We start from the raw sequence: 144179 nt of genomic DNA on the forward strand, positions 1-144179 counted from the left end.
TACATTAAATAGATACCCGGCAAGACTTCAAAAAGGGCAAAAACATAGTATGCCTTAGTTGCAAATAGAATACCAATCAATGATGTTGTGCTATGTGTATATATACATCTATATAACATATAAATATATACACACATGAACATATATGTTCACCTACATCACTCTAATCCAACTTGTTATTTTGTAGGTAGAATACACACCAAAGCAGGCAAATAAATGTATTCTAATTATATGTTAAAAAAAAATACTCACTGACTTCTCCCTAAAATTTAAGAGGTTAACATACTTTAGGTCAAATTTCAATGACATTTTCTATAGCACAGGTCAAATGATATGTCTTGGTTAATTTTTGATGCTCTTTACATAAAGTAATTAAATTACACCTAACAAATGTGTGTGTGTGTGTGTGTGTGTGTGTGTGTGTGTGTGTTTCTGTGACAGGGTCTTGCTCCACCTCCCAGCCTCAAATGATCCTCTTGCCTCAGCCTCCTGAGTGACTGGGACCACAGGTGTGCACCACCACACCCAGCTAACTTTTGCAATTTTTTGTAGAGATGGGGGTCTCCCTATGTTGCCCAGGATGGTCTCAAACTCCTAGGCTCAAGCCCTCCTCCAGCCTCCCAAAGTGTAGCAAATATGTTTTTAATGAAATCCTTCATTAACAATTCTTCCATATCTTTTGGGGCTTGTCTCAGTTTTGATTAATTGTCTTATACAGGACATACAAACCTTCCCTTTCCCTTTGATTAGAAAATGAAGTTTCCCTTTAATTAAAAAAAAATCAGTGGCTTCAGAAGGCCTTGTAAAGACCGTAAATATTCTAGTAATGTGACAAAGTTTTGCAGTATTTTCAAGCTACTCATTCCTCTTCTCTTTTAGAAGTTATGATACCCTCTTTCCATGTCTCCTCTATCAAAATGTATCTGTAGTTGAAACTTCCTAATTTAGTAGTTTAATTTTACTTTAGTGTCTATTCAGCATTATACTTGTAAAGTGTTTAACAACTGTTTCTTCAATAAATAGATAAATATTGTGGCTATAATATAAAATATATTGCTTTAAGGAGAATTAAACATGATTCTATCAGTTAGAGTTTAACCTCATCATTTTAAGTATGAGTTCAGAATGTAACACATTATCGTTTATACTAAATGGTGTTAATTGGATAGTTTGATTAATTGGGAATGCCATTAAGTTTAGTAGTTAGATTATTAAACTTCAAAGAATTAGAATACAATAAAGTATATTAACACCTCAATTCTGTTTAATATAACAAAATATTCCCACTATGTTTTAGAAAAAATTCAGAATCATGGAGTTTTTAGGCTAATTATTATGGGCATTAATTATTTTTATTAGTGTCATACATGCATTAATTAATGAGATTAAGCTCCATTTTTACTGCATGGTTAGCATATCCAGGAAATTTTTCTTATTTTTATTCTTTCTTTCAAAAGTTCAGAAATGTTCTCATTTATTTTTATTTTTCTAACATGTAAAATATGACCCTTGAATATGTGGAGTCTGAATTTCTATGTTATTATATTGCATTACCCACATTGCATTACTAACATTTAATTGTAGACTCTAAGTAAATATTTCAATGGCTCCTTTACTCAACCAAGAATATCTTCACATGTATTTTCTAGTTCCTCCTACTGTACCCATCCTTAAGTTATTTTATATTCTAAATTGATATCAATGATTATGCATGCTAAAATGCCTTATGAGTAGAGGTAATATGCATCTGTTGTCAAAATGTCAGCGTGTTTTATAGCCTAACACTCATTATTTTAATAAATAAATTTTAGAATAAAAAAGAAGTATCATTCATTAGTAGCAGATTTGGTGCTAGAAATGACAGTAGCAGTAAGAGGTAAAACTAGGCAATAAACATACTGGGAACTCTGTTGTACACTTTACATATGATAATATATTAAATTCTCACAATCATGTGATCAGGTAGTCATCATTACATATATTTCATAAGTGAGGAAACTGAGGCTCACAGATCTTAAATAATTTGCCAAGGTTTATAAAACTAGTGAAGACTTTAGGCTGTTTCTAAGTCCTTGCTTTAATCACTATAAAAGACTCACACATTATAATCCATTATTTTTATATTACATTAATAATATATTATTATCAATAATTGTTTATATTATTCCCTTTTTAAAAATAGGGTAGCTGAAGATAAGAAATATTCTTTGACAAAGTTTGCAAGGAGGTTTAAATGGCAAACCCCAAACTGTAGCTCGGGTACTATCACTTCCAATCCAGGAGTCTTTCTACTGCCTTCTCCTGCCTCCTTATATGTTTACGTGTAATATTGGCTTTGGGCTTAGCTTAGATCCGTAGTTTATTTTGCAATGGTGCATGTTTCACAAATATTTCTTAGAAAAATTTACATAAATATTTGGATATTTAAATTAATTCATCTAAAAATTTGAAAGCTTCTAAGATGCCAGTGGACAGAGTGGAGCCTAGTTATTTTTGAAAGAAAGAGCTTTTGAGCCTACAAATGAATGAACCAGAAAACTGCAGCTGTGTTTAGAAAGAGGTTTTATAATGGTCCAAGGCAGAATTTATTAGGTATTCCTTCTTAATGAGTTCCATATAATATTCTCTCAGTTAATAAATTAAAGAGCATCTTTGTAGCTGACGAGCCTGCAGATTCTAACTTAGACTTACAAAAAATGCTGGAGATTGTTACTAAAGCAATCAGATATGATGTTGCCATTGTATGCCAAATTCATGTTCCTTAGAACATTAATTTCCAGGAGTTGTACGATGGGAGGTTGTAGTCTTCAAACAGAAACAGATCAGTATTTACTATTGTTAAATGCCATTTTCCTTCTGCCACATTTCCATCTCTAACACTTAAAACTACATCCCATGGGAATATCCAATAAACTGAGTTGAGCTTTTCAAGGACTAAAATCTTTTGCTTCTTTATCTTGTTTACCATTTCACAAAAAGGGGTTTCTGTTACGTGTCATCAATGGGATAGGGTGAGGCAATGCTAATTGACTAATAAAATCTCTATTCAGTGAGGTAATTGTTAAAGGACCTGTAGTTTGACTGCAATTCTTGCTAACCCATGGGGGTTCTACCCTCCTTTTGGCCACATCACTGTCAATGATATTAATTGAACTGCAATTGCTGCAGGCTGCAAATTGGGATTTACTGAAAATTGTTTCAAGTTATAGGATTAAGATCAGATGTGGGTTTTAGTTAAGAAGCAAACATTAGCTAAAGTGCATTACCTCATCAGCTAAGGAAAACTTGCTTTGCTGCTCATTATTTTCTCAACAATGTTAACTAGGAAATAAAATTCAAATAACACTTTAAGATTTTTCATTTGCAATGTTTCTGCATTTTACAATCCATATTTTTATTTACTTTTAGTAAATTTCTAGCTTCAAAATCCTATGATGGATTGTAAAATTGCCTTTAGACATATTACAATATTTTTATTCTTTTTTAAAACAGGTTTTGTTCTTTTAGACAAACAGCTTTGTTTCTTATGTTTTTAAAATAATATGTATTATATTCTGATTTACATTACAGCGATTTGTATATTTAGTGTATCTTTCTTCTCACATGATTGACTATATATTATTTAAAAGCAGAAGCTAAGTTCTATTCATCTTTTCAGTTTTTAGCTAACACACACCTTTAACATATGAAGTAGCCAATAAATATTAACTAATTTGCAATTTTCTTGTTTTGTATTCTCTCAGACGATTTAGAAATAACTGCTTCGGGTATGAGTTGAGACATTTGGAGTGACATTTTTAGAATACAGAAAATCCAACTGGAATAGAATTCATAAACTTTCTCATTGTTCTTGTTAATTAAGGATGTATTAAAATGATGTAAATGTATATATAATATATATCTGTATACATATGTAGAAAGAATGCAAAGTGTATCAATATATAAAAGATCAAGTTTATGCATATAAGGTACATACACAGAGTATAACCCATTTTAATTATGGCATCCATATTTTCCATTAATGTTAATCACATGAAAGTCTTCAAGCATTACTCCAGTGATGTGGCTGATGCTTTGAAAGAACTTGACCCTAACCTCTTAAATGGCTAAGATTAGCTTCACTAAAAACTGGGAGTGAATGCTAAATTATTAATATATTGCACAAATATATGGAATTATTTAAAAAATAATTTGAATAATCTGCTATTCTAAAGCAAGGTAATAGTCTATCAAGTAAGCACTGAGTAAAGGCTGTAAAGTACTTCAAACTATTTCTCATTTTAGGCTTTATATTTTAAAATTTTATACCTATTTATAGAAATGGAAATTTTCAGTAGTATAAATAATAACTGAGGTGCTTTTAAGGAAGCTTAATTTGAAGACTGCATATGTAATGGAAAATATTTTCACTTCATTTTTCACTAGAGATGAAACCATAAGATTAAAAAAATCACATATTTTCACTCATATGTTGGAGCCAAAATGGTGGATGTCATGAAGATAGAGAGTAGATTGCTAGTTACCAGAAGCCAGGAAGGGTAGCAGGGAGGAGTGGGTGCAGAGAGGTTAATTAATGGGAACAAACATACAGTTAGAAATAAGACCTGGTATTCAATAGATCAATAGGGTGTCTAGAGTTAACATTAACCTACTTTACATTTCTAAATAGCTGAAAGAGAACAATTCTAATGTTCTTAGCATAAAGAAAAGATAAATATTTAAGGTGATGAATATCCTAATTACCCTGAATTGATTTTATGAAAATGTATCAAATTATCACGTGTCCTTAAAATATGCACATCTATTATGTGTCAATAAAAAAGTAAAAATACCTAATGTTGAATAAATACATATTAGTTAAAATAATTATCTGAAGACTCTTAACAGCCAAGCCTGGTCCACTTGAAAGAAATCGTGAAATGTAAAATTAACCACTTACTTCAAAGATAAGGAACTGGCTCAACTTAGTACTCCAATCACTACTAAATGTGATATAAAACAGTCAAAATCAGTTTGAGTAGAGTTTAGGATATGAGAAAAGTAGTAGTGTGAGAAACATCTGCAAAGGTAAGCTAAACATTTAATAGGGATAATTTCATACGAGAGAGGATTTTTTACTTAGTTCGTGTGACAAAAGACACTAAAGACGTTTGAGCAGAATGCCACGATCACAACTCTATTTTACAGAAATTAACATCAGATAATTAAACATGATCCTGTAATGAATCCTGAACAACAGCCAGAAACAGTGGAACAATTGGGAAATTCAAATTAATTCTCTAGATTCTAGCATTTTATCAATGTTAACTTTCTGATATTGATATCTTGTTCTACAATGGTTATGAAAGAAAATGCTCTTGTATTTTGGGGAACACTAATATGTGTAGAGGTAAAGAAACATTATATCTGCAATTTTAAATATTTCAGAATAAAATATCTCATGCACACAGAGAAGAGGGAGAAACATAAAGCAAGTATGAGAAAGTATTTACATTTGGGAAATTTAGGTGAAGAGTACACAGAAATTCTTCACAAGATTTTTTTCCAATATTTTTGAAAGTCTGAGACAATGTCAAAAAAGATTTTTTAAAAAAGAAAAGTAATGCATCCACAACTTTAGACTAAGAGATTACTACTCTGAGAATTTGGGCATATCATGGTGAAAAGCTACATTAGCAGCTTTTTAGAGAGAAAATGACAGAGTCTATCAGAATTTAATAACTATTTATCTTTCAATTTAGCAACTCCACTTTCGGCATCAGCCTCATGGATATATATGTATTTGTGCACAAAGATATTTATTGCGACTCTGTTTTGTGTTTGGAGGAAAACGAACTAAGTTTTTACTTAAAAAGAAATTAAATTAAGACACATTCATCCTATAGAATAATAGCAGAAGCTCGATGTCCCAGGTGAGGACCTGGAAAAAACTCTAGGACATGTTAAATTAAAAAAATCACAAAACCCTACATAAAGTAAAATCCTATTTGGGTAATATCTTATTATGTTACATTATCTTCTATATTTAAAAATTAGATAGAAGTTGAAAATGCGTAGAATGAGTTCTGAATAGATACAAAACAATGATGACCTCTGGGTAAGAGACAGAATAGTTTGAAGGAAAAAGGCAATGGAGAGCAACTTTATGTACTGACTCTAAATACATGTTTGTTTTATAATACTCAATATATTCAGGTATTACCTATGCAGCTAAAAAGTAAAAATTACAAAGTTAGTTCAAAAATAGAGTTATACTAGAGTAAGACTGTAGACTGCTGAAAGAGCCTGATTACATAGAATGAGAAACTGAATTAGGATGGTGTCAGCCGGAATGGAGAGGAGGTGATAGGTATAAAAGGGAGAATTTATAGGACTTGATACTTAAAGGGACAGACTGTGTGAGAAAGGAAGATGAATTTAACATGGGCAACTGGAATAGCAATGGTTTTAACAGAAATAAAAAATGAGAGAACCTACTGATTTTTGAAAAGATGATAATTTTTACTTTGAAGACATTGAATCTGAGGTATCAGCAGATGCTCCGGGTAGATATTCTGCAAATCTCCCAGAAATATATAATACTGAAAGTACACAGATCAGAACTACTCTGGAGTTCCGTGACTAAATCTTTCAGAAGAATTATAAAACAACTGTCAGCAGACACTCATTGTACTTCGTTATGATCTTTTCTAGTGTTCCATTCGTAGTTACACATACACACTTAATCCTGGGATAGCTATTCATATATACTTGGGTATTAAAATTAGTCTTAAGAGGCTACAATATTATATTACAGAAAAGTAATTCATTTATACCATTTTCCACAAATAAATTTCTATATAATGAGATCTGTCTTCAATATGGTACATCTTCCACTTAAAACTCTGTATCTAGATCACATTCCCTAATATGAATGAAACTTGCCAAAATAAAGGAAACTGATTATAAGCAAATATAGTTACAGGTAAACATTTTAAGTGATTTAAATCATATTCATATTTTTTTTCTTACCACAGTTCCATTAAAATGCTCTTGCCCTGGGTCTTGGAAGATATTAAGTCCATCAACAGGGTTACCTGTAGCACTGTAAAATTATTCGGATGTCACCTTTACAACTAGAGGGTGCTGAAGGACTACAAAGGATTCAATTATATCCCATCAAAAATAATGTCATAAATGAGAACCTTTTAAAAATTCAAGGCTTCAATAAATTGAATAGCACTGAATTACATATAGCAATTTGTATAAATAATACTTTATTATCGAATTTGCCACACAAACTCATAGCTGCAACAAAACTCTTCAGATAATGTAAATATACTTCTTTAGTCTTATGTTTATCTACATGAATTAACAGTAGTTCTATTTCAGATATGGCAGAAAGACAAAGGTGCACTGGATGTGATATTAAGAAATGGTGGTCTCATAAAATGAGACTTAGTGCTTACTTTTGGGTTGGAACAAGTTCAAAGTAAGTAAATCTCAGTTGTCTAGACTTTTAACAAGAAAGAAGATACAAGTAGAAGTGAAGTCTAACACAAACAAAGCTATTATTTACTTAATCTCTAAATATTTTGTGACTAATCCCAAAATATTCAAATAAAAAAATAAATTCAGAAAACATTTTTAATTTTACTTAAAATATGCAAACATTTTAATGAAATAAAAAAGTTAAAATCTTATAATAATTATGGATTTCTTTTTCAACTTATTATTTCCCCTTGGTTTCTCAAAAATGATGTAAAATCATGTATCTATTACTGCATTCCAACTTAAAATATGTACGACTCATTTTAAGGCACAATGTTTTATGTAATATGTACCAACAAATGAAATCCATGAAAATACATTTACGTTTTAAGGTGGATTAAATAGAATTTTGTTTATGCTAAATATTTCATCAATAAGGTATCTTTAATTTTTCTTTTGTCAGAATTCATTATACAGTTACATAAATATAGGTTTCCCTTTGTTTAAAAATGCTTACTGTGTATTACTATCTGATATTTTGACAACACAAGCACACTTTAAAACGAGCTGATTTTACAAATTAATATTTTGTGAACTTTATTTCTCCACAAGCCTGCATAATTATAATTGATACATTTCTACTTACAAAGTTTAAACAATATGTAATACGACCCTTTAAAATCTGTGATAATACCATCTAAAATTTTACAAGAATAAGATGGCTTTCTTTGAAAGTTACAAGGAAGGAAATTTGAAAGACTACGTAGGGTAGAATGGTAACCATAGCAGGATTCAGCGTGCATATCATTTTATTATCAGAATTATCTGTAGTATTTGCAGTTTACACTAACTGAAGAGAATTGTTTGGATTATATTATGTAGTATGCTTGTCCTTCATTTATTACTAAGCAATATGTTCACTATACATATATACATCGTTATTAGAGCACAGACATTACATGATCATGCTGCCATTCAAAATTAAGGTGCCACATTTTTATTACAATCAAATGGCATCCAAAATGCAATGTTGCTATGAAAATTCAAAAGTTCTCACAGATTGGCATTTATGAATAGAGTAGGTCACAATGAAATTGAATTTTATTTTGTACAAATGGAAAAGATTTATCATAAATATATAGACCAATATATAACATTGAAGAACAAGAAGCAGAAAGGAAACAATGCTCTTGCGTAAAGATCAATTCGCTTTGCTGCTGTTGGAATAACAGGTTTTGCAGGGGGAGGCTTCTTGTTGTTCTTAGCCTGAGATTTCCCAAGTCCATTGTTAACTTCAATGGGTTTTCCATAGCAGTCATAATTGGATAATTCAAAATCTCTTGGTAAGCTTCCAACAATGCTGAAGTCATTAGATCTCAGATCAGACTTAGAAGTACAAACTTTTTTGCATCTGGTCTCACCAACCTAAGAATAAATATTGAAGACAATGTATTTAGAATCTTTCTACTTATGAAACACATCTCTTCAAAGGATATTTTTTAAATTGCTAGTTTCCACAAGAGATATTTGTTTATGTCACAAAGAACTAACAGAGAGAATGGTTATCTGATTAAACAATCAGATAGCCTGAGCATTTAGGGCTCTAAAATGTTGCCTAAATAATGAGGCTTATGTCATGGAATGAACTTTTGATTGGTTATTTTATGCTAAGGAATCAAAGCTCAGATTGATTTTAGGTGCTACCAGGCTTGTGAAAGTTATCAGTTGTAAGACTAATAAATAAAAATCCATCCTTGCTCCAATATTTAACCAGGACAGAGACAATATTCTACAATGTATGGATTATAAAAATGCTCTGGTATTACTAGCTTTTGACTTCCCTATAGATCTTGTTTCCAAGTAGAGTGGCTTATAAATGCTAAGGAATTTATCCCTCCAATAAGACAGACTCCAAGTCACATTCGCAAACAAGAACTAAAAAATGGTCACAATTATCATGAACCAAATATTTACTAGTGATAGACATTCCCAAATTGTTGGCTGAACTTAACCAAACATGCTCAGACAATACAGGGGAATGATGTGTTCTTCAGATAGACCATATGCTACAGAGATTATTATTTAGTCACTAATTTCTGAATTATGAAATTTGAATACATTCCCTATAATATACAAAATAATTACAGTTACAACATGGGTTTGAACTGCAAGGGTCCACTTATACATGGGCTTCTTTTTCAATAAATACAGTTGCCCCTTCATATCTGCAGGTTCTGAATCTACATCCAAATGCAGATCAAAAATAGAGTGTTCACAAAATCCGTGGATATAGAGGGTCAACTTTTGTATCCACAGGTTCCACAGGGCAGACTGCGGGGACTTGAGTATGCATAGATTTTGATATCTGCAGGGGATACTGGAACAAATTCCCCGCAGATACAAAAGGACAATTATATTTTATGCTGAACTCTCTCTAGTAATCAAAATGCTCATAGATTAGAGGAATAGGCTAACACCAATGTTTGAGAATAGCACTGACATATCACAAAAGTCCACAAAAAGGTAAGTTCTTGGCTAGATTGCTTCATTTTCTCACTGTTCTTACCACTGAGTTTTGCTATTCACCCTTAGAATCTTCACTCTTGACATTTACTCAATTTTTATTGAACATGGAAATCATTTAATTGTATATTATTAGTATATCACAGTTACTCTAGTTATTGCGTTTTAAATACAATTAATACTTTCACTAGTTCTATAGACTAGTTACATTTACTAAATTATAGCTGGGTTAAAAACACTATACCTCATATAATAAGTAAAACAAATATTTCCTCAACAGTACTTTAGGTACCAGGAGACTATCCTTTACCTGAATAAACATATATTTATATATATATTTCCTAGACAAGAGCCAGATGGCAGTGTTCAAAGGTGGATAGCAAAAATGCCGAAGATAAACTGACTGACAAAGCAAGTTAAATGTATTTATACATCCTTCTGTGATTATACATTTAAGTTATTTCCACTTCTCCTCCAATTATGAGCATATATTGATGTTATATTTTTTAAGCTAGCATACAAATGTTGGCTTTGTTATTATATACTTTATGCCATATGTATATTTGTAAAATGCCAGTGGGTAAGAAACTTTAAAAAAATTTATGTAAATATGTTTGCAGAAAAATACACAAAAAATGTTGATATGGAGGAATAGGGATTGAGGAACTAGAAGTTCACCTTTCTGTACATTTGATATTTGAAAAAAAAGATGTAAACCACCAATATATTGACTTATTTAGAAATTGTTCATTATAAAATAGCGCAAATGGAAACACAGTCCCATCCTGGTTCAATAGGACTTTAATTGAAGTAGTTTTTAATAGCATCATTTTTTATTCTAGACAGTTTCATTATCACACTACCTCATTTTTGTCACCAGTAATTTTTAGAAATGAGAGAAGTTTATATGACGGAAGCAAATAAGACACATATTCATAAGGAACAATTGAGAAATTATTAATTGTAGGTTAATATAGCCAAATTCGCTTTTAAGAATACGTGTGAAGAAGTAGGCCACTGTGAAAAAAGAGGATTCTTGTCCCCACCCCCACTCTACTTGTTTAATGTGCAGTTACAATTTACCAATTGTGAGAGCTCAACTGTGCATGAAAGAGCAGTGCCTACATCTGCATGGCATCAAGAAGTACGGACAGGCTTTAGTCCCTATCAATTTAGACTCTGTGTCTAGCAAAATGTCTGACCAAAAAAAAAAAAAAAGATGAAATGTGACTCCCAGTGTTAGCCGTGTGGCCTAGTGGGAGGTGTTTGGGTCACGGGGCCGGATCCCTCATGACTGGCTTGGTGTCCTCCCTGTGGTAATGAATGAGTTGTCTCTCTATTAGTTCAAGTGAAATCTGGCTATTAAAAAGAGCCTAGCACCTGCCTTCCCTCTCACTCCCACTCTTGCCATCTGACATGCCGGCTCCCCTGCATCTTCCACCATAATTGTAAGCTTCCTGAGGCCCTCACTGGAAGTAGATTCTGATGCCATGCTTCTAGTACAGCTTGCAGAACCATGAGCCAAATAAATCTATTTTCTTATAAATTATACAGCCTCAAGTATTTCCTTTATAGCAGCACAAAATGGACTATACACTAGTCGAAAGAGTGCAAGAGAGAAAAAGCAGCAACTAAAATCTAAACTCTTTAAATATGACTTCAGGAAATGCACACACACACATAAACACATACAAATACACATCTACTTTTTGCCCCATTTATCTAAATTGAATTTTTAAAAGACTACTTTCATCAATTTGTCCACTGCCTAACCTCCAACAGTATGTGTACAGGCAGGCATGCGTGTGCACACACACATGGACTTGCACACTCACATCTGCCCTATTATTGTTCCAGACAGAACATCAGACAGAAGACCACATTTAATCTTCAGTTTTCCAATGCAGTTTGAGGAATGTGTGAGTCTCTGCATGTATCAGTGAACTTTTGTAAAGAGTAACTCACTATCTTGATCGGAATAGAAGTGGAGAACAGACTCTACACATCGAATCTTTGCATTACTCTAAGACTTTCGAGCAATTTTTAAAATCAACGACTCTGTGGGTATTACAGTTGCTCTTTCTCCCTTTAGAATTCCCCATTCCAAAGGCTTTCGGTGTACTCATTAGGCTTTTGAAGCTACTTATCATAACAAAAGAGTACTCCAGACTCTGCCTATAGACTTAATGGCTTAACACCAAGTATATTTAGAACATACTATAGAAATGCATTTGCTATAAATCATATTTTATATCATTTTAGGTGTGACTGTAGTATCTGTAAATAACTAAACAAATTGCCAAATTTATATAATATTATAACCTAGGCCACAAATAAGTATTTCCAATTTTCTAATCTATTTTATTTATATAACCATATAAATTCTGCCAGCAATTTAAATAATATTAGGATTTGATCCATAGAGTTTATTCAAACTATAGATATAGAATAGTATGTTTATTCACAGAGATTACTTAAATATAGTAAACATGTCAGTAAGAGAATTTTTTCAGTGTTGAAGCCATAACATTATAAAGCATTCCAAAAAAGCTGCAAATTGGTTATATTAAGTTTCTAGCCATTTAATTCCTTAAAAAGTTTCTCAGAGATATATTTGAAGATTCTTGTATTCAAGAATAAGTAGAGGTGCACGTGTGGGGTGGACAGAACCTTACTACAGAAGTAATTTTTAATGATAATGACATAACTGAATAAAGAACAAGATTAGGTTCCCTAATAAGAAGTACTCAGAGCTTCTTAAATAGGTCATGATTCATAAAGTAGTTGGCTAGTCTCCTTGCCCCACTCATCACAGATTTTACACGAAGAAAATTTTTTTTTCAGTTAATACTCCCTACACCTTATTATCATATCAAATATATACATGAAAGTACAAAAGAATTTACACTATAAATACTATTTTAAACAGTTATAACATCACATGAAAAGAGATGAAATAAACTGCTAATAAATAAGGCTTTAGTCCTACTTAACACACATTCTTAAAAGCGAATTTGGCTTTATTAACCTACAATTAATAATTTCTCAATTGCTCCTTATTATGAATATGTGTCTCATCTACTTTCATCATATAAACTTCTGTCACTTCTGAAAATTACTGGTAACAAAAATGAGGTAGTGTGATAATGAAACTGTCAAGAATAAAAAACGATGCTATTAAAAACTTTCTAATGCTTCCAACTTTAGCCTCTAAGATTTTATTTGTGGTTCTTTTAAGTTTCATTCCACACAAATTTAAAAACAAACAACTTTATGCAGTATTTCTTGACCAGAACACTTAGGCATGATTTCATGTTAATAATGGTATCCTCTACAGACAATAAAATATGTTCAGAGGGAATAATTTGTATATATTTTGCTAAATTTAAGTCCATTAAATCATTATCATTAAAAATCTCCTTTAAATATAAACAGCAGCTTTTATTTTTTAATTTATATAAACTTACAGGCATAGGTACTATTTTCTTTGTCTTTTATTCATAAAACCTTTGTGTATGGCACATACTATGCATTAGAAATAGGGTGACATTAACAACAGTAGGTTCTTAACTGTTTTGTTGAATAAAAATAGTAATACGTGAATGAACAAACAAAAGTAACCAAGATATTGGAATGACTGAAAAAGCACCATTTTTACTGGGAAAAAAAATGCTCCAGATAATTATATAAGCATGCTAACAAATTTTTGCATATAGGACACAAATTATAAAAAATCTTACAGTAAAAACTACAAATTATCATTTTTTTCTACCTTTTAAATCTTTCATTTCCTTAGGAAGCACAATATTATCTTATACATCAGCTTCAAACATTTCCTACAATCCAAATTATATTATGCTTCCATTAATTATTATTGTTATTTTGTTGAATAACAATATTGAAATTATTTGGCAAAAGTTTGCATTTAGAAAAGCAAAGTACATTAGAACAAATGCATTTTGAAACTAAAAGTTTAATTACATTTTTCACTACAAAACCATTGAATTAAAAGGATAACAATTTATACATTTCTACTTTTATATCTTCTTTCATATGCCAATATGCAACAATCTTACGACTCATCAAGTTACACACTTCATATAAGTTATTTTTAGACTCATGTTATCATTTTGAAGCCTGTCTCAGGAAACAAATATTCCATAGGTACAAAGTCTAGTCTAGAAAGTGCATTTTTGTCCTGTAAAGAATAAGAGTAATTTACATTTATTTCTAAAGATTAAAATTTCTGGTCAATTCTTAACTCTCTATGCATCTCTCCTTGTCTTTTGAAGTAAAATGTCATAGTTTCAGAATTCAAACAAGTGTGTTTCTATGAGCAGCTAAAAACAGAGAGAATTAAAACATAAAAGTTCTTAAATGTGTTGAATTTTTATTTATTGGGTAATTAGTTTAATTACTATTTTTAATTTTACTGCTTTAAAGATAAACTTAAAATAACATAATTGGGTTTACTACTTCATGGATCCTCTCATCCTTGCTATCCATGTTCATAAATAATCTGAATATATTCTACAATGCTCTAGAAAGCTGGCTCTAGTTAGCCTCCTTCCATCAGTGCCCCTACCTGATGGAATATATTAAGGTATCAGGATCATTGCATATTAGTATTCTGTTACTACATTTAATTTAATCTAGTAGCATAATTTAATTGAATCACACATTAGTATTCTGTTACTACCTTTAATTTCTGTGCTTATTGAGGACCTATAATAAGCCAGCCAATGGAGCAGATCATAGGGATTACTAGGAATCAAGCACTTGTTCTATAGAGCATCCTTGCTTTCTGTATCCAAGTCTTTTAACCAAAGGTCAAGTTAGAGGGGATTGGTGGGCTGGAAATGGGAGGAAGTGGTAAAAGGGAGGTATAAATCGAGGAGTACATAGCAAGTGTCAAAAAATCAGGTAGAGAACACTTCCACATAACATAAGGCTCTCAGGTATTCTTCCTTCCATTTTTGACTTGGAGAAATAAGTGTATGCGTTAGAAGGGGAAGCTCAGTTTCTCACAAACAGTATGCTTCCAATACCATTTCTCTGTCGTGCCAAAGCATGCCCTTAAGCAATCCCTTAGTTTTTCTAGATATTATGTTACTTCTTACATGGGTGGTAACAGAGAAAAAAATAAAATATTGGTAAAGGGAATAAAAATTACTCCAAATGTTTGTTTTCCTGGTGTAGGACTGCAGTAAGTCTGAAACGACCCAGTAGACAGAACAGCAACAACAATGAAAGTGTTAAGAGTAGCCCACTGACAAATCTATTGAATTATTAGAGTGTGGTAAGCAGGGTGCAGGTATGATGAGGACGCTGAGGGCCTTGAAAAGCATAGAGGACTTCTACATCCAGAAAGATAGAGTAGACATACCTTTCCTATTCCTCCTGCTAAGTTCAACAAAAAATCCTGGACATTACATTAAAACACACACATACACACACCCACAGAGGGAGAGAGAGAGAGACTGTGAAAGGGAGAGAAGAGAAAGCAGATCAACCCGGGGACTCGGAACCCAAGGAACCATGCAATGGTGAGTTCCTGCATTCCCTTTCGGTCTCATATAATCCCGGATTTGGGGCTAAAGAAGCCAGCAAGTGGAAATGCCAACAGGTGCAGACAAAAAAAGCCCCAACGGCCTGCTTTGTTTAGCCAAAGAACAAAGAAAGGGGCAGCCCAGCAACACAGAACACTTTTAGATATTAACCTCTCTATTCTTGGCAAATAGTACAGAAAAAAATGTGCTCCCACCCCACCCCAAAAGACATGCCAGCAACATCCAAGAGGTGAGGGGGCCAAGGCTTGGACTTTAAAAAGGCTGTGATGAGGCAGTCTGATCTCCACTGAAGTAGTGCCAAGTGGTGATCCAGGGCTTCCATCACCGTAGACCAGGAGCAAGGCCCTGATCCCTGCCACAGTGTCTATGGAAACTATGTAGGGAGTATGGACTTACACCTACACCCAGCAGTAACAAGATGCTCCTCCTCTTCAACACTGAGATGATGTCACAGGAGGCCATGGAGGGTCAGGACTTCCACATGAAGGCAAACCCTGCTGCTGTGTTGGTAGAGACAGCATGGGGAACTGGTGACCCCCAATCCCACCCAGAAGTAACAAGGAGCTCTACCCTGACCAAGTGGGACACCTGGACTTGTACCTCTGCTTGGAAGTAATGAGGCAGCACCCATCCTTCCCCTGACAGAACAGAGTCAGAGAAAGCCAGTTAAAACAGAAGGCTTAAACACGATTCAAAGTCTCATAATATAATATCAAAATGTCCAAGTTTCAATACAAAATCACTCATCAAACAAAAAACCGGGAAAGATCTCAAACTGTACAACAAAAGACAAAAAAAATTCTGAGAAATCTGAGAAAGATATTACAACATTCATGATAAAAATAATTCAGTGACCAATTATGAACATAGTTGGAACAAATGAAAAAAATACATACATACCAAATGGAAACTATAAAGCTCATAGATTAGATCAACAGGAAAATGTAAAGGGCAGAGGAAAAAAAATCAGTGTGCTGGGAGATTACAGAAGACATTGTCAAAGAAGTTCTAGCCAGGCCAAGCAGGTAAGAGAAAGAAATAAAGGGCGTCCAAATTAGAAAAGATAAAGTCAGACTACCGCTGTTCAACAATTATGTGACTGTGCACTTAGAAAACCCTAGAGACTCCTCCAAAAGACTCCTAGATTTGATAAACAAAATCAGTAAAGTCTCTGGTTACAAATCAATGTACACAAATCAATAGTATTGCTATACACCAACAATGACCAAGCTGAGAATCAAATTAAGAACTCAATTTCTCTTACAATGCAGAAAAAAAAAAAAAAAAAAAAAAAAAAAGAAAATAACCTTACACAAACAAATGGAAACACATCCCATACTCATGGATTGGAATAATCAATATCGTGAAAATGACCACACTACCCAAAGCAATCTATAGATTCAATGTAATTCTTATCAAAATACCAATATCATTTTTCACAGAATTAGAGAAAACAATCCTAAAACTTATATGGAGCTAAAAAAGAGCCTGAGTAGCCAAAGCAATCCTAAGCAAAAATAATAAATGTCCAAGTTTCACATTTTATACAAGGGACTTGAGCATTTGCAAACCTTGGTATCTGACAAGAGTCCTAAAACCAGTTCCCTACAGTACCCAGGGACAATTGTATCACAAATCTAGCATTTGTGTTATTGGAGTCTTGAAAAGAGAAGAGAGAGGGCAAGTCAGAAAAAGTACACAAAGAAATAATGCTGAAAACTTTCCAAATTTGGCAAGAAACATACACCTACATTTTCAACAAGATAAAAAAATCCCAAACAAGATCAACTCAAAGAAATCCACACAGAGACATGTCATAATTAAACTTCTGATCACTACTCGACCAAAAGACCAAACAATTTTTTTGAAAGCATCCAGAGATAAGTGACACTTTACCTACAGGGGAAAAACAATCAGAACAACTAGTTTTCATCAGAAGCCATGGAGGCCAGAAGAATACTTTTTAGGTGCTAAAAGAAATGCATATAGAATTGTAGCCTCACAATCCTACACCTAGAGAAAATATCCTTCAACAATGAAGGAGAAATCAAGACATTCTCAGATAAAGGGAAAGTAAAAAAATGTGTCACCCACAGACCTATCCAAAAATGGGTAAAGGAAATTCCTGAAAAGGCGCGGTGGCTCATGCCTATAATCCCAGCATTTTTGGGAGCCTAAGGCAGGCGGATCACTTGAGGCCAGGAATTTGAGACTAGTCTGGCCAACATGAGGAAACCCTGTCTCTACCAAAATATAAAACTTAGCCAGGTGTGGTGTGGCACATACCTCTGGTCCCAACTACTTGGGAGGCTTAGGTAGGAGGATTGCTTGAACCCAGAAGGCAGAGGTTGCATTAGCTGAGATCACGCCACTGAACCCCCCAGCCTGGGCAACAGAGTAAAACTCTGTCTCAAAAAAACAAAACAAAACAAAAACAAAAACAAAACAGGAAATTCTCTAAACAGAAAATAATAAAAGAGATATAACCTTGGAATATATGAAGATGAAAGAAAAACACAGTGAGCAAAAATATACAATAAGATTTTCTTCTCCTCAAGTTTTCTAAATTATATTTGATGGTGATGCAAAAACTATAATGTGATTCTAAATGTATGCAGAAGTATTTAAGACAATTGTAAACATCAGCTTAAGGGAGAAAAGAGGTAACGTTTTCAAACATCACAAAAACTAGCAAAATAATGACACCAATAGATTGTGATGTTATGCACGCATATCTTATCCAGACCAACCACTAAAGAAGTTAAACAAAGAGATACACTTAAAGACAACACAGAAAGCTCAAAATGAAATTCAAAAAAAAATGTTCAAGTAACCTACATTAAAAAAGGTAAAAGAGGGCCAGGCGCGGGGGCTCATGCCTGTAATCCCAGCACTTTGGGAGGCCGAGGTGGGTGGATCAGCTGAGGTCAGGAGTTCAAGACCAGCCTGACCAACATGGAGAAACACTGTATCTACTGAAAGCACAAAATTAGCCAGATGTGGTGGTGGGTGCCTGTAATCCCAGCTACTCAGGAGGCTGAGGCAAGAGAATCGCTTGAACCTAGGAGGCAGAGGTTGTGGTGAGCCGAGATTGTACCATTGCACTCCAGCCTGGGCAACAAGAGTGAAACTCCGCCTCAAAAAATAAATTAAAAAAAAAAAAAGAAGAAGAAGAAAAAAAATGAAAAAGAAAATAGAGAAACAAAAACCAAAATAAACAAAACAAAGAAAAATAAAACACAGAGTAAAGTCTTGTTGTATCGATAATTACATTATGGAAATGATCTAAATATACCAATTCAAACATAAGAGAATGGCAGAGCAGTTTAAATACCAAACACCAACTATATGTTCTCTGCAAGAAACTCATTTCAAATATAATGAAATAGAAATATTGGAGGCAGAAGTATGAAAAAGATATATTAAGGACATCTTTAAGGCCAAGATAGCACTAGACTAATGCGAATTTTCTCCTTATTCTTCATGAAAGGCATAAAGGAGTTATAAGGCCTCAAGAAGCCTCCCTGAAGGTTTCAGCTAAGTATTTGCAGAGGGTCTTGGCTTTAGGCTCAGAAAATGAGTATAAATGACTTAAACAGTTTTTTAAAGGCCACAGGCAGCACCATATAAGCATGGTTCCTTTGCTTCTGCACCTAAAAACCACATGTTGTATACTCATCTAGCATTCTAGGTAAGGTGAGTAGTGGTGATTAACAAACTGATAGAGTAATTGTCGGACCAGAGGAAAAGCATGGAAGGTAAGATTTTCAAGGCTGTAGGATGGAATGGACCTATTGGTCTTCTGTGGAATTTACTGCTCTTAGCTCAATAGAAATGGTCTTCTGGTTGACTGGTCCACCAATCCAGAGGGCATCTATGAAGGGCACATTGGGGTAAATGGACAGCTAACCTCAATCCTTTACACAGCCTAGTTCTTTGAGATTTATCATTGTCCACTATTCTTAGACCCATAATCAATTGACAAGACAGCGTTATGGGGTAAAATCTTAAATATTCCTTCTCCTGCCACTCACTGCTGGGCAGGACAGATTCCTAACTGAGGGCATCGTTTCCCCAAGACAATAAACAAGTAGCCTTCCTGACATGCTCCAAGTGAAGTTCTCTAACTTAATGGGGAATGGTGGCTAATTTAATCATGAGCATGGGCTTCTCCAAGCCTTTTTATGTAAGGCAGATGATCAGTGATGCCCCACGGTCCTCTGGCCTTTCATTAAGATATATTGAATGAGAAACAATAGGAAGCTCTGTGCTCCAGCAAGGTCTCCATATTCAATGGTGACCATCAAAGCAGAGTTGAATCCTTAAACTCAGTGCAAAGTTCTCAAAAAATTTAATAAGGCATTACTTTTTTTCTTAAGTGGTATTTGACCTAAATGTTCTGAATGTTTTCTAAAAAGCATGTTTCCCAAAAAGTGTGTTGTGCTCAGTTTCTTTTCAGCTGTGAGAGAAAAACAAGCAAATGCCAATTTCATCAAAACTTGTCACATACACAAAAGGATCTCTCTCTTGACACTATGAAGAGGTTGGGGGAAATGATTTCATGGGATAATTTTATCCTTACCTGCAAAGTGCTAATATGAACAGGAGTCCCTGTTCCATTCACAGTATTCTTTTTAGCCGCATTTCCACCTTTTCCATCTGCTTGCTCAGCCTTAGCAATTCTGGCTTTTTCTGCTTCAACCCTTTTGGGGTTGTTCAGCATCACCTGGACCACCGCATACTCCACCAGGGAAGCAAACCCAAAGAGAAGGCAAGCAATGAGCCAAACATCAAGAGCCTTCACATAGGAAACTTTGGGAAGCTCAGCAGCAAGGGTTGTACACTCAGAGGCCAAGCTGAGGACTGAGAAGATACCTACAGAAACAGAAAGAGGAATGAAAGTTGCTTTTTATCCCTATGAGACGTTCTGCGGTCATTACTCTTTGACGAAATCCACCTCCAGTACCTTCCAAGGAACCATGAACAGTTTGTCAGGTCCCCTTAAAGCTCAAAGACTAGGAGAAATAATAGGTACATGCCTTTTCTGTAAGGATTATTGACTATGGTTGAGGATTTTGTAAGTACTTAGGATTTTAAAAAATAAATAGAAATTTAAATCAGGGTATAAAAATATAATTTGGACCTGTTTTCAATATTAAAGATGTCTAAAACTACCGTATAGTATGTCTGAGGAAGACACAAAGATCTCTTATTAGACAGACTATGTATGTTATTTTTCAGCTTTGTTTGAGAAAGATTTCAGTTATGGAGCTGAGTTTTGTCCCCATGAGCAACTAAATCAGAGCAAGAATAGAACATACAAAGTAATTTTTTGATAAGGTTCATAATAAGAAAAATTAATAGAAAAGACACAATAGGAAATATTCCTGTTTAGGGAGAACATATGATTCCAGATTTCCAAAGAAAGGAATAAAGGTCTGCTCCATGTAATGGTAACCTTTCAATGAAAGCTAACACATTATATACGAATTTAAGTAAAGTAATTGCCAGACTCCAAAGAAGAATTGCAATAATTTATTGCTCTTTCTCTTCCCAAATGCCACCCTCTCTCCCATTCCGCTCTCTTTTTCTTTTCCTTCGTATTTTCAAGAGAGGAGATGATGAAATGTATTTTGTAGTTATAACCTGTTGACATGCACTATCAGGAACATGCTGAGTCAGAAAAGAAAACTCATTCAATGTCAAGGGAGACTCACTTTACTTGAAGGAGAAAACAGATCTGACTTGACTCTGTGAGTCCATCTCACATACTGGGTTGAGTATAATTTTTTCTTCTTAGATTTGGCCACTTATGAGAATTAATGTATATATCACCATAATAATTAAATGTCTGCTTGACTCTCTTTTCCCTTCCCATGAAATTATAAGTACTATATTAGTATTAATAATCAGTTAAACATTGAAAAATATACCAATTGCATCATTTCAGAAGCTTCTAAAAAATGTATTTTGCATTCAAGAACCTAAGATACTCTCTATTAGAAAGAAACATGTTAAGCAAATATAATTTCTGTGGATGAAAACAATATTCAATATACAACAACTTGATAAGCTCCTAGTTTACTTTTACTATAATTATCCTTGGCCAGGCCGGGCGCGGTGGCTCAAGCCTGTAATCCCAGCACTTTGGGAGGCCGAGACAGGCAGATCACGAGGTCAGGAGATCGAGACCATCCTGGCTAACACGGTGAAACTCCGTCTCTACTAAAAAATACAAAAAACTAGCCGGGCGAGGTGGCGGGCGCCTGTAGTCCCAGCTACTCGGGAAGCTGAGGCAGGAGAATGGCGTAAACCCGGGAGGCGGAGCTTGCAGTGAGCTGAGATCCGGCCACTGCACTCCAGCCTGGGCGACAGAGCGAGACTCTGTCTCAAAAAAATAAAAATAAAAAAAAAATAAGTTATCCTTGGCCCTGAGGAAAACTAAGAACTAATTAATAGAACTGTATTTTAAAAGTTAATGTAGATCTTATGTTTTCTAGCCTGGAAGTGGAAAGCAACATAAAAATCCAATACCTTATCAACTACTGCCCTAAACTACAGTTGATTGTAGCCATGGGAATTAACTTGGCAAACTGTCATTCTAAGTTAATTTTTCTATCCTTTGTCAAATTTTGTGAGTCAAATTACCATTCAAAAACAAGCCTAACTTATTTCCTTGAGATAAACTATTTTGACACTATCTTCTGTGTTTCCATAGCATTTCATGCTGATCAATAACCTAGAAAATATTAAATTTTAGTAAGCTAAGTTGTATACCTGAATATTTATCCTGATAGATTAGAAACTTTATGATGAAATAGAGAATAATTTCAGATTATAGAAGACCTTTAGAGTTCTGTAATGGCTTTTTATACCATGTTTGGTAGAGAATATTCAGAAATTTGAAATTAAGGAAAGAGAAATTACATTATCAAAAGAATGTTTAAGTAGCATTACTTTGTTGTAGATATACAAAATAGACTGAGAAAGAAAAATAGTAGTTGGGGAAACAAAGTATCAGGAAATGAAGACCTAGATTATGGGACAGATGAGAAAGAATTTTAGAGAAAACATTTGAAAAGAGTTACTGATTCAAGGAAGAAGAAAAAAATGGAGACAAAGTTATGAACAGGATGACTGGAAGAGTTTCCATAAAAAGATGGGAGAGGCCTACAGAAAAGAAGATGACTTTGTCAGGAAAACATTGAAAGATTAGATAAAGGTCAAGAAACAAGAACCGATGATCATGACACAGCACAGTGCACCTGGGAATCTGAAAGAACTTTTTGAAAAGATTAGCCAATATCATTCAGATAGATGTCTGAAAAGAGAGAGGACTTTGTGAGGTAAAGATGCTTTGGTGTCAGAAAAGGGGGACTGACTGAAGAAACAGATGAAAGGGTTGTCCTTAAAAGGAGTGACAGAATATTTATAGATTTTGGAGGGAAAAGGAGAGTATTCATAATTCCACACATTCAGTTAGAAACAATGGTAGTGAATTCAAGATTTTATCATATCAGATTTGAGAAGGAAAACTGAAGAAGTTAAGAAGGTGAACATAAACTATGTGCCTTATCTTGAGAAAATCATATTATAATAGAAACTACCTATTAGCATTTTCTATCCAAAAATAAGAAATCTGAGCAAATAATGCTACTTTGTAAAAATATTTTAGCATTATCATAATATAGCCTTCAAATGGGATTACTTCATTGTTAAATGGTACATGGTGAAATTATCTAAATTTTAATAAATTATAAACAGAAAGAAATGTAAAGCCATTACCCATAAAAGTGTGGAATTTGGTCAGGTGCAGTGGCTCATGCTTGTAATCCTAGCACTCTGGCAGACCGAGGTGGGTGGATCACCTTAGGTCAGGAGTTCGAGGCCAGCCTAACCAATATGGTGAAATCCAGTCTCTACTAAAAATACAAAAAGCAAATCAGCTGGGTGTGGTGGCACATGCCTGTAATCTCAGCTACACTGGAGGCTGAGGCAGGAGACTCGCTTGAACCCGGGAGGCGAAGTTTGCAGTGAGTTGAGATTGCGCCACTGCACTGCAGTCTGGGCAATAGAGCGAGACTCCATCTCAAAAAAAAAAAAAAAAAGATTTTTATAGTGTTAATATTATGTTCTTAATAAATTACTCTGATGCTCCTCTTTAATAAATTCTAGGACTCTTTGGTAAAATATTTCTAAAACATGTTTAAATTATATAGACCTTATTTGTCACACTGTTTCCTCCAAAATCAAACCTAGATTTCAAATCTGGGAAAATGTCATGAAATTGATACAAACTCTTACAAACAGATGTAGAGTCTTCGTCTATGAAAAGTTAAAGCCAACAAATGATATAAAATAAATTATTAATAAATAAGCTATATAAGGAGGTTGAATTGAACAAAATCTTCCATAAACAAGTCAGGGTTGAAGTTATTTAGCTCATCAAAATGGAGACAGAATTGCATGTTCACAGATTTCTTGTCCAGCCAATCACAGAGGAAGAATCTGAAAAATAATTCCCTAACAGCATATATACTAGGAATGTATTGGTGCAAAGAGAAAAATTGAAAACTAGAAAAAGAAAAGAGAAGAAAAAATAAGGAAAGAAAAGAGAGGAAGAAAGAAAGGAAAAGAGAGTTTAAAAAAGGAAAAGAAAAGAAATGGAAAGCAGATACAGTATGGCATTTGCTATTCATAACCAATGCCATGAATCAACAGAGCAGGTCAAGGAGCAATTGCAATTGCACACATGCCAACTCCCGTCTAAGCTCCAAATAATTTATCTCATACTGTGATAATCACCAAATTTGTACATTTGAAATTGCTGTTAATAAAATGAAAATGCATTTAAAAGTACTACTATTAATACATTATATTAGCATATTATCATTTCATAATTTTTAGTTAAAGAATACTAAAAGGAAAGGAAACTTTGACCCAAATTATTAATCTTTTTGTATTTATAATTGAAAGTTATTTGTTAAAAAAATGTATTCCCTTTAGCAGCAACTAAAGTATTTTATGTAACAGGAAAAGATATAGTATAGTTTACTTAGTTAAGAGTATTACAAAACATTACGTCAATAGTTCCGTGCATAGTTACTTCCATATTTGGAGAAATAACTTAAGACAAAAGTCATTACCTAAAATTCGCCAGGGAATCTTTGATGTTTGTTAACAATGGGGAAAGTTAATCACAAAAAGGCTGGGTGAAAAATAAAAGTAGAATACAAAACTAATTTTTAAAAAAAGGAAAATGAATCAAGGGCAATTTAAAGTATTACTTTATTCTCTATGTTGTCTGCTAACTTCCAGAAAATAAAAACTACAGGCCATAACAAAAGAGACTGATAAACTTATTTATTTAATCCTTTGGGAGAATGTAGGGGGAAAATAGTAGAGTAAGAAAAGATATGCAGAATCAAAACAGCTATATTAACTGGATATCCTGAAATTTAGTCTGAGTCAGTATTACTTCCTTTTCTTTTTAGATAAAATTATAATTTGGGGTCTAATAACAGACCTTCCAAATACCTGTAGCATAATTCCATAATTATAATTGGAGATCTTAACATCTCTCACCAATAACAATAACTACGCAAAAGAGATAAAAGATTTCAACAGTTACTAACCAACTTGACTGTAATGATACTTACAGAACACAACAGCAAACAATGACTAATACACACTGCACGTGCCCATGGTGTTTATCAAGAGGCATAGGCTAGAATAGGCTGCTTAAAAAAAGTCTCAATACACATAAAAGAATTGATGTCAGTGAGTATATTCTCTGACAAAAATGGAATTAAGTTAGAAAGCAATCATATTCAGGTACCCAGAGAAACTCTAAATACCTTTCTAAAGAATCCATGGGCCAAAGAAGAAATCACAAGATAAGTTATGAAATATTTCAACTGAAAGATGAAAATATATCAAAATTTGTGCACTGAAGTTAAAGCAATGCTTACAGGGAAATTTACAACTGTAAAAGTTCATGTTAGAAAAGAAGAAAGTTCTAAAACCAATTATCTGAGTCCTACTTTCAGCAATTACAAAGAGATCAAATCAAATGCAAAGTAAGTAGAAAGGATATAATAAACACAGCTAAAAATCAATAAAAAGGAAAATAAACATACAGAGAAAATTAATGAGATAAAAGCTGGTGCTTTGAAAATATCAATAAAATAGAAAAGCCTTTAGCTTGAGTGATCAAGAAAATAAACAGAAAATTCACGATGTAATAATAACAGGAAAGAAAGATGGAACATTACTACTACAGCCTGACATTAAAAGGAAAAGGGAGTACTATGAATACTTATTGTTCTAGTAATTCACAACTCATCTAACATCTAGAAATCAATTGGTATAATTCACCAAATAAGAGGTGGTAGCCCACACAACTGTTTAAATATCTACCCATCTACCTCCCTTTGTGTCCATATACTCTGCCTTCTCTTCTGATACTATGAACCAGGGATCAGCAAACTATGACCTGTAGGCCAAGCTGACCCATCTATTTTACAAATAAAGTTTTGTTAGAACACACCCATACTTGTTCAGTTATATATTGTCTGTGGCTGCTTCACATAGAACATGTAAGAGCAGAGTTGAATGGAGTGACGGAAACTATATGGCCCACAAACCTCAAATGTCTACTCTCTGGCCTCTTATAGGAGTTTGCTTACCTTTGGGACAAATGCATTTTGCTCCTAGCAAAGGGCAATAGCTCCATTTCCTGGATCTAATCCCCTCTTCCTTTCTCAAGGTCACTGCTCCCGCACTTTGTCCATCTCTCAATGTTTCCTTCACTACTGGTTGTCCTTCATCAAAAATAAACTAAACATACTATGAATTCATCTACCTTTAAAAAATGAAAAACACTCTCTTGACTTTTATTCTTACCCTAGCTATTTTCTTATTCTTTTTCTTTTTACAGCTAACAACCTCCAATGAGTTATTTATACTAAATATCTCCAATCCCCCCCTCATCTTCTTTCCTGAAGCCAGTCCAATCAGGCTTTCTTCTCACTTCAAAGAAACTGTCCACGGACGCCAGTGACCTCCCCAGCTTCTTTAACCTAATGGTAACCTTTAGCTCTAAACGTCATTGATCCATGAACAGTTGGTTGATCACTTTCTTGACCTAGAAATACTTTCTCCACTTGACTTTTAGGAACCGTCATACTGGTTGTTCTTCATTTTCTCAGTCCCTCTTAGAAGTAGATATCTCTACCTACACTCACTCCCCTGTGGTTCCAACCAGAGATTGAAAACCATCTATATTTTGACAAAGTTTACATTCCTACTCCAGTTCTGAAATGTCCAATTAAACCGAGACTTGCATATCCAACTGCCTATCTGATATCTCCACCTAACTGATGCTGGAACCTTAACATGTCTAAAGCAAAGCTCCTGGCCTGCCCATCTTCTCAAACCGACTGTATTTACTTGCACCTTTGCCCATCTCGGCTAATGTCAATTTCATCTTTCTAGTTTTTCATCCAAAATAATCTTGAAGTCAACCCTGATTCTACTTTCTTTAATCTCACATTCAACATACCTACAAATACCTCTTATCTCAACCTTCACTACCATCCATCATCTAATTTTTTCTGGGGGGGGGGCGCGGGGGATGGAGTCTCACTCTGTTGCCCAGGCTGGAGTGCAGTGGTGCAATCTCAGCTCACTGCAACTTCTGCGTCCCAGGTTCAAGCAATTCTCAGTCCTCAGACTCCCGAGTAGCTGGGGTTATAGGCGTCCGCTACCACGTCAGGCTGATTTTTTGTATTTTTGGTAGAGACGGGGTTTCGCCATGTTGACCAGGCTGATCTCCAACTCCTGACCTCAGGTGATTCGCCCATCTCTGCCTCCCAAAGTGCTGGGATTACAGGGGTGAGCCACTGCTCTCGGCCCCATCATCAAATATTTATCAGTACCTGCACTACTACTCACTAGCCCAAACCATGATTATTTACCTGAATTATTCCAATTGTCTCCTAACTGCTTTCCTTGCTTCTGCCCTTGCCCCAGGTCATTCTGTTCTCAACAAAGTAGGCAAAGAGATCTGGTTAAAATTTAAGTCAGATCATGTGTAAAAGCTTTTAGCGACTTTGTATTTCACGCTGAATAAAAACTAAAATCGGTGTGATGGCTCATGCCACCGGTGCAGAGTGAGCCAAGATTGCACCATTGCACTCCAGCCTGGGAAACAGAGTGAGACTCCATCAAAAAACAAAAACAGAAACAAAAAACAAAAAGCTCAAAATCATCAGGATGTCTTAGCAGATGCTACGTAGTCCACCCCTCATCGCTGTTATCTTTCTGACCTCCTTTCACACTACTCTCCCTTTGACTTGCTCTGCTCCAGCCACACTGGCCTCCTTGTCTCCGCAATGCCCAAGCATGCTCCTGCCTCAGGAATGCGGCCCAGATGATCACTGTCTGGCCCACTCTGTCCTAGAAATGACTCATTTCTTCACCTCCTTCATGTCTCTGTCCGGTATCACCCTCTCACTGAGGCCTTTCTAACAAGCAGTTTGCTACCTCCAAACTTGCTATCTTACATCACTATCTTACATATGATATATTATATTTATTTGGTGTCTGTTTCTTCCCAATAACATATATACTCATTGAAGCTAAGACGTGTTTTAATGCATTTTATTAACTATTTATTAGCCACCTATTTTGTTAACAACATCCCCATCTTCTTGAATAGTACCTAGCACATAGCACAAAAAAAATATTTGCTGAAGGAATCAAAATATGTAGAAGTGCTTTGCAAACTGTAAAGCAATATAAAAATGTAGCTCATTATTAACTTCTGAATGTTAATATAGGCTTTCACTCATTTTCTTAATACTCTCTGGAGCTTCTTGGGTATTTTTATCATCCCCGCTGATATTTCAGCAGAGTTATTTTTAAAGAAGTTAAATCTGTTGTCTAACCTGTCACAGCTAGTAAATTCAGAACTGGCTTTCAAACCCAGGTTAACTTTAGAGACAGACTTTCAGTCTCTGAACACTTCTCCAAATAACATGTCTCCTGGATATTAAGTCACAGCTCAGGGACCTGGTATCAGAAGTCCTGCAATGAATGCAGATGAAAAATTCTTACAGGATATGTCAGAAATTGGGATGTCTCCAAAGTGCTCTTGGAAGCCTGACATTTATATCACTGCATGAACATAAGAAACTTCTAATAACAACAACAAAAATTATTTGAGAGAAATATATATTTTTGACAAGTCTAAGAATTTAAATTCAGGTTTTTTGGTTATTTTCCCAGTAAATGTAATATATATAATGCATAGGTTTTATCCATGATGAAATTTCCTACATTTTTGGTTATAGATTTGGTCTGTGTGATCTCTGTTAGGTGTAAAAATACAAATTCTTCTTCAGATTACATTGCCATTTTCATGGTTTCTTTCCTAGTTTCCCACTCTTTAAAATCTGTATTTCATTTAATTCCTCCGATAAGTCAGGAGAGAGATTTGCACAAGGCCTTTTCGATGGAAGAAAATTTAAATGAAGCAACTACGTACTCACTGAGGAGGTCAGACATATCACAGTCTTACCTGTGTGAGTTCCAGGTGATATTCAGAAAAACACACAGATACACAGTAATAAAGAATTTTGAAACACTCCAATCAATCAAAATTTGTTGACACAATGTACATATTTTGAAGTTTATTCAGTTTATCCATAGGAAGGGCTCTTGCTTATTTCCTTAAGCAAAGGCTTTCTAGCCATTATACAGACACGATTTTCAAAAGACTGGCTGGTGGCATTTCTATGTCACAAAGCATTAAAAATAAACTGGAGAGCAATGGCCCTCAAGGGACAGCCAACCAGCCCTGATATAGCACAAAATAACCAATGGTTGGGAAAATGATGGCTATATAATTTTTCATAATTTTTTTAAAAAACAAATTATATTACTATTTCCTGACTAAGAGTAAGTGATAATACATACTATTTTTCAGGAAGGTTTCCTTCAAAATAGTTATTCATTTTTAAGTTTGGCACTACTGAAGGTTTTAGACATAGTTATCTGTGAAAATCACTTCTAAATAATTATTTCATGACAGAAAAATAGATTAACTGCTTATGATACTCCAAGGACATGAAAAGAGAAACTTAGCTTAATTATAGAGTACATAAACATTGAGAAAATCTAGTTCAATATCAAGTTTTCAAGAAAGTCTTTAAACAGTGAAATTGGTTGCTAACAATTCTAAAACTCATTGTTTCAAAGTATTTGATTATATGGTAAGTTAGATAAAGATATAATCTGTTCCTGATGTGACAAAAAAGCATGGAACACCTTACCCAGGGGCACTCTGGCAGCACTTGCATCCGGGTTGATCCAGAAGGAAAGCCAGGAGAGAACCACGATGAGCAGGGTTGGGGCATAGACCCCCATCATGTAAAAGCCGACCTGCCTCCTCAGAGTGAAGATGACTTCCACACATGTGTAGTAGCCTTTCAGAAGCAAACATATTCAAGGCATGAGGTTTTCACCCACACAGAATCGCAAACATCAATGACAGACCTGGAAATGGTAAGTCACTTCTATTTGAGGCAATTTCATAGAGTAAACCCCTCAAAAAAAAGTTTTTCTTTGCAGATATATAATTTATGTGATCTAAAAGGGTGACATTATGTAACTAGTTTCAGCTGACCTTTTGCAACTTCATTATGACATTGAGAAATAGATCCCACATGCTGCTCCACTGTGTCAGTGTCTAGCCTTTTAGGTCATTGTTCAGAGAACTGGCAATAGAGTTGAACTTTTCCTTACCCGTGGGTCCTCTCAGGGCAATGATCTAAAGGAGTCATACAGGCAGTAGTAAATCAAAGTAGAGCAAGTCTTAAAAAAAAAAAAAAAAAAAGAAAAACCACTCCGGGACTACACCTTATCAGTATAATTTTTCAGCCACATGTACCACTTCTTATGTAGGATGGATGGCAGTCTACACTGACTCTCATGTATAGATAAACCTTAAAAATTAAGAAAGTATTGGAAGTGAACATTAACAAGTATAAGAAATCAGTGTTTTCAATCCATATACATGAAAGATATATATACTGCAAACATTGGATATGCCTCTCAAAACTTTACCCACCTCTACTTCGGGCTCTCAAAGGTACTCCAATTGAAGGAAAGAAATTTCATTTTCAAATGCCAAGACAGAAATTGTTTTACAACCTAATTCTAGAGTGGCCATGACATCGACTAGTCCCCCAAATTAATCACCAATTATAGGCAGCCTCACAATAGCCTTTGCTGCCTTGAGAAAGAAAATAGTAACACGAATATGCTCACAGTACTGCATTCAAATGGAAAAGGTATTTCCAGATGTTCGAGATTATTTCTTAAATGTTTGGTCTTTTCAGTTAGCTATTTAAATATAATATGTAATGCTGAAAGTGCTTAATTTAGATAAGAATGTCATTTGCCATTTTACAAATGTAAGATTATGCATAAATAGCAAAATAAAATATCTATAATCGTTTTCTGTTTAAACTATATAATTTTTTAAAATGGTGAAACAAATTAATGAACAATAAATAAATGAAACAATTATGGGGGAAAGAATAATGTTACTTTTTCCTATTTTATAGTTTAAAAATAATATTTACCTGGCCTTCCTAATTGGGAAGAATATACATATATCTGACACAAGAATAATCTACATATTTATTCATTAATAGCACCTACAGCAGTACTTGCACAGAATAGGACCTTAATAAACGTGGAATAAAAGAATGGTTATTTATATCCTCAACAAATAGATTAGAAATCTTTTCTTTTCCCAGTGTATAGAATCATTGCCACCTCTGAGAGGTTACACAGACAGTACAGCTAATATGTAACAAAAATTGTTGCTTTTGACTGAAGTAAATTCTATTTATGCCAAATGCTTCCATATTATATTAAAGACAAGAAATGCAAGTGTTTCTTTTTTACAGTTGAATTTCATTAAAATTAGGCAATATATCAAGTCATTCACAGGTTTTAAAAGGATGTAAAACACGTAACAATGAAAAATCTCTCTTCCTTTGCTTTTCCCACCATTCACCTCAACTCCCTGCCTGGACAAATAAGAACATATGTTTCTAACGAACAATCATGTGCAATATTTCAAAAATAGAACCTTTCATAAGTACAATTGCTACAATTAAGAAGGCTCAAAGTATTTCCTAAAACTGATTCTAAAATACATCACTTTGTAATAGCATCACGAAGTCAAATTAGTTTTCTGTTCACCTAGTGCATATGAAATGTTTCTCAACAAATTGTATATTTTTAGGTAGTCTCAGTTGTCACAAATATTATAACGATTTACTACAAAGTAGCACAGCTTAAAATAAAATTTTCCATTCCATCCCAGTATGTTTAAATGATAGCCCATTAACATGAGTCCTGCGATTTGAAGCAAGTTTCCATCATGTCCCTTTTATGAAGGTACCCACTAGGGGAGCTTCACAAGACTTGGATGCATTTAGCAGTAAAATACATGCTTGGATATTATAGTGATTTGCTCATAAAATTTTATGAGAAACGTTTCTTCATCTTTTTTTGATCTTTTCCTAGTATTGTTACATTTATGAGAGGCAGGTGGGCAGCTAATTGATATAAATGTTCACTGGGCAAATTCAATTTACTTTCTATTTCCTGTGAAGTTTTATTCTATTATTCACTCAGGCTTCCAATTTGAGTATTTTTGTATACTTGCTTTCCCACATATTTCTCCACTTTTGTTATTTTTATAATCATAAAAAGCATAATTTTAATAAATTTGAAACTGCATTATTATTTCCATATAAATTAAATACTGGCCATCATTTTTATGTAATGTTCGTATATATATTTATACTTTCCCATTTTTCTACACTGTTAACTATTGCATGTATTTTCAATGTCTATTTTTCTAAACAGATTTCTAATTATCCAAACATTAACAAATATTTTACTTACATTCATATGATAATTCATAAAAGTACTGATCAAGTCCCTGAAACCTACTAAGTGCCAAAAAATATTGTTAGGCATAAGTTGTTTTGTTGTTATTTTCTGTGGCTAATTAGATTTCAGTGAATTATTTATGACTCAAAAAATTCCACAAAAAAACTTATAACTCTTGAGTAAGCTTCCAAATTCTGTCTATCACAGCAAACCTTCTAATTTTATTCTAAGAACTAAAATGAACTATATTTTACTTTTTTACTTGTTTACCACATTGAAATATGGCTCACTAAAGGTCAGGGACCTTTCTTTTATTCACTACTGAGTCCCCAAATGGAGACTTTTTTTTAAAGTACAGCTTAAAAATGAAAAAAAATGAACACTCCTAGGACTTTCAACGCTATTATATAATCATATGCTATTACACAAAATTACAAATAAAATCACTAGTGTCATTTTCATCTCTAAGAAATTTAAAACTCTGATACGGTCTCCTTCAAATTTCTCACAACAATTTAGACACTGCTCTTTTTGAAATGTCAAGCATATAATCTGGATGTGGGTAACAATTTTCAAAGTATAACAGGACTCCACAGGAATTAATCGTGTAACAGTATCAGACTCCCTCTCCCACACAATCACTGTAACTGTATGACCTTGGGCAAGTGTCTGTTTCATTAGCCTAATGTGTACAATGAGGATAATAAAAGTACTTAATTCATAGAATTGTTGGGATGATTAAGTTAAATAATTACTGCAACGAACTAAAAACAATGCCTAGGATATAGCAAGAGATCAAAAACCTATCTACTAAACACGCGTTCTTATACGACAGTCTCAAAAATCTCTAACAACTATAGTCTTCTTAATTTGAAGTACAAATGGGAGATGGAATACTACTCTTGGTCCCATGGCTGACAGTAATTTGCCTGGTGACATTTGATAAGTAATAAGTCACCAGTAATAACTAATTTAATAAGTAGTTTATTCACTCTGCTCTTCAGTTATTTTATGTGCTAAATAAAGGAGCTGGCTCAGAATTATCAATTAGATCACTTTCATATCTAACTATCTATGACTTCTTCATTGAATACTTTGATGGTCAAATTTTTAGTAGCTCTCCATTTTTTAATTTTAAAATCCTCAATAATTATTTAGCAATATATTTGACTATTTTCTCTGTTTTCCTGATGTACTATAAGCTTTAAGAAGAAGGAATGCTTACATATTAAAGTTATATCATTTGCTAACATATCTTGAAGTCAACAACAGATGTTTAACTGTATCCTCAAGCGGCCTAGTATTGTCTTTATCACAACACTGTAAATATGTAAATGTTCTCTCCACCTGTTAATGTCAACAGGAATGTTTTAAATTATATGTTGCCTTGATGATGTCGTGAGGACAGCATTCTAGCTCATTCTATCAGCACTCTAGAAACATCTAATCTCTCTCAGTTTTACACAATTATACTATATACATTTTATTATTTCAAGTCAACATGCATTTTACAATAAAGCTTTAATTATATCTATTTCTGAATGTTTTTGTTATGATTTACTTCCAAAAGCAGAATTAGAATTGTGCAATAATTTACATGTTGAAATGATTATTATTACTAATGTAATAATCAAAATTGAATAATCTTCTTTATATTGCTAAGTGAAATAACACTATATTCAATATCTAAAACCCTCGCTAACTTAGAACTACCAGCAGATAATAAAAGGTTGAACACTAATCACATTATGACAGTATTGAGTAGTGAGTACTGTACTTTCTGCAAAAACTCATGTAATTTAAAGAATGAGATTAATTTGTTTTCCTTTTCATAATTGGCTGTTCTGTGACCTAGGTCAAGAAGACTGTACAGGGAATATTTACTGATGTCCAACTATTTCACACTCTTATTGCTTCCTGCATAGCATAAAGATAAATGGTTTTTAAAATTAAAAATTATTTTATTTTAGATGGTCAACCACCATCTAAAAACTACCCAAAAACAATGGGTGAACATATATAGATTATATTGTTTATATCTAAAATGTTCAGCCCCAAATGGAATCCTGCCTGAAGTAGAATTTCTTGACATTTGAAAACTACTACCTGAAAGAGTTTTCATTACTAACATAAACAATTAAAAGCCTCTCGCTACGAAAATTACATAAAGAAAAATCAAGCATGTCTATCTAATAATTAAAAGTTCAAAAAACTTTAGTGAACACAATTCTGTGAAAGACTTAAACATATGAATGTAAAGATAAACTACTTGCTAATTTAATTTTAAGTTTTGGCCAATTCTTTTCCACTCTCCCCTTGGCTATGTATTAATTAAAATGTATCTTTGAAATAGAACTTAGTTTTATTTAAAGAATATTACTTACCAGTGCCTTTATAGTATTTTGTACAGTTACCATATTCAATATCTTCCTTTTTGATATCAAATTGAGGCAAGGCAATTTTTTCCAATTGCACAGGATCTCCTGACTGCCAGATAAATCTTAAATCATCAGTTGTGTAACCAACTATAAACAAAAGTAAATAAATATGTTAGTTTAAAATATAATTAATAACGTTTTTAAAATATTTTAGTAATCCAAATTTTAAACATAGCAAAGGAAAGAAAATAAGACCTTCTTATATGAAATTGTAGTTTAAAATGTAAAGAGGTAAAATCCATGGCACTAATGGAAATACTAGTACAAGAGTTAAAGATATTCATCTTAAAGAAAGAACAAGTTTAAATAATAAGCATATTGCACAGAGTTAAAATCCTAGGACATCATATACAATAACTTATTTCTCTATGTCAGAATTATTTTTTAATGGTCATCAATAAAAAGGTAATAAATAAATGATGCAAGCTTTCTGAATGTATACATTTACGGTCATGTAATACGCTCCCTGGAACTTTTTTTTTTTTTTTTTTTTGAGACGGAGTCTTGCTCTATCACCCAAGCTGGAGTGCAGGGGCGTGATCTCGTCTCACTGCAAGCTCCGCCTCCCAGGTTCACGCCATTCTCCTGCCTCAGCCTCCCGAGTAGCTGGGACTACAGGCGCCCGCCACCTCGCCCGGCTAGTTTTTTGTATTTTTAGTAGAGACGGGGTTTCACCGTGTTAGCCAGGATGGTCTCGATCTCCTGACCTCGTGATCCGCCCGCCTCGGCCTCCCAAAGTGCTGGGATTACCGGCGTGAGCCACCGCGCCCAGCCCCGCTCCCTGGAATTTTTAAAAGAAATGTAATCATGGAAACATCTAAATTTTTTTAAAAAATCGTCCGGGCGCGGCGGCTCACACCTGTAATCCCGGCACTTTGGGAGGCCAAGGCGGGTGGATCATGAGGTCAGGAGTTTGAGGCTAGCCTGACCACAATGGTGAAACCCCATCTCTACTAAAAATACACACACACACACACACACACACACACAAAATTAACCAGGCGCGGTGGTGGGCGCATGTAATCCCAGCTACTCGGGAGGCTGAGGCAGGAGAATCAGTTGAACCCACAACGTGGGTGTTGCAGTGAGCCGAACCACTGCACTCTAACCTGGGTGACAGAGCAAGACTCTGTCTCAAAAAATAGTAATAATGATAATAATAATAATAATCACTGCAAAATTCCCTAAAGGAGTTGCATCACCATAGAAGGCTAATACAATAATCCCTCAAAGGGATATAATTACAGCATCATTTCAGCATCCTGAAGCACACACATTTTGGGCTTAGGTATGTGGCTACAATTTAAAGAATTTTACAGCATACACTAGTCTACTATCGAACTCTAAAGTGCATGTATTTTTGAAAGTAATACTTCAGTGCATCCAGTAATGGTATCAAAACGTAAATGCACTGTTGGAAGTTTTATACAAGTACATCTTGACATGCAGGCACTCATATACAATACATACATAAACATAGACATGTGCAAACATATAAACACATACACTTACATGTGCAAAATCTCATTTTATAGTTAGAAAAAGTACTGCTCAAATTTAGGACCCATTTCAGTACATTATTTAAAAAACAACCACAAAGTAACTTTAGACATATAACCTAGAACATATATGCAACATATTTTGCCCGGTAATTATTCTTTACTCTCTGAAGAAATAGACAACCTTATTATAAGATGATCCATGTATTCAGGTTAAACATTCCTTGCATTTGTGTTAATTTTTCGAGGCTTATGTCTTACTTTTATTTTCAAAAGATAAGCATCATGGGAAATTAATTAGTACGTTGTATAAATAATTTCAATTAATACACCTAGTGTACCTTTTAATAACTGAAAAAATATATGATCAAATAAACATAAAAAATACAATTTTGTAAAAAAAATTTTTACATTTTTTTACGTTCATAGAAAATGAATGCTTAGTTGGATTTACAGAATATTTTGCAATGTTTTCCAAATTTTCTGCTAAGAAAATCTGGTTTTAACATCAGAAATGCTATTGAAAATAGGATGTGATTTTCTCTTTTACATTGCCTATATTACTAACTCAAATAATAATGGCAATTGGAATGTTAGAAATATACACCTACATCAATGAACTGAAATAAGACTAGAACAAAAATGATTTATCTTAATACAGCTTAATATAGTATTAATAAAAGAGTAACTATAATTTCCCTAAATATTTTAATGACTATTTATAATCAAAGCACTAGTTTTACCACTGTTATCTAAGATGTCAGTAGAATGTATTACCCAGACATATTAAACACTTTATTTTCATAATCAATTATGTTCTCATTTACATACAGCTCTCCAGTTGCATCTTGCAACGTTGTGTATCCATGGGAAACAAGGTCAAGTCCAAAGGGCATGAAAGAGTAATAGATAACCTGAAAGCAGAAATGGGTCTTAGAAATAATTTAATATACTCTGTCATCGATTGATTTTAGAAGGAAAATATAAATGCACAAATATTAAATATGAAAGAGTACCTCATGCTGACAAGGACATCTCCGTCACGAAAAATAAAGAGGAGGATATTCTCCTGGGTTACATCATGAAAATTGGCACTTTTTTCATTTGCAAAAAATAAATCAGGTTTCCATAAACACTTGTACATCGTTGGATCCACTGTCAGTGCATCTGAACCCCTAAAATCACTGGGGAGCTTCAGCCTGGGGTCATTCCATTTTTGTCTCAGGAAGATGTTAACTCTATAGTCCTGAAGAAAAAGTACATGTGTGCACATGCGTATGTTTGTTGCTTTTTTAAAGAACTTATTCAGTCCCAATACAAAAGGAGTTACAATGATTAGTGGCACAAATATTTTTGTTCTTCCACCATCAACCAGGATCACAACTGCATCACTAAAGGAGAGCTCCATTAGCAGTATAAAGACACTTGTCTCTATGTAATTCCTCTCTGCAGACATTCTGTAGCACTTGCTAGCTCAAACATCAGAATGTAACCTTATCGATAATTCCTTTACCTCTATACAAACACAAATTATTACAGCTGATTAGATGGTAGTACCATAAAAGCATGAGAATCACTAAATATTACTATCATTCTTCCCCAAAATTTTTTGTCCAAGTATACACATATCTTAAAATTAAAATTCATAATGAAATTTAGATTATTACTTAATATCTGATGATCATTGTGACACCTACAAAAATTAATTCAATAATGTCCAAGACTAAAACCTTCACTCATGGAGTGAAGGCTTTCAACAGATACAATGTGGCAAAAGTTTTTATCCATTGCAGGAAGACATGCATGGCCCTCTACTTTAGAGGGAACACACATTAGTTTCAAACATTTTCTAATAAAATGTGAATTATACTACCTTAGCCAAAGCATGTGGCTGATAGCCACTTAACATCATTTTGAACACCCAATAGAATTCATTTCAAATTATCTGCTAAAACACTTCCTTAAAATATACACACTGCAAATTATTCTATTACATTCTGTATTAGTCTGTTCTTATGCTACCAATAAAGACATACCTAAGACTGGGTAATTTATAAAGGAAAGGGGCTTAATTGACTCACAGTTCACATGGCATGTGAGGCCTCACAATCATGGCGGAAGGTGAAGGAGGAGCAAAGGCATGATTTACATGGTGGCAGGCAAGACAGCATGTACAGGGGACCTCTCCTTTGTAAAACCATGAGATCTCATTAGGCTTATTCATTATCACAAGAACGAAAGGGAAAAGACCTGCCCTCATGATTCAGTTATCTCCCACCAGGTCCCTCCCACAACATGTGAGAATTGTGGGAGCTACAGTTCAAGATGCCATTTGGGTGGGGACACAGCCTAAACATATCACCGCCTTTAGGTGCTGTGTTTTATCAAGGTAAATCACCAAAACCCTATAACTTTGAATTGCTATATTTAAAATATGCATTCATAATATGATAAAATATTATGTCCTTAATGTGATATTAAGGTTCAGTATAAGAAATAACCAGATGAAGCTGTGTATATATATTTTACATACTTGTTGTTAAAGCTGTGACCCTTTATTGTGATCAATGACCCTGATATGAAAGTACACAGGATGAATTCCTTATTTAATTTTTAGTTGTTAGAAATATATCACTATCATACCATTATATAGGTATTTACCATGTGCTAAGTATATTTAATGTTAAGTGCTTTACAAAAATCACATTTAATCCTCAGAGTTTACACTATCAAAATGCTCTCCTGATGCTTTTATATGCTTCATATGACTGGAAAATAAGACTTAATTGTGTTTTTCTTTTAGTCTTATAGCTGGGAAGCTAAACATTAACTCTATTACCAATTGCATTAACAATTTCTCTCTCATATCCTGGTGCAATTATCATTGTATGTCTCTTACACGTTTAGTTCTTTCTCAGTTACTTCATTGTATTTTTTGTTATCATATACCTCAACTATTTCTGAAATAGGGATGGATAGAAAATAAAAAAATAACAGTTGAGATATTGCCTTATTCTTGACAAGAGTATTTCAGTATTATTTGGATATAGCTGCCAAAAAACACTGCCAATGTGGCTTCCAGAGTTAGAATGCTTTATTTCAGTCTAATATTAGTTTATCTCCTTTTAATAGAATATTACATATATGTATAGGGATATAAGAGTATTAAAACTTTAGAGGTATTCTTTATTTATTTACTTTAGTTTTTTATTTTTATTTTTTAAGACAGGGTCTTGCTGTGTTGCCCAGGTTGAAGTGCATTGAAACTATCACAGCTCACTGCAGTCTCAACCTCCAGGGCTCATGCGATCCTCCTCCCTCAGCCTTGGGTAATTTTTTTAAAAAATTATACAGAGATGATATCACATTATGTTGGCCAGGCTGGTCTCGAAAACCTGGGCTCAAGCAAACTTCCCTCCTTGGTCTCACAAAGTACTAGGATTATAGACATGAGCCACCATACTTGGCCACTCATTGGTATTCTTTATCCAGACCAAAACAAATATCTTTTGGAATGTATGCTGGTTGGCCTCTCAGTAATTAATTTCTAAAGATTTTATAGCAGTATTTTATAATAATATTCATGATACTATCTGACAGAAATTAAAGAAATGCTAGTATTGAACTTCAGCATATTTTGTATAACTAAAAAAGAAGTCATTCTATACTTTTGGGGTGAAAGTTCATAAATTAAGCCTATATTATACAATATTCCCCTTAAAATGTCCATGCATGCACACAAGTTTTGGAAGCATAATTCCATGTTCTACCTATTTTCAAAATGGTATGGTTAACTAATCTAAAATTACATACCAAAATAAGCTTTGTTTTTAAATTTCTATAGGAATTTTAATAGTGTTTCTCCATGTGAAGTTTACTATTCTAAATCCTTCTTGAAATCTTATGAATGTTTCTACACAACTCAATAATATATTTGTATTTTTTATCAGTATATTAAGTCCAAGCATTTTAATCATCGGAAAGCCGTGCAGGATAGAGAAAAGCCCTACATAGCCTTGCCAAAATAAAAACCATCTATGGGAAAATTAGAAATGATGTAAGAGCACTTTATTTATAGTCAACCCCCATGTTTAGTGTTTATACGATCATAAATAACTTTTTTAAAAATTATAATAACCTAATTTATAAAGGCTTGTATAATGGAGACAGCATGGGCTTGGAAATATAAAAGGCCTGATTAAGAGCTCACTTCTAAGTCTTAAAAGCTTTGGCCCTGAGCAAGTTTCTTATCCATTCTGAACTAAGTTTCTTAATATAGTATATACCTACATATATATATCCTAATGTGAGGATTAAATAAAATACTCAGTGTAAAGGATTAACATAGAACTTGCTATATAACTAAGCAGGTTTCCTTCATTTTCTTCCCATTTTGCATTCTTGGGAATCCAGCTACAGATTAGATCATAGACTTTCAGAAAACATTTATTTAAATTCCATCTAAATCCCTAGGCAATTGACTGGTTGGTTCATTCATTCAAAATTACTTATTAATGATATATTCATTTTCATGATCTGGTTAGCAAGGATACAGCTGTGAGCTCTCCTTGCTTTTGAAAAAACAACTATTTAAGGGATATTGAACATCAGTCAAACATAACTTGAAAAAGCCTATGTAAAAATAAAACAAAAATCAGTTCACAATGGGACATCTAATTTTGACTCTGAAGATGAGTTTAAGCTAACTAATGAATTGACACCTATACTGAGACCTGTAGTTAGATAAATCTAGGTCTAAATTCTGTGCTAAATAATTTGCTGTATGGGTTTAAGTCAAGTTATTTCACTTCTCTGAGCCTCAAATTCTTTGTCAGTAAAATTAGTCCACAGTTACTCTTAAGAATTAAAGGAGATACTCTACCTAAAGCATGAAACCTGGCCCCAAGTGAGTACTCTCAAAAGTTAATTAATTTTATTATATGTATTATTAACATTATGTCTATTATCACCATTTTGAATATGCAGGCATTACTATTGACGGCATTCCTTTTCTATTGTTGTAAAGATGATACCTAGAAGTTTTAGTTGGCTGCTAAACATTATTAAAGCTAACATTTTACTAACTCTTCAAAAGCTTTTAGAAGGCATTTTTTGTATGTACTAAAACTCAAGCACTACATTTCGGTGCTAGCCATATGGAGATCAACACAAAATGGTACTAGAAAACAAATCTGAGATTTTCAGACTATTATTCAGATTTCACTGACTAGAGATACATGAAGTAACATGGCAAACTTCTTGTGTGGACTACTTGTTTTTATGTTCCAGACTAAATTCAGTGATTAAAGAGGCTCATTTAAAAACTGGTTTTGCCGGACTATGTTAAACAATCATTCCTTCCTTCGTTTGTTCATGAATTCAACAGTTATTTACTAATAAGAACTTCCCAGGTTCAAAGGTCTGAGCTATCAGTCTGAGAGGGATAAGAACATAGGGTCCATATCCTCAGGAAGTGATGATTCAACAAGTCATGAGACAATTGGTAAGGACCCTAAGGGATGTAAGAACAAAGCAATACTTGTTGAGAGAATAAATGATCACGTCAGACACCAGGGATCAGGAAAGGCTGTAGAACATACATCTGGTGAGGTTCTCAAAGAGTAAAACTTTGATAGGTATTGGGTGACATGTGGGAAAAGCAGAATAAAGACAGAGGCAAAAAGATACCACTTCTTAATCAGTTTCATCAACAATACAAAAGAATGATTAAATATCAAGATAGAGAAAATGGCCCAAACAATTCAAGATCATCACTAAACAGGGACCAAGCAAGAGACAGTGGAAAGGTAGAAGTTAAAACCAAGGCCAAGAAACATACAAAGAACTCTTGAAACTCAACCATCAGAAAACAAACAACTCAATTTAAAAATCCACAAAAGACCTGAACAGATACTACCCAAAGAATATATACAGATGACAAATAAGCATATGAAAAGATGTTCAACATCCTATGACATCAGGGAAATGCAAATTAAAAGAACAATCAGATACCACTACACGCCTATTTGAATGGCCAAAATCCAGAACGGTGACAATAACAAACGCTGGCAAGGATGTGGAGAAAGTGGAAAAAACTCATCCACTGTTGATAAAAATGAAAAACTGTTCAGCCACTTTGGAGACAGTTAGTGGTTTCTTTTTTTTTTTTTTTTTTTTTTTTGAGAAGGAGTCTCGCTCTGTCGCCCAGGCTGGAGTGCAGTGAGATGAGGCCGCCACCACGCCCGGCTAGGTTTTTGTATTTGTTTTTTAGTAGAGACGTAGTTTCACCGTGTTAGCCAGGATGGTCTCGATCTCCTGACCTCGTGATCCGCCCGTCTCGGCCTCCAAAAATGCTGGGATTACAGGCTTGAGCCACTGCGCCCGGCCAGTTAGTGGTTTCTTACAAAACGAAACATACTTTTACCATATGATCCAGCAATCACACACTTGGTATTCACCCAAAGGAGCTGAATACACGTCAGCACAAAACCCTTCACTTGGATGTTTACTGTAGCTTTATTCATAATTGATGAAAATGTCATTCGGTAGATAAATGGGTAAGTAAACTGTGGTACATTCAGACAATGGAATATTATTCAGTGCTAAAAAGAACTGAACTATCAAGCCATGAAAAGATACAGTGAAACATTAAATGCATATCACTGAGTGAAAGATGCCAATCTGAAAAGGGCACATAATGTACGATTCCAATTATCTGACATTCTGGAAAAGGCAAAACTATGGAGACAGTAAAAAAGATTAGTGATGCCAGAATTTAGAGAGGAGAAAGGGATCAACAGGCAAAGCACAGATGATTTTTAGGGCAGTGAAACTCTTCTGTATGATACTATAATGGTGAATCTTTATCATCATACATTTGGCAAAACCCACAGAATGTTCTAAACTAGGGATGAAACCTAATATCAAAGATAAACTTTGGAGGATAATGTCTACTTATGTTTGATAACAAATGTAGCAATTTGGTGTGTTTATCCATTCATTTACTAAATGACATTTTTGTCAATTACCAATAAAGCTACAATAAAGTCTACATTGAGTCTACTTTTAAAAAGTGAATGAAAAAAATACCATAAACAAAATCAAAGTCAAGAAATACAAGGTTAAGAAAAAAAATCCAAAATTTTAAGATAAGGCAAAAATATTGTTTGTTCTTTCAATGTCACACTAAAACAATGTCTAACAAGCCCACCTTAATGCATGTGATTCTCCAGGACAATGTAACTTTGAATTGCTATTTTCTGTTGATTAGGGCTATGACTGTAAAATTAGATAACTTTTTAAAAATTGATGTTACTAATGATTTCTGTCTTGTAGAAAAAAATTCCCCAAGACTATGCCTATACGTCTCTTTCAGCATTATTTCTTTCACAGTAGTCTCCTGAATTCTTCCTTGAATCAGCTTCACATGTTGTTGGTTCCTTTATTAGTGTATCAAATAAATCATTGATATGTCTTCACTATAAGTCTGTCTTAAACTTTTAAAAATTAAATACTTTCCTCAAAGAGCTAAACACAGAATTTCTATGATTCAGCAATTCCAATCCTAGCTATATACCCCCCAAAATTGAAAGCAGACACTCCAAAGAATACATTTGTACACTCATGTTCATAGCAACATTATTTACAATAGCCAAAAGGTGAAAATAACCCATTTCCATTAACAGATATGTACATGCACACACAATGGAATATTATTTGGCCATAAAAAAGGAATGAAATTCTGATACATGTTACAACATGCATGAACCTTCAAAACATTACCAAAAAAACATCAAGACTAAGAATAGGTTTGTTCAAAATTATTAGTTAGAGCAGGAATACAGAACAAAAGCAAAAACAAGAAACACAAAAATACCTGGGAGGGTAAGCACTGAAAGGACTGGCTAGAAGACCAAAAAAGAAAAAAATCCTAAGACTGTGATTTCACAAAACCAAAAGAAAAAAAGCTTTGTGATGGTCAACAGCAGTAAGTACCACTGAAGGTCAAGTACAAAAACAAACAAACAAACAAACAAAAAACACTGACTACTTTCAGTAAATGAGGAAGCCACTGAAGATTGTAGCAAAAACATCTTTGGTACAGTGGTATATCAAAAACAAAATTGCAGGGGATTAAGGAGTGAATGGAAGACAAAGTTCTCTTCTATATAAGATGGGGATAAAAATCATACACTCACAACATAGAGTTTTAGGAAGAATTCAGTGAGATGCTATATGCAAAGTACATGAACTGCACCTGGAGATACTAGGTGCTAAAAAACTTTTTCATTTTATTAGGAAATATCCTTTATGTTGTTGTTATTCCTTTGTAATGCTTGTAGAGTGCTTAATATGCTTCTTTGCTTCAAAAAATTCTGCATATAGTGTAACATATTTGGGTTTCTCTGTACTGAGATGATCTACCTACAATTACTTTGAACAGTCATTCACCTCTAGATCTCAAATCTCAACACAGTGCTAACATACATTTTTTAGCATCTCCTATACTCTTCTTCTTGCTTTAAGCTGCACCATTGTAACCTCAATACACCACAAAAAAAAAAGCTCAAATGGGTCTCTACTTACTCCAATTATTAATTTTTTAAATAGAATTGCATCAGAGTCGTATTCCAATGAGCATCACCGAAACTGGAAATTGCCTACTTCACTGGTTCATTCAATGTATCGTCCTGATTATTATGTCTTATTTCATTTTGAAGCTACTTCAAAGATGCTTTTCTATTAGTTATGAGGTCATATAATATTATGATTCAACACAAGTTCCAGCAAGCTTATGTATCTTTAAGAATATTTCAAATCTTTACAATTTAATAGTTTGGGTTGAACATTCATTAAAAGATAAAAGCTCATTAGTTATATGCTTTGGTTAGTGTTTTATGAGTATTTTCAAATAATTACTAGTTATTGGCATTTCAAATGCTTTATATTAAGATAACCATCTTTGAAAACTATTTTCATTTTCAATTATTCAATCACAGTAATTATAGCTCTATCATTTATTTTGCAAGAAACAAATTCCCATCAGAAACAGACTTCTTTTATGAGTGGGAAATTACTTAATTGCTTTTAAAGTACTTGGTGACAAATACTACTCATTGTTCATTCCAAATAGCACACTATTAATCATTATCTGGAAAAATGGATGGTCTCCAAAAACTTTTAGAACCAATTAACACCCAAATTAAACTATTTCTTCAAGTCAATACAACATTTCACAAGACACTATATTCAGTTAAGTTTCTTAAATGATATTTTAATATTAAGAACTGTTTATATTTTGTAATGTTGTTAGAATAGTTCACATATGTAATCTTTAATTCATTTGTTTTATTTTCATTACGGCAAAAATTAGCATTCAAATAAATAAAAGAGATCAGCTCTTATAGCATCTGGCAGCATTATAATTAAAGTTCTGTCAATAGGGCTATTAAAAGGCTGGTTTGAAAAGGATTTAAAATTTAGCCTCTAGTCAGGTTAAAATTTCATATAAGAACTGCAGGTTAACAGAATGCCTGTAAAAGCTCTTAGGTTATATATTAGTGGTTTTTCTCAATATATCATTTTCCAAGGTTTTTAGTTAAAGATTCTTCAGTAACACCTTATGGATAATTAATTTTTCTAGATCTATACCCACGGTTCATTTCTATTAGGAGTGCCTGCTAGGTGGTGGCATGGTGCCACACTACACAGGAAACCCCATAAAGAATAGCAATCTGCTGAGTCTGGGTATAAGAAGCGTCCAATACACTTCTATTAAATACAGGAATGACGAAATGCCTTCTGTATCATGTTGACAGTTCAGTTCAGCAAGTTTTCCAGCATTCTTCATACCATTAATTTAATTTTTTTCATATCCATTAATAAAAATAACCGAAGTACTGGGAAGAGAAAACAAAACTTGGACATTTTTCATCTTTCCTCAATGCCTAATACAGTACTCTTACTTGTGAAATTTAATCACCAATGCTTCCAAATAATACAGCTTGAAGAAAAAAGGTAATGTGGAACGTATTCATAATAAATTGTTCGGTTTCATGTACATACACTAAAAAGGGGTAACTTTGACATAGAGAAAGGAATAAAGTGTATTTTAACTACTAAAAACATATATATATGTGTGTATATATATATATATTTAAAAATTACATCCTTAATAGAATTAACCTTAATGAGTGAGAGGTTTAAACAATTACTCAATAAAATACAACTGATTAGTCTGGCATTTTCATATATGGAAAAAGTTATGTTATAATCAGATAACCCTTCAGCTGGACTTGGGAGGAAGTTATATGCAATCAGATAAACCTCTAGAAGAATTCAGAAGAAAAAAAATACTAATAAATGCTCATCAGCATATGCACTAGTTTCCAATTGCCACTGTCACGAAATTAACAAAAACAGTGGCTTAAAGCACCACAAATTTAGTATCTTACAGTTCCGTAGCTTAGAAGACCAAAAGCATGTTCACTGAGCTAAAGTCAAGTGTTCTGTCTGAAGGGCTGGTTCCTTTGAAGCGTCTGAGGAAAGAACCAGTTTCCTTGGCTTCTTCAGCTTCTGGAGGTCACCTGCATTCCTTGAGTCATGGCCCCTTCCTTGCATGACTACCGCTTCATGCTTCCTGCATCACAGCTACTACCACTGACCCTCATCTTGCTGTCTCTGTCTTACAAGAATGCTAGCAATTACACTGGCTCAACTTGAAGAAACTGGGATAGTCACCCCCGATCTCCAAATATTTAATTTAATCACATCTGAAATGTCCCTTTTATCATATAAAACAGCATATCCACAGGTTTGAAAAGGATATAAAATTTAGCCTCTAGTGAGATTAGAAATTTCATATAAGGATTGTGATTACCGGTGATTAGGACATGAACATCTTTAGCGGGTTATTATTCAGCCAACAACATTCAGCTATTATTCATCCTGAAGATGAATAACATGAGAAAAATAAATATGAAATCAGTTTAATGTTTATGATTTTACATCTAAGATGTAAAATCTACTAAGATGTGAAACAAAAAATGGGATAAATATGTCTAATATTATTCTACAACAAATTCTATTATTCTATAATACATGCTTTAAAACAACAAAAGCAAAATATAAAGAATAGTAAACTAAGGCAAGTTTTAAGGAAAGCATTTTAAATCTAAATATAAAAATAGATAAAATAAAATTGTTTTAAAACAACAAAGATGAGCAATTATCAAAAACTAGAATCAAGCATTTTTAGTGGATCCCAAACATGATTTTTTTTCATGACAGTCACAGCTGTGTTTCCCAAAAGGAGTTGCAATCTATTATTAAAATAAACAAAAAGTCATGGAACAAAATGGCATAGAAAGTCTGACAGGATCATGAATTATAGTGCAATAATAATTCAATATAATTACAAAGCATGCCTAAACTGAAGAAAGAAAATGGATTGTATAAACAGGCTTTTATTTCCATGAAAGAGCTCTTATGTATTTCTGATAAGGCAAAGTGTCAGTGTATAGATTATGACAATACACCATCCCAGTTTTCCCCACGTAAGTTCAATAGTTCACATTTATATTATGAAAATCCTGCTGATTAAAGCCAAAGTTAGGAACTGAATGGAAACTCAACAAATATTGTAAGGATAACTGTAGAACAGATGTCACCTAGCCCCTGACAAATCATTCTTCTCACTGTTTTGAATGCTCTTATTTCAGCTGTCACAAGCAGTAGTATGTAAACTGATGGAACTAGAACTGACTGTTCCAGGAACTTCAAATTGGGATGATAACATTTATTCGACGATTTTGGTGACACTAGTGTTTATGTTGGTAAATACCACTTATAGTATTGATAAGTATACCTTACAAAAATGTAAGGTAGCAAAATACAAACGAGCACACAGACATGAGAAATAGGAACTATAAAGCTTCACAATGAGGCCATAAAACAGGCTGAAGAAGCATACAACCACAGAGATATGGAAGAGCTTAAGGTTTATTAATATGGCTGTAATTTTTCCTCCACTACACAATTATAGTTTATGAATAATGTGAGATGACTTCTAGTTTAGCCAGCAACATTCAGCATCTAAATTTAGAGAAAACAAAAAGCAGAAAGAATTTTTTTTCAAATAGAATTGGTTAAACTTTCCTGACAATAACATTAATGCCAATAACCTTGCTTGCTTCTTTCTTTGATAATCAACATTATCCACTGATGAAATGGGTTGCCCCTCTTCCTTTAAAAGTTGCCCTCCATCTTTCTGACACCTGACTTGTGGCTATTCATGTTATATCTACTCCCAGGCTCTGTGTTCTGCATTGTGCTTTCTTTAATAAGCACTACTGGCTGAAGCAGAATGGTTTGAATTTCAGAGGAAAGTACAGGGCAATACTGAAGCTTTTTAAATGTTAAGACTTCCTTTGGCACGATCTCAGCTCACTGCAACCTCCACCTCCTGGATTCAAGTGATTCTCCAGCCTCAGCCTCCCAAGTAGCTGGGATTACTGGTGCGCATCACCATGCCCGGCTAATTTTTTTTGCTGTTGTATTTTTAGTACAGACGGGGTTCACAGTGTTGGCTAGGCTGGTCCTGTACTCCTGACCTCAAGTGATCCACCTGCCTTGGCTTCCCAAGTTGCTGGGATTGCAGGCATGAGCCACTGTGCCCGGCCAGGACTTCCTTTATTTTTGTTAGTTTTGAAGAAGTATCCTCTCATAACATAACTCCTGTCCAGACATGAATACCCTTTTGGGTTACACTTTTGAGTCATCACTATTATTTTCTGACCATTGTTTATAACAAATTATGAAGAATAAGTGTTGCCTATTTTTTTTTCCTTTGGAAGATATTTTAATGTTACTCATATAATAACTCATGCTTTCCTAACTAGTAAGAAACAAGGTAATAGAGCATTTGCCTTGAGAAGACTGAGCAAATATATAAAATATGACCGTAAAATGATGTATGTGTACAATTCTACTTTATAAGGGTATATAAAATAAATATTGCTGGAAGCAAAAGAGAATAATTATGATAAAATGGAATATTTACATCTATTTAATGAGTATAGTTCTGATCTTAAACATTTAGGCTATGTCTGGTCAATACAAAGTGAAGGGCAGATTAGTTTTCATCCAGGCTATATGATCAAATAAATAACAAATATAAATAATTTGACTCTTTTAGACAAAGGTTTCCAAAGCTTTCAAAATTACACTCTGTAGTAATGACATTATTCAGTCTGTTATTAAGACATCTAAATGCTCAACATTAGTCTACTGTTTAAATTTGTTCCACCAACCATTTTACTTAACTAAGCAAATAGCAAATTTATTTGTTCATTTATTCATTCACTATTAGCTAAGATAAAAAATATTTACTTACGTGTTCATTATTTATTGAGTGACTGTCTTCTGTATTTTATGGAAAATGAAGAAGTAGAATACATTATTGCTAATTTTATGAGTTTTATAGTCGATTAGAGAATAAAAGGAATACATACAAAAATAATTTAATTACAGTATAGAAGCTATTAAACAGGCAAATAATAGAGATGCAAAACCTAGATTGAAGAGAGTGCACAAAGTGAGTAAGAACAGCCATAAAAATTTCTGTTTAGAAGATAAGAGAAGATCAAGAACAAAAAGCAAGGGTAAAGACTCCACAGTGAGAATTTATTGAATATGGTGCCAAGGGTAAGTTCTTCTTCGCTAACTACTGGGATGGGTCTGTGCACAAGAGTGAGAGGATATAATATTAGAAATGATGAAATATTTTATCATAATCATCAAAACTCTGTAAAAAATTATTTAAATATTGCATGTTCCCTGGTATTTTCAACTCAATATAATCATGTAACTACTAATGAGACCTACCAGAATTCCTTCCTGATATTTGGAAGGAATTCAGTATTTATTACAAAATAGATACATTAATGATACCTTCTGAGCTATGACACATGCAAAAGAGAAAAAAGATCCTTGCAATAGCTGACCTAACACTCTCTTGGATCTGATCAGAGAGGCATGCAAGATAAAGAATGGGGCTGTTTCCTATAGGACGCAATATCTTGATAGCTGTGTTTCAGTATTAGTGTAGTGGTGTCATGCTAGATAACCAGGGTGCATAACGGGGTGTGGAGTCAAATAGATTCCTGCAAAGTTTTACCTTGAGAAAATGATATACCTTACTCTTGGAAAATGAAGTACATAGATAGATTAACCACATTTTCAGTTAATGAGTGCTATACTGTCTCGAGTCATATATAGTAGTTTATATTTTATTTCAGAAAGATTTCCTAGTGATTTATAATGCATGTCTATGTTATTTAAATAATGTAAAAAGTCACTGGAAGTGAATTTTGGACATAATCCCCAAATCTTTTAAATAATTATCTAAAATATCTACATGTTGTCCATTATCCAGCTTAACTATATACTTCTACAAATAAATAACACTCGCATCACAATTAAAATATAAAATAGGTGTCATTAATTAAATGTAATATACAATTGCTTTTATACTACGCTATGCTGCTGCTACTAGGAATAATGGAGTAAATATTTGAAGTAATTCTTTTACTAGTCTGAGATAGTCTCAGGAAAACTAGACTGTACTCTTGCCATTCTTACTAGGCTTGCAATCAAAGTCTTATATTATTATTTAATAAAATATAAGTATCTCCCAAAAATACAGGAAAAAATCCTTAGGTCTTCTTTCTTCAACCTGAAGTATTATTTCACTGTGTGGTTTGTCAAAAATAACACAAATTTAATATTCTAAAACCTTAACAAGCAAACTGACTTTATCGAACGGCTTTTAAGAGGCTTAGGAAATCTACTATTACTTTATCAAAAACTTTGTCCCAAAAGTCCAACTTATCATGGACAACAGTCAAACCTCTCTCAAACCTCTTTGCTATTCCTTTCAAGACACGAGTCTGCTTGTCACTCCTTCCCAGTCTTCTCCTGCCTTTCCCCGCCCTTTTCATCTTGCTGAGCCATCCTTTCAAGATGTTCACATTGCCCTATCTTATGAAAATCAATTTTCTTATTTGCTTCTTACAATTCTCTGCTCTACATATCACAAAATGAACATAACAGATAAAACAAGGATTCTCCTCAGGAAACTGGAAGAAAAAAACTTGAATACTTAAAACATTTTTTAATGTTTTTAATGTTCCAACATACAAGCATATTGGAAAACAAAAACTGCTGCCCAAGAGTCTTCATGGCATAAATCCTTTCTCCAGGTTGTATCCAATCACAGCTTTTCAGAGGGAATACATCAATGCTTTTAAGTCCGTAAGTTTTAATGTAACATTAAAACTAAATTTGAATTGCAAAATTATGTGGGTGACTGAAATCACTGATTTAACAAAATCTAGAAACATGGACATTTTATACTAGGAAATGGCAGGCATGTTTTGAGTTGCTCCTTATTTTTCAGTTTTTATGTTACTTCACTATCTCCTGTATTGAAATATTTCACAAAATATTAAATTAATTACAATCTTACCATTGTTGTTTCTTGAATGGATCCAAAACTGTTAATAAAAATGTTGACTACTACATCAACAGGAATGCCTATGAATAAAAATTAAGAATATATTTACTAGCTGTAAAAAGCTTGGTCAGAGTTATCATAGTTTTTTGGTTGACACATTTAATTATCATATTTTTTCCAATTCATATGGAATGCAAAATCTATGGTCTCAGTATAACATGTTCATAATTACTATTAACTCATTTTTCAAAACAGGAATCATAATACAAATAAAAAATGAGTTCAATTGTATTTTATAATGTTCTTTTTTTTCAGGAAGAATTATGTCTTAAATTGTAGGGACTCTGCAAAATACATTTACCTTTAAATCTTTTTTTAAATTGCCCTAATACATTTACTTTAAGGAACTACAAATTATTCTTAAAAAATCATTTTGAAAACAGGGTTTAATTTTTTTTGCATTTTTCTAATTAGTTCAAATTCTTACTTTAATAGGTAAAACAGTATTCAATAAATTTTACTTATAATTATTACATTTTAATTTTTAATTCATGAAAATGTAAAGCTAATTGGACACACAGCAGAGTCATTATAAAGATTTTTACCTGACCTTTTGAAAAATAATTAGAAAGTTCACGGAGTGAGAACTAAGGTATAACGTTGCAAATTTCTTTCTATTTTTTTTTCAACTCATTGTGGCTGCTGGTTGGGCTAACAAAGGGAAAATGTGAATTTAGCCTTTTAGCCACATAACCACTAACTGATGAAAAACAGGTGGTGAATCAATATATGGTAGACATGTGACAACCCAGACCATGGCTGTCGTTGAAAGTAACTGAATAGGTCCCGGTAATGAACAAAAACCCATTTTTACAACATAGTTGTATAACTTCAGTTGACTAGAAGCAGCTGCAGACTTGTTTTTTTCTAAAGGCAAAAAAAAAAAAAAAAAAAAAATCAAACCTTATAATGTTAATCTGATCTACATTAATACCTGTCCTTAACCAGCAGCAAGGATTATAGTTTTCCAGAGGAGATTTTGTTCATACAGCTTTTTTCTAATTCATCAAAAGTACAAAAAAGGTCTATACAACTGCACAATCTGTTCTTGGCTTATTTTATTGTAAGCATAGTCTTGGTTTTTAAAAGGTGTGATAAATGGTAATATCTAATTGGAATAAAAATAATCTATGTTGTAGAATACATAGTCACTTTTATTCACAAAGCCAACATGCTTTTAAAAATCACACAGCCATCATTTTTTCAGCAAAAGAAAAGAAAGAATTTTCTATTAATGTGAAATACTAACAAAATGTAAGAAAGACTCTAAATATACATCAGAACTGTTCTCTTTCCCTAAATAAGAAAATCATCATTCTGCAAATTATAACTCTGGTGTCTGTGAATGAAAGCCAGGTCTATTTCCAGAGTCTAAATTTTAAAGCACTAAGGTTAAGAATAGTACTTAGCAAACTCATTACAGAGGTTAGCCTATTAATTCACAGTATATCCTTTTCTGAATGTTTAAAAACAGGTAACCTATAAAGCAGTGAGAATTCATATTTTACTTATCTTTGAATATTTTAGGCATTGAATTGCTCTGAACTTAAGGACATTTTTGTTACATGTCACTTTAAAATCTTACTGTTTTGAATATCACAACACATATACATATAAAATATCACAAAGTTCTATACATATAAAATTAATTTTTAAACAATAAAAATGAAAATTTATATGGGGGAGACAAACCTTTGAAGTTTGGTCTTATCCTGGGATCATAACTGACCAGTAACCTGTTCAAGATATTGCTAGTGGAGTTGGCAGGTACTCGGGCAAGGTCCTCTGCTGACTGCTGACTATAAGAGAGAGAAAAATCCTGATAAGTAGTTATAAATAGCAAACAACAGAAATGGGTAATTCTCATTGGGAGGAAAGACTGCCTTTTTGAGACAAATCCACAACTATAGTATGGCTTTTTCAAATAGAAATAGAGACTAGTAAACATTGTTAAAAACCCAAGAGGCATTGTTATTTATTTATTTATATATATATACACAATTAACTTTACTAAATGTATGAAACATTGCTCTAAATACTCCATGTTACTTTTTATAAAGTAAAATTAAGGAGACAGCTTACTTGTTCTGAAGCAACCTGCCATCGAAATCTAGGTAAGTAAAAAGGAAGTGCACACAATGAGAAAAAAAAAACAGCAAAGAACATTTTTTGAAAAATGTGTAATATTAACCTGCCAACACAAAAAAGATCTGACCAGAGAGATGGTCTAAGAATTCATAAGACAATCATGCTGACGTTTATAAAATGATATTCCCCAAGAAATACAGTGAACATTTTCCTCACTCAGTAAAATATGGCAGTCTGGGAGGCAGAAGGGAATTGGTAAAAGACTTTTCACTATTATCAGATAAATGAAACAAGTAAAATACTCTATATTATACAGAGCTGTAAGAGATAACTACCTATTGCTTTTCTGTATATATTTGTCATCAACTCTTTATCAAGAAGAGGAAAATCTACATTGTTTTGCTATTTTAATTAACTTTGAATAATGATAAGTGACAAAATTGGTGGTTGCTTAAGAGCCCTTTTTTAGAAAGGCACTTTCTTGGAAGCCAAGGAAAACATTTTGTTGTTTTTGTTTTGGTTTGGTTTATTTTACCCCTCATAAAGTCTTATGCATAATAATTTTTCTCATTACCTACACACACACAAAATCCATGACAATCACAAGGAAGAGTAAAACTCTACTTGGAGCACCTAGCACAGCATTTTCTGTATCGATATGGTAAAAAGTCTCAATTTCATAAATTACATTAATTTATATGAAGGAAACGTAGATGCAACAGGCTTGGCTTTGTATTGAAATCAAAACTCTATTAGGCATTTCTGAGTTAATTTTCATACAATCTGCCAATAAGAGACAACTATTGTAGGTGAGATATAACAGAAAAAAATGTATGAAATAATCTAATAATACTATGAATTGACATAGACAACTCTTTCAAACAGAAATTCAATCAGAGTGCAAAGCATTTTAAAAAATGAAAATCAATCAGTTAAACCTCCCAAAAGTGCAGAGATCATACGGATTTTTAAAAACTGCTTCTCGTGGCTTTATTTGCTCCAGTGTCACAGTTTCATAAACTTGAGGGCTGGTAATTAGATTTTCCATTTCATTGCAGGTAAAACTATAACTTCCTTACAGCCAGTTGTCATCCTTTATCAAAAGATGGAAAACTCTAAAGAGAATGAGGGTATGTGGGAAAATTGGATATTAGGATGCAAATTAGTATTCAAATCTATCTACAAATTTTCTCATTCAAAGGAAGAAAAAGAATTGATTGATTACAAAATACACTTGTATTGGATCAATTCAGAACTGCTATTATTGTGTCTCTTCATATAAAATCCTTTACAAGTATATTCCTTCTAAACAATGAAAAGACAACATGAAGACAATTAACACTAAATTTTGTAGTTTAGAACTTTCCAGCCGATTTTTCTGCTTCTAGCTGTAGGCTGTGTCAGTCAAACTCATTTTTTAGCCCTTTATCTCACTACCAAATTTTGTCCTTCTTCCATAGAATCAGTGTGTCTTTACGGAATATTGCAACTTCCATTCTTTATTGTACTAATCTAAACCAAACCTGTCCTTTTAAACTTCATCTTCTTTGTAAAATCTTGCCTCAACCTTCAACCTTACGCTGATGAACATGAACTAATAAATATATTGCTTGGCAATGATTTTGTAGCTTTTCTTTGCTTACCTATGGGGATATTACCAACTAGACAAAATGAAAACAGTATGATTATTGAGGGACTCATGGTTTCTATATATTTGTAGTTCCCTAGTCTGTTTTTATAGTATTAAATACACATTGGTTCAAGTACTTCCAATCTGCCATCTCTTCTAGGTATATTTCAGCCTCATGTTGCCTGTGCTGTAAGAGGTAAGCAGTTCCACTCATCATTTCCAGAGGAAGAAGAGCATTTTGTCCTGGGGCACTCTCTTAGGAGAAATGACTTCCCCCACCCTCATAATCTTCCCAGTATTGACCATTGCTGAACTAATTACTGGCAAGGAGGAAGAAACATTCATGATTGGCTCAGATTAATATTCTGGTGCGGAATGAATATTGGAGAATCAACCATTATGTCCACTACATTCTTTCATTTGATAGTCATGTTCATGCTATTAAACAGAAGAGATATTAACCACACAGAAAACTGTTATTTCAAGGGAGAGAATGGTAGAAAAGAATTGGTACAAGAGTAAGAGGTAAGTAAATGGACCTGTAGAGTACATGGTATATAAAGAAACTAAGACACAGCAGGGTTAAGAGATTTTTCTAAGGTGGTAGAGCCAAGAATGAAACCTGCTCCATGGTAAGCCTGCCATAGTGTAAGTGAAATATTATCTGTCTTCTTATTACCATCCATACACATATTGCTTTAGGGCATATATATTTTACCTTGGGTTCTATTCATCTTACTAGGCATTGTTAAAAATCATTAGTACTGAAAATATAAATTGGCCCTTTCTATCAGTTCACTCTTCTACCATCTCCAAATGTTTTTGCAACTCTCCACAGTTAAAAGCAAATTCTTGTTTGTTAGCAACAAAAACTCAACATTGCTTGACAAAAATCTTCTGAAAATCAAACAAGCAAACCAAAAAAAAAAAACAACAACAACAACAAAAAACTAAACCAAAAACAAAAACCCAGGGAATATACCAAATATCGTATGGCCCCTTTTCTTCTATTCTTATTTGTGTCAATATATATTTCCATGTTTCAGCTGCAGGTAACTTGGCATGAATGTTTAATCAACAGTTTACATTTATTTGTATTAGAAATGAAGAGATGTTTTAAAAATTAAATAAAATCCCATGTAGTTTATATTCACATGCATGAACTCAGTGTTTTCCCACCTAAAAAAAAGTAAAAATCATATTTTTAGCTTATCAATAATAAAATAACATTAAAATTATCTCTACAGACTAAAATATATTTAAGAGATTAAATGGATATAGTCACTTCCTTCTAAAGAGTTAAAACAATTTGCATGCAACATATTTTCTTTTGTCTGTATGTTACCTTATATATCCTTATAATTTAGAAAGTAAGTTAGTATCACTTACACAAAATAAACAGGGAAAAGGAGAGTTAAGTGATTTTAATTAGGTCACACACTTAATGCCTGCTTTGTTATTAAAGTCTTCATATTCTGAATCTCAGCCCAATGTTTTATGCATGTGACTATGCTATTTTGTTTTATTTCAAGAAATCTATCAACAATTCCAATATATTAAAAAGCAGGATTTATTTCTTGGAAATATGACATTAATTTAAGAAAATAATGTATTCTACTTGGGCAAAGTGATCAAATGACTAGAGAAAATAGAGTTAAATATCAAAAGCCTTTTACAACCAGTTCTCTTTTGTTCACTTGCCTAAACTTGAACCAATGTCATTACTAATACGTAAAGTTATGCAAGGAATGTGTCAGACTGTATAGCTGTATGATGTAATATTTTCCAGCACTAAAGGAAAAATCCAGAAAATTATTTCCAAAGGAGGAAACTCAATTTTCTATTAACTGTAGAACATTCTTCTTTTTTTACATGACCCTCCAGTGACCACAGTGCACAGTTTCATTTCAAAACAGGTGTGGATGAGTATATTGTCTTAATCTTCTTGCTAAAACCAGAAATCTGAGTCTAAAGGAATTGTTTTATTTCTCCATAGAGCTATAAATGCAGTGACAATTGTCAGAGGCCTTCTCAGACCTGAATGTAGTGTGGGGCTGCACGGTTTTCAGCTGGACATGAACTTAAACAAACACAAAGCCACAGACACAAGGGTAGAACGAGGCATGTAATATATGTTGGTTGTATCATTTCTCATGCTCTAAGGCAGTGATTCTTTGCCTCTGTTAGATAACAAATGTCTCCGAAAATCCGATAAACACTCTATACTTCCCTAAAAAGTGTACACGAAGTTTGCGTTTCTGAGGGTCCTGGACCAGCAGACCACAGGTTAAGAAATTTTTCATGGGAACAGATCAATCATCCTCCCTTCTACAGCAAGCAATTCTGACTCTATGGGATGCTTTGATTACTGTTAATTCTGCTTTTCAGACACAGCAAGATACAAGAAAACACAAGGTATTATTGTTGGAGGAGGTTTTAGACGGAAGGTTCCCTTTCTGAATACTTCACTAAAAGGACTCAGAAAGGAATTATATCAAAGTAAACAATACAACCGTAAATAGTGGCAACCGTGATGTTATTAGTCATTATTTTAAAGCTGGTAACACCATACAAAGTGAAATGAGACGACAATATTTTTTTAAAGAGCAGATATCTTACAGTAACAGAAATTAAACAAGTGTTCAGACAAAAAAAAAAAAAAAAAAAGCACCGTAATGGAAATATGTCAACAGAGTGACATTGGAACCAACTGAGAGGGTTCCCAGTGGCCAAAGCTGTCATGATTTGAGCAACAAAATAAAGTAGTATTGTATTATAGTACAAAACAGAAATCTCAGAGTCCATACAGATAAAAATAAGAATTGAATAAATGAGGAAATATTAACAAATCACTCATGAAGAATTCCAAATAATTGGTGTAGATCTTCTGCTTTTTAATTGTTGGAAAATAACTCACCACTCCTTAGTGTGGGCTGTGCATAGTGACTCCCTTCCAAAGAGTTCAGTCTGCAAAGTGCGGGGGGAAAGAGTAACTTCACGGCAGAGAAACTCCACAGGCACTCTCCTCAGCAGGTAATCAAGTTAACCTTAATCGTGATAAGCCATGTTGATAATATGGACCCTTGATAGGATGTGATGAGAATCACATTTTAACCCTGTGGTCTTCCTCTCAAAACCACATAACCCAGTCTAGTCATGAGAAAAACATCAGATAAATCCCATTTGAAGGACGGTCCACAAAATATTTGACAGGTACTCAGGTACTTTATAAAACTCTCACAGTCATCAAAAGTAAGTTACCATCTGAGTGACTGTCACAGCCAAGAGGAGCCCAAGAAGGCATGACGACTGTGTAACATAGTATCCTGGGAGGGATCCTGTGACAAAAAAAGGACTTAAGATAAAGACCAAAGAGGTGTGAGTAAAGAATGGATTTTACTTATTAATATTCTATTAGTGTTAGTTCTTTAATTGTAAATAAATAAATAAATAAATAAAATAAAAATTACAAAAATAAACAAAGTACCATACTAAAGAAAAAGAAAAATAGAGAAAATTAGGTGCAGGGTATTTGGGAACTCTCTGTACTACCTTGGAAATTTTTCTATAAATCTAAAGCTATTTTAAAATAAAATGCTTATTTGAAAAAAGAAAAAAAGAGAGAGAGAGAGACCAGGAAAAGCACTGAAAGAGTCAGGAGAGTCAATTGTGAGCTCTCCTTTCAAAATCCACAGCCTTAACTGGAAGCAAACTATGTATATAATAATCATATAGAAGTGAAACCTCAATCATGTGTTAAGACTGGGGCTTATAAAAAAACACTGCTACTGGTCTGCAAATGGAAATGTATTAAAAGTTCAGCATTACACTTCCATCTGTACACAACTATTTTTAGATAATCAGATAGATAAATAGATATACAAAGACAAATACTTTATGTATCCAGCTAATAAGTTAAATTGGTAGTTATTCATGAATACACATAACTGTGTAATTATTGTGGAGTGTTTTTTATTTTTGTGTTTTCCTACTTATCCTATAGTTTACTATCACCTCTCTTGACAGTTTCTGGATTTATTTTCCATTCTGTTTTCGCAGATTAAACTGTGAACAGTTTTATGAATGCAGACAGTGAGTGATACCTTTTACAAGATTAGTCTAAACTTATTTGAAAAGAATGTGTTTATGAGTAGATGTGCATGTGTGTGGCAAAGTCTGTCATGTTATTATGGGCCAAGAGTCATAATTAAGAAGAGTGTTCCGCAACATTCATGTTATTTATCCCTCAACTGGGTTTCAGGAACTGTTGTAGCCTGTGGAAACATTTTCAAATCTTCTCTAGCTCCAATTATACAATTACATCATCCATGGCTCACAGAAAAAATATTCTGCATAAAGTAGAAGCATGTATTTGGAGAGATGCTGGATTTTGAATACCAGCAATTTGCAAATCTCATTGAAGGCTATCTGTTGGTCACTTTTAACTTCATATCACATGTGAGATTACTTACTCTATGAAAACCATGATAGAAGTATTTTCTACTTCTATCATATGTTGCTCAACTGTAAAACATTATACCTTCTCACCACTTCTAATGGGTTTGCTATGCGCTCCAAAGCTCATGACATAAAGAATTAAACATCAATCCAAACACAATGTTTACTGTGCCATTACTTTCAATACTAAACAGAATAAAATTACATCCTGGCCCAGCAAGTACAAATCCATAGTTAAGACTTCTAACTCTGCAACCAACTGCAATGATACTTAGTTTTTCTCAATTTTCCATATATAGCAAAAACTTAAAAATATTGCCCTCCTGGCCCAATGAAAATATCTATACAAAAAATTACACACACACATACACATACACACTAAAGTTGAATAAAATGTGGGTATAATTGAAAAACACATCTCTTAGAGTCAAGAGATTAGTGTTCTAACTCCAGATGGACTGCAAGATTGCCACATGATACTGGGCAAAGCACTCCCCCTCTGTGAACTTCAGTACACTCACCTTTAAACCAAAGGTTAAATCAGGTGAGGTCTCAGAGCTCATTCCATTGACAATCTGATTCCACTTGTAGTGCATGCTGCCGTGCCCCACCATCAGGGTCACCCCTCCAGAAATGAGCTTGCTACTGGGAATGTTGGGTGCCTACAGTTCAGAGCTGAGTGTCTTCTGGAATAGCCTCCAGCTGAAGTAAGGTGTCATGTCCTAGAGGCAGCCCATACCCAGTGACTTTGATAGGGGTATATAAAAGTGGCTGGGTCCCTTTCTACTAATTAAGACACTCTGAAGGGCCATCCCATCTTCAGAGTTCCCAGTGGCATGGACTGATCACTCAGTTGCAACCCCACTGTTCCTGTGTTTAAGCCTGCTTTACTCCCTCTTAAGACATGTTCTCAAAAGTAATCCCTTTTTTCATGCAAATTTTCATCTCAATGTCTCTGTCTCTAAGATAATTTAACCTACAAACATCAACTAAATACCAAGTTTCCTTAAGGAGCTTTACCAGTTATGCAACCACCAATATGCTAAATTTCTCTCTCACTTTAGTCATTCCTTAATTCATTTAACAGTTTCTGAGAATTTCCTATGTGCCATGCACTTGCCATGTACTGGTTATGTGCTTGAGAATCAAACACTCATGATCCTTATTCTGATACAAAAAATGATATTTAAAGCTGTGAGTTTAGATAAATTTGGTTGTGGATTCTCAGGCTTGAAAATAGATTGGATTCAGCTGAGGAGTTCTAGAAACTACTGATACCTCATCCCATCACCCATATCTAGATTTAATTAGTTTTGGATGTGGCCCAGGCATCAGGGTTTTTAAAAAGTTCTTCAGATGATTTTAATGATCAGAAGAATCACTTTTTGAAAAGAGAGTTTATGGTTAAAAAAAAAAAAAAGACATGGAATTGAAATGTGAGGAATTGCAACATTTAATGAGCAGATAGGAAAAGATAAGCCAATAATTCAAAGAGCAAAGAGCCAGGAAGAAGGGGTAAATCCAGCAGTGTGTGGTATCAACAGAACCCAAGGGAAATAAAAAAAGAATATTTCATGGAAGAGTTGGCTAACAGGGCCAAAAGTTGCTGAGAGGTTGAGATGAGGACTGACAGCTTTCCATGGGATTCAGCAAAAGAAAGAACGGTTTTTCAGTTGAGAAAGAGGCGGAAGCTAGATTGGAGTTGATAGAATAGTAATAGGTGAAGAAATGAATGAGAGAGTGCATATGACTCTATTGAAAAGTCTGTTTCACTAGGAGTGATGTCCCCAAGACAGTGAAAAAGGAAGCCCTGGATTCTTCCTCCCCTCAAGGACATAACAATGCAACAACAAATGGATCAATCTTCTTTGTGAGAAATTCTAAAACTAGTTGAGAGTCTTCTGTACCTCAGTTGAGTATGAAATCAGCCACATTGAACTCGTAGAAAAATAAGACATCCTCCAGCCCTAATCCCCACCCCTAAAACCCCAACACAGCATAATATAATCATGAAGGAGTCCTCAGCTTACAGTTTCTTCCTCTGGAGTGAAGCAGTTGGACCATACACCTAGCATCTCAGCTTTTGCATGTACCACCAGAGAGACTGTTTTCTATCTCTCCTGTCTTGGAAAGCTGATAAAGCACAGCATACACTAGTACACTAAGCCCCTGAGGACTACGGAGAAAAAAGTAACAGTTTGCACTAGCATGAAGACATGCCACAGCTCCTCCCCAAAGCTCAGTGCACAACAAGCAAGGGAAGTAAACCCTAGCTCCCAGCTTCTCCCTGAGAACACTTGAACCACATGTCTACCAGCCCAACTTTTTCTGGTGCTACTCAAGGGACTGGCTTTTCTCTCATCTCTCTCGCAGCACTGATAGGGCCCAGTATACACTAGACCACTGAAGGCTACAAAGAACAAAGTGGTACTTTGAACAGGTGTGCAGAACTCATCACAGATGCTACCCCAGCTCAACACAGAGTGAGCACATAAAAAACACCAGAGCTCAGATTATTCTTGGGGAAGGAAAAGAGCTGGATCACAGTTCTGGCATTCCAACTCCTCCAAGAGCTACCAGAGGAATTTACTTTTACCCACCTTTCTTGGAGGATAGACAGGGCCTAACATACTCTGGACACCTGAAAGCCACTAAAAAAAAAAAAAAAAAAAGACAATGATTTAGACTACCAAGAAGGTTTGAGAGACCCAGAAACTGGTCAGGTTGAATGGTGAGGGTCTTCTCTAGCACAGGATCTATCTGTGGAGACTGGGAGATGTAGAGGTTTTTCTGCTGCATAGATAACAGCACAAAGACTCAAGAAAAATAAAGAAACAGGCAAACATGATCCAAACAAAGGAGTAAAACATAACTCCAAAAACCAACCCCAACAAAATGGAAATATATGAATTATTTGACAGAAAATTTAAAATAAACAGTCATATCTTTATAAATAATAGAATGTTCAACATGCTCAGGAGAACAATGCACAAAGTACGAATTTCAACAAAGAGAGAAAATTTTAAAATGAAGCAGGCAGAAACCTTGAAGCTGAATAATATAATAAACTAAAAAATTCAATAGAGAAATTCAGTGGCACATTAGAACAAGCAGAAGAAAGAATGAGCAAACATAAAGACAGGTCATTTAAAATTATCCAGAGCAAAAAAAAGAAAAAAAAAGAGTGAAGAAAACCTAAGGGTCTTATAAAACACTGTGATATTGTAATTTATAATAAGATATATATATTTGATCTTCATTCTTGTTTCCTAGAATAGAGCTAAAACCTGTAAACACCCTGGAGTGTTGAGTGTCTTCCGTATGCTAATAAGATGACTGGCAGTTCAAGGCCCCTAGAATAGCCCCAGGATGGGGACTGGTCACCAGAAAGACGAAAACATGATTAGAGAGTTGAGATTTTCAGCCTTACTCCCACCCTCTGACCTTCAGGGAGGGGAGAAAGGTTGAAGGTTGAGTTGATCACCAACGGCCGAAGATTTCATCAATCATGGCCGTATAATGATGCCTCCATAAAAAACCCAAAAGACTGGGTTTAGAGAGCTTCCAGAAAGCTAGAGACATAGAGGACTATAAAAGATGGTGTACCCAGAGAGGGCATGGAAGCTTTATGCACCTTCTCACATGCCTCGTTCTATGCATATTCTCCATTTGCCTGTTCATCTGTATCCTTTGTATAATTCCTTCACAATAAATGGGTAAAAATAAGTGAAGGGAAGTGTTTTCCTGAGGTCTGTAAGCTGCTCTAGCATATTAATCAAACCCAAGGACATGATCAGGGGAATCCAGATTTACGGTCAGTTAGTCAGAAGTACAGGACACAACCTGGGACTTGTTATTGGCATCTGAAGTGCAGGTCAGTCTTCTTGGACTGAGCCTTCAAGCTGTGTGATCCAACACTATCTCCAGGAAAATAGAATTTAAAAATAAATTATAGGGCAAACAATTGGTATTCACTGGAGAACTGACTGGCTGTCATCTGAAGCGAAATGCCACACACACATCTGGTGTCAGAAGTATTCTACTGGAAAGTATAGTGTAAAAAAGACACTTAGGCTTTTACTACAGATTCCATCAAGCAGACCAAGATAGGCATTATGGGAATTACAGAAGAAGAAAAAAGGGAGAAATAATGAGGAAATTCTAAGAAATAATGGCTAAAATCTTCCCAAATCTGAGGAACAAAATGAACATCCAGATTCAGAAATCCCAGAAAGCCCCCAAAAAGATAAAGCTAAAGTCATACACACAAATTGTATTAGTCCAGTTTCTCCAGAAAGACAGAACCAATAGGAAATACAGCCATACCTCAGACATATTTAGGGATCAGTTCCAAACCACCACAATAAAGTGAATATTGCCATAAAGTTAGTCACACAAATGTTTTGGTTTCTCAGTGCATATAAGAAACTAAACTGTAGTCTGCTAAATGTATACAATAATAAACATACCTTAATTTTAAAATATCACTAAAAATTGCTGACAATCATGTTAGTTTTAAACAAAGTTTCTTCTTTTTTGCTGATAAGAGGGTCTTGCCTTGATGTTGATGACTGCTGACTGATCAAACTGGTGCTTGCTGAAGTTTGCGGTGGCTGTGGCAATTTCTTAAAATGAGACAAAAGTGAAGTTTGCTGGATCAATGGACCTTCCTTATATGGCAGATGTGTCTCTAACATGCAGGGCTGTTTAATAGCCTTTTACCTACAGAACATCTTTCAAAATTGGAGTCAATCCTCTCAAACTTCTGCTGCTTTATAAACTAAGTCCATGTAATAATCAAAATCCTGTGTTGTCATTTTGACATTCTTCTCAGTATCTTCACCAGAAGATCTGAGTAGAATCCATTTTAGGAAACCACTTCTTTGCTCATCCATAGATGAATCAACGCCTCTTCTGTTCAAGCTTTATCGTGAAATTGCAACAATTCAGTCACGTCTTCAGGTTCCAGTTTTAATTTAAGTTTTCTTGCTATTTCCACCATCTCTGCAGTTAATTCCTCCACTGAAGTCTTGAACTACTCAAAGTCATCCAAAAAAGTTATAATCCTGTTAATGTTGATATTTTGACTTCCTTTCATAAATCACAAATGTTCTTAATGGTATCCAGAATAGTGAATCCTTTCCAGAAGGTTTTCAATGTATTTGGCCCAGATCCATCAGGGGAATTACTATCTATGACAGCTATAGCCTTACTAAATGTATTTATTAGATAATAAAACTTGAAAGTCAAAATGACTCCTTGATTCATGGTCTGAAGAATGGACGTTGTGTAGCAGGCATGAAAACAACTCCTTGTACCATACATCTCTGTCAAAGCTCTTGGGTGACCAGGTGCATTGTCAATGAGCAGTAATGTTTGAAAATGAGTCTTTTTTTCATGAGTAGTAGGTCTTAATAGTGTATTTAAAATCTTCAGTAAACCATGTTGTAAACAGATGTGCTGTTACCCAGGCTTTGTTGTTCCATTTCCGGAGCACAGACAGAGTAGATCTTGCATAATTCTTAAGGGCCCTAGGATTTTAGGAATGATCAACAGATATTGACTTCAACTTCAAGTCACCAGTTGCATTAGCCCTTAACAAGAGAGTTAGCCTGTTCTTTAACTAGGCATTGACTTCTCTCTAGCTATGAAAAATGGCATCTTCTTCCAGTATAAGGCTGTTTCATCTACATTGAACATCTGTTGTTTGGTATTCTAACCTTCATCAATGATCTTAGCTAGATCTTCTCGATACCTTGCTGTGGCTTCAACATCAATACTTGCTGTGCCACTTCACATTTCTGTGTTATGCAAATGGCTTATCTCCTTCAACCTCATGAACCAACGTCTGCGAGCTTCCAAATTTTCTTCTGCAGCTTCCTCACTTCTCCTAGCCTTTACAGAATTAAAAAGAGTTAGGGCCTTGCTTAGGATTAGGCTTTGGCTTAAGGGAATGTCATGGGACATTTGGTTTTCTATCTAGACCACTCAAACTTTCTCCAAATCAGCAATAAGACTGTTTCACTTCCTTATCATTAATGTGATATGAGAATGGCACTTTTAATTTCCTTCTAGAACCTTTTCTTAGCATTCACAACCTGGCCGTTTGACAAAGAGGCCTAGCTTTCAGCCTGTTTTGGCTTTTGACATACCTTCCTCACTAAGCTTAATCATTTCTAACTTCTGATTTAAAGTGAGAGACATGCAGCCCTTCTTTTCACCTGAAAACTTAGAGACAATTGTAGAGATATTAATTGGCCTAATTTCAATGTTGTTGTATCTCAGAGAATAAGAAGGCTTGATGAGAGGGAGGGAGATGAAAAGACAGACTCCCAGTTGTTCATACACCACATTTAGTAAGTTTGCATCCTTATATGGGCATGATTTGTGGCACCCCAAAACAATTACAACAGTAACACCAAAGTTCATTGATCACAAATCACTCTAACAGATATAATACTAATCAAAAGATTGAAATATTGTGAGAATTACCAAAACATGACACAGACACAATGGGAACACAGGCTGTTGGAAAATTGATGCCAATAGACTAGCTCAATGCAGGGTTGCCACAAACCTCTAATTTGTATTTTTAAAAAGGCAGTATATAGAAGATGAGATTTAATAGTGGTATTGGCTCATTCAATTAAAGAGGTTGAGAAGTCTTAGGACAGGCTATCTGCAAGCTGGACACCCTGCAATGCCAGTAGCATGGTTCAGTTCAAGTCCAAAAATCTCAGAACCAGGGAAGGTGATGGTGTAATTCTCAGTTTGATATTGAAAGCCTGAGAACATAGATGGTACTGGTATAAGTCCCAGGATCCAAAGACCAGGGAGCCTCAAGTTCTGATGTCCAAGGGAAAGAGAAAAGGTTGTCCTAGCTCCAGGAAAAAAAGAGAAAGAGAGAAAGAATTAACCTATCTTCTGCTGTTTTATTATATTCAGGCCCCCATCCAATTGGGTAGTGTTCACCCACATAGAAGGCAGATCTACCCTACTCAGTCCACCAACTCGCATGCCTATCTACTCTGAAAACACCCTTACAGACACACCCAAAGGTAACGCTTTACCAGCTCTCAAGGTATTCCTTGTTGTAGTCCAGTTGATATCTAATTAATATGCACATTCTAATGACATTGTCAAAAGCAAAGACAGAGAGAATTAGTTAAGCATCAGGCTAAAAGCCACTTGTAAAATACATGTGAACCTCCATAAGACTATCAGTGGATTTTTCTGCAAAAAATCATACATTCTCAAAAGGCAGTGGGATGATACATTCAAAGAGCTGAAAGAAAGAAAAAAGAAAAGAAACTCAACCAAGAGTACTCTACTTGGCAAATTTGCCCATCAAAAATGAAGGAACAACTTTCCCAAGACAAACAATAGCTGAGGGAATTCATCACCACTAGATATGCCTTATAAGAATGCTAAAGGGAGTTCGTCAACTTAAAATGAAAGGATGCTAAAATGTAAAACTTGTTGGTAAAGTTATATACAGTCTAATAAAGAGTATCATATTACTATAATGGGTGATGGTTAAATTATTTTAATTTTGATATAATTTTTTTTAAAAAAGAGATCTACTTTTGATTTAAGGGCACACATAGGCTGAAACTAAAGAGATGAAGAAAGATGCAAATGTTAACCAAACTAGAGCACGGGTGGCTATACCTAGACAAAGTAGACTTTAAGTCAATTGTTATCATAGAAGACAAAGAAAAACATTACATAATGATAAAAGGATAAATCCACCAGGAAGATGTAACAATAATAAGTATGCATGCATCCAGCATAAGGACACAGAAATTTATAAGGAAACATTGATAGAACTGATGAGAGTAATAGATTGCAATACAGTAATAGCAGGAGACTTCAATACCCTACTTTCAGTAATAGACGGAACAACCAGACAGAAAATCAACAAAGAAACAATGAACTTTAACAATATTACAGACCAAATATAAAAAACAAATGCAGAATGTTTCATCCAACAGCAGAATAATTACATGTTTCTCAAGAACACATGGAACATCCTACCAAATAGATCACATCTTAGGTTCCAAAACAAGTCTTAAATAGTTTAAGAAGATTGAAATTACATAAAGTATCTTTTTCAAACACAACGGAATGAAACTGGAAATCAACATCAAAAGGAAAGCTGAAAAATTCACACACGTTGAAATTAACACATTTTGAACAAACAGGAGGCTAATGAAAAATATTAAAATTAGAAAATACTTTGAGATCAAAAAAAACACAACATACTAAAACATGGGATGCAAAAAAAAGAAGTACTAAGAGGGAAGTTTATAATATAAATATCTATATTAGACAAAAGAAGATATAACTCAAATATACAACCTAACTTTATATTAATACCTCAAATAACTAGAAAAAGAAAAAAAATAAGCCCAAAGTTAGTAGAAGGTGGAATATAATAAAGACTAGAACAGGAAAAGAAATAATAGATAATTTAAAATTTTTTAAATAAAAAGCTGGCTTTTCATAAATATTAACAAAATTTACAGCTACAATAACAAAGAAGAAAGAAGATGCAAATAAATAAAATCAAAAGTGAAAGAAGAGGCATTACAACTGATGCCACAGACACACAAATGATTGTAAGAGACTACTCCGAACAATTGTATACCAACAAACTGGATAACCTAGAAGAAACGAATAAAATCCTTGGCACAATTCACTAAGACTGAATCATAAAGAAATAGAAAAGCTGAACAGACTTATAACTAGTAAAGGGATTGAATCAGTAATCAAAACCTCCCAACAAAGAAAAGCCCAGGACCAGATGGTTTCACTGGCAAATTCAACCAAACATTTAAAGAATAAAAGCCAGTCCTTCTCAAAATCTTCCAAAAAATTAAAGAGGAAGGAACATTTCCAACATCTTTATGAGGCCAGTATTTCCCTGATACAAAACCAGAGGGAAAAAAAGAACACATCAAAAGAAAACTACAGGCCAATATTCCTGATGAACAAAGATGCAAAGCTCCTAAACAAAATACTGACAAACTAATTGAATAGCACATTAAAAGGATCATACACCATGACCAAGTGGGATATAAAACCAAGATACAAGGATAGTTCAACATACAGAAATCAATTAATGTCATAAACCACCCAAATCAACAGAATGAAGGATAAAAATCACATAATCATAATGGATGTATAAAAGGCATTTGACAACATTTAACATCCTCTCACGATTAAAAAATGCTCAATCAACTAGGAATAGAAGGAAATTACTTCACATTATAAAGGTACTATATGGAAAGCTCACAGCTAAAATCATTCTCAACAGTGAAAACTGAAAGCTTTTATACTAAGATCAAGAATAAGACAAGGATGCCCATTCTTGCCACTTCTGTTCATCATTGTGCCTAATACATGGAGTAATTAGATAAGAAAAAGAAAAGGAAGACATTCAAGTCAGAAATGAAGAAGCAAATTGTCTCTGTATGCCAATAGCATAATCTCTATAAAGGAACCTGTAAAGACTACACACACACACAGAGTTAAAACTCATAAACAAATTCAGTAAAGTTGCAGGACACAACATAAAAACATCAATTGCTTTTCTGTATACCAATAATGAACTATCTGAAAAGGAAGTTAGGAAAATATTCCATTTGTAATACCATCAAAAATAATAAAATATTTAGGAATAACCTTAACTAAGGTAATCAAAGACTTGTCCACTGAAAACTGTAAAACACCGATGAAAGAAATTAAAGACACAAACAAATGGAAAGACAGCCCGTGTTCATGGGTGGGAAGGCTTAAAATTGTTAAAATGCCCATAGTACCCAAAAGGATCATTAGATTCAATTTGTTCGCTATCAAAACACCATTGGAAATTCAAATAGAAAATTTTTACAAAACAATTCTAGAATTCATGTGAAACCACAGAGTATCCCAAACAGTCAAACAATCTTGAGAAAGAACAATGCAAGAATTAAGTAATGTAGAACAACGCTTAAAGTATAAACTATGCTCTAACTGCCACAAGATATTAATTTTTCTTTATCAGCTAAACAAGCACTGGCCTCTCGGTAAGCACTATTAAAGCAACTGCAGCTCACCACCAGACACTGACTAACTGACCTCCTGTTCCACAAGCCATAACTATAGCTGTAATTGGATGAGAGACTGATTTCAGCAACTTTCTCCTGATAAAAAGACCACTGGCCATGGACTGGTTCTGGGCAGTTTCACAGAGGCAGCGCATTAGAATGCCTTCATGTCCCTATTATCCCTACTTCACTTTTTTTCTTTCTTTCTTTCTTTTTCCTTCTTTCTTTCTTTCTTTTTTTTTTTTTAGACAGAGTCTCTTTCTTTTGCCTAGGCTGGAGTGCAGTGGTGCGATCTCAGCTCACCACAACCTCATCTCCTGGGTTCAAGGGATTCTCCTGTCTCAGCCTCCTGAGTAGCCGGGACTACAGGCATGCGCCCCCATGCCCGAGTAATTTTTGTATTTTCAGTAGAGATGGGTTTTCACTATGTTGGCCAGGCTGGTCTCGAACTCCTGACCTTGTGATCCGCCCGCCTCAGCCTCCCAAAGTGCTAGGAATACAGGCATGAGCCACCACCCACAGCCCCTACTCCACCTTTTGACACAGAGAGCCTAACTGTAATACATTTAAATGCCAAGTCTCCACCCCAAGTTGAACATGGGATGCATGTAACATGTTTGCTTGCATACAACCTCCTTTCATGAATATTCAGAGTTCCTCCTACAACCTGCTAAATATATATACTTGGTCAACCTGTTCAGCATAAATTCTTGTCTCGATTTTCTCTCCATCAAAAGTACTTGCTTTTGTTTTTTTCAGCTGGAGGCTGTGCTTCCTGCCTTCTTAAAATAAAGGTCTCCTTTCTAAATTTATAAATTGTGTGATTTTTAAGTTTATAATAGAAGAAAATAATATTTAGCCTTTAAAAAGAAGGAAATCTTACTGTATGCACCAAGACAGATAAACCTTGAGGACATAATGTTAAGTGAAATAAGCCAATCACAGAACGACAAATAACATATGATTCTAATTACATGAGATATCTAAAAGTCAAACCCATAGAAGCAGAGAGCAGAATGGTGGTTTCAAAAGGCTGGGGGTAGGGGAAAATGGGGAGTTGCCATTGAAGAGGTATAATGTTTTAACTATACAAGATGAATAAATTCGAGATATGTGCCTATAGTTAACAATACTGTATTATACACTTTAAAAATCTGTTAAAAATTTCTGTTAAGAAAGCAGATCTCATATTAAGTGTTATTGTCATAATAAAACTTAAAACAATCTCTAGTGATAATCCTCCCAAAACAATCCACACTGTATATATACATACAACATGATGACTTTTTGAGTTATTGCTCAAGTTAGCACAGAAAAAAATCCATCAAAAATTAGTTGGCATCTTTTTACTGAACCAATTGGGTTATTATTATTTGAATTGTTTGCTTAGCTCTTACTTGAAAACACAATTTAAATTATTGGCTTTCTATTAAGGAGAATCTGGCACATGACAAGATAAAAAGTGAATAGTACCAGGATGAAATGTCAATGAATGTAGTTCCCAAATATTTCAACTTTAAAAATTAATAAAATAAATCTAGTTTTTTAACAACACCCCCTCCCTCCGCCATGTCCAAACCTGAACCAAAAAAAAAAAAGTTTGACTCCATGGACTCTAGAAAAGGAGAAAGACAGAGTGAAAACTAGAGATGGGTGTAGGGTTAAGAAATGTGTTGGCATTTCTCTTTTGATTAGACTGTAATGGAAAACCTAAGTATATTACAGAAGATGCAGTTGACGGAAAAACTTGAAAAAGTTAAACCCAATCTCAGACCCCCTCACCACAAAACACTACGCAATGCGATCTAAATCTCATCTGAATTAGCCTTAGATGAAACAAAGGAGAACTTTCTCATTGTAAGGAGGGGAGAGGTGGAGTGAAATGGCAATATAGGGGAAATTTTGTGTCTGTTAGTGGAAGATTGAGTAAGATAGATTAAGTTTCCTCCTTACAAGTTTCAAGTTAAAAATTGAGAACAACGCTCTCATATATCTGCCAGAAAATAAGAGGTCTTGCATGAACACCTAGAAGATAAAATATGGAATATACTACATTGTATTTTAGAACAATTCAGAACATTATAAGTCACCAAAAATATATTATTTATATTTTATGTTATAATTAATGTGGCTGCTTTTAAAATTTATTTTAAATATATTATGATATAGCATTCAGTACCGTTAGTAAATGATTAATACCATGAATGATTAGTATCATCTATCACCTGTAATTTTCTGCCTTTTTCTAACACTGCTTTTGGGGGAACATGTTCTTTGAATGCAAATTTTCAAGTGTTGAAATTATTTGTCCCTTGTAGAATTCATACTTGGATAGAACTACACAGTCTGAAGACTGTCACATGTAGATACCTTAATTCACTCAATAAATATTTAGTAAGAGTCTACTACCACCAGGCATTTCTCTCAGTCATGAAAAAATACTAGTAAACAAAACACACAAAAACAGTTGACAAAAACACACAAAAACAATTCATGGAATTCAACCCCAAATTCATAACAGTAATTGGCCACAGCATAGGCACCAACATTTTCCGAGTTCTCATTTTCCAAAGTGTACTATTCAGTGTCATAGTTTGCATTTGCTAAGGTTCACATAACCATTATCCCAGGTCTAGCCACATTTATGAAAAGGTGATTATTCCAATCTGAAGGTAAATATCTTCATTCCCAATTGATTTCGATTTGCTTTGCCTTCATTTTTTTTTAATTTAATGTTTGAATGCAAATTAGAAACAATTGAGTCCATACTATGTCAGTGAAAATGTCAGTGAAAATTCCAGCATTTTTTATCTCTGTGTATATGAAAATGGAAACGCTAACTCTAAAATATACATCAAAATACAAACGACTTAAAACAGCCAAGATAACACTGGAGAAGAACAAGACTAGAACAGGATATACCCTACCAGGTATTCAATCTTAGTAATAGTGGAGTGTGTTACTGGCACAAGACTAAACTAATATACCAGTGAGACAGAAAAGAGAAGCAAATAATTGATTTACAATAAAGGTACAACAGCAATTTACTAATATTGTACAAGGATTTTTCAATAAATGTGCTGTATTAATTGGATATGCCTATTTTAAAAATGAGTCTTAACACTGTCCCATATCATACAGAAAAGTAAGTTGAAATGGATTACAGATCTAAATGTGAAATATAAAGTAATAAAGCTTATTTCCAAAATAATCAAAATAAACTGATGTTCATTACCTTGAAGTAGAGAAAGATTTCTTAAGAGATGAAAGAATTAAAAATGAGTAACAAATCAGATTTTATTAAAAATAAGTTCTTTGATTCATCAGAACATACTGTTAAGAAAGTGAAAATGCATAAAAAAGAATGGAGATTTGTAGTACCTATATATGACAGATGATTTGTTCTAGAATATATAAAAAATGCCTACATATTAATAAGAAAATCAACATTTTCATTTTTTAAAGTAGGCAAACACTTGAAAAGTCCTTTTGAAAAATAAATTTACAGGTGAAAAGGTCCTCAATAACATCAGTCAACAAGGAAATGCACATTAAAACTACACCGAAATATAATTATACTTATAGAAGATGGCTAAAATTAAAATAATTACCAATAATATCAAGTTTTTATGAGGAAGTGAAGCAACTGAGACTCGATGATGGGAATATAATTGGAAAACTGTCCATATCTTCTAAAGTTCAATAAACATATATCCTATGATACAAAAAATTTTACTCTTGGATATGTGCCCAACAGATATGTTGAACATAGTTTATGTTCAACAAAACATGTATAAAAATGTTCGTAACAGGCTGGGCAAAGTGGCTCACGTCTGTAATCCCAACACTTTGGGAGGTCGAGGCAGGCAGATCACTTGAGGTCAGGAGTTCGAGACAGCCTGGCCAACATGGTGAAACGCCATCTCTACTAAAAAGACAAAAATTAGCCAGGTGTGCTGGCTCATGCCTGTGATCCCAGCTACTTGTCAGGCTGAGGCAGGAGAATTGCTTGAACCCAGGAAGCAGAAGTTGCAGTGAGCTGAGATTGTTTCACTGTATTCCAGCCTGGGTGACACAGTGAGACTCTGTCTCAAAAAAAAAAAAAAAAAAAAAAAAAAGAAAGAAAAAAAGAAAAAGTTAACAACACCTCAATCATAATGACCCCAGACTGAAAACATTATGAATATTCAATAGTAACAGCTGAACTTCACCTGAACTCCTAGAATACTGAATGGTTAAAAAATAACCCTAGTCTTCATGTTACAGGAAGCACCTTACTGCAAATAACTACCCTGCCCCATATGACCTAGACAAGACCCGCAGATGACCCCTTGTTTGCCTGTGATAAGACCAGATACAGACCTTCCAAACTTCCCTTCTTTGTCTCATAAACAAGTAGCTGAGTTGTTTGCCCTCACTCACCAATCTGAACTAAATGTTCACTAACTCAACTTGACCAAACTTTAGGTTTTTCCCTTCCCTATATGTCCCTCAATTTTCTCCTGCCCCTGAGGTTAAGCAGTCACTGGAAGGCATTCTCCTTTTATGAAAAAAGTGATTTTCAACTGGACGCGGTGGCTCATGCCTGTAATCCCAGCACTTTGGGAGACCGAGGCATGCAGATCGCCTGAGGTCAGGAGTTCAAGACCAGTCTGGCCAACATGGTGAAACCCCGTTTCTATTAAAAATACAAAAAAAAAAAAAATTAGCTGGCATGGTGGTCCACACCTGTAATCCCAGCTACTTGGGAGGCTGAGGCAGGGGAACTGCTTGAACCAGGGAGGTGGAGATAGTAGTGAGCCAAGATCACGCCACTGCCCTCTAGCCTGGGTGACAGAGTGAGACTCCATCTCAAAAAAAAAAAAAGAAAAGAAAGAAAGAAAAGAAAGAAAAAAAGAAAAAGAGAAAAGTGATTTTCTAGGATTATCATCCTTATTTGCAAAGGGCTAACTCTCCTTAATGACCCCTCCTAAGAATCAGCTTACAGCAAAGAAAAACTGTCTCATCATGGCACCTGCTCATCCCACTCCCCAGCAGCTGGTTCCTTCCACCCCATTTATTGCTATAAAAGAGAAGCCCTTTCTGATCTTGGAGAGGCCAATAGATCTTACAATCAGAGCATTCTCCCTATTGCAAAAGTCCTTTTAAATAATGTCTCCTTACCTAAGTTTGGATTTGTCTTTTCATTTGACAGTAAAATAGATTAATATAATATATTTGTAACAATTAAATACTACACAGCAATGAAAAGAGAGGACCTACTCCTATACCAACAAGCATGGATGAAATCTCACAGATATGATATTGAAGAAAGGAATCTAGATACAAGAGTATAAATTGTTATCACTCCATTCATATTATGGTCAAGAGGCAAGAATCTAAGGTAATAAAAATGAGAACAGTAATTAACACTTGGAAGGAGGTATTGACTAGGATAGGGCATATGGGATATTTCTTGACTACTAGTAATGCTCTATTTGTTTGTCTGAGTGGTGGATTCATGAGCTGTATGTAAAAAGTCATTAACCATACCATTAAGATTTATATATGTTGCTGAATGTTGGAACTCAACTTTTTTAAAACATGGAAAAAAATTAGGTGGACAAATTTGGGTGCCCTAGTACACAGCCCATCAAAGTAAATAAAGCAATAGAAACAAATTTTGTAATTTATAAGCAAACATTTGTTCTATGTTTGTATCTCTCATAGTTAAAATTGCAAGAATAATCATAGTTCAATTCTCAGGCTGGGGAGTGGATACATAGGTGTTTATCATCATTCTTTGAACTGTACATTATCATTCTATATACTTTTTCTATATGGTTTTATAATTTTTTAATTGTCAGCATACCATTTTGAGACTTCCTAAAGCACATACGAAAGATTCCTTACCATTAAATAGAAAAAAACAGTAACCCCCAGACATGTGAGGCACTGTGAGTGATTAAGCACACCAATTCTGGAGACAAGCTACCCGAATTTAAATCCTGGTTTACCACTAACTAGCAGTGTGGCTGTGGATGCTTAATCTCTTTACCTCAGTTAGCTCATTTGTAAATAGGGATAATAATTCTAGAAAATCACTTCTTCAAAAAACATCTGTTTTCAGATTTAAATTAGGTGGTAAAAGTAACAAACATAAAGCAGCATCTAACACTTTGTGTGATAACCAATTCACAGTAACCTATTTTATGTCACATGTAGAGCAAGAGAAATCAATGTTACAAAAGTATTAATAAGAAAACTAGTCAGAAAAAATCTAATTGAGTTCAAACCAGTTGAAAGTTATCAATATGTGGTTTGGCTAAGCAAATACACACAGTATCTTGAGTTATTATATATATTCACACACTGTAAATTCATCTATCTTATTTTCCAAATCATTACTTTAACTTTAATGTTCTAGAAATTTATGGCACCAAGTTAATGAAAGCAGGGGAGTTTCTTGCTACTACAAACTAAAAGTTAAAATCAAGGAATTAAGCAAAGAAAAGTCAGAGCAGAAATTGAGAACTGAAACAAACAATTTAAGCATCATAGCTCTTTGAGTAAATTACTTCGAAGGACACTACAATGCCTTGGGATAAAAGAGCTTTTGCTATTGTCAGGAAACCGAATAAACTGAGTGAAAGTCCTCAAAGGCCACCCCTACTATGTAACCTGTTTCTGCTTTAACTACTTTTTGCAGCTTCTCTTTATATAATATCTTATGTGTAAAATGATTCATAATACAGAGATAAGACTATCTATCTCTTTTGAATTTGAATGATATCTTCATTGAAATATTCACAGGCCAATATATCTGAACAATGGTATGCATCCTGGACGCAAATCCCACTCACGATATAGGAGGCAACAAACATGAATGCTATTCTGAGGGATAAATGACCTCCTTGCAATATAAATGTGGTGGCATCTGGACATGAAAAGATAAACCCTTCTTGTTCCTCTTGACCATTGTTTAGAAACCAATGTAATTTTTTATTGAATAAGCTAGAATCTGCAGGCCTCAATTATAAAGAAATTCTATGTTTTCCTCCCACAACACTCATCCAAACTGGCTCTGTGAGGTAAGACTTCCCAATATACCTGGATGAAATCTCCAGCAAATCTCGTAACAATTTCTGTCACTCTCAGATAATAAAAAGTACCCCTGGCACCTTCAGTCTCACTAAAATTGGCACTTCCTCAAGTAAGATGTTCAATAATCAAAACCTGAGCTTGATTTAAAAACGATATCCCCTCCTTTCCCAGGCAGGCCTTCCCCAGACAGGGAAGTCTGCCGAGGGATGGGGGCGTGATTGGCTTTTGCACTGTTCCCCTGACTGGCTAGCTTATCATATCCTTGTGGCTTTCTCAAAATCCCCTCTTTGAGCTCCTCTAATTTGAATTCCCAGGAAAGGACTGTGGCTTTTCTCCAACTGGCCAATCCCAATTCCAGCCATCAGTCCCAGGCATTCTGCAGTCCACACTGTGGGCTTCCATTACCCTCGTAGGCCCCTTTAGGCAAAGTTCCTATGTTGTGAGCTCCAAGCCAGTGCTTCCACTTGTCCTTGCCCTCATGATCTCTGGTTGTCTCTTGTGTGACCACATCTGAGGCACAGTAAATATTCGAGCATGACTTTTCCTCCTCAGATAGAAACCACTCCCATTCCACGGCAGCCGTCTCCTCTCTGATCTGTTTGCTCCATCCTACAGCCGCAGCCGCCTTTGACTTCTCCAGTGTGAGTTTATATCAGTCCACAGAGAGCCCTCAATATGCAAGAGACAGACACGATCCTGGCTTTATGACGTTTTTAAAAAAATTTTGTAGACATAGGGTCTCACCATGTCCTCATTCTCCTTCACCTGTTCTTCCATTTCTTCAACCTCATTCTCAGTCATTTCTCAGATATCTTTACTTTTCTAGCTAAGTCACTTTTTAAGTGACCTCATCTAGTTTCATAATTTACAACTCTTTAAATGTATACCTCCAGCCTAGACCATTCCCTGGAATTTCTGACTCTATATTCAACAATTTATTGGACATTTTCTCTTGATGTCTAATGGATACCTCAAACTTAACACATCTAGAACTAAACTCTTGTTTTCCCCTCATTTCCTATCTACTCTTCCTGTAATCTTTAACAGATAACTCAGTAAATAAAAACCATTCTTTCTTTTTTTTTTTTTTTTTTTGCACAGGCCCAAAATGTGGGAATTGCTCTTATGATGACCTACCAAGCCACATGTGATTCAACCATTACAACCTTTCTGATCTCATATCTATCACTCTTTCCATTGTTCACCCTCTTCCTAATCTACATGCCGTGGTTTGAACACATAAAGCCTGCCATAGAAATTTTGTATTTAGGCCGGGCGCGGCGGCTCACGCTTGTAATCCCAGTACTTTGGGAGGCCGAGGTGGGCGGATCACAAGGTCAGGAGATCGAGACCATCCTGGCTAACCTGGTGAAACCCCGTCTCTACTAAAAAATACAAAAAACTAGCCGGGCGAGGTGGCAGGCGCCTGTAGTCCCAGCTACTCTGGAGGCTGAGTCAGGAGAATGGCGTGAACCCGGGAGGCGGAGCTTGCAGTGAGCTGAGATCCGGCCACTGCACTCCAGCCTGGGCAACAGAGCGAGACTCCGTCTCAAAAAAAAAAAAAAAAAAAAAAAGAAATTTTGTATTTGATGCCTGTTTCCCTGAAATATTACTCCTCTATAAATCTCCATGGCCTTCCTGTAGCCACCTCAATGTAGATCAGCACTACCAAAGTTCTAGTTCTCCCATCTATGTGGTGCTGAATATTATTTTAGTGTGAAAATTTTTAACTGTTTTGAATTAATAAAGCACTTCCAAGTGCTGACAAAATAAATATTTTTCATAATTACAGATAGTACTTCCATAAACATTCTTGTACATATTTTTGGTAAATGTGTACACGTTTCTGCTGAGTACTGTATACACCAGAAATAGAATGGCTGGTTCATAGAGTATATGGATTTTCGGTTTTGGTGAATGCTTACAAATGGTTTACCAAATGCTTATGCCATTTTGAACTTTCACCAGCAGAATTTGAGCATTGCGGTTCTTCACATTCTCTTCTTTTTTCATTTAGCCATTCTGATGGATGTGTATCGGTATACCATTATGATTTCAACCTGCACTCCCTTAATGACAAATGAAGTTGACCACCTTTACATATTTTTGTTGGCCGTAAGGCTACCCTCTTTTGGCCTTTAGGCTATTCTCTTTTCAATTAGGTTGTCTGCTTTATTCTTAATAACTTCTAAAAGTTATGTGTATATTCTCAACAAGTTTTTATTGGTATGTGTGTACAGGTGTATTTGGAAACAACCCAAATGTTTATGAAGGGCAGAACAGAAAAATAAAATGTGGTGATTCATATAATGGAATACTAGGCAGCAAGACAATGAATGAACTGATGTTACATCTAACACTATGAATGAATCTTACAGTTAGTGAGCAAAAGAAGCCAGTTATAAAAGACATATACTGAATTATTCTATTTACATACAGTTTGAAACTAGGCAAAACTAATCTACTGAATGGTAGTCAGTGGAGTTGGCAATGAGTAATTTGGAAAGAAAGTGACTTCTAAGATTTTGGACATGTTCTGTTTCTAGATCTGTGTGCTGGTTACCAATGTGAACATTTATTAAAGCTTATGATTGGTGCACTTTTCTATATGCATATTATACATACTTTAAAAAGGTTTAAAAATAAATGCCCCAAAACAACTTGTGTTTAATTATTTGGTGTCACATATACAGAGGATAAACACAGGCATAGACAGATTGAGGCAGAAAGGCACAGATTGCATAAAGCAATTAAAAATATGTATTATAATCTTTGATCAGTTAAAACTAAGTCTCCGTAATATCCTATATGAGAAAGTAAATGCCTGTATCTAAAGTTTTCATGGTGGTTTAAAAGATAACTCACTTTTCTCTCTCTGAAGAATTAGTCTATTGCTTTTTATACCTTGAAAGCAGAGCCAAGAGGAACCATATATTTTTTTAATTTAATTTTTTTATTTATTAATTTTTTTGAGACCGAGTCTCACTCTGTTGCCAGGCTGGTGGACAGTGTTGCGATCTTGGCTCACTGCAACCTCTGCCTCCCGGGTTCAAGCGATTCTCCTGCCTCAGCCTCCCAAGTAGCTGGGACTAAAGGCATGTGCCACCACGCCCAGCTAATTTTTGTATTTTTGCACAGACAGGGTTTCGTCATCTTGGCCAGAATGGTCTCGATCTCTTGACCTCATGATCAGCCCACCTCAGCCTCCCAAAGCGCTGGGATTACAGGCGTGAGTCACCGCGCCCGGCCAGAACCATGTATTTTATACTTTGCTTCTTTTTAAGTATGTTTTTGTGATCTTATTATATGCATATATATGCATACAGGCAGCATGGAAAGGAAATAAATCATATATTGTTTCCTGACCACAGTAGCTTAGGAATGGTTTCTTATTTACAAAATTTCCATTGATAGCTAACATCAAAATTATATACTATTAATCAAACTAATGATTAGTTTTTAGGTGTGGTGGAACACACATCTACAAAAAGGAAGACTGACAGATTCTGTGCTCAGAACGTAGCATTCTATTATTTAGAAAGAACTTCAATAAACTTTAAATGTATGTAAAAGACCATAAGTAAACCCAATATGTTGCTTGAAAATGGCAAAGATATGCAAAGGCTAAGCAACAATCAAGAAGAAAAATGTGTTCCCATTGGTGAGGGTAATAACTAAACATAAATATAGTGGCAAGAAAAAACTTGGAATGGGAATCAGAAGACCTAAGTTTAACTGCCATATCTGCCACTAGCTAGCGGTAGGCCATTAGGAAAACCATTTTACTACCTTTTGTGACTACAGTTTTCCAATCTTCCAAATAAACAAGGACTCTGATAGGTACAGTATGACTAAAGAGTTAGCTTTAACCACCTGACTACTACTGACTGATTTTATGACCTTAAGAAAGCTATACAAACATTCTCCACATCCTACGTTCTTTATATATGAAGGCTGAATGATGCTGCTTGCAGTACAGATTCATTGTGAAAAGTCGATGGCTCCCATGTGACAAGCGTAACTCTCACATAAAGAAGTCATGCCACAGATGTTGTATCTATCCCAGCCCTAACACTCTGAGTTTGTGAGGAAAGCTATGGGTAATAAGGTGACCCAGATATTTTCCCAATGATTAGGTTTTCTATCTTTAACTATTAGCTTAAGTAATGGTAAAAATAAATAAATAAATAAACATTAAAAAAAAACCCAAGGGTAATAGCAAACATGCAAAACCACTTTGAACTCTTTAAAAGAAGCTCTACTATCACAAACATAGGTAATCCAACTTGTAGAATATTACAGTTAGAAAGTGCTTTTACATATAATTCCAAATTATACTATCAGAGAAACTCTGTGAAATAGGTAGAGATTCTTATTTCCATTTTACAGATAAGAAAAAATCTTGGAAAAGCAAAGTGATCACTTATTCTACGTCACAAATGTATTAAATGATCTATTCTAAAGTAGAACCTATGTCTTTTTACTCAAAAAATACCATTTCTACCTACTAAAACTTCAGAATAAACTTTTATCTCAATTACCCTAAGAAATCATATTGTTAATGAGTTTATCTTAAAGATCAGGACACTTATCCCAAAGAGAATCATCTGAGGATGCACAATTGGTCAGTAACAGAATCAGCTAGAACCCAAGTCTCCTAAATTTTCAATCCTATACTTTCTGCTCCATATTAATTCAACCAATTTCACCTTAAATGTATTCATTATTGAATTTTTATAGCATTTGATTTTGTATAATGTTAATGGCAGGGAGTTCATAGAGTAGCTGACTTAGCTGGGACTAGAAGGATAAGGAGGGATGTAACAGATTAAGGGGGAAAATGATAGGACAAACTCTAGGAAGAAGTTAAAGAATAGACAACAGAATAGTGTCATGAAGAGATCAGGCTGCCCAGGAGCACCAAGAAGTGCAGCACGGTAGGAGAAGATACTGGAAGTGCACAGCAGAACTGAAAAGAGAAAAGGTGGGCCACAAGCAATGAAGTAAGTGATTGGATATACAATGAGCATCACTCATGTTGACACTATAGAGTAACAATCTTCAAAGCGTGGTCCACAACCACAGGCTCCTGAAGGTACCCAAAACACTTGCAGGCAGTCTGTGGACAACACTTTGAGGAGTGTTACCCAGTGTTACACACTCTGTTACTGTCCACAGAGTCAAAACTCTTTTTATTACAGTAATAATAAAATGTTACTTTTTTCCACTATTTTGACATGTGCACTGATGGTACAAAAAGCAATGGTGGGAAACACTGTTGGTATTTTAGCAGAAATCAAGAAAGTAATACTTAAATGTACTAATAGCCATTGCATTCTTCAACGTCATATACTAGCAGAAAAAAAAAAAAATGAGAATTTTAAAAGACAGTTTCCTAAGCAATGTTCCTTAAGATTTAAAAAAAATATTAATTTTATTAAATGTTGAAACTTAACATCTTTTTAACGTTGTGTGACAAAATGGAGAGTACCCATAAATCATTGTGCTGCACGCCAAACTATGATAATTGTTTCAAAAACATTACTTGAAAATTACAAGTGTAGTTACATGTAGAGATAGAGTGATTGTCTGACTTACTAGATAGACTGAGCTTAATAGATTTCATAGATAGATTGACTAGATAGACATTTTCCATGAAAAGCCATTTTCATGCAACACCATAGAAAAACTGTGGTAACTCAGATTTGAATATTTGGGACATATTTTTCAAAAGTGAATGAAGAGAACCTGTAACTTTGAGAAACACTACTCTATTTGTTGCCAGTGATAAAATGTGAACTTCCAAACAAAAATTGGAATCTTAAAATGAATATTAGCCACCATGAGTTTGACAGCTTTCCAACACTCACAGACATTCCAATGAGATCATAAGTGATATTAGATAGATGTGATTTTTTTTATGTCAACATTTGGAAAATCTGCAAAACCCAGAGAATCAATATTTTCCAAATGATGTTATAAAATCACAACTGGACAAAAGAACCATTCAAAGTGCTAGACAGATGAGTTGATTTTAATGCAACAGAGGACAAAATGTTCACTGATCTGATTTCAGATTTCACATTGCAACTCTCTTGTAAGAAACTAGCACTGGTTACATTTTGGCATGACATTAAAGAACAATATTCACAGTTACAAGGCCATTAAAATACTCTTCCCTTTTTCAATTTTATGTCTGCATGAAGTCATAATGTCTTCACGTACTTCAACCAAAACAATACATCACAACAAACTGAATGCCGAAGCAGATATGAGAATCCTGCTGTCTTCCATTAAACCAGCCATTAAACTGATTTGCTACAGTAAAACAATGCCCCACTTCTCATTAATTTTTTTCTTTTTGAAAATGTAGTTAATTTTCATAAAAATAAGTTATTCATGTTAATATCAGTACAGTTATTTTAAGTGATTTAATCTTTTAAATTTCTGTTTCCATTTGCAATAATGTAATGTCAATAGTAAAAGCCACATAAACTAAAGCTCTCTGTGTCCCTAAACATGCTCCAGGTTGTAGAGGGGACCTTAGACCAACAATTCGAGATCCACTGTTGTAGAGGATGAGCCAAGTAGAGAGGACAGGATCAGGTTCAGGAATCTAGGAAAGTACTGCAATAACAGATTCAAGGTGACATGATTATGACCTGACAGAGACCATAAAAGTAGAGATGAGAAGTAGCTAGATGCAAGAATCATTTCTGAACCATAAACAGAATGAGTAATTGATGAGATGATGAAAGTGAAAGGGCATGAAGGATTTGAAGATGCTTTTGCCATTTCTCATAAAAGGCTGGGTGTAGAGATGGGGAATACAGCTGGGAAAGTCAGTTTAGTATGTTCGGTATGTTAATTTTGAGGTCCAGTAAGAAGCTGAAAATAATTACTTGGAAATCAAGAGTGAAGTTACATATAGAGGTAAAGATATAGAAGTAATCATAGATACCAATAGATATTACCCAGGTGAAAATCGATAAGCAAGAAGCTAAAAGAACTAAGGATGAATATCTGGAAAACCCAATGTGTCAGGAAGGACAGAAAGAAATAGCCAGTGAAAGTGGTTAATCAGCTGTAATCAGAGAGGTGGCTAAAAGGAGCCAAGAGTGAGTAGTTCAGGAAGCCAAATGTGGGATGGGTGAAATCGGAGATTGTTTCTGTTTACAGAAGAGAGTTAGCCCTTAGTGAGTAGTAACAAGGACTTAAAAGAAAGTCACTATATTTGTTTTAAAATAATAAAATTCATATCTTCATTTACTTATTTCTTTGAAACAAGGTCTCGTTCTGCTGCCCAGGCTGGAGTGCAGTAGCATGATCATAATAATGGCTCACTGCAACGTTGTCCTCCTGGACTCAGGTGATTCTCCCACCTCAGCCTCCCAAGCAGCTGGGATTACAGGTGTGCCCACTCCCCATGCTTGGCTAATTTTTTTTTATATTTTGTAGAGATGAGGTCTCACTATGTTGCCCATGCTTGTCCCGAACTCCTGGGCTCAAGTGATCTTCCCACTTTGGCCTCCAGAAGTACTGAGATTACAAGTGTGAGCCACTGGCGCCCAGCCCAAATCTTTAGTAAAAGTAGAATTGTGTCAGGAGTCAGTCTTAATAGAATGATTAAGTGGTACATATTGTTTCATTTGTTGCAATAATGTTGCATGCCTTTTGTAATTTAAGGAAATTCAAGGTAAGTGAAGAAAAGAACTAGTGAATTAGAGCTCAAAAAGTATAGGCCATTTTATCCTACTAGTTGAAGAAACATGGTAATTAACAAAGGGGAAAACCAAGGTTAATAAAATAGGAATATAAAAACTATATATATTTTCTCCAGGTGGGTGACCCTTTAATAAGTTTGTAAGCACTTAGGAAAAATGAGCCAAAGAAAAGAAGAAGCTTTAAAACATAGGAGAGCAGAGTAAGATAAGAGGTACATCTCAGAAGACAGTGGATGAGATGGTATTAAAAAAAAAAAAAAATTCATTTTTTTGCAAAATCAAGAGAAAAGGAGAAAAGGAAGGATGATGCCTCAGGTAGCTTTAGAATGAAAATCAAGAAAGACTGAGGGGGTTCCCATCCAAGGACTTGTACTATTTTCCTTTAAAAATAAAAGTTAAAATTTTATGCTAACACTGAAAGGAACAAGATAAAAGACAGAAACAATGTGTAGAGAGAAATTTAGAGCCTCTGAGGGGTAAGGAAAAGAATTTGGAACCAAAATGAAGACTTAGCCAAGATTAGATCAAAATAAATCAACCAAGATTCTAGATCACTGAAAACATCTACATTTGTACCATTAAGTCAAAAATATTATAGAGATTCCAGACACATAAAAATAGAATGGATAGAGAATATTAAACAATGTTGCAATAAGACCTTTAGATTATTCTGTTAGCCATGCCCATAGTGTCACTGAGAGTTAAACATTGATACAAAGAACACCACACATCCACTCATTAATAGGTAAGCCTTTTCTATTAGGTTATTCTCAGCAATCAGCCCAGGAGCAGTAAACTCCTACTATTGTTTTCTTACATGAGGACTAATAAATGTCAAATGTCTCAAAGTATCCAACATATTTTATTAGCAATTTAATAAGTGTTTCACTGTTATTCCAATCAGAGCTCTAGAAATATTATTTCATATTTACATCATTTCTCAGAGGAGCCATTTGTGTGTACGTAAATTTGAATAATTGGCTTCATGAATTCTAAGTGTAAATTTCCATAAAATACCCATGGTAAAGGAATTCATTTATAAAGGGACCTCAGCTCTCTTTAGCAGAGCAATGATATGTCTATTTCAGGTAGTAGCATGAGGAAAATATGGGAGACTTTTGCAAATATACTTTTTTTTACTGTATTACAGAAATTATTTGCCTTATTTCAGTAAGTCAAATTCCTTAATCTGTGAAAATTTCGTAGGCTAAGAATGCAGACAATTCACCTTCCTCACACCTTACTCTTCTACTTTGGAGTTCAGTTAAATACCTACGTTTTGACAAATCAACTCTGAAATTAGGTTCCCTTTGGAGTTAACTTCTTTAAGAAATAGAATTTTGTGTATTATTTTTCCACTGGTCAGGCTTGACTGGTTAAAAATTGGGAAACAGAAAGCACCAACAAAACACTAAAGTAGTTAACCCTGAATATAAAGTTACAAAAGCAATTGTAAACAAAACCGTATTGTATCATAAAAGATATGGCTGCCATAAATTAATGAATGAATAAAATTAGGAGATACTGAGATCAAACTTTTCACTATACAAATGAGAAAACTGAGACTCAGATTAAGTGACTTATTGAAAGTTATACAATCAATTAGCAAAAATGCTAAAGGAGACACAGTGGTGTTCTTTCTGCTATCTTATTATAAATGCCTTTGCCATCATGATTTAGTAGACATTTTAAAAGTAAATTTTAAATTTAAAAGTAAATTTTAAACAACACACGTTTTACGTCTAAACATCTAAACACAGTCCCAGTGAACCACTAACCCATCAAAAGATTAATTTAGGATTTGTCTATATCATCAACTACCCATTTAATTTCCTTTGAAATAGCAAGCATAAATGGAGCTCTTATGCAAACAATTTTGAAGTAGGGCAGGATATAAAAGTATATATAACCATTTCATCTCAAGTACTTACAATTTAGTTAAAGAGTTAAAACTACACAATAGAGTTCAACTAGAAAATAAAAGACATCATTGTATAAAGAACTAATTCTAACCAAGTGTCAAAACATCCAGTATGCACAGAAAGGATTCCGAGATATCAAGAACAGGGAGTTTAATTTCAGTTTTAATCATAGGCCCGTGAGATTTGGGGCATAAAAAGAATTTTTAAATATTCGTAACTTCCCATTGATGTTATTTGGGTCGTGTCCCTACCCAAGCTATGTTCAGTCACTCCAGCAACAAAGAAGCTCCTAAAGAAACCCATTTTCTCTTTGGACAGTTCTATATCTTCCTTTAATTGAATTTATCTTCCTCTGTTTCTCTCTTTGGTCTTAATTCTGTAACTCGGAGTCAGACAATGAAAGTCTAGTTCATTTTATACGACAACATCTCAAATAGAAGGTAATTACTCTTCTATTCTTTAGAGAAAATAATGCACATTACAATTAATCGAACAGCACAACAGACTTTCACATTCGTGCAAATACCGATCGTGATTCTCCAAACAAACTCACATGTAATTCTAACTCTCATAAATTATGGCAACCAGAACTCAACATAATGCTTCAGGTAATATACTCACCATGAGATTAATACTTTTCTCTTTCTAAACATTGTCTTTCTATCAATATCCAAGACATCAAAGCATTAATAAGTCACAACACTATTAATTCAGATTAATCTTATTCTCAGCTAAAACCTTTTTTTAATGTTTTATAAAGCAAAGTAATATCTAAGATGAGCTCTGAGGGACTAGTAAATCCTAGATATATTAAGCAAGAAGTTGTCATTCCAAACATAAACATGTCCAAGCATACCTAATAGCAAGGGAAGATAGGAACAAGGGCAGATAAGTCTTCCCAAAATAAGAGAGTAGGCTTGGGTATGGCTGACAACTGTAACCCCAAGACTTTGGGAGGCCAAGGTGGGAGGACCACTTGACGCCAGGAGTTTGAGGTTGCAATGAGCTATGATTACACCACTGAACTCCAGCCTGGGCAACAGAGTAAGACCCTGTCTCTAAAAACATACATGCATATATACATACCTACATACAAAATATAAGAGAATTGTTTCACATACATTTAGAAATATAGGTTAGGGAGGCCCTTGAAAATCGAGGTAAGAAGTATGTACTGGAGTTCAAAAACCATCCAGTAATAAGATATTGTAAGTTCTTAAACATAAGAATAACAAGATGAAAATACAGGCTGGGCACAGTGGCTCACGCCTCTAATCCCAGCACTTTGAGAGGCCGAGGTGGGTGGATCACAAGGTCAGGAAATCAAGACCATCCTGGCTCACACAGTGAAACCCCATCTCTACTAAAAATACAAAAAATTAGCCAGGTGGGGTGGCACATGCCTGTAGTCCCAGCTACTCAGGAGGCTGAGGCAGGAGAATCACTTGAACCAAGGAGGCGGAGGTTGCAGTGAGCCGAGATCGTGCCATTGTACTCCAACCTGGGTAACAGAGCAAGACTCCATCTCAAAAAAAAAAAAAAGATGAAAATACAGACGGCATGTTAAGATGGATAGTAATGATAGAAAAGCTAGGGTGAATAACTAGGAAGATATAGTAATACATATGTTAAAAATAAAGTTGGCTGGGCATGGTGGCTCATGCCTGGAATCTCTGTACTTCAGGAGGCCAAGGCAGGAGCACTGCTGGAGCCCAAGAGTTGGAGGCTGCAATGAGCTATGATCACAATACCGCACTCCAGTCTGGGTGACAGAATTAGATCCTGTCTCCAAAGAGGAAAATAAAATAATGGTAAGAGCAGATGCAGTGAAAAAATAATTGAACATGGCAGATACAGCAGATCGTTTTAAGAGAATGTTAGATTCCATTTAAGCTTCATGCCTGGGTAACTGGAATAATAAGGATGCTGATTTCCTTTTGGAAAAAGAAGATCAATTCAATTGATTGCAAAATAACAGCATGCCATTAAAATTGAATTGTTCAATAGGTAATAAGAAAATACATAACTAAACATCAGTGAAAAATTCAATCTAGCTATGTAACAGTAATAACAGGCAATTTTCAATAGTATCCATTTTATAGATTACGCATATCCTTTTCCAATCAGCCTTTCATCTTTTGGCCAATGTCTTTGTCTTGAATATTTCCACTAGGAAGTAAGAAACTGGAATTATACTAAAATCTATTTTGTCTATTAATAAATAGAAGATAAAGGAGATAAAAGAGTCAGAATAGGAAGATGGCTAATATAACACCCAGTCAGCATATGGTGGCATTGGATTATCAATGAATAATCAACAATAATCTACCCTTCTTAGTACATGCAGACTGAAGTACAAAAATGCTATCATTCAATGGTACAATCTCTCTCTGAAGGAGACAAAAAAATCTCATAACAGCATCAAACCATTTACATATGCACACACAATTTTTAGCTTATGAAAAAACCAACAGAAAGAAATCACATTTTCTCAATATACACACAGAATGAGAATAAAAACTAAAAGTTATTTATGCAATTATTTTAAAGCTAGAGTGCCAATAGCTTGAAGGAAAGATAATTTAGAAGGTAAGATAATACCTGCTAACACTACTATAAATAATAGCAGCCCTCAACACTTAAGGGCTTGTTATTAAGCTTTCCAGACCTAAGATATTAGTATGGAACAAAATGGGAGAAAAGAGGTGATATTTCAAATGCAACTTTCAAACATATTAGTTTCACTTATTGTAAGCTATCAAATGTTTGAAATTCAAACAGTCTTCAACAAAAGATAGAAGTTTCCCTAACAGTGGTGGCAACAATAAATGTAGTATGTGACAAGGAGTTGTATAGCTTGGCCAAGTTAATTGTTAAAAAGTGCTTATTATGTCTGCTATGAGCAAAAATAGAAATGGCAAATAATATTCAGTTTCATTTTTAGTTGAGGGAGTTCTGGTTTTTAATCACTGTTATTCAATCAAAAAATCTGAAAGTTTATTTTAGTATGTTCTAGTTCCATATATGATGTATCTACAAATATAAAACCATAAAACTAAGCCTTATAAATTATGGCAGGCATTTATTAGATCATTATATTTGTTATCCTGTGATCATAATTTCTTGAAAATTATAGTAGCTTGACATATTTCTTACTATTACAGCTAAGGTCAGAAAAGAGAAAAGTTTTTCTGGGTTTGAAAGAAATGTTTTAAAAAATATTATTCATGAAATATCAAAACTTAATAATAAGGTTTTTAAATCCTTATTATTAACACACACCAACATATATTTATCTTATGTACTAGAGCTTTCTAAGTGAATTCCCCTAAAATAAAGATATACGTATATAGATAGATCAAGATAAAATTTTTAAAACATAATTCTCTATTGGTCACTTTGCTATTAGATAATGATGAAGCTGTATTCAAATATGATAAATTAGAATCGCTGAATCTTAAAAATTGCACAAGTTGAAATCAGATTCTATCAGTCTCTGGTCTAACCGCCTGTCTAATGCTCAAACTTTCTCTAAAATATGCCCACTAAGTAATTATCCCACGTGCCTGCATACCTCCACTTATCGTGAACTTCACTACATCCCTTCCCAATCAATTACATCTAGGCAGAACTCTTAGAAAGTTCTTAACTTGGAGTCAAAAATATCCCTCCCTGTAGCTTCTATTCATTAGTACTGGTTTTAATTATTGGTGCCAAGCAACAAAGTCTACTTTCCCATCACCATCACAGTTTTTTAAAACTTTGGAGACAATTTTCAAGTATCTCAGTTCCTTCAGCTCTTCCTAATATGACATGATTTTAATTACTTCTACTATTATTATTTCTCTCTCCTGAAAATATTTCTGCACTAGCACAGAGCAGAAATCTCTGTAAACCTTGCTTTAAATACTTCCATTATGTAACATACTTACCATAAAATTAGTAAAATAGTTTTACTACTAAAATAAATAGTTTTAATTTTACTAATTTTATGTTAAGAATATGTTAATTTTAAGAATGTCTTTCTTAAAATACTAAATTGTATGTATGTGTGTATATGTATATATATGAGAAACACTATTCATTTGCCTGATAATTCTTATGTAATATTTTGCCCAAATGTTCTCTGCCAAGCTATGTTTTTCCTCATCCTATACTTACCCAAGTGGCTTCTAGACCAAAGTGCAATTTATTCTTTGACAGTGTTAGACCAATCTCATTTAGCCCTTCAAGATCATATTGGATCCTAATTCTGTCTCACATATTCACTACATGTCTGAGTATCACATAACCTCAGTTTGGATTTTTTCTCTGTATAGTTTTATTTCAGTCACTGACAAATAATTGATTATGATGAGGCCAAAACTGAACCAGGTAACATAATCCAGGATGAAGATGTTCCACTAATTACCTAGCTGCTAACTCACCTAGTTATCCTTATATTGAGACCATATTTCTAAATTTTCCATAGAGATCATGTCAGTCAATTTCAGGTAACTTAACAAAATCCAGATATAATGACTTAATAAGAGATAGTCAAAGATCTTTAGGTTTTTATTCACTTCATTAAATAAATTTGTATTATATGTATATTTTGCACCAAGAACTATGTCACTCTCTGGTGATGAAGTTAATCAAGACACTGCTCTCAAGGAGCTTACAATCTAGTGGGGAAAGCCAACAATTACAATAATTATCATACTATATTATAAACATGAGTGGCAATTGGGGAACTGTAGGGGCACAGAATGTGATTATCTAAATCTCATTGTCAGGATTAGGAAAGATTTCCCAAAGAAGATTTCCCAAAGAAGGGTTTGAGTCTGAGTTAAGTTTGAGGTCATTATGGAACAATCAGATTAAAATGTTGGATGTATGAGTGTGGTGCTCTTCAGAGAGGTAAGGGCTGTATATACAGACATAGAAATCAACAGTAAGTGGCAGTTATAGCCATGAATTTGGATGAGACCCACTGACACAGGTTAACTAAAAAGAAGAAAAGCATTGGCATTTCAGGGAAAGGGAAGAACACTTGCAGAGATGTGAAAGAGCACGGGTGTATGAGAGTTGATGTGTGTGAGGCTTAGGCAGGGGCAGGGGTCGGGATAGGGAAGATACTGCTGGAGGTATCAGAGGCCAGTTCATCAGGAACCTTGTGCGTGGAGCCAAAAAATTTCCACCTTATCTAGAACACTGTGGTGTCCCTAAAAGTGCTCTCAATATTGACATGACCTGACTAGACGAAGGACACTATTGGGAAAACACACAGTAAGGTCAGTGTGGCACATGAATTGATGGAGGAAGGTAAGAAGCAGGAAGGTTGAAAAGGAGTCAATGAAGAGGGTGGGAAAGAGTAGCTAAAGCAATGCCCCACATGGGAATGAAAATGTAAGACGTATTCCAGAGATAGTAATTGACGAATTCTGATGACTACTGAATTTGAGAAGCTAAGGTAGAAAGAGATGGTCTAAGGTGATCCCTAGGATTGTAGTATGAATGAAAAGGTGGAAATGGTGTCATCTGGTGAGAAGAGGAGTTCACCACTCTTTATACAGTGATTGTATTATTCACATGATTCTGAGTACAGGTTTTATCATTCCAAGCTAAATTTGAGTTTCATAATGGGACGGTCAAGTTGAAATGGTGGATGTATGGGTGTGGCACTCTTTAGAGAAATCTGAGCTGTACATAAAGACTCAGGGGGATGGTAACTACAACCATAGATTTCTACAAAATCACTCAGGTAGAAGGAAAGTCAGAGGAAAGACCAAAAGATTAAAGGCAATGTCAAATGTAAGCTGTAAAATAAGAAGGTAACTGTCCAAGGACTTATCTAAAATATTTTTATTAATTTAAAGTTTATTTCTTATTTGTTAATACATATTAAATTTCTAAAGTTTTTGGAAGCAAATTTATCAGATACTTTGTCAATCTGGTACTAGTGCTTCACTTACATATCAAAAAAACAACAGGTTAGAGAAGAGAAACAGCAAAGAGTCCAAGAAAAGTTTATGATCTGACTCAAGCTCAGCATCAATATTAAATCCTAGAATATCAAGGAACTCAAGTCTTTATTTCTCCTACATTTTAAAACATGTTTCCTCTTTTTACACTCTTGGGGGGAAATGTTGTAATAACAGTAAAACTGGAAGATTTCACTCCGGATTGCTGCACATGAACTGCTTATGTCTGTGCACCCACATTGCTTCATCCACTCTACTCAAAAAAAAAAAAGAAAAGTGTAAACAAATGAAAACATCACTGGGCAAGAATTTCACCATCCTGAGGAGTATTAGGGTAATCTTTACTTGATTTCTGGGTTTTGTAGTTTTAAATATTCCTCTTAGTCAAGATGTTTAATAAATAAGCAACTTACATGGGCTAAACAAACTGGATCATTCTCTAAGATACACACAATTTGCATATTGTTTCACGGCTCATTATTATAGCTCAAATTCTTAATCAAGACTTCTGAAAGAAATTTGATATGATAGATCCAATCATAGTCAGGGACAACCCTAGTCTTCTGAAGTTCTTAATTCAGTGATAATCAAATCAGAATTCTTAACAAAATGCACAAATGAAAAATACACAACTCTAGCTCTCCAAGGTACATCCACCTTTTAACAAGCCAAACTTCTGGCAGCATCACATCACAACTGTTCATAAAGCTTGATCTAGTCTCATAATTTTTAAAAATAAAACCTATAATATAAAAATTCAAAGATAAAATTTCTCAATTTTATCGCAACATATCTAAATTACTCAACATATCTAAAATGCTGAGATATGGGCTTAACAGGTATATGTTGGGTCTTCCACTTGAAGATGTCATATTCATAAGAAGAGAACTCTTACTGTTGTACTCTTTACTAAATTTCACTTTGAAAATTTGTCTTAAATAACTATACACACCATAAGCATATACAGTCTACACATAAAGCTATTTAATAATGTAGCTGTGAAAAGAGAATGTCCTCTAAAATACTCTCATAATATATATGGTAGTTATAAGATTTGCTGTTGCCATCTTCAGAATAATTTGATTATGACATTTGATGTAGGACCGGGGGGGGGGTGTACTGGGAGAACAAGAGCCTTATCAGCTTCCTCATACAGAGAAACCCAAGATGGCTTGATTCCATACATAGAATTACGGTGACTATACGACACAGACAACAGTTTGTGTTAATGTGCCAACATTCATCAAAGAAAAAGTAATAGAAAGAATATCTAAAACACGAAGAAGTGTCCTTTCGCTTGAGAAGACTAAGGCCTGACAATGTCCGGTTCCCTAAAATACTAATCTCCAGCTTGTGGCACAAAAAACGTAACAGTGAAGAGTTGAGATGATTGTAGATTGTGGTTATTCCTGAACCTGCCTCTATTGTTCCCAGTTGATACCCAGCTAGGCAGATGGCAAAGGAGGGAAACACAAACATAATTCAGGGCCATTGTGTCATATATACCCAGAAATTTGGCCCTGACATCAGATTGTGCTGCAGCACTAGAATAAGCAGGACTATTAAGGGTGAACATCAGGAACTATCCCTTCAAATGGAGCTTAATTTAATGCTAGACATTATGTGAATCATGATACTGTCTCCAGAATTTTACTCTCACAAATTCATACAAACACCTATTACAAAATACAAATTTTAGTGTCCTTTCTTTACAAAATATACTTCCCAAAATGTACCTTATCTCTTATGGAACATCTGTAAAACCATAACAATCTCTTTTTAAATAATAATGATGCTGGAATAAAATGTTATCTATGATCAACATTATAGGTGATAAATATTAATTGAAGATGACCTGTAATAGAAAGTTAACTTTTGTTCCAAATCACTGCATATATTGCATTATTACCTAAAAGCACATTATATTTTGAGAAAGTTGTTTACTTATATACTATACAATTGCTCTATTTTACTTTCATTGACCAGTCACGTTAATCTTTCCTATTAAAAAAAATACTTGGCCAGGTGTGCTGACCCATGCCTGTAATCCCAGCACTTTAGGAGGCCAAGGCGTGCAGATCACCTGGGGTCAGGAGTTCGAGACCAGCTAGGTCAACATGGCAAAACCCCGTCTCTACTAAAAAATACAAAAATTTGCTGGGCATGGTGGTAGGAGTCTGTAATCCCAGCTACTTGGCAGGCTGAGGCAGGAGAATTGCTTGAACCCGGGAGGTGGAGGTTGCAGTGAGCAGATATTGTGCCACTGCACTCCAGCCTGGGTGACAGAACAAGACTTCATCTAAAAAAAAAAAAAAAGACTCCACACCACAAAACTGTCTTTTGTGATGGATGTGTTGGATTTAGAATTTGTGTTTTCAAGCAATTTCAAATTTAATGACCTGCTTTCTACAAAATATCCTAATTTCCTAATATAACTTATTTACAATTACTAAAATAGAAAATTGATCTATCATATGAATTTCCTTTTGCCTTGCATACATATAAATTGACCTTAAGTTCACAGTTACCTATCTGACTTTTAAATAAAATATTGTTAAATATTTTAGGGTTTTTTTTTTTAATAAAAACTTTTTGAACTGGTATTTGCCCAAAACACAGTATATCAGTATCCAATTAAAGTTGCACAGCACATTTAGCATAAGAAAAAAAGTGACTTTTTCTGCTTTTGCAAACAATGTATAAAAATTATACAAACCTATGGCATGATAAAAAAAAAAAAAAAGAAAACTATAAAACCACCTTGAACACTGGGAATTAATTCTCACATTCTAAACCTCTCTTCACCCTATCATTTTCTGTCTCTGCAACAGATGGATATACATTGTGATACGAAAAGTTTTGTTGATGTGTGTCTTCATAAACCACCTTACTTTTACAAAACACGCAATAACATTTCTCCATATAAGAATATAAGACATGAAGAACATACGATGGGCATAGATACTGCTTCTTTTTCCCCTTCCCTTTCTTCGAAGACTTTTCCTTAGAATAGGCTTCTTCCACCCACAAGGAAATTAAAATTAAAAAGGCAGTTGTCAATAAAAACTTCATCTTGAAAACTTAAATTTCGGAAGATCGATCTACAAGAGAGAACAAGAAAATGTTTACACATATGAAGCAAACGATAACTATATGACTGTTCCTTTAAGGAATATAATCATTACTACCCAAAAGGCAAGTACATTTGTACATCAAATCTTCATTGCTCAGTTCTACGTGGTAATATTTCACAACATATTTAGTATTTTTCATGTAGTATTGGAAAGTCTCTTTTATATAGCAATAAAAGTCAATTTAAATAATGGCACATAGAAAACAAGACCGCCAATGAGATATTATAGGTTACTGTATAAAATTTCTGATTCTACAGCTACACAAAATTATAAATTGATACTGAATTGCACAGTATATCAAAAATATGTTTAGAAAGATACTTGGAAGCATGCTTTAACATAGCGTTAAAATTATTATCTCGGGCTAGTACACTTTTTCTTTTTAAATTTTTATTTTGTTTGAAGTTCTTACGTATAGTTTTTCAAAAACAATGTATTTTAAAGAAAAAGACAATTCTAAGTATTAAAAACCTGACAAATAAAAGAAAAAATCAATATCAAAGAGTTTCACATTCAAAATTCATTGCTTTTTTATTTAAACACATTAAATTGGCGAGCTACCTTTTTGACCCAAAAAGGTGCCTCTTAAGTTAGCTTTAAAGCTTTCCTACTTATTTGCTACTAACATTTACCATCAGAAAGATTACTTCAGAAATTCTAGGTAACATTATATGAAATAAAACAAGTGTTGTTACATTTTTTCCAAATTATCGTCCTAGCTATATTTTGATAATATTTTTCACGCTCAAATTAGAATTATATTCTTGCCAGAGTCTGATGAATAAAAAATAATTAAGCCTCTACTGACACTAGAGAAGTTCAACCTCTTCTGCATCCTTCATTTCCAAACTATAAATTGTTTCTCTTTCATTGTTTTCTGCAGAGTAAAAGACCTGTCATATTCTTCAACGCTAACTTAATACCCATCTCACCCTCATAAATTTGCTTTTCCTTATGGCATGTTTTTCATCTTTTGTTCCCTCAGGATTCTTCCCCCCATATTTATCTTTAACACACACTCGAGGCAAGCCAGAGGGGCTTCTCCCTGGGTACTTTAAATTGAAGACAACAGGGGGGCTCATCAGACCAACAGCAACAACACAAGGTTCTCCTCTGGCAACTTTACAGAATTGGACGCTCCCTTCCCCCATCTGACAGCGGCACCTTCTTCCAGACACCTTTGCCCACAGCAGCAGGTACTTCTCCCACTTTCACCTCCTTGCCTCCCAAAAACGGAGGGCCGGGCCCTCCTAACGGTTCGAAGGGGGCGACAGAGAAATTCAACACTCTGCTCTGTCCTCACCCCCAATCTTTTCAAGGGGCACAGCTGCATAGACTGGAGGATCCTCATAAACAAAACAACGCAAGGAGCACTCCTGGCCAACCTTGCGTTCCCCAATTACCCCGGCCCTCTGCATCCCTCCACCAGGAGCGTCTCCGCGGGCGCCACCGCAGCGGGGACCCGGCTGCCGCGGCCAGGCGCCCAGCTCCCCTCTCCCGCGCAGGGCAGCGCGCCTCCTCCCCTGCACGCCGCAGTGCTCCTCGCGCTCCGCCGCCCCGGGTTTGACCCGCTCTTTCTGCAGAGGCGTCTATTCCCGTCCCCAGACCACCGTCGCCGCCCCACCCTGCGTCCCCTCCTCCTAAGTGGAGCTCCTGGCACTTACCCGGAGGCGCCCCTGCCCACAACCGCCGGGCGAGATCGTGGAGGCTCCCGGCAGAGGTGGCAGTGGCTGCTGGGGGTGCAGCGGGCGCCGAGCGGGGGCAGCTGCGTCCCAGCCGCCCGCGCCACCGCCGAGCTCGGCTGACGCGCCTGCTCGGGCCACGGAGCCTGCGCCGTGGCGCGCCGCGGTCGGGGCCGCTGCGGGGACAGCGCGGGCCGCGCGGGAACCTGGCGACCGCCGGCGTGGGAGGGAAGAGGTGTCCCGACAGAGCAACGTCACGACATCGTCCCCTTCAGGCATTGGAGGGGTTACGGAGCAGAAATGTGCCCCCCCTCACTGCTTAGGGGACTGAAGGAGTTGGGGACGAAGGGCGGGAATGATAGTGTTGGTACAAAAAGAAAAAACCTTTCAAGGAGCTGGGATTGCTTAGGGTCAGCTTTTGACCACTAGCAACAAACAACAACAGAACAACAAATGACCTTCTTGGGTCAAAGCGAACAAAACACATTTTCTGTCATTTCATCATTTGCCTGGAATCCAGACATCCAACTTCATCTCCGGGTCTTCCAATTTCTAAAAGCCTTACCTTTCTGAGCAAGCTTAAATTGGTCAAAATTACTGACAGTAGAGTCATACAGGTAATACTATTTTTAACATGGGTTACATAATTAACATGTGTATAGAACTTGACAGTTTCAAAAAAGCTTTCACTGGCCTTATCTCCTGTGGACCTCACCACATTCCTGGGCAAGTTTTGTCATCCTTCCACTTCTGTAGATGAAGAACCTGAAACTCAGTTATATTAAGAGATTTACTTAGAGTTACAGATCTTGAAAGAAATTTACCAGAGAGTCAAAGTTAGTGATTTTTACATATCTGAGCCAGATATGGTCTCTGCCTTAGGAGAGCAAAATGCTGTTGCCCTCATCCTTGTGAAGAAGTAGCCATTACTTGGATATGCAGCCCTTAGATAACAGATAAGGTTATCCTATTATCTCTTGAATGTATGCCTGATTGATTTTTTAATTTTTACTTTTTAAGCAACAGGATCTCACTTTGTTGCCCAGGCTGAAGTGCAGTGGCACAATCATAGCTCACCGCAACCTTGAACTTCTGGGCAATCAAGAGATCCTCTTGTCTCAGTCTTCCTGGTAGAGTAGCTGGAACAACAGGCACAAGCCATTGCGCTCCACTAATTTTTTTTTTTTTTTTTTTTAAGAGACAGCCTCTCTGGCTTTGTTGTCCAGGATGGTCTCCAACTCTGTCTTCAAGCCATCCGCCTGCCTCAGCCTCCCAAATTGGTGAGATTACAGGTTTGAGCCACCCCACCCCACTGTGCCAGGCCCTGATGGATTTTTTTATATTAAAAAAGCATTGTCTCAAGTGAGCATCACTTAGCATTGTATTGTGGACCTACAGATGTATCCACTAATAAATTTTTCCACCCACAGCATATGGAGGAAAGGAACATTTCCTGCATATAATCGTGTTCCATAAGCTTCACGAGATATTCCACTACCTAAGAGTAGTGATCATTAATAAGTGATCGTTACCTTATTGACATTACAAAATGATCATTATTCAAAGAGCCATACTGTTTGGAGCACCCCCACCCCCAAAGTGGATCAGGATATAACTTTGGATTTTAATGCTTTATTTAAAAGAACTATATCAGTAATATACGTTTCATAAGATATAATTTTAGGTGAGTAGGTCATATGAAGAATGATAAAGGAATTAGTTTTCATGCAACCAGGGGAGTTTAGAAGTTGAAGAAAACCTTACACTTAGTTTTCAAGTAATCGAGAAATTATTAAGAGTTCAGAATAATAGGATATTCAGATTCCTGTAATAAAATGAACATCTTTTATATACAAACTCTAATGTCCACATTTGGAAGAACTATGCTGAAAGTACCTACAATTGACTTGCTCACCTTCCCTAGTATTGTTTCTATGCCATCCATGGGTGTTATATTGGAGAATTAGGTTATTTAGAAGAAAAGCATGTCCAGCAGTTTGGATGGGTTTGTGGGATTTTTGCCCAAAGGTTAAGAAATACAGTTGATGTCCTAAAAGCACTTCTTCTAGGCCTGTAAAATGGTCAAGTTCAGAATTTTGAAAATTTTTTCTATGAAGGTGATCTGCTTACCTATATTTCTATAACTTTTACATCATAGTGTGAAAAGGGATGCTTCTAAATAATGTCATGAAATAACCTATTTTCCCCAGTTCTGTCAAGTGTTCTACTTTTCTCTGTTTATTTCTATCAACATTCACTCCTTTAGTAATTTCGTCTGGTCACATGGTTTTAAACACAGTGTTGATAGCTCCCAAATGTACTTCTCCTCACTAGACGTCTCTCCAGACTCATCTATCTAACTGCATTTTCGACATCTCAACTTGCGTATTTAATAAACATGTCAAACTCAGTGTGTCCCAAACTGAACTATTGTTCTCCCTAAAATCTGCCCCACATTCAGCCTTCTCCTTCTCAGTTGATGGCAACCTCATCCTTAGGGTTGCTCAGGCCAAAAATCATGAAGTTGTTCTTGATTCCTCTCTTTTTCTCACAAGCAAAATCTCTGAGGAAATCCTGTTCACTCTCAAATGACAACAGGAATTCAGCAACTTCTTATGATTTTTTACTGCAGCCACCCTAGACTGAGTGACCTTCATCTTTACATTAGATTACTGTAGTAGCATTTTAGCTACTCACCCTGCCTCTATCATTGTTCTCTCCCTTCCCTGAGTAATCTCAAAACAGCAGCCAGAGTGATCCCTTTAAAACATGTCATATGTCAGTTTATGTCATTCCTCAGCTCAACACCAGCCATTAGTCCCCATTTTACTCTCATTATAAACCAAAGTGTTTACAATGGTCTACAAACCTTCAATTGTTATGCATCTCCTCCCCCTAACTCTGATTTCTTCTCTCCTAATGGCTGTTTCTCTTTCAGCCCCACTGATCTTGCTGCTTCTCCAACATGCCAATGCCAGGTATGGTCCCATCTTAGGTTACTGGCTCCTCTGTCTAAAATGCTTTCCCCCCAGACCACCACACACGTAACTCCCTCATATCTTCAACATCAGGAACCAGATGACCCAGATGTCATCATCTCACAGAGATTTATCCAATGTTATTTAAAAGTGCAAACCCTCTCCCATCCAAAGATTTCCAATCCCCCTTTGCCTGCTTTTCTTTTTGTTTTCATAGTACTTTTTACCTCCCAATTCATCATACAGTATACTTATCGTTTGTGACCTGTTTTCTTGCTAAAATGTAAGCTTCATGAAGGCAGAGATTTGTATCTATTTTTGTCCATTGATGTTGCCCACACACCTACAATAGTGTTGAATGAATGTATAAATCTTGGCCTCATTTCTTAACTTCTTCAAATTTCATGTTTCCTTATTAGCAAAATGAAAATGACAATGCATAATTTGCAGGATTGTTCTAAGAAATAAACAGGTTAATTGACGTTAAAAATCTGCTGCAGAGAAGAAAAGTCAGCAATAATTGCCCACCCCTATTTTCACTTGTTTTTATTTGCTTAATGGAATGATAGAATTTTGTTATGACTGGTTTTTTAAAAATTATTTTTAATTGTTGTGGGTACATGGATTTTTCACTTACTGGGACCCTGTTTTCCATTTCTTTCTGTACATCTACACTGAAAATATTTTGTAGGTCTACATCTAAACACTAAAAACCTTCTAACCTTCTCTTCTTTTTTTTTTTTTTTTTTTTTTTGGACACAGGGTCTGGCTCTGTCACCCAGGCTGGAGCACAGTGGCATGATCTTGACTCACTGCAACCTCCTCCTCTCGTGCTCAAGCAAACTTTCTACCTCAGCTTCCTGAGTAGCTAAGGACCCTATTTTCCATGCATCCATCTTCACCTGGCCTATAATATATTTATTTGATTTGATTTGATCATAAAACCTAAATACAGCCCTAAATATCTTGTGTTATACTAAGAAATCAAACTTTGGATACAGAGAGAGTATTCTCACCAAATCATTTTTTGTGTGTAATGTAAATACTCATCACTGTTGCCACTGCCTAAATAGCCTTACAACATGCTTTAAAGATACAAATTATTTTTTTCTGTATTCTCTCTATATGAGTCATACTTCCTCTTTAATGACAGCCTGCACTGTAATAGTCATTCATGAGATTTTTTCATCAAACTTTCAGTCCGTTTACCAGTATAATAATCAGATATTTTCAAGAAAAGTATGTCCAGCTGTTTTAGATGTGGTTCTCCTCCAAATCTTTAAACATTTATCAAAATAGATAATGAGAGAATAAATATAAATAAAGAGAAGATTACAGCAGGAGATGATGAGAATAGTGGGACACTTATTCAGCATCTTGCAAACACTATTCATAAAACTTAAAAGACAGTAAAACTTACATTAGGAAATGTTGATGTGTAGCCAGTCTTGTTAGAATAATAAAAACATTATTTGATATTTGATAAAATCACTTCCATATGTTTTCTTCAAATAGCATATTATCCTTAAAATGTTCTCCAATCTCTTATTTTTAAACTAACTTTTAAACAATAATAGCCATCTTTCATTGATTACCTATTAATTGCAAAAAAAAAAAGTTTCTACATTATGGTTTTAAAACTTCAAAATGTACTTGCAAGTTATTTTCATATCCATATTTTTGATGAGAAACCAGAGGAGAGGCTCAGGGAATTTAACTTATTCAGAGTATTAGAGCTGGAAGAAGAAGAGATAGGATTATTTCATCTTGCATGTCCTTTACAACATTAAGACTCTGACTCCAATTGCACATAGGCAAGTGAAAGAAGCTTAGTTTTTAGACATAGATGTCTTTGTACAGAATACTGAATGCAAATTAAAAAATTGAAGTCAAAGGGGTTGCTCTTACCTCCAACTCCAGATTGGCCTTAAAGATGAACTAATAAGTGAGTCATGTTTACTTAACATTTTTTTCTGTTCATCATATTAATAGTAGCAAAAATAATAATGACCATCATCATTGATTGACAGCAAAGTACTTTGAATTTATTATCTCCTCAATACCTTCATGAGGTTAATACTATTATTGTTGCAATTTACAGATAAAGATCCCCAAGCATCGTATAATTTTTCCAAAGTCAGTTTACTAGTAAGTGATTGAGAGAGATATGTATCTAAATATGTCTGATTCTGGAAACTGGCCCTTAAAATATTTTTGTGTGACTATAAATTGTATATTCAATAACATCTCATGATACACAGAATAACAATACTCTTCAACCAAAATACCACACTAATTGTGATACTATGAGAAGACAGAAGAAGCATGAATAAGATATTTCTATTTATAAATTTGAGCATCACACTATCTTTCATCTAGTTGAGGAAACAGTCCAGAACAATTAAATGGCCCACATTAGTATCTACCAATCTGCCATCAGTGCTTACCCCCATGGGGAAGAATCATGTGTGCCTTGATGTGTGTGGACTTAAAACAGATATCAAAATTGTAATGCATTGTCAAAGTATTCACTACTCTGACACAGCTTTTTAGATAAATTAGACATATATCCTAAGTCCTTAGCAAAAAAAAAAATAAAAAAAATAAAAAAAATCACCTTCCTCTATGAAAATGACATGTTATTATTAGTGTGTTTCAGGAATATGTCTTAAAAACAAATAAATCTATTGATTATTCAGAGTTCTATTATTAAGGCAAGGCCAATATTCATAATACAGAATCATGAATTTTAGCCAAAATTCTTTACATCCAAGTAGGTATTACCAAGCAACTGTCAACCACAGATCAGTTTGTGTGAGTTATTTATTCTTCTTATTTTGTGGTCAACATATGACAGGCAGTTCATTCGGGGCTGCTCCAAGCCAAACATTGCTTTGAAGCAATGATGACAGTTATTGTGGCAGGAACAGATGACTAGTAACTCAGCCCACAAATTTCCCAAACAGAATCTCTTCCAAAAGCAGTTTTTACCAAGTCTGAACAAAGTTATTGTTGACTCTTCTGAATCTGCCCATCAGCATTCCTGCAGATCTGAGAAGAGGTCATGCTATCCTCCACAAGCCAGAATTTCAAGTCTTAAATATTCATGGCAACATGTCCTCTTCCCTTGGAATCTAAAATAGACGTGTAATCTCAGTTTAATAAGCAATCCAAAAATCTGCGTTTTAGAAACTTGTCAATAATGTCAATCTTGATTTGTTTTTGTTTTCTCCTTCCTTTAAGACCTAGGTAAACAGTTAATATTGCAGGAGCATTACATGAGGATCATGTAAAGAATTTATTCTTCCAGATTTTCTAATACCAAGACAGTTCCACTGAAAACTCCAAACATGCAGATTATGAATTCTAAATCTGGTCTTGTGGGAAATGTTTTATATTAACTGTACCAGTAAAATCCACTTATAATTTTTATATATATATGGTATGAGATAAGATGAACAAGAACCAGCTCTCTAATAACTTTTTTAGAATAAGCAAGTGGATAGGCAACAGTCATACAAATAGTACAAATTAGCTATAGAAAGAAAACCACTGCATTTATCAAAGTACTAAAGTTTTAAAATAAGACTTTGAAAATAGCCTCCCTGCGCCAGACCCAGTGGCTCACACCTGTAATCCTAGCCAAGGTGAGTGGATTGCTTGAGTCCAGGAGTTCAAGACCAGCCTGGGCAGCATGGTGAAACCCCATCTCTACAAAACATACAAAAATTAGCCAGTCATGGTGGTGTGCACATGTGATCCGAGCTACTCGGGAGGCTGATGTAGAAGGATCTCCTGAGCTCGGGAGGTTGAGGTTACAATGAGCTGAAATCACGCCACTGCACTCCAGCCAAGACAACAGAGTGAGATCCTGTATCAAAAGAAAAAAAAAAAAAAGAATGAAAGAAAAATTAGGCTCACCAGGCAAGCTCTCAACATGTCATCATCATTAAGTATGTACTTATTTAAGTTTGTCAGGGATTTTTGAGAGCATATCTTTCTAGCTGAATTAAAAAAATTATCAATAGAATTTATATGTAGTACTGATGCAGAGGTAGAAGAACATTTGTTCTAGGGTAATAGCATCAGCAAAGAGGTAAAAATACAGTTCTGAGGCTGGCTTGGCTGGGAAATGTGCCAAAACGAAAGTTTCTTACCCATTAGGTTGGGTTAGAAAAAAAAAGGGACCAGAATAAAATATTTGGAGAAAATTCTGCAGGTTAGCATATTTTAAAGCATGTTCTATTCAACATTAGCCCTCAGGATGCTTCATGGTGGGGGAAAAAAAAGAAAGAGAGAAATCAATGAAAAATGTTGTCTTTCTCTTAAGATTTATAAAGTATTTTAGCATATTAATTTTTGTTGTTGCTTTTTAAACATTCCTTTTTTTTTTTTAATAGAGATGATGTCACACTATGTTGTCCAGGCTGGTCTCGAACTCCTGAGCTCAAGTGAACCTCTGGCCTTGGCCTCCCAAAGTGCTAGGTGCTTACTGACATAGCAACCACACCTGGCCTGTTATATTATAAATTAAAAAAAAAATTGTCGATATAGTTTCACCCGGTTCAATGGACTGAATGTTTTTGTACCCTAAAAGCTCCTGTGTTGAAGTCCTTTCCCCCAGTGTGACGGTATTAGGAGGCAGAGCCTTTGTGTGGTAATTAGGTCATGAATGTAGACCCTTATGAATTAGTGCTCTTATAAAAGGGACCCCAGAGAGCTCTCTAGCCCCCTTCCACCATATGAAGACACAGCAAGACTGCTATCTGTGAACCAGAAAGTGAACTCCTACCAGACACTGAATTGGCAGACACCTTGATCTTTGAATTCCCGGCTCAAGTGGCAGGGAAGGGAATGTAAATTGTGGTTAGACAATTTCAGGAAAAACTTTCTTATAGATAGCCTGAACTACTTCATTGTCCTTCTGCTACATTCCCTTGACAAAATTCCAATAGTGGGTAAAGCCTACTACCTGCTTTCTCCAAATTGAGTCAACAGATTAATTATGCAGTAGAATACAGATGGTCTTTAATTTAAAGTGGTGGACTTAATAATAGGTTTATCAGGATATAACCCCATCAGAGCACAAGAAGCTTCTTATGAACAACAAGGTTTCTATGAATATGTATCACTTTTGCACCATCATGAAGTTGAAAAATCATTAGTAGAAACACTGTAAGTCAGAGACCATCTGCTCTGTTCCCAGCATTAGATGCATTTTAACTTATACTACTTTTGGACTTAAGATGTGTTTATTGGGACATAACCTGATGTAAGTGGAGATGCACCTGTAGTTTAAAATGACATGTATAATAGAGAAGCCCTTTACATGCTCAGGAATTTTATTAACGTTGCTTTTGTTTTCCATGGTTATTTCATGCATTCTCCACTCTCCTCAAACCTCCAAGCATATTTTTTCCTCCTCAGTCTCAAGAGATGAGAAAATGGAAGCCATCAAAATGGAAATGACTTCAAGTTCATTCAACAAATCTACTTATGCTATGAATTTTTCTTTTCTCCTTCTATTCTGTTAAAATAAAACATTTCTTCTGTGTTTCTTCTGTCCAGGATCAATTCCTCCACCTGTGCTTTGAATTTTATCCTCCTCTCATGAATTCAGGAATTCTGATACATCAGTTCTCCTCTCCCTTCTCTTTACCTTCATCTTCACCCTTTCCACTGACTCCATCATTCAACAGACCAAAGTTTCCAACATTTAAAATAAAAACCTTGTTCTGCCCCAGCCTAAATATGAAGCACATTCAACTTCCACACCTGACCCTCAACAGCCAGACCTTCAAGAGCAAACACTTGCAAACCCTCTGTCTGTCTTCATTTTCTTACACGTCTCTCAAATGTATTGTAATCCAGTGTCTTCCACTGCACGTGCCCTGCTCAAACAGCATCATCAATGATTTGAACATTCTAGAATCTTTACTTTGTTTGACCTCTCTTCATCCCTTGATGTAGCAAATGGTTCTCTCTTACACGGAAATTGCTCTTCCTGTGACTCGCTCTTCTCTGCTTCCTTTGGCTATTTATTGTTCATCTCATTTATAGGTTTTTATTACTCAACCCATTTCTTAAAAACTGATGGTCCTCAAATTTCCTTCTCAGGCCCTCTGGTCTTCTCACTCCACATAGTCTCTCTGTTCATTTCATCTACTTCTATCACTTCTATCACCATCTCTATTTGTGAATATCTGAGTCAGTTCAAGCTGCTATAATAGACTACCATAGACTGAGCACGTTAAACAATAACCATTCCTTTCTCACAGTTTTGGAGGCTGGGAAGTCCAAGATCAGGCACCAGCAGATATTATGTCTGATGAGGGGCTGCTTTCTGTTTAGCAGACATTTGTCTTTTCTTTGTATTCATGCATGGCTGAGAGAGAAATCATCTCTGGTGTCTCTTTTATAAAGGCACCAATCCCATTCATAAGAATTGCACCCTCATGACCTAATTACTTCCCAAAAGTCTCACTTCCTAATATACCATCACATTGAGGGTATTTTAACATATGAATTTGAGGGAGACACAAACATTCAGTCCATAATAATTAATGACCTAAAAATATCTTTTAGCCCAGAATTCTCTGGGAGTTTCAGAACTATGTAACAACTGCTTCCTAGACATCTCTATTAGAGGATCTTGTCAGAATTCCAAATTAGAAATATACAATCCTCTGCAGATCTTTCCAAACTTCTCATACTCCAGGGCTTAACATTTCAATAAAAACTACTATTGTGCATCCAGTTTCCCCAGTCAGCTTGTACCATGTACAACTTCACACATTATACTTCAGTACATTCACCTCTTTCTCTTCTTCCAACAAGCCAAACCTATCTCCACCGGAAGGCCTTTACAATTGTGCATTTTATGAGGAATGCTCTTTTACCAATTCTTCCTACAGCTAGAATGTTCTCCTTTATCATTACCTGAAATGTGTTCTTAGCATTTCCTGTCCCCCTAATTAGCATCACATGTCACTTTGCACCTCATTATGCTATTTGGTCTCCTTACAGCCTTTATCACAGGTGTTTGTTTACTTGTTTGTCTCCTCCACTAAAAGGTCAGGTCTCTTAGAGATTATGCCTATCTGAATCACCACTGTATCATCTGCATTTAGCACTGTCATGGTGACATAATAGAAACTTAATAATATAGTTTTAATAAACTTATTAGATATTTCCCTAGGCTGAAATGCAGAAGGCTACACAGGTAACCCAGGAAAGGCTACTCAAAGTTATAAACAGAAACATATCTACAGCTAATAATCCTTGACAGTAAATATACCATTGGACAACATAGTAAGATCTCATGGCTACAAAAAAATAAACAAAATTATCTGGATATGGTGGCACGTATCTAGTTCTAGCTACTCAGGAGGTTGAGGTGGGAGGATCACTTGAGCCAGGGAGGTAGATGGTGCAATGAGCCGAGATCATGACACTGTGCTCCGGCCTGAGAAACAGAGTGAGACCCTGTCTCAAAAAAAAAAAAAAAAAAATATATATATATATATATACACACACACACACACACACACACACACACACACACACACACACACCCCACTGGAATATTGTATTGTGCAGTGAGATCTTTTACTAATTTATTTAATTAAATCAATTAAATTACCTTTTGCTGAAAGGAAAAATAAGAAAATTGGGTTATTTAATTTTATTTTTCATACACATAGGGATAATCCCAAAAGTCAAGAAGAGGAAATAAAATGGATACTTCTACAACTCACTTCATTTTATAAACTTGATGCTTCATTTGAATTTTGTTGAGCGCTGTAGGGATAAACTGACAGACTAAGTAACCTACATTTAATTTTATAATTAAAAATAAAGGAATGGGTTAAAAAGTGTTCTAATTCTGAAACTCTACATCTACATTTATGCTCGCCTTTTGGTAGTACTTTCTTTTTTCCTGCTTACATAATCAACTGTCTTTAATATGTTTAGGAGGAACAAGATTAAGATTATCAAGTTATATTATAAATTTAAAAAACTCTTTACATAGCATTTGCATTATATTAGTTATCATAAATAATCTATTTTTAAATTTGTATTTTAAAAAATTTCGGTTAGTTAAATTTTCTCCAGCAATGGGACTGGAAAAGGAACAAAGAAAACTGTAACTGGTTGTGATCAATTAGTTGCAAATGCTACTACACTTGGACCAGCCTATTATAAGTAATCTACAGATAATTTAAAGAATACAGGAGGATGTACATAGGTTATATGAAAATACCTCATCTTTTATATCAGGGACTTGAGCATCTACAGATTTCAATACAATCCCCCACAGATGTTAGAGGAACAACTGTACCACAGGCGGGGAAGCTTAAACAACAGAAATTTATTTTGTCACATATCTGGAGGCTAGAAATCGAAGATCAAGGTGCTGGCAAAGTTGGTTGCCTCTGAGGCCTCACTCTCCTTGGTTTGCAGGAGACGGTCCTCTTGTTGCTTCTTCTCAGGATTATCTTCTGTGTATAGGAGTCGTTAGTGTCTCTTTCTCGTCTTATATGGACACCAGTCATATTGATTTAGAACTCCACCCTAATGGGATCATTTTAGTTTAACCACCTCTTTAAAGACATTATCTCCAAAAATGGTTGCAGTCTGAGGTATTGAGATTTCGGGACTTCAGCATATCAATTTTGGAGGGACTTGATTCAGTCATGATAAATACTATAAGCAAATGTAAAAAGAAGGATAGTGAAGACTCTTACAACTTTATTGGCTACTTAGATATTAGCATATTAATTTATTCCCTATTCTAAAAGTAGAGGCAAAAATTGCGGACCTATTATAACAATTAGGTTTTGGATATAGCACCTGAAGTAAATACAAGATATGTGAATAGGACTTTGAAGAAGAAGCTGAAACGGAGAAGAAAGTGGTGAAGGAAATTTCAAAAGAAGGATCCTTGCACCTTGGAAACTGATTGTGAATTATGGTAAAAACCACTCAAAGACAACTTGTAGTTTTTGAATTCACATAACTAGGTGCTTAATGGGATATTTATAGAATTATGAAATAAGTGAAGAAGTACAGCTGTGGGGAGAAAGATATTCTATTTCAGACAAATTCAGATTGAGGCACCAAATGATGATTTCTAATAGTCTATTAGAAATGAAAGATCTGGCTGGGTGCAGTGGCTCATGCCTGTAATCTCAGCACTTTGGGAGGCTGAGGTGGTGAATCACTTGAGGTCAGAAGTTCGAGACCAGCCTGGCCAACATGGTGAAACCCCGTCTCTACTAAAAATACAAAAAATTAGCGGGGCATGGTGGTGCAAACCTGTAATACCCAGGCTACTGTCAGGGATAGAGGTGTAATACAACGGAGAATACCACTTGATACACCATGTGGAAGGTGGAGGTTGCAGTGAGCCAGTGCTGTTGTTCTCCAGCCTGGGCAACAGAGTACGACAGACAGACCGACAGACAGACAGACAGACATGAAAGTAAAGAAATGACAGAGTTTGCAAAAGTGTAATTACCAGAGCCAAAGGCTGCAATTCATCATCTTCAATGAGTATGATGGAGTTCACAGGAAAATGAGGTATGGATGGAGTAAAGGACCAAAGGCAAGCATGTATCAGTTACCTTGTACCAGAAACTTTATGTACAATATCTCTCATTCTGAAGGTAGATACATTTCTTTTTTTCTGTGCATTAGGGTCAGGATTAAAATGTAGCCCTTTTATCTTTTCATATCCTGCTATATGTAAATAATTTATAGCAAATTATCTAGACAGAACTTAAAAATATGGAAGTCAAAACAGTACTGAAGGGAAAATATAATTGGTAACAAATGACAAATAAATAGGTAGACAATTGGACAGATAGATCAATCTACTGTGAAAACAAAATCTTACATTTGTCAACATCACATATGGGCCATCAATAGGAGAAGATTTCCATGATCATTCATGGAATTCATGATTACTCAAAATTGATTGTCCCAACTGAAAACTTTTTATCCTAGAACAAAATAGTCAACTGTACTTTTGATAAGGATTTACCTCTTATTCTTGTGTTCCATTTATTTTATTTATTCATTCCAATTAATTCATTTTAGTGCCCTGTACTTTCCTTTGTAATTAATGAAACCTAGGGTCTCCCTATCACGAGTTTGTGAAGGTAGGATAGACAGCTAGAATGATAATCAGATAGCAATATTTTTTTCTTCAACTTTTATTTTAAGTTCTGAGTACATGTGCAGGATGTGCAGGTTTGTTACATAGGTAAACGTGTGTCATAGTGGTTTGTTACACAGATGAACCCATCACCTAGGTATTAAGCCCAGCATCCATTAAGCTATTCTTCATGATGCTCTCTCCCCACCCCACCACACCACAGGCCCCAGTGTGTGACAACTGTGTTTAAAAAAAAAAAAAAAGTAAGAAAATTCCTCATTAAGAATACCACATAGCTCATTTTAATTTGATATTTCTTTTTTATTTTTACTTTTGTCTTTTTTTGAGACAGAGTCTCACTCTGTCACCCAGACTGGAATGCATTGGCACAATCTTGGCTCACTGCAACCTCCACCTCCCAGGTTCAAGCGATTCTCCTGCCTCAGCCTACCAAGTAGCTGGGATCACAGGGGCCAGTCACTATGCCTAGCTAATTTTTGTATTTTCAGTATAGACAAGGTTTCACCATGTTGGCCAGACTGAACACATGGTGAAACTTTGTCCAGACTGAACACCATGTTGGCCAGACTGAACTCCTGACCTCAAGCTATCTGCCTGCCTCAGCCTCCCAAAGTGCTGGCATTACAGGTGTGAGCTGCTGCGTCTGGCCTAATTTTATATTTATTTTAATAAAAACATTTTTTGGCTATTTACTATGCTTTAAACGTTAGGTTGAAGGCTATAATATGAAAATTAGTAGGAAATGGACCCTCCTGTAAAATGGTCTGAAGTGGGAGAAACAGACCGATGGTCATAAACAGTGTGGTAAGAGTTGTTCTGCAGGCAAGCACAGAGAAGTCTGGAAGCAGGGAGCCCACTCGGGGGAATCAAAGGTTTCTCGAAGGAGATGACTTGGATGATCCTTGCAAAATAATTAGGAGTTCACTGGATTACAGTCCTTTTGGTGCAAAGATTTTGATCCCAAACAGTTAGACCACAATGTGTATGGACATTTGAATTAGGCATGAGCCAAATAGGCATTAGTCAGACCATCGGTATTGCTGGAACATTGTAGGAAAGTGGGAAGAGATAAAGCCAGGGAGGTAAAAATGATCAGATAATGAAGAACATCGAACACCATGCTAAAGAGTTTATTTTTACCTTATTCTGAAGATTAGGAGAGCCATTGAAGAATTTTAAGTAAGAGATAAAACATGACCAGATTTATATTTAAGAAATATGCTTAGCAAAAGAACATGTTGATTTTGAATTGTTTCCAAATATTAAAGAATTTCATTAAAATAGATTAAGCAAACAGTGTAATGAATTTGCTCTGAGTAAATCTTTTTAAAGTAACATTGTGATTCTAAAATCACACACCATTTTTATTTCAGTTTTGTGCTATATTAATTCTCTTTTGGTATTTTTATTAAAATAGTTGTATGACTCATTTAAGGAGTTTTTATGAAATTTTTAAAAACTTTAAATCTCTCCATTAATAAATTCTGTAAGAAACTTGCATGCCAATCGATCAATATCCTCAATTGATAACTGGCTCTATTTCAGTGAATTTGTTAAATAATTTTATATCTAAATAAATTCATACAAATGGCACTGGCAAGAATGGCTGCTGTAACACAAACCAGTGTTATCCAAGGAGCTTCCACCTCTACTGCTATAACTGTAACCTGGGGTCCCTGGACCACCAGAAGCTTGATGTCAGATGGGAGGCAGACATGTGCAAAAAAAGAGTTTACTTGCATGCAACAGACAGGCTTATACTGTAAATATTTAAAGAGGAGGAAGACAGACATTTTATCTCAGACTGGGAATTAGAGCATCCCTGGGGAATCTTTTTAACTAGATTAATGAATCAAAGAACATTTCATCTACCAAATTTTAGAAAAAAATCTTTAACAATAAAGACAGAATTCCTATCTATTGAATATAAATCTCTGTTCATGGATTTTGGAAATTTCCAGATGAATCATATGTTTAGATGTTATAAGGACAACATATTTATCTTTTTTCTCATATGGAATATAATGGTCTATATTTAGGAAAACAAATAAATAGAAGGAGAGTTGTGTCTATGCTCCTTTAGAAAGTTACAGTTTTTAATTTTTGCTTTGGCATGTTATCAAAAGAAATGTAGGAATTTCCAGAAGTAATTGTTCATTTATCACCATTCCATTTTGGTTAGTATAAGTCCTGGGGAAAATATGTGCAATTGATTGAGTTAATTGTTTCCATTTGAAAACCAAGACAGGATATCTCAGCCAGATGCCAGTTCAGGTACAGTGTTACTGATGGAACGGCTAAATGTAATAGTGGCTTTATTAGGCTAGTGAAAGAATAAGTTTTAAATTTTACTATAAATGACAGTGCAGTTTCACTGATTTTATTACGAATATTTAAATCTGATTGAACAAATGTGTAGCTCCAATTGGTAATGGGTCTGGAAGAGGATGAGAAAAGCCAGCAAGAAAGAGGGAGTAGGCCAAAATTTAAGAAGGTCCAAAGAAACTGGAATGTTAACATGTGAATAAAGCTCACTAAATTTAATAACATTTCCACTGTTTTTGAAGTAATATATTTCATTATATCCATATTGACAAGTAGACGAAAATACATTTCAAGAAATAGGTCTCTTCATTTCCACAATTTATCAGGATAATATTATCTTGTAAATAAATAGGACAGTATTGGCTTGAGGGCTTTAGCTTAGCCAGATACAAAGTAATAATTGAAGAACTCTTTTTTTTTAGACATAGTCTCCTTCCTTGTCGTGGAATCTGGAGTACAGTGGCGTGATCTCACTGCAGCCTCCACCTCCCAGGTTCAAGCGATTCTTCTGCCTCAGTCTCCCGAGTAGCTGGAATTACAGGTGCCCACCACCACATCTGGCTAATTTTTGTATTTCTTTTAGTAGAGAGAGGGTTTCACCATGTTGGCCAGGCTGGCCCCAAACTCCTGACTGCAAGTGATCCGCTCACCTCAGTCTCCCAAAGTGCTAAGATTACAGGCATGAAGCCATTGTGCCTGGCCTGAAGAGCTCTCCTAATACATAGATAAAGATATATTTCTGTACTTAAGCTAATTCAAATGTAAGGATCGTGTTTACTTATAAAAGCCAAAATATAAAAATTCTTCCATCTTTTTTAGGCATACATTACTGTGTTTAAACAGACTTCAGTATAAAGAAGTTACTTTTAAACACTTTTGTTATTCGAGAAGATGGAAAAAATAATAACCAGCAAGAGAATCTATAAAGATGATTTATTTTATTTTATTTTATTTTTGTTTTGAGACAGCGTCTCGCTCTGTCACCAGGCTGGAGCGCAGTGGCGTGATCTCGGCTCACTGCAACCTCTGCCTCAAGGCAGAATCATTCAAGCGATTCTCCTGCCTCAGCCTGCTGAGTACCTAGGACTACAGGCGCATGCCACCACGCCCAGCTAATTTTTGTATTTTTAGTACAGGCGTGGTTTCACCATGTTGGCCAGGATGGTCTTGATCTCTTGACTTCATGATCCGCCCACCTCGGCCTCCCAAACTGGTAAAGATGACTTTCTATGTTACTAATGAATCCTTCTTTTTAAAAATTATCTCTTTGTTAATTACTCTGTATGTATGTTTTGAGGAGCTGTACCTGGGTTAAGAAAATATCAGGGAATCTGGGGCCAAGGGCTACAGTTTAGGGAGAAGTGGAGAATCCCACAGTAATTTAAGTGTCCCCTTTTACAAGGAGGCTCCACAAGAAGTAGCTTTCATGAGATGTGTTTTCCTATCACAGAAGACCAGGCAGTCTGAAAGGAGAACCTGCATGAGAAAATTAGGGTGATGACATCCCATGCCGTAGCTTTCGTGGAATAACTGTTTCTACCCACTTTGTAATCATAGCACAGGGAAAAACAGAATACTCTTAGTTCATATGTCTTCCTAAGAAAAGAACTGTGGCAGGAGAATCGGAAGCCAGGAGAAGAATGCAACTTACTGCTCTACTCCATGAGGAGCTCACAAACCTGGAGGCTTCCAAGCACAGCCACTAGATCTGTGGATTATAGCAGACCAGAACATTGTCTCCTAGCCAGCAGGTGATAGAATTCATTTTTAACCTTTCACCACCTGGGTAAAATGTTACCCAGATATGAGTAAGGAAATAAAAATAAATTCTTAGGTGATCCAAGAACACATTTAAAGGAAATTATCAAATAACAAAGAAGAGGTTTTAAAACTTAAAAACAACAACATGATTTTTGAATATTAAAAAAAGGTTAACAGAGGAAGTAAAAAAAACAGATTGCTAAAAACAAGTGATCAATTTGGAAAATCAAACGTCAGATTCCTTAAATGACAAAGAAAAGAGATAGGTGGAAGGTGCAACGACAGTATGGCAGTAGTGGGTTGAATTAGCCTATTAAAATACCAGATTGCATTCAAAAAAGAAACAAAATTTAGCTATGTGCTTTTTACAAAGAGTGAAACAAAAACTAAATTACATAGACAGACGGTTCAACATAATAAAATGACTACACAGGAGACGGCTAAACATAATGAGATGACTACACATGTTTTAAACAAACGATATATTAAAAATCAGATAAGTGAGATATAATACCAAAACCATTAAATGAGCCCCCCCACAATGTATATTTATCATGATAAAGACTGGATTCAGGACTTCCAGTTTTAGCTCCAAGGTATAAAGAGCTTGGAAGTTGTCACTCCTATCTATCCTTCAACAAGAAAAAGTTGGATAAAATGAAAATCAGTGACTTTTTAAGCCCTGTCAAAGAACTAAGTTTGCCATGCAAACCTCTACCGTGGAGTCTGGAGAGACGAAAATTCGGTCTGAGCTGAGATCTGCTTACCTAGAGTGGAGCTATTAAAAATATAAACTGCTAAGGACACTTAAATGGTAATTTTGACAATTTACTAGAGACTGAGTAGACTAACGTGACAAGGTGATATTGCTGGGGGCTCCATACTTCATGAGCTTTTCTTCCCTGAACTCTACCAGGTTCTCGCAATGAAGACTGGAGAAAGATCCTCCTTGCTCTGGCAAGGGGAGGGGAAAAGTGATCACTGTGGAATATGGGTTTCTCCATAACAAAGACCTACTCTCCAGGGAAAAGACCTTGTTCCTGAGCTGTAGAGAAAGAGCGTTCCTCTTACTCCAGCCTACTCTAGCTTTTCTGTCTCAGCTAAGAAGGGAAGTCATACAAGAGGAAACCCTTGTGAAGCTCACAAGCCAGAGACACAGGCCCCAATGAAAGACTAAGATTTAATTAGGAGATTACAGAATGCTTTTCTTTACCTACCTTATCACTGCACCCAAAGAAGTCTTGTATCATAGTGAATTACAGCTGAGAAACAGACTCTAAGGAAGGGTACAGTAGTTCCCCTTTATGTACAGGGGATTCCTTCCCAGACCCCCAGTGGATGCTTGAAATCATGCATGATACTGAACCCTATCCATACTGTGTTTTTCCCTATGCGTACACGCGTATGAGAAAATTTAATTTAAAAATTAAGCAAAGTAGAAGGTTAATGACTATTATAATAAAACAGTAATTCAAACAAAATAATGTCATAAAAGTTACGCAAAATGTGGCCTCTCACTCTCTCAAAATATCTTATTCTACTATATTCACCTATTTTTGGACTATAGTTGATGGCAGGTAAATGAAATTGCAGAAAACAAAACTGTGCATTACAAGGGACTGCTATAAGCCCAAAGTCAAGAAGGAAGTCAAAAGTAAAAACACTCAAGCCAAGCTTTGGCACCTATAGCTACAGCAAATATAAATAAAGCCCAGCTCCTAACCAGATTAACATGAAACTTTATTCTAAAGGCCTACTTGTCTCTGTTCCTATAACCAATAAAACGTGTTCAGCATTCGACAAAAAATTACAAGGTACAACCAAAAGCAAGAAAAAATAACAGTCTCAGATATAATACACATGTCACAATCATCAAACAGGGAATTTAAAATAACTATGATTACTGTAGTAAAGGCTCTAACAGGAAAAGTAGCAACATGCAACATCAAATGGGTAACGTAAGTGAAAGATGACAAGTCTCAGGAAGGATAAAAAGAAAATGTGGAAATTTGACAATATTGCAATAAAAATGAAGAATGTCTTTGATAAGCTCATTAGTCGATTGGACAAATAGATTACATAAAATAATTAAAACAATCACAAATGTTTATGCATCACACACTATAACTAAAGTATAATAAAAAGTTCTATAAGGAAAAAAAGAAGTACACAATTCAACAAAAGTAGTGAAAGATTTTACCATGCTTCTTTCAAATTAAGCAGACAATAAAAAGTGAAAGATACAGAATTTTAATGACACAAGTAACATGACATATAATAATTGAGATAATTTTATAATTGGTTAAAAAGAAAATAAATTTAAAAAAATAAAATAATCCATAGATAATCTTATCAAAACCCCCAATTATTTGCCCCTACCATAGGTGACAGTAGCTATTTATAAGGCCACAATGAATAATTCAACTGCTTCCATGCAAGGGAATCCATATAGCCCTGATTTTTAAGCCAAAATGCAGTAAACTAGAAGTTGACTATAAATAACTGGAAACATAACACAAACACATAAACTCCTCTACTTGCAAAATTAAAACATACTTCCAAATGAAGTATTTGAAACTTGAGTTGAAGAGCTTATTAAAACTAGAAACATAAACTTTAGAAAGTAATCACGAATATTTATATTTCAAAGTATTGGACTTAATCCAAAGCAGTATTGAAAAGAAAATGTGTAACTATAAATGCATTTATTATAACACAATAATATTTTAAATAAATGGTTTAAGCATTCAATCAAATATATGATTTTTAAAAGGTTATTTCCTTTTAAATACAAAAGGAAACAAAATCAAAAGCAAAAATTAATTAAAATAAATAACAAATTATGCAAAACAAGTAAAATAACTTCTGGTCAAGTCTAATCAAAACAAAAAGTATTAGAAACGTTATTAGTAAAAAGAAAAGAAACATGAAAGTATAAAGATAAAGAATAAGTTTAAAAGCAATCGGATGACATTCAAGGAGATATGTAAATGATCAAAATGGACTCAAGAAGACAAAAAAACACAAAATATCAATATTCATAGAATGTATTAATAGATTTTCTATTGCAAAGGTTGAGAAACTTTTTTCTGTAAATGGTAGATAATGAATATTTGAGACTTTGCCAGCAGTGCTGTCTCTGTGGCAAATACTCACCTCCCACATTGCAGCATGAAACCAGTCAGGGGCAATTCATGGGTATGACTGTAATCCAAAAATACAGGTGGCAGGATGGAATCGGCCTGAGGGTGCTAGGTTACCCACCTGTATCTAATGTCAACTCAGATCCTTGCCACTCTTTTCTAAGGTCTCCTCTGCATTTCAGAAGAGAATCCTGAAATAACGTTTTCCGGAATCCATTTACCAGCGTAGTTGTGGGTTAGCGACTACCAATGAGAGAAACTCACATGTGACATAAACAGTGAAGCACAGGCAGAAGTCATAGTTGTTGAGAGTAGACTGCAGGCAGTCTATCAGTGCTTGTGACTGGATGGGTTGTTTGCCCAAGTCTGGAATTCAGTTAGAAAGCCCATTTGGCTCTTACAACAAGCTACATCCTGTAACTTAGATATTTCCAGTAAAAATAGATATCTTGACCTCCACTTCCATTCCTTTGTTTTCTTTATTAATTTGTTTAGAACTCATGAAAAGAAGAATGGTCCAGTTGGGAGAACACCTCAAGATACTAACAGTTTTTTTAAAAAAAAAAAAAAAAAAAGTTCAAAATTGGCTAGCCATAAGTAGAAAGCTGAAACTGGATCCTTTCCTTACTCCTTATACGAAAATTAATTCAAGATGGATTAGAGACTTAAATGTTAGACCTAAATCCATAAAAACCCTAGAAGAAAACCTAGGTAATACCATTCAGGACATAGGCATGGGCAAGGACTTCATGTCTAAAACACCAAAAGCAATGGCAACAAAAGCCAAATAGACAAATGAGATCTAATTAAACTAAAGAGCTTCTGCACAGCAAAAGAAACTACCATCAGAGTGAACAGGCAACCTACAGAATGGGAGAACATTTTTGCAATCTACTCATCTGACAAAGGGCCAATATCTAGAACCTACAAAGAACTCAATCAAATTTATAAGAAAAAAACAACCCAACCTCATCAAAAAGTGGGCAAAGGATATGAACAGACACTTCTCAAAAGAAGACATTCATACAGCCAACAGACACATGAAAAAATGTTCATCATCACTGGCCATCAGAGAAATGCAAATCAAAACCACAATGAGATACCATCTCACACCAGTTAGAATGGCAATCATTAAAAAATCAGGAAACAACATGTGCCGGAGAGGATGTGGAGAAATAGGAATACTTTTACACTGTTGGTGGGACTGTAAACTAGTTCAACCATTGTGGAAAACAGTGTGGTGATTCCTCAAGGATCTAGAACTAGAAATACCATTTGACCCAGCCATCCCATTACTGGGTATATACCCAAAGGATTATAAGACATGCTGCTACAAAGACACATGCACATGTATGTTTATTGCAGCACTATTCACAACAACAAAGACTTGGAATCAACCCAAATGTCCATCAGTGACAGATTGGATTAAGAAAATGTGGCACATATACACCATGGAACACTATGCAGCCATAAAAAAGGATGAGTTCGTGTCCTTTGTAGGGACATGGATGCAACTGGAAACCATCATTCTCAACAAACTATGGCAAGAACAGAAAACCAAATACCGCATGTTCTCAGTCATAGGTGGGAATTGAACAATGAGATCACTTGGACACAGGAAGGGAAACATCACACACTGGGTCCTATTGTGGGGCGGGGAGGGATAGCATTAGGAGATATACCTAATGTAAATGACGAGTTAATGGGTGCAGCACACCAACATGGCACATGTATACATATGTAACAAACTTGCACATTGTGCACATGTACCCTAGAACTTAAAGTATAATAATAATAATAATAATAAATCTCTACAAGGAGAACTACAAAACACTGTGGAAAAAAATCAGAAATGACACAAATAAATTGAAAAATATTCCATGCTCATAGATTAGAAGAATGAATATAGTTAAATGGCCATTCTGCCCAAAGCAGTGTATATTTTCAATGCTAACCCTATCAAAATACCAACATCATTTTTCACAGATTAGGAAAATCTATTCTAAATTTCAGTTGGAACCAAAAAAGAGCCTGAATAGCCAAAGCAATCCTAAGCAAAAAGAACAAAGCCAGAGGCATCACATTACCTGACTTCAAACAATATTATAAGGCTACAGTAACTGGAACAACATGGTACTGGTACAAAAACAGACACATAGACCAGTGGAACAGAGTAGAGAACCCCAAAATAAACCCTGCACACCTAAAACCATCGAATCTTTGACAAAATCAATAAAAATAAGCAATGGGGAAAGAACTGTTTAATAAATGGCACTACAATAACTGGCTAGCCATATGCAGAAGAAAGGCACTATTTCAACTGGGGAAGTAATAGGTGGCTTGAAGTCTTGTGTCTTGAGAATCATCCCTTTCTTTCTATAGGCAGTTGAAATCATCAGGGCTGACTCCCTGCAGTTTCTTTATTTTCCATGACTTCCCATGATTTTTAAAATTCTCTAATTCCCTGAATTAAATCCCTTTGTGCAAAAAAAAGAAAAAAACCTTCAGTAACTGATAATACTTACAGTGAATATAACATATGAGAATGTTGTATTTACCATAGATATTTTAAAATAGGTACTGTATTTCAAAAGGCAGAAAGTTTTCAGTGCAGATAAAATGAGAAAATATAACTTTAAAAAATTATGTTTATAAGAGGAACAAGAAAAATAAAAACTTAGGAATAAAACCTAGTATAAATAAGCAAAATCTACATCAGTAAAACTGTAAAACTCTATTGAAGAATGTAAAGAAAAACCAAAGTAAATAAAGAGTCATATCATAATCCTAAAGGGAAATGATCAATATTATGAAGATGTTAACACTTTCCAAATTAATCTATAAAGCCATGAAATTATCAATATCATAAGATGTTCACACTTTCCAAATTGATCTATAAAGTCAATGACATCCTCAAACACACCCAAACAAGATTTCTCTGTGGAACTCAAATTTATTATAAGAACACCTGGAAGAGAATACCATAAGAATATGCATAAAAATATTACTTAAAATCGTATTTTTGAAACCATTATACAAGGATTTCTTGACCTCAGCACAGTGGAAATTTGGGGCCAGATAATTCCTCGTTGTGGAAGGCTGTTCTGTGTATTTTGGATGTTAGCAATATTCCCTACCTCCACCAACTAAATGACAGTGGGATCCCATGCCTCAGTTTTAACAACCAAAAATGAATCCAGACATTGCGAATTCTCCTGGGGCAGTGAATGCTCTGTTCCCCCAGCTGAAGTCACTGCCGTGTAGATACAAAAGATCGATGAAACAGGAGAAGGGTCCGGAAATGGTTTCATGTATATATGGAAGTTTAATTTATGACAAAGGTGGCATTTCAAATTAGCATGGAAAAGATGAACTCATCAATAAATGAGCTTGAAATAATCAACTCTACATTTGGAAAAAAAATCGTTAGATCATTTTTCACACCAGCACCAAAATAAAATCCATGTGGATTAGAATCTAACTGTCAAACAACAACTACAACAAACAACTCTTGGGCCCGCAAATTTGCAGAGGCAGAAAAAGTAAAGTGTGTTGTGAAGGTGATCCCGCCACCAGGGAGAGCGCACTCCTCCATTCTCAATTTAGAAACAGTCATGGAGGGTAACGGACAAGGAATAACTTTCAAGAAAGCCCAGCCAGGAACCACAAAGAACCTGGACAAGAAAGTATGTCCCAGAAAGCAGAATCAGCGATTCATCAAGAAAGTTCTCCCAAAGTCAGAAAAGAGAGATCTGGAAATGCAGCCCGCTAGAATTTCAGCATTGCCAAAAACTGGCATTTACCATGTGTTTTCTCATTTTTCTTTTTCCAAATGGGAGTGTTTATTATGGTATTCTGCTCCAATATATTGTAGGTTTTTGTGTGGGGTAGGGGTGGGATAGGGATGAGCAGATAACTTGTTTTTTAAGTTCATGGGTAACTAGATCACAAGGAGCCACATCTGGATTTCATGGAGAGACAGCACATGACCCAGACATCCTGGCACTTTGAACTTGATGGAATTTTCTTGTCTCCCTTGGGGAGGAGATGTGGTAAATTTGTACTGTGCCAGTCTAGCAAACCACAAAATTCTGAGAATCCCCTTCCCTGCAGTTTCAGGTTAGCTTGTGCCACAAGAGGCATTTTGTATGACATTTGGAAGGGAACAGGAAGAAGCAGCCTGATTCTTTGCATGCTCAGGTCCGCGCTGGAGGTCCAGCACTGCTGCAGATCACACATGCAGCGATCCATCTGCTCCCCTCGTTGGTTTGAGGCGGTAGCCAGCCGGCAGGTTCTTCCCCTCCCAACAGATCTCCTCCCTCAGCTTCTCTGGTTGTGGGGTAGGTATGTGTGTGGCTCCATGACAAAGGACTCCAGCTTCTGACAGAGCTCACACTCAGTGTCATAGCTGGCGTCTTCAAGATGTTGAGAAAACAATGCAGGGTTCATCTTGTCCTGGGAGGGTCCAGTTTTGTCTTATTCATTCCCATTTCGTTTTCTTCTGTCTTCCTCTATTATTTGTCCTGCTGACCTCAGGCCCAGCCTCAGGTACCGAAGTAATCGCTGTCTAGCAGCTGCTTAATATAGAAAGCGAATTGCCTATAATAAATCCTATGGTTTATAATGTTCCCTGTGGCTCTGCTCCTCTGATTAAACTCTAATACAGAAGATTAGTATGTTCTGTGGATGAGAAGAATAAAGGCATCTTTGGTGACCAGAGGGCAGACTGTCAGATTCCAGAAACACACCCGCCAGAGCACATAGGGAGGGAGAAGCTTTCGTCAAAGAACATAGTGTAACAAAAAGGAGGTGAGCATGGCTATAAATGGCAGGTTGAAGGGAGAGATGAAAATGCTACCTTATCCTTTAGGTAGGAGGCATGATTGTCTGGTAAGGTAGGAGGCTGGGAGAAGGAAAGTGGGGCTTTTCAGCATAGAGGGCATGTATGAAACAGCCTCTGCACATTGGTTACTTGACTAGAGTATCTATAGAATAATAATACCAAAAGTTTATTGAAGGGATACTGCAGGCATTGTACAGGCACTTTCTATACAAGAACACATTCAATCCTCACCAAACCTTTATGGGTGTGCTATTGTTATTTTATTTTTATGGATGAAAAAACTGAGGTACAGAGAAAATAAGTACCTAGCCTAAAGTAATATTTTCAAAAAACTAGCCAATATTACAAAAAATATCTTATGCTAGAAACCTATAATTCTTGGCACATAAATTTCCAATGGACTATTAGATATTTTCATTCCCATTTTACAGGTAGGCATAATGAGGCCCAAGGAAGTTTAGTATTGTGCCCAGGTTATATACCAAAAATGCTAAATTATGATCTGTTATAAGTGATAATAACACTGCCTACCACAACCCTAAGGATTTATAGTTTTAGACTATTAATACTACATGTAATGAATATTTTATTTGTGTATGTGTACAAATACATACATACACATTTATATAACACCTATATTACATTACATTAATACATTAATGTGTATTACAGATAAAAATCAGAGGCTAAAAGTATATAAAGTGACATGTTAAGTAAACTTGGAAATTGAGGGATGTGATTGTTAATTTTATGTGTCACCTTAAGTACTAAGGGAAATGCATCTTTTTCTTTTTCTTTTTCTTTTTTTTTTTTTTTTTTTTTTTTTTCTTTTTTAAGATGGAGTCTCGCTCTATCTCCCAGGCTGGAGTTCAATGGTGTGATCTTGGCTCACCACAATCTCTGCCTCCCGGGTTCAAGTGATTCTCCTGCCTCAGCCTCCCGAGTAGCTGGGACTACAGGCCCATGCCACCATGCCTGGCTAATTTTTTGTATTTTTAGTAGAGGGGGGTTTCACCATGTTAGCCAGGATGGTCTCGATTTCCTGACCTCATGGTCCGCCCACCTCGACCTCCCAGAGTGCTAGGATCACAGGCATAAGCCACACTCCCGACTGGGCCCTGTGTAGTCAACTTTCCACCCAGTGACAGGTAGATGTCTTCAATGAAAGATAATATAGGAGGATGAGTGTTAGTGATATGGTTGAATGTGTGTCCCGCCCAAATCTCATATTGAATTGTAATCCTCAGTGTTGGAGGTGGTGCCTGGTGGGATGTGATTCGGTCATGGGGGCAGGTTCTCATGAATGGTTTAACACTATCCCCTCGGTGCTGTTCTTGTGATAGTCAGAGAGTGAGTGAGTGAGTGAGTGAGTGAGTGAGTGAGTGAGTTATCTTGAGATCTTGTTGCTTGGAAATTGTGGGCACCTCCCCGCTCTCTCTTAGTTCTGCTCCTGCCATGTAAGATGCCTGTTTCTGCTTTGCCTTCTGCCATGAGTAAAAGCGCCCTGAGGCCTCCCCAAAAGCAAATGCTGCCATGCATCCTGTACAGCCTGTGGAATTATGAGCCAATTAAATCTCTTTTCTTTATAAATTACCCAGTCTCAGGTATTACTTTAGAGCAGTGTGAGAAGGAGCTATTACAGCTGATTTCTGTTCTGGCAGACTGGAAGTTTGGTAGTAAGAGTAGATGGTTCGGCCTTGGTAAGTGACAGCCCATGCTCTGGGGCTCATGCATTTTCCCAACCTCTGCCACCATATTCCATCACATATCCATATGTCAGCATTGGGTTGACTAGTACAGCAGCTGGATGATGTCAACAGGCTGAGTGACTTTGTCTAGCTTGATTAGCGACTCTGTCTTAACAGATACTCTTTGGTGGTCATTAACATGTAATACAGAGATTTTCACATGTTGTACCCACTCTCACATATCCATCCAAATGCTCCTGCTCAAGAATTCCTTATCTCACATCTTTCAATCTTACCTCTCCCAGCTCCCAGCGGGGAGGCAAGCCATTTGCCTCTGATCATGAATCCATGTATTTCTAATTTAGAGCCATTTATCTTTTAACACAAAGTTTATTACCAGGTACTTGCCAAAAGCTCTTTCCATTAGAAAAATTTTCCCTCACATACTAGGGTCCCACACTGGAATCAAGCTTGCCTTTTTCTCCTTCCATTTGGCCTTAAGTATGAGCTGAGAGAGACACACCGTGCAGCAGTGGGGGACGGCAGGGGATCTGAGCTGCATCCTTGGGCAAATAGCTTGTGTCTTTCATTCCTGCTCATGCGTACTCCCCAGATGCACCACTCCCGTCTCACAGTGGATTGTTACTAGGGTCATTTGACATCCTTACATGGTAGAACTGATAGAACTCAGTTTATGAAGGGCAGTTCTGGCCCCATGGTCACCTGAGTAGGTACTCGATTTTTACTAGAGCACAGTGATACACCAAAGGCTACGTTTGGAAAGGCATGTAATTATTCACTGAAGATGACATGGCCTTGCTACAGAGCCCTAAGGGTCTATGTTATGATTTCGTCATTGGGATTCTCCATAAACTCATCACAGCGTATTTCACTACTGATACATTAAACATCACAGGTTCTGTCAGGAGGAACATTACAGTTTTGTTTTTTTTTAAGAGAGGATAGGCTCTGCTACAGAGCCCTCTTCTGCTTGGGTCCTATTCAAAGGTGGAAGACTTTTGTGTTACCTGGTATAAAAGAGCAGTATTCCAAGATGTGCACATGGTGCTTTCTTAACACAAATGGGCCTACCTAGTATTGTCCTTCCTTCTTTGTAGTAGGAAATACAGAATGCAATAATTTATCTTTTAATATGGAGAGTAAAGGATCACAGCGGGCGCAGTGACTCACGCCTGTAATCCCTGCACTTTCAGAGGCCGAGGCAGGCGGATCACGAGGTCAGGAGATCGAGACCATCCTGGCTAACACGGTGAAACCCCGTCTCTGCTAAAAATACAAAAAGTTAGCCAGGCATGGTGGCGGGCGCCTGTAGTCCCAGATACTCAGGAGGCTGAGGCAGGAGAATGGCATGAACCTGGGAGGCGGAGCTTGCAGTGAGCCGAGATAGCGCCACTGCACTACAGCCTGGGAGACAGAGAGACACTCCACCTCAACAAAAAAGTAAATTAATTAACTTTAAAAAAAAATGGATTGCTTGACTCCTAAAAGTTTTACTGATGTGATGGCTCGCTGAATCACTGTGAGTTTATTTACCACTGTTTGCAACACATAGCTCTTACCAAGGACTCCAATCCACTAGGCCCTTCTTGCTCATCCAGTCCAATCAAAATAATGGCGTCAATACAGTGAATCTGTATGATGTGTGGAATATCCAGAGGATTTAGATCACCTTAGACTATAACAGTGCAAAAGAGTCATCATAATCAAGGGACAAAAGTATACCTGTCTATTCCAAGTAAATGCAAAGTGTCTATGATACTCTTTTCAGATAAGAATAGAGGAGAACACATTCATCAACACAATGGCCACATATCATGCACCTGCTATGCTACTTTAGCAACAATAAGCACATCTGGCCCAGCAGCTGCAACTGGGACTACTACTTGGTTGACTTTGCAGTAGTCCACTGTCATCCTCCAGCCAGGCAGCACATGATCCAGCTCTGAAATCACATTTTAGCATCTGCTTGTTTGAACACTTCTTGGCACTCACTGCTGCAATTTGGCTTCCATGTGAATCAGACTCTGAGAAGATTAGATTGCCAGACATTTATTAAGAATTGCTCTTAGAATTTCACAACTGTAGAAGAGTTATAAAAGAAACAGAATTTCAGAGAAGGAAAATGCTATCCCAATAAAAGCTTCTGTGGATTTCATGGAGAGATATGGAGCTGGGATGACCTTCTGAAGTTGTCCTGAGTTGAGCAGAGGGGACTAGGTCTTTACATCCCTATGCTGGATGCAGGCTAACCCTGGAAGTAAGTGTAATCTTGAGTGAGCCAATTTTCTTCAGCTTAGAAAATTCCCATAGAGGGTTGACAATTAAGAAACATCTTCCAGGAGCATTTCCAGCATCTGAGACAGTAATTCCTTCATGTGTTAAGGGAGATATGGGCTTCTCATATCTGAGAGCACCCACCACTATTAGATGACAGTAGGTGGGGGACAGTTCTGGGCTTTTTTGTTGTTCCATTGCTCAACTTGTCTATTCTTGCACGAATATCAAATTGTTCTAATTACTATAGCTTTATAATAGGTCTTGATATTTGATAGGGTCTGGCATTGTTTTCTTTCTTCAATGTTGCATTAGCAATATTGGTCTTCTCTAATAAGTTTATCAATTTTAACTTTTTAAAAAACCTGCTGGAATTTTGGTTATGATTGCATTGAATCTACACATTGTCTGGAGAAAATTGACATCTTTATACTATGCCTCCCAATATCATACCTTCCAATAATCATGAATCATCTCTCCATTTATTTAGTCTTCTTTAAACTTAATAAGAATTCTAACTTCTAGTATATTTTGAACATATTTTGATACATTTTTTCCTTGATATTTGACGTTTGTTGATGCTAGTGTAATGATACCAATTTTTTCATTTCACTTTTTTGTTGTTTTGTTACTAGAATGTTTGTGAATTGAACATATATCCAATAACTTTGCTAAATTCACTTATTAATTCTGATTGTTTGCAAGTTCTTTATATTTTCTAGGCACATGATTATTAGGCCTGTGAATAATGATGGTTTTATTTCTTTTTTTCTAATTATGTTTTTTTCTTGCCTTATTTTACTGGCTAGATTTGCAATACAATATTGAATGTAATATTAGTAGTGAACATCTTTTTCTAATTCCTAATTTCAAGAGATCATTTTTCAATATTTCCCCATTGTATAAGATTTCTGCGCTAGGTTTTTTGTAGATATTCTTTCAGATTAGAGGTAGGTTAATATGTTTCCCCTATTCCTAGTATTTTTGGAGTTTTATCATAGGTAAATGTTGAATTTTGTCAAATGATTTTTCTAAATACATCAAAATAATCATGCACTTTCTCTCCCTTTTCTTTTTTCTTTGCTGTGGTAAATTATACTGATTGATTTTTCAATGCTAAACTAACTTCGAATATGGGAAAAATCCCATCTGATTTTTATATATGTAAACAAACGTTGAATTTTAAATACTCATATTTTGTTAAGGATGTTTGCATCTATGCTCATGATAGGTCTGTAATTTACCTTTCTTGTAATTTCTTTGTTAGGTTTTGGAGTTAAGATTTTGGTGTTTATCTCACAAAAAGAACTAGAGACTATTCACTCTTTTCAACTTCCTGAAATAATTGATTTCTGATTTGTGTGATTTCTTATTTGCATTTATTCTTTATATGTTTGCAAAGATGCATCCATGATACTATCTGGGTCTAGGATTTTCATCATTGTGAGAAAGTTTTTAAATAATGTGTTTAGCTTTTAGACTATTAAAGAATGACATTTAATCCCTAAGTATTTATTGCGTGTGTGCTATGTACCAAGTGTTGTACTGAATGTATGTTATGTATCACTGTGATAGAGGTCGATGAGTGTATTAGCCTGTTCTTACACTGCTATAAAGAATACCTGAGACTGAGTGATTATACACAAAAGTTTAATTGACTCATGGTTCTGCATGGCTGGAGAGACCTCAGGAAACTTACAATCATGGCTTAAGGTGAATGGAGAAGCAAGGCACGTCTTACATAGCAGCAGAAAAGAGAGACAGCGCAGGGAAACTGCCACTTATAAAACCATCAGATATCTTGAGAACTCACTCACTGTTGTGAGAACAGCATAGGGGAAACCATCCCCATGATCCAATCACGTCCCACCAGTTTCTTCCCTCACCACGTGGGGATTGCAATTTGGATTACAGTTGTTGTTGAGATTTGGGTGGGGACACAGCCAAACTATACCAATGATACATGGTGATCCTATGAATCTAAAGTGAGACTATGTTGAAGATACAGAGGTGAGATGTAAGCACCTACCTGCACTTGTGAAAAGTATATTCTGGGGACAGGAGGGCAGACTTGTCAACAAAACAGTAATAAATACAAAATTTCAATTTCGGTGAATTCCAAGCAAAAGTTCATGGTGTCATGAAAGTTAAAAATTGAATGATTTTATCTCATTTAGACATATTAGGAACAACTGCCAGGAGCAAAGGGTATTTATAAATAATTAAATGTTCCCACTTATCTTTAACACATTTTTATTATTTCTTTCATTTTAAAAGAATATTTTCTTAATATAGCTCTTCTTCTGCAAAGCTACTCTTCTAACTTTGGTTGTACGTTCAATCATACCTCTATTACAGTCTCATATGTCCACATTAGGAGGAAAGCTCGATTCTTTCTGGGCTTTCACCTCTCCCTAGTCAAATGGGACAGCTTGATTTCTTTTCTCTACTGCCATTGCTTCTCTCTACCACATGGTGTCCCTGTTGACAACTGGTCCTCCACAGTCAGCTAGGTAATTGAATCCATGAATCTCCAAAGGATTCTAGTCTCAGAATGAAAATGAAACAAGGATCTCAACTGCTGAGATTCACATAATCCAGCTACCTGGGCTCATCTCTCTCAGCCACATTCAGCCATCTCTCAGTCTCTAAGAGTACTGTTTCAAAATTTTCACAGCAATTGTCTTTGTAGCTCTGCAGTGGTACCTGGATGCCCAGAGGTATAACTTCCCTTTATAACTTCCCTTTATAAGTCTAAAAACTCAAAAAGCCCTGTATAACCCTCCTGTCCAATTCACCCACTTATCCTCCTAATGATTGTTTGACTAAATGTCCTGAGCCTATACCATCTAAAATCTAGAAGATACTTGTGTAGCCCCCTTCCTACACCAAGGAAGCTATTATGTTCAGAAAAAGAGAGACCTATTTTCAGATCTCAAGGGAGATTTATCCTCCTAAGAATTACTGAAATAAGGTTCTAGCACTTCCATCATTACATCAAAGGAAGGAAAAAACAAAAACAAGTTTAATTTATGGTATGCGTGTAATACATACATATACATACACACACACACCCTTATGTTATTTAATTAAACTTCCTTTTGTTCTAGGTAACACTAGTGTGGAGACAATATACTGATTAGTTACAATCTTATGAAAATACTTCGGTTAATAAAAACAATCAGACTGCTCTCTGTTATAAACAACATGATTCTTTAAACCTTTCGTAAGGTCACCATTTTCTAACCCTTATTCATTTTTCTCATTCTTCCTTGATTTTTTCCAGTTTGTCCACATCTTTTAAAAAGCATAGTGACCAAAAGTAGCCACAATATCCTAATAAATAGCTCATGAATGCATAATATAGCAGAGAGATTACTTCCAAATGCTTCATGAATTATTCCTTTTAATCAGTTCCAGAATCTGAGTGGCTTGGGGTCAGCATCAACACCCCAGGATTTTCTTTTCTGTGTTCGCCTAGTCAGTCCTTTCCGTTTATTTATTCCTTTACTAAATTTCAATCCTGTTTCAAAAACCAATATTTTTGCTAATGTCACCTTCATTCTAATTTTCATATGTCAGAATAATGGCAAGACTTCTAAATATTAAATTCTTGCACATGTCAAAGTCTTTACACATACTAGATTGAATTGATTATTCAGTAGTTTTAATTTATTGAGTTTTAAAATACTATAGTACTTTGTATTTTCCCTTCCGAATTATAACATTTACAAAGAAAAGCATGATTAAGACAATAATTCACAATTGCCTTCTGATTTGGGGCAAATTATATTGCATTTACTCCTACTTTAGCAATAATATAGCAATGTTGTACAAAACAAAGACCTAGTTCTGTTACAATTGAGCACTTCTTTCAACAAAGTGCTATCACTACAGAGATTTTTTCTTATGATTTAATGTAAATTATGTATTTATTTTTGTACAGATGGAGCCCTGCTATGTTGCCCGGGCTGTTCTCAAACTCCTGTTCCCCAGTGATCTTTCTGTCTCAGCCTCCCAAAGTGCTGGGATTACAGGACTGAACCACTGCACCTGGCCTATTTTAGTTTTATATACCAAGGCAGCTCTGTGCATGGAAGCAAAGAGGTAAATCAAATCATTTCTTCATATTCTTTATAGCATCATTATTTTATGTTAAGGTCATGGATATCACCCCATTCAGAAAATAATAACAAAATGTGTCAGATTGTTCCATAATTCATTGAATCAAATACTTTCTAATCAAAATCCCCGGATCTTGAAATGACATAGAAATCATCAAATAAGACCCCACAATGAGAAATATGAGGTTCAGGCAATTTTTAAGAGATTTGCCCAAAATCAGTTAGTAATCAAAAGTGGCTTGAAAATTAGTTATTCAGATGCAAAATCTTAAGTTCTTTCTTCTACACAACATCATCTCCTGAACTTTCCATTTCAAGAACTTTTAATAAAATGTAGAGCTAAATATGAATAATATATAGAAGTTTAAAATCTATGAACTTAAGCACCAATGAGATGTAGCTTTATAGCAGAAATATATTTTATTAGTATTGAATAGTTTGTTGTAAACTCCATTTGTAATGAGACCCAATTGAACTTTGATATGTGTAATCAAATAATGTAATAAACAGGCATTGTCAGTGACTGCTTCGTAATTGTGCTGTTTTTTATTTTATTTATTTATTTATTTTATTTATTTATTTTTTTTGAGACGGAGTCTCGCTGTGTCTCCCAGGCTGGAGTGCAGTGGCGTGATCTCGGCTCACTGCAAGCTCCGCCTCCCGGGTTCACGCCATTCTCCCGCCTCAGCCTCCCAAGTAGCTGAGACTACAGGCGCCCGCCACCACGCCCGGCTAGTTTTTTGTATTTTTAGTAGAGACGGGGTTTCACCATGTTAGCCAGGATAGTCTCGATCTCCTGACCTCGTGATCCACCCGCTAACTTTGTCATTCAGTTCCCAATATATGCTTTCATATAGTGTGCTCTGTAAAGCTGGAACCACAACTCTGCGAATTACACTTCAAGGACTTCTTTACCAGTGGCATCACTTAAGTTCCAATAGGAGGAACTAGAGGGAGATTGGGAGATAGGAGATGGAGAGGGACTTCTTTAATCCTGTTTGCTTGCAGTGCTTGTCAGCAGCACCGCAGCAGTGGCAGTTGATTTCAGCATTCAGCCTTTTCTGCTTCACTTTTCCTGCTCAGAGGTATCAGCTGCAGCCAGGCAGTGCACACTACTCAGAGGTCTGCTACTGGGTTCTGGTTACTCTAATCCCTTCCCTTTGTTCTTGGAACGGAGTCTCCCTGTGTCACCCAGGCTGGAGTGCAGTGGCCTGATCTTGGCTCACTGCAAGCTCCGCCTCCCGGGTTCATGTCATTTTCCTGCCTCCGTCTTCCGAGTAGCTGGGACTACAGACTCCCGCCACGACACCCAGCTAATATTTTTGTATTTTTTTTTTTTAGTAGAGGCGGGGTTTCACTGTGTTAGCCAGAATGGTCTTGATCTCCTGAACTCGTGATCCGCCTGCCTCGGCCTCCCAAAGTCCTGGGATTACAGGCGTGAGCCACCGCGCCCTGCCTCTAATCCCTTCCCTTTCTTTCCCAGCCCTGGGGGTGAGAGTTACTTCCTGCTCTTACTTCATGCGGTTTGCTTCCGTGCTTCCCTTTGCTCCCAAACCCTCCAACAACTGGTTAACAAATTTCCTATATTAAATCTCCCCATATTTAAAAACATTTGATCTCCAACAGAGTACCCAAATCAAGAGGAAGCCTTGACATTTTGTTTCTCTTTATTACTCAGAATGTTGTACTATTAAATTCAGAATTCTCTACTATTTGAGAGAAGGGGAGAAAAAAAATTGATAGACTTAATTTCTAAATGTCTACCTTCTCTGGAATAAAGCTCTCTAAAAATAATCAGTCATGTAAAATAACATATCTTCCACCAAAAGTAGATTCTAAAGTCACTGTGCAAAACCAAAATAGGGTCCAATGAAATTATCCTTGAAAATCCTTTAACAGTTCATTAATACAGTACATGTAGTTTTGAGTAAAATACTATGTTTAAAATATTTATATAAAATATGTATAAAATGAACATTTTATTTTACTAGTACCTATGCAAAATATAATTTAAATAATTCTATTTAAATTGTCAACTTTTGAACATTTGTTGAAATCTTACAGTTCAAATTTAAAAGTGGATTTATACAATCTACTAGATCACTGAATTGTGCAACTAAGTCAAGTATTTGTAGAGTTGTGAGAAAATGTAGAAATTAAAATGCTATTTGTTCCGTAGGATATAGTTTTGGAATCCAAGAAACATAATGTTAGCTAGCCAAGTTTTAGTTGTCTAGAAATATAAGACCTTTAAAAAATGCTGATATAAGCATATGCGTACTGTGCTAATTAGAAATGATTTAATGTACTTCCTACACTACATCTATTTCATAAGGATTCCTAGGAGGATTTAATAACTAGAGTGAATTTGAACATAAAATAAATGCTTATAATTTTCTATTAATTTTCAAATGGATATTATATTAGTCTGGAAATACTTGTGAAAATATTCTTGTTTTTAAGTTTGCTGTTAACTTTTTACAAAAGATAGTTTTCATCATATAGATGTAATATATCATAAAGATACAGAAAAAGACTTCGATTTTTTTTAATGCAAAGTTTTACAGTAATTTTTCTATATAGTCTTAAGTTAACCTTTTTTGTAACTAATTTTTATCTAGGTAAATTCTTGTGATTCCCGCAAATACTATGTTATTAATAATTTACTTTATGGAACAATTTCATTTTCACTCAGAATTTACACACTCTCAGTTTGGCTTTTCATATGTTTATTCAACTGTGTTATTCTCTATGCATTTATTCTATGTTTTTCAAAAAATCTTTTTCCTGAATCAGCAGTATAAACAATTATGGCAAATTATTTACTTACTTAATTATACAAGATAACTAACAAAATTAAAAATATGTAAATTATAATCCAGCTATTACCCTCACCATAAACTGTGTGATAGTAAAGTGGATATTGAAAAAATTTTCAACACCTGTGACAAGGGAAAAAGTTTTAAAAAGAAAAAATATTAACAGATAATTCAGACCAAAAATTACTTCCTCATAAATATTAAAAATATATTTAAAAATGACATGATTATTTAAATCATCTTTATTCATATATAGAAAGTCTGTGTTGCTTTGTGTACTTTGTTTGGTGTGACTTTTGTATTAGTTAGTCCTTAAAATTCACTAAGCTTCAGACTTTAAATATAGGGTGCTTAATTGAATTAGAAAGCTCTTCTACAACTAATAGTCTCCCAATATAATAGTCCTGGGCAAAATAGGACATAGATAAAATTTGAGTCTGTTCTTTTACCTTCTTTCTCTATTACTTTGCTTTCCACCCACGACGTCTTGGAGCTCCAGGAAGCTTAGATTGTTTACTTAGCGCCCTTACTAAACCTGTCATCCATAGGTAGTGTTCTAAGCTCCAGCATTATCCTTTCCTTTTTATTCCCAATGACATTCCTCAAAACACATGCAACCCATCACAGCTAGAGGTAAATAATCTGATAAAAAGATTCGGATATTTGCGTGTTTATAAAAATTACCCCAAGACTTCACAACTTAGAAATTAATATTTGGAGATGATATGATTTCAGATAAAAGTAATATATTTTTAGTAAAATGTTAGTGCAGCAGATCGCTTGGGAACCAATTGAAAAGTTTGAGTTCCTATGACATATATATAATTTTTAATATCCTGCCTTTCAGCTTTGAAAAGTAATATCAAATATAGCAAGAAGGGAAAGGTCTCTGATGAGGATGAGTGAGGGGGAAGATCTTTATGACGGTCTATAAACTTAGAAGTTTGAAAATTTTTACTTCATTGCGAACAACTTCTTCACTTATTAGGTTTGTAAATTGTGATTCTTGAACTGAAAAAGCCAAGACAGAAGAAAATTAATCTCACTTCAGAGAAAGACATGGATGATAGTCTTCCTCAAAAAATAATGTGATTATTTTCTGTTTGGCCACCACAAAGTATATTTTCAAAAAAAGTTAAAGATGGAATTTTGGCATGATTTTATAAAACTTGAGCCAGATTATCTTATTTTATTTGGATCCCTAGTTTATCTCAAGAGTTGGAATTCAGGGCCAGCCCATTTGTGAAACTTTCTAATTATCTTCAGAGCCTGAACTAAGCTCCACACATCTTTACGAGAACTGCTTATCCCAGAATCTTGGCAGTTTTGTGAAGAAATGGTTACCTTCAAGAAAAAATATGTAGAACATAATTATAGTCAAATAGTGTACCTGACAAGACTCACAATATTAATTATGATATTTGACATGTTAATACTTTTCATTGTCACAAACACAATGTACTATTAATGAAATAACTCACAAGATGTCATACAATATATGTGAAACAAGATTTCTCAGTTTCAAAAATTTCTACAGTGAGCAGTTTTGCAACTTGGGGAACTGCATTGTTTTGATGATTGTATAATATATTAAATATCTTTAAGTTGGTATACACAATGCGAGTACATGTTATTTATTATCTTTGCTTTTATTAGATTACCCCCATTATGTTTGTTACAAGTGTAGATACGTAGTTCTACTCATTCAGTAGAACTTTGCAAGGTGTTGACCTCTTCATGTTGGGAAAAGTATTTTTACTATTCAAAAATGTGGTCACTCATGATGAGCAGGATTTCGCTTGTTATTTTGTTTTGCTGTATTCCTTTTTTTTTCTGAGAATCCCAACAAGATAAACATGGTTTCAGAGTTTAAAATAAGTTTGTGTTCAAACAATTATAGCAAATGATTAACTTATTTAATTATACAACTTGGAAAATTGTAAATGTAGAATAATTATTGCTATTAAACTATTAACATAAACTTATAAGGACTTAATTGTGGTTCTAGCATTGAACAAAAAGAAAATCTGAGATACAGTCCTGATCTCTAGGGGTCTTCATCTCAAAAATTAGGCACATTTTAACATCATTTGTCTGCAAGAAAGTTAATATTCAAATAATACTAAAAATAAAAAATAATAAAAATACTCAAAAATGACCTCTTTATAGCACTGAAGTATCTACATATGCAATCCTAGATATTGTGTACAAAGTGCAGATCATGATTCAGTAAGTTTGGGATGGTGTCTACGTGTCTATTTCTCTAATAAATTCCCACACTATGTTGACACTGCCAGTCCATGGAACGTACTGTGAATACTGTGGCACTAGAATAGCACTATCCAATAGAACTTTCTGCAATGATGAAACAGTTCAATAGCTGTGCTTTCCAATATGATAGGCAGATATAGATAGCTATTGAGACTAGACATGTGGCTAGTGGGACTGAAATTTTACTTTCAGTTAAATCAATTTGCCTATATATTGCCATGTATATCTAGCGACTATCTTATCGGAGACTGCTGCTGAAAACTGCCTAACCGTTAATACAGTATCACTAGATATACAACTTACAGTCTAAGAACTAAAGGAAGCTACTTCAGTAAATATATATATAATGTTATGAATAATCATCTTTTTCTAATAAAAGACATATCTACTAAACTAGGGAAAACAGTTGATGTTTGGAGGTAAATTTGAAGAATTAAACACATGTTTAGCCCAAAATTGCACTGCTAGTGAAAGGCATGCATTCTCAAAAGGAGGATAGTGTCACCAACAAAATAAAAATTGGTTCTTATTAAAGGGGCAAAAATAACATTTAGATATTACCATGGTTTGTACCCCTCCAAATCTCAAACTTACTTGGGAAAATTTTATTCCTTAGTATTTAGTTTATCTCATTAACAAGACTTGCTATTTAATTTTTTCTCTTTAGAGGGGTGATCATGTAAAAAAGATTGAGAGACACTGGTCTAAGGTAAGTATCATGATAAAGTGTACCTGAATTTGAATCAATTCATTTATTTTTGACAGCTCCGTAAATCGCTCACAAAATAATATAATTTCACTTTTTAACTGTCAGAAAGTGTCATAAATGGGACAGTTTTAGGAGGTGACTTTCTCTAAGTGGGACTTGAATTTTTCCTTTTATTTTTTCATTTTTTGAGACAGGTTTTCTCTCTGTTGCCCAGGTTGGAGTGCAGTGTGGCACGATCCCGGCTCACTGCAGCCTCCACCTCCTGAGACTGAGGCAGTCCTCCCACCTCAGCCTCCCTAGTATCTGGGACTACAAGCGCATGCCACCACGCCTGACTAATTTATTGTATTCTTTGTAGAGATGGGTTTCGCCATATTGCTTGGGCTGATCTTGAACTCCTGGGCTCAAATGATCCACCTGCCTCTGCTTCCCAAAGTGCTGGGGTTACAGGCAAGAGCCACCGTGCTCATCCTTCGATATTTTTAAGAAAGCTTGCAAGGCATTTCTCACTTTGCCTTTGAAGAAACAAAAAAGATAAGGTGGAAAGGAACGATATTCAATTAGTGTAGACTTACGAAAAATGTCACAAATACATTACCAATAAAATTAAAAGTCAGTTGTAATTTTTTGACACTTAAATCGACTTGGGAAACATTAAGACCATTACCAAACTGTCGAGATGTTCACCTCCTTGCTTAAGACTTGAGCTGTGCAATTAGTTTAGGAAGTCCACATGTTCTGCCTGTGCAAGCTAAAGCACTCAATGATAAGATTTGTGTACACCAAAAACCCACATGTGAAATCTCTGTGGACCAGAATTTGAGGTTACTGCGGTGCTGTGGCAAGGAGCAAGAGCTCTCAAGGATCATGAAGAGGAATTTTGAAATTGCCATTTCCTCAATGTTATTGGCTAACCTATTAAATGATAACATTTTCCTAACTGTGAGCTTAAGTAATAACAATTTCTGGTGTCAGGGGAAGCGTGATTTAGTCTGCACCGATGACTGTCCCCATGTTCTCTGCAACATCTTATAGAAATGTGACTTACAGTTAGTGGTGTGCTAGTACATGCTTAACAACCAGCTCTTTGGGGAGACAAAATCCATGATTTGTAGAATTTTCCAGTTCTCATAAAGTACTCCCACTATGTCTGACAAGACATTGCTGAATATGCAACTGGAAGAGATGTATGGTATCACTGAATTCTACAGTATTTCTACCATACAGCTACAATAGGTGTAAATCACCTCAAAAGAATAGATAATAGTAAAGTGCAGTGAAATAATTAAAAGTGATGAGTTTTAATCATTTATTACCATTTATTTTAATATAATTCATTTAATTGTAAGCTATGTAAATTAATTTTTGCTAATAGTTCTTTTTAACAACTGGTTCACAAAATGTCTAACAAGATGTAACAGTCAAAGCTTGTGAGCAAGTAGCAGTAGGTTCCAGCCCACCACTGCCTGTGACAACAACAAGAGACCGTGGGCTGAGGATAGATTTATACTGCAATAGCTGTAGGACCTATGTGCCTCCAGGCCTTTTTATTTTTTTTCATGGATAAGACCTTCTATGAGACCCATAGGTTAGTGGCTTTATTGATCAATAAATGTATTAGGTTGGCTTTATGAACATGACCCAGTTCCCTTAATATTTTATTTATTCCAGCAGGAAACAATGTGCTTTTATGTTATATTTGTTTATCATATACTTTATTTACATTCTATATTTTGGCCTCAGCATTATTTCTTGAAAAGTGTCTCCAACTGCTTTCTGTATCATCATATCTACTATCAGTAATAATTATTCCTAAAGTAGAAGATTTGGTTTGCATGTTACATTGAAAGAGGACATGAAATCATAATAATACATGAGGCTTGCATCACATTTTACTGTTTATAATGTGTATAGCCTGTTGATATACCATAGAAACTTCATGTGGATACATTTTAACTTCAACACAAATTTTACGCCCAGTTGCAGGGTTTCTGTGTCATAGTTAAATCCACTTCAGTGCACATTTATTCAGCATTTACCATGCATAAAGAAATGTGTTGTAGTATATTAAATATGAAAAACATGAACTATTTTGTCATTTTAATCAGACAGGAAAACAAGATGCTTATTATAATAATTTGGTCACTTCTGAAGAGCATTGAGAGTTAGAAATTTTAGGCTAGTAAGTTTTTACTGTATATTGAAGCAAAAAAGAATATAAGTGCATAATCTGTCTTTCTGTTTCCCTAACACCAACCACTACTACTGTTATCATCCAATATTGAGGATTTTTATTTGTACCTTTGATTGTTAGAAGCAATAATGGAGATTGAAAAGAAAAAGTCTAGGAAGAATTATCTTGATTCAAATAATAAAGGGATTGCTCTGGATTAAGAAGAAAAACACCAGCATAAAATGGTACAAGAAAAGTTTAGAATTTGGAGATTGGAAGGGAGTATTGAAGGAGTAGCCATCACTTTTGAGGACTCTGAAGAGATCAAAAGATTTGAATAAGTTTAGGAAGTTTCACCAGGTATTAGGTATTTTTCAGTAAAACTCCTTATTATCGCAAATTTTTTTTTTTTTTTTTCAAATTGGATTTGGTTTTCTTCTAGGTGTGTCACCTCCCACTCAATCTTTGATGGAAAAGACAGCAAAGGTAGATAGCTACAGTGCAAGCATATTATTGCTGCTTTCCTCCCCAGTTCTCTGTCATTCATATCCATCAAACTCTAGAATGATTCTTTGAATATTTGCATTCTGTGAAAATTTTGTTTTAATCATCAATTAAAAAGGGTAAGAATGTTATCACATTGAGTTATAAAACAAAATATCTTATTTCTATTCTTATAAAACTTGCATTGTTAATATTTTTTTCAGTCTTCAAATAGCATAATCTTCTGACCTTACTCCTTTTATTCCCCATATCAAAATGGATTCCAAGTCAGCTGGGACAATAATGCCTGTGCTGCTGATTGAATCACACTGCATTTTAAAGCATACTTCAGCAGTTTTATTTTGTCTTTTGACCTAGACATCTCTGTATAAAACTTTCTGTCCTGATAATCTATTCCAAATTTCCTGCTTACCTGCAAGAGATTCCTGCAATGTATTTTTCAGCCTTTTTCCATTCATTTGTTGAGTTCACAAAATCCGTGCTTAAAATATGACATTGGTGAAAGCTATGAAGAAAACAGCTATTGTTCAGACTGGAAATGTCTGTGGCCAAGAATAGCAAAGACTTCTCTGGTGCCATTTCTATCATCAGTGTTCTTATTCCTGGCAATTCAACATCAGCATTTGGGGATTTTATTGAACAAAGGAAAATTGAATTAATGAGCCAAAACAAATGATCAACATCAAAGACTGGATGTAGTTTGAAAAAGTAAGCAAAAGAATGAATGTGTTCAATGATGTTAGTTCATTGCATGACTATTCTAAAGGATGTCACCTCTCAACCTCTTGAATAAACAAATAGGTTAAGATTTCGTTCTGCAATTCCCTTTTTTGAGTATAGATTTGGACATGATCCCAGTGAATATATTACCAAGGCATAATGGAGGACTTTCCCTAAGCTGTAATACTTTAAATCCAAAGCCATCCAACTGAATCTTAGAGCCTTCTAATACCTATTTAATTCATAGCTGTTTTGATTATGCATGCAAAGTACACAATCATTTTAACTGGCACTAACCAAAAGGAAAATGTTGAAAAATGTATACTTATAAATCTTTATTAGTCTACATGCTTGGGCTATAATTCTAGTATGATTCTGATTATGCACTGCAGTAAGGTAAGGAGCTGAAAATACAGGTATTTTCCAAGGTTCTAGTAGTAAGATAAGTAGGACTCAATACCAAGAAACTAGGCTCACCAGCTGGGGAAGACAATACAGTGAAAGGTAGACCTGCTAGAAAGTACTGACTGACTTTCATGCATGAGCTACCAAACCAAGTATAATAAAGTACACTCTTGAATCTTTAGGCCTGTAGTTGAGCTGAGATATTCCAAAATGTGGTTCTGGGTAGCTATTCATATCTTCTTGAAATTTTATAGTTGGGTTAGTTGTCATAGTCAAATTAAATAAAGCATTGAGACATTTTGGGGTTATGGCCCAAATTGATCTTATAAATATTTGCCCCAATTCTGTACCTCACTGTGGAAGCTTGCCATAGTAGGGATGTTGCAGAAAAGGAAAGCTTAAGGAATCTAAATATTAACAGCTTGGAATTAAATGGTGTACATAACCAGAATTTTATGGGCATTGACATTTAATCCAAATCCTAGGGCTTCCTTTATTTGAAAGCACTTGATGCAATTTTCTTCACTTTTGCATGAGGAGAACGCTGATACCTTAGGCTTAGCATCTGAAACTGTACATCAAAAATATAAAAATTGTCCTGGTGCGGTGGCTCATGCCTGTAATCCAGCACGTTGAGAGGCCGAGGTGGGCAGATCATTTGAGGTCAGAAGTTCAAGACCAGCCTGGCCAACATGGTGAAACCTCGTCTCTGCTGAAAATACAAAAATTAGCTGGGCATGGTGGCACACGCCTGTAGTCCCAGCTACTCATGAGACTGAGGCAGGAGAATTGCTTGAACCCAGGAGGTGGAGGTTGCAGTGCGCTGACGTCACACCACTGCACTCCAGCCTGGGTGACAGGGCAAGACACTGTCTTAAAAAAAAATGTGTATTATAATATATAATTATAATTATTGCATTGTATTATATATAATATTTTATAATAATTAATATATAATATTTATTATATTTATAATTGTATATACTAATTATTATATAATAAAATTATATTATATATAATATAATGATTATATTATTATATTTTATTATACAATAATTATATTATAGATAAATATAATTATATATTAAATTATAATTTAATTACATATATAATTAAAACCTGGAATTCTAAATGTGTGAAACACGATACAAAGTACTTGAAGAGATTATAATTCCTCTATTTTCATTTTGGGAAATAAGTTTTCCTTGAGAAAGAATTTGCCCTAAATTGTTGCTATTGTGTCTTAGAATCATCAGAAAGGGAATATAAAACATGAAAATCCCTGGGCTCAACTCCCTAGAGATTCTGACTTAGTAGGTTGGCAGCATGTATCCTTGGTGGTTCCATTATAAATGGCCTACAGAGCACTCTGGCACACACTGCACATTGACCTGCCCTGTTGTAGAATGTATATAATTTTCAAAGCAGCTGTTGCTCTCCCAAATGTTACGAATTAATCTGTAATGAGCATGTGTGTGTTAAACGAATCAAATTGGGTATTTAATTTAATCTGGTCTAATATTTGATAAGTCTATGAAGCATTATAAGGGAAAATTTTGCATACCATCCTTATCGTTTAAATCATTGCTTTTATCTCCATTATCAAACACCATGACTACTGCATGAAGAAAAAAATGAGGTCTGATCAATGATTAAATGTTTCTCATTTACAATGTTTATGAAAAAATGCTAGAAATAATTTAAAAATTGTGTATTTTAATAAATCAACATCTGATAGTGTTTTCCTGTCATAATCAGGTGTGCATATGTGTGTGCGTGAGTGTGTAGGGGTGTGTGAGAGAGAGAGAAGAGAGAGAGACAGAAAAAGAGAGCAAAACAGAAAGAGACAGACAAAGAGATAGAGTATTCTTGGTTGTAACAACTGAAGACACAGGAAACCGTGCCTGAACACAATGCAGTTGTAGCATGGGACCACATTCCCTAATAAAGGAAGACCATCAGCAGATGCTGGTTTTTACAAAGTGTGGCTTATGTCTCTTACACAATAAACCTCTACAGATTAGTGATGGTAGTCCACCACTTTAAAGTTCTCTTATGAGTTAGTCAAGTTGTTCTTCAGCAACGATACTGATATTATAGTATGATGTTATGAGATTTGGTGTCTAAAGAAGTTTACATGGATAGGAAGAAGAGGTGCTAACAAGGTAATTTAGAGGGAGAAGAACCCTGTAATTATTAAAAATTCCTAGCTTTTGTAGATGTTTATGGCTAGGTGGAATTGTTTCGTTCTATTTCTTATTCAAGTTTAGGTAACTGTGTTGAGAATCTAGATGTTTTTCTAAAAATAAAAAAGAAACTGTTAATTAGACAATATTACTATCATTGGCCAATTCCTAGATCTTGCTTTTAAGAGCTAATGTTGTATAATATTAATGGTATAAAACCTCTAGATGACATGTAAAAACGTACATTTTATCTCTTTAGTATTTTGTATATTACATAAGTTTCTGAATTAGTTTATGTCAAATTTACCGTACTTTCCTTTTAGAATTTTAGAATCTAAGACACATTGTGGCAGTCTTTCCTAAATCACTGCATTTGTCATTTTATAAAGTTTGTATCAGACATACAGATGAATGTCATCTGCAATAAGCACTTTGAAAATATAAATGAAGTAGACACCAGAAGACTTTGCCTACAGGACTTCCTGAAAATACTAAAGAATTATTCTTGCATATTTCCCTCTCACCACTGTAAATCTTCAACATCCATATGCCCTTACACCACACAGCATCCAAATGCCTTTTGCAATCCGATAGATTTCCGCATCTTTGTGCCTCCTTTTCAGTACCCTTCTATAGTGATAAGTTAGTCTTATTATTTTCATTATGTATTTATTAGTTGGCAAATGTGATTTACTCTTTTCTAAAATAAAAACACTTGAGTGTAGTTAACAGCTTTATAATCAGATTGTTGTTATTATTATTATTATTATACTTTAAGTTCTGGGTTACATGTGCAGAATATGCTGGTTTGTTACATAGGTATACATGTGCCATGGTGGTTTGTTGCACCCATCAACCCATCACCTACATTAGGTATTTCTCCTAATGCTATCACTCCCCTAGGCCCCCTAACGCCCCATAGACCCTGTGTGTGATATTTCCCTCCCTGTGTCTATGTGTTCTCATTGTTCAGTTCCCACTTATGAGTAAGAACATGCGGTGTTTGGTTTTCTGTTCCTGTGTTAGTTTGCTGAGAATGATGGTTTCCAGCTTCATCTCTGTCTCTGCAAAGGACACAAACTCATCCTTTATTATGGCTACATAGTATTCCATGGTGCATATATGCCACATTTTCTTAATCCACTCTATCCTCGATGGACATTTGGGTTAGTTCCAAGTCTTTGCTATTATGAATAGTGCTGCAATAAGTATACATGTGCATGTGTCTT

At 35.1% G+C, this 144179-nt stretch overlaps 1 protein-coding gene across 2 annotated transcripts; it reads right to left on the reverse strand.

The window, feature by feature from the left end:
• Window positions 1-7235: 7235 nt before the first annotated feature.
• GLRB (glycine receptor beta) lies at window positions 7236-98043 on the reverse strand. 2 transcript variants are annotated; one of them, XM_003899301.4, is made up of 10 exons: window positions 97809-98043; window positions 95961-96111; window positions 53744-53850; window positions 52004-52071; window positions 37494-37723; window positions 37309-37391; window positions 34925-35065; window positions 29900-30052; window positions 20146-20438; window positions 7236-8895 (listed from the first exon to the last, which is right to left on the reverse strand). In XM_003899301.4, the coding sequence occupies exons 2-10, from the start codon at window positions 96080-96082 to the stop codon at window positions 8599-8601; spliced, it is 1494 nt and encodes a 497-aa protein (XP_003899350.1). In that variant the 5' UTR covers window positions 96083-96111; window positions 97809-98043; the 3' UTR covers window positions 7236-8598. The 2 variants fall into 2 exon arrangements, with proteins under 2 accessions (XP_003899350.1, XP_003899351.1); XM_003899302.5 differs by lacking the exon at window positions 97809-98043 and adding an exon at window positions 97548-97698 and having other exon boundaries at window positions 7240-8895.
• Window positions 98044-144179: the final 46136 nt, after the last annotated feature.

This window comes from Papio anubis, chromosome 3, assembly GCF_008728515.1.
Source record: "Papio anubis isolate 15944 chromosome 3, Panubis1.0, whole genome shotgun sequence".
NCBI lineage: Eukaryota > Metazoa > Chordata > Mammalia > Primates > Cercopithecidae > Papio > Papio anubis.

Excerpts from the sequence above, each read along its gene's own strand:
- GLRB (XM_003899301.4), bottom strand. The coding sequence starts at position 96,082 with ATGAAGTTTTTATTGACAACTGCCTTTTTAATTTTAATTTCCTTGTGG. Across the intron at positions 53,851-95,960 it reads AAGCAGTATCTATGCCCATC|TCAGCAGTCAGCAGAGGACC; the intron begins GTATGTTCTTCA and ends TCTCTCTTATAG. Across the intron at positions 30,053-34,924 it reads AAAATACTATAAAGGCACTG|GCTACTACACATGTGTGGAA; the intron begins GTAAGTAATATT and ends TGCTTCTGAAAG.